This window comes from Coccinella septempunctata, chromosome 9 (assembly GCF_907165205.1).
Source record: "Coccinella septempunctata chromosome 9, icCocSept1.1, whole genome shotgun sequence".
Lineage (NCBI taxonomy): Eukaryota > Metazoa > Arthropoda > Insecta > Coleoptera > Coccinellidae > Coccinella > Coccinella septempunctata.
In genome coordinates this window covers 15,385,881-15,496,998 of record NC_058197.1, presented here as the reverse complement: position 1 = coordinate 15,496,998, position 111,118 = coordinate 15,385,881, and the positions used below count along the sequence as shown (strand labels likewise).

General features: G+C 35.8%; 11 protein-coding genes across 14 annotated transcripts; 2 read left to right on the top strand and 9 right to left on the bottom strand.

The window, feature by feature from the left end:
* Positions 1–351: 351 nt before the first annotated feature.
* On the bottom strand, positions 352–2,216 carry LOC123320197 (glutathione S-transferase 1-like). Its single transcript, XM_044907400.1, has 3 exons — positions 1,895–2,216; positions 1,064–1,267; positions 352–724 (listed from the first exon to the last, which is right to left on the bottom strand). Exons 1-3 carry the CDS (start codon positions 2,027–2,029, stop codon positions 419–421), a joined length of 645 nt encoding a protein of 214 aa, XP_044763335.1. The 5' UTR covers positions 2,030–2,216; the 3' UTR covers positions 352–418.
* Positions 2,217–4,555: 2,339 nt separating this feature from the next.
* LOC123321118 (zinc finger protein 711-like) lies at positions 4,556–6,773 on the bottom strand. The gene is made up of 2 exons (XM_044908621.1): positions 6,254–6,773; positions 4,556–5,660 (listed from the first exon to the last, which is right to left on the bottom strand). The coding sequence occupies exons 1-2, from the start codon at positions 6,379–6,381 to the stop codon at positions 4,556–4,558; spliced, it is 1,233 nt and encodes a 410-aa protein (XP_044764556.1). The 5' UTR covers positions 6,382–6,773.
* Positions 6,774–7,043: 270 nt separating this feature from the next.
* LOC123320105 (lipase 1-like) lies at positions 7,044–20,087 on the bottom strand. 2 transcript variants are annotated; one of them, XM_044907286.1, is made up of 7 exons: positions 19,962–20,087; positions 11,426–11,739; positions 10,119–10,365; positions 8,637–8,792; positions 7,770–7,851; positions 7,339–7,481; positions 7,044–7,260 (listed from the first exon to the last, which is right to left on the bottom strand). In XM_044907286.1, the coding sequence occupies exons 1-7, from the start codon at positions 20,070–20,072 to the stop codon at positions 7,105–7,107; spliced, it is 1,209 nt and encodes a 402-aa protein (XP_044763221.1). In that variant the 5' UTR covers positions 20,073–20,087; the 3' UTR covers positions 7,044–7,104. The 2 variants fall into 2 exon arrangements, with proteins under 2 accessions (XP_044763221.1, XP_044763219.1); XM_044907284.1 differs by lacking the exon at positions 19,962–20,087 and adding an exon at positions 12,093–12,238 and having other exon boundaries at positions 7,052–7,260.
* Positions 20,088–22,550: 2,463 nt separating this feature from the next.
* LOC123320579 (lipase member K-like) lies at positions 22,551–32,525 on the bottom strand. The gene is made up of 7 exons (XM_044907935.1): positions 32,297–32,525; positions 29,731–30,044; positions 29,300–29,546; positions 28,850–29,005; positions 28,470–28,551; positions 28,060–28,202; positions 22,551–22,725 (listed from the first exon to the last, which is right to left on the bottom strand). Exons 1-7 carry the CDS (start codon positions 32,414–32,416, stop codon positions 22,570–22,572), a joined length of 1,218 nt encoding a protein of 405 aa, XP_044763870.1. The 5' UTR covers positions 32,417–32,525; the 3' UTR covers positions 22,551–22,569.
* Positions 32,526–35,491: 2,966 nt separating this feature from the next.
* Positions 35,492–46,127, bottom strand: LOC123320490 (putative fatty acyl-CoA reductase CG8306). Its single transcript, XM_044907823.1, has 7 exons — positions 45,816–46,127; positions 39,771–40,009; positions 39,299–39,571; positions 39,023–39,221; positions 36,158–36,590; positions 35,842–36,099; positions 35,492–35,781 (listed from the first exon to the last, which is right to left on the bottom strand). The coding sequence occupies exons 2-7, from the start codon at positions 40,005–40,007 to the stop codon at positions 35,643–35,645; spliced, it is 1,539 nt and encodes a 512-aa protein (XP_044763758.1). The 5' UTR covers positions 40,008–40,009; positions 45,816–46,127; the 3' UTR covers positions 35,492–35,642.
* A 3,813-nt stretch (positions 46,128–49,940) lies between these two features.
* LOC123319763 (putative fatty acyl-CoA reductase CG5065) lies at positions 49,941–86,684 on the top strand. Of its 3 annotated transcripts, none has more exons than XM_044906685.1 (8): positions 49,941–50,208; positions 74,837–75,290; positions 80,919–81,173; positions 81,233–81,542; positions 81,812–81,979; positions 82,193–82,397; positions 82,474–82,674; positions 84,177–86,684. In XM_044906685.1, the coding sequence occupies exons 2-8, from the start codon at positions 75,042–75,044 to the stop codon at positions 84,379–84,381; spliced, it is 1,593 nt and encodes a 530-aa protein (XP_044762620.1). In that variant the 5' UTR covers positions 49,941–50,208; positions 74,837–75,041; the 3' UTR covers positions 84,382–86,684. The 3 variants fall into 3 exon arrangements, with proteins under 3 accessions (XP_044762620.1, XP_044762622.1, XP_044762621.1); XM_044906687.1 differs by lacking the exon at positions 49,941–50,208 and adding an exon at positions 62,392–62,745; XM_044906686.1 differs by lacking the exon at positions 49,941–50,208 and adding an exon at positions 67,978–68,044.
* LOC123319765 (regulator of microtubule dynamics protein 1-like) lies at positions 86,675–92,485 on the bottom strand. The gene is made up of 6 exons (XM_044906689.1): positions 92,029–92,485; positions 91,401–91,566; positions 89,255–89,444; positions 88,540–88,771; positions 88,261–88,477; positions 86,675–87,171 (listed from the first exon to the last, which is right to left on the bottom strand). Exons 1-6 carry the CDS (start codon positions 92,229–92,231, stop codon positions 87,112–87,114), a joined length of 1,068 nt encoding a protein of 355 aa, XP_044762624.1. The 5' UTR covers positions 92,232–92,485; the 3' UTR covers positions 86,675–87,111.
* A 187-nt stretch (positions 92,486–92,672) lies between these two features.
* LOC123319764 (regulator of microtubule dynamics protein 2-like) lies at positions 92,673–94,506 on the bottom strand. The gene is made up of 6 exons (XM_044906688.1): positions 94,278–94,506; positions 94,101–94,221; positions 93,775–93,961; positions 93,461–93,692; positions 92,864–93,080; positions 92,673–92,806 (listed from the first exon to the last, which is right to left on the bottom strand). The coding sequence occupies exons 1-6, from the start codon at positions 94,406–94,408 to the stop codon at positions 92,747–92,749; spliced, it is 948 nt and encodes a 315-aa protein (XP_044762623.1). The 5' UTR covers positions 94,409–94,506; the 3' UTR covers positions 92,673–92,746.
* A 444-nt stretch (positions 94,507–94,950) lies between these two features.
* On the top strand, positions 94,951–101,271 carry LOC123319802 (AP-3 complex subunit delta). Its single transcript, XM_044906742.1, has 18 exons — positions 94,951–95,327; positions 95,385–95,480; positions 95,776–95,904; positions 95,960–96,100; positions 96,155–96,284; positions 96,510–96,649; positions 97,825–97,898; positions 98,094–98,242; positions 98,299–98,444; positions 98,503–98,704; positions 98,939–99,110; positions 99,165–99,442; positions 99,500–99,665; positions 99,720–99,873; positions 99,927–100,153; positions 100,209–100,346; positions 100,398–100,470; positions 100,524–101,271. Exons 1-18 carry the CDS (start codon positions 95,232–95,234, stop codon positions 100,854–100,856), a joined length of 2,844 nt encoding a protein of 947 aa, XP_044762677.1. The 5' UTR covers positions 94,951–95,231; the 3' UTR covers positions 100,857–101,271.
* Positions 101,272–101,529: 258 nt separating this feature from the next.
* Positions 101,530–103,701, bottom strand: LOC123319803 (zinc finger protein 25-like). Its single transcript, XM_044906744.1, has 2 exons — positions 103,498–103,701; positions 101,530–103,439 (listed from the first exon to the last, which is right to left on the bottom strand). Exons 1-2 carry the CDS (start codon positions 103,612–103,614, stop codon positions 101,553–101,555), a joined length of 2,004 nt encoding a protein of 667 aa, XP_044762679.1. The 5' UTR covers positions 103,615–103,701; the 3' UTR covers positions 101,530–101,552.
* A 248-nt stretch (positions 103,702–103,949) lies between these two features.
* On the bottom strand, positions 103,950–104,748 carry LOC123319804 (39S ribosomal protein L18, mitochondrial). Its single transcript, XM_044906745.1, has 3 exons — positions 104,452–104,748; positions 104,242–104,392; positions 103,950–104,188 (listed from the first exon to the last, which is right to left on the bottom strand). The coding sequence occupies exons 1-3, from the start codon at positions 104,658–104,660 to the stop codon at positions 103,988–103,990; spliced, it is 561 nt and encodes a 186-aa protein (XP_044762680.1). The 5' UTR covers positions 104,661–104,748; the 3' UTR covers positions 103,950–103,987.
* Positions 104,749–111,118: the final 6,370 nt, after the last annotated feature.

The following is a 111,118-nucleotide window of genomic DNA, read 5'->3' as shown; positions in this document are numbered from 1 at the left end:
ATTGAGAGCCCACTTTTTGATCACAACAAATTCATTATAAGTCTAAACCTTTTTAATACTTGTTTAGTGTTGATATCTGGGATTTTAAACATCAAGATTAGTTGACATTCTCAATCCGAAAAAATCTAGATTTAACTTCAGTAGATTAAAACTCATCTAGTGATTTATTGCCAATAAAAAACTGGTTTTGACTAGTTATCTAGCTAGAGCGACTTCCATTCTCTCCTTTAATCAACTTCAAATGTTTTAGACTCCAATTCAAGCTTGAAAAACTAGATTTCCCTCTTCCCTCCTTTAGTTCTGGACCAGCCTCGAGTTGGAGATCAAAAGGAACACCAAAGAAAGGCAAAATTCAATCTAAACACTTTACTTCATCCAATGAAAAACGGTGTGCGCATGATAATCAAGAAAAACGTTTTTATGCAGATGCAGCGTCGATCAAATCCTTGAGCTCAGCCAAACCCTTAGAGTTGCACTCCTCGAAATAGGTGAGCTCCTTTCCACTCTTCAGCCAACTTGATAGGTTGGGGAATCTGTCCTCTTCCACGGGTATCACGAGTTCTATGGATGCGACAGTTGACAGTATGCTCAGATCTGCCACTGTCATTTCCTCCCCGGCGACATATGGCGTTTTCTCCAGGTAGTTCTCGATGTAACCGAAAGCTTCTATGATCTTATCGCGGTCGTCGTCACTTATATCCCCTATCCCTTGGAACAGTGGAGCCTAGAATAGGTAAAACTCTCAAATGGGTCAGCTAGGAACGTCTACAGATGAAACCAAGAGTCAGAAGTACTGACGTCATAAGTTACTCCCAATTGAGGAGTTGGACATTTGAACTATCGGACTATTGACAATCAGAACTAACGGGTTTTTGAACTAAAGATCTTTTGATCTACAAATCTTAAGAACTAACTGAAAATAAAGAAGGAAAGACAAAATTTGTATTGCCACAGATGACCAGTAAAACTGGAAAGGAAGGTTATAATTTCGATAATAAATTTATCTTTCTGTGTTTAATAGATGGACTTCTATTTCGTTCTTATTCTGTTATGTTGTACTCACAATGGCTGTAGTAGATCTCTGAAAGAGGACTCCAGATTCGAAATGCATTCTTTGGTTTATAATGGCAGTTTTCTGAAGGTCATCCTTGGGGTAGAGGGACTCTTTATCGCTATATTTTCCCACAAGGTATGGCATGATTGCATGGCTTTCCCATAGGACGAAGTCATCGTCAACCAGAATGGGAACTGTATGCTCAGGATTCAACTGAAAAAATCATGGAAAGCTTGATTATGAAGTCATAAACTTGAACTGGAAGAATGCAAGATGACTCTATTCTTCTTGGTCAAACCAAATGTCATCTGATATGGAAACTTCTGACCAAAATAGGTGTACGAGCTTTTATTGTACACCAATCAATTTTCAGTACAATCGATACGTGTAGAGAAAAAATGACCTTCACCTGTGTGACCATACAAGCTTAACGCAGTCATTTGATAAATGAAACTCCCTTTGTTGCGTTAGTTTCACGAGTGTAGTTGATTGTTAGGATGAAGACTATTGATTTCACTAAGAATTCATTCAACTCTTCGATTTTTTCTCAAGTTGCAAGAAGACTGGATCTCACCCTCAATTTTGGTGGTTTCTAGGAATTTTCGAATGAATTTTGGTTCAGATTGAAGAAGGGGGGATATTATTCACTCAGAACAAACAGGGGTTTTGCCATATCTCCTACTCTTTAATGAATTAACATCTTTCACCAAAATGAGACAGTTTCAAGGGTAAACCTTCGAATCACCATAGAAATATATGTTTACGAACGCCACCCTTGAAAAAATCGATCAAAAGCAGATATTCCTACAGAGAAACAAACACAAGCATTATGGTTCTTACCTCTAGCATCTCCGGGGTCTTCAGCTGATTCCTATCCACTTCCTCAATCTCCACCTCTAGCTCGATCTCCTTGGCCAGCATCATCACAGCCCTGCATGGGGGGCTGGCAGGCATGACATAGAGTTTCGGAGCCATTTGGGAGCGGTTTCGGATGGGAATGTTGCTGACAACTCGGCTGGCTTGATACTAAGACACGTATGGCGATGGAACTGGGTCGATCGATAGATTTTTATAATTTAGGGAAGGTGGAGAGTTTACGTGATCGCCAGGTATTTGAGGGTAACCGACGGGGTGGTGGTTGTTATTTCGAACGAGAGAATGGTATCGAAAAGTTATGACCTTGCGGTGTGTAGCTCATAAGGTGATTATTGCGTGTAACGCTGGAAGGGCGACGCGTATACTAAGTGACGCAGAAAACAGCGTATACCCAGTATTAATGAATTTTGTCTTAGGGTTATTATGACTTTAGCCTTGCGGCTTTCACACTCCTCTCCAGAGGAAAATTCATTTATTCCAGATATCTCAGATATCAAAAGGATTAAGCTCTGTTGGAACCCTTTCCAGGTTTTCGAGCTCGTGGTGGTGGTCAGGTAAGGGTCGCTCCTCGGCTCCCTGCTGTCGGTTGGATTCCTGCTCCTTCTGTCTCAGGAAACAACCTTCCGGGAGTCAACCAGTAGTTCGACGCAGATATGTCGACGTAATCATGGTTGACCTCGTTCTGGTGCCTTCCATGCAAAGGTTTGCCAATCAGTTTCTGCATTTTACTTTCTGCAGAGTGTTCGACGGTTTCCAAGTGGTCCTGCTGTAGCTTCAATGGTGTAGAACTATCAGCAACACACACTACTCGATGGAGTTCTGACAAAGCAGCCTTGCTCAGGAAATACATAATACATAATATTTTCGAAGTCCTGCAATTTCCTGAGACATACGGTTGGACAAATCAACAATTCCTCAACCCATAAGATGTCGTGGCAGCTCTGTCCGTTCTATTGAGCTTTTGGGGTGATGTTTATTGTGTTTAGTCAGCATTGTCTTTATTTTTCTCTGTAAAGCTGCTGAATTGGGGGTCGTCAAAGAGATGATACCGAATGAATAACTAAGCGCCGAGCAAGCGTAGGTGTTAATCGCTTTTATCAGATTCTTGCTGTTAAGGCCAGTTCTCATTATCCTTCTCAATCTTCGGGTAAATTCCTCCGTTAATTCTTTCTTCATCTGGCTCTGATTGATTTTTCTTGCCTGTTTTATGCCTAGATACTTGTATGTGCCAATATGCCTCCTTCCTTTAATGCTTGAATTTCTGCACCATTCTTGAGTTTGAACGTACCATCTTCTATTTTCCCTCTCGTTATGTTCAGCAGTCGGTTATTATTATTATTATTATTCTTATTTGAATCGGGGTTGTTGTGGCTTGGTTAGCCTTTCGGGAACTGCGACCATGTAGATCTTTTGTTCTCCATCCTACTCATTCATAAGAACCCAAGGAGGTCGTCAATGGTGTTGATAAAGCCGACAACATCCTTAGGGGCTTTGACCGTTACCTCGTGAGTATCCAGGACCGGTTTCCCCATATGAATGGTTCTTAGGCCAGCCAGCTCTGGACATTGGCATACCATGTGTTCAGCTGTTTCTGCTTCTGATCCACTGAGCCTGCAAATTTCATCTGCTGACTTCCCCATACGGTACAAGTGATACTTGTACAGACAGTGGCCTGTCAGCAGTCCCACCATCACCCGAAACTCAGCTCGTGACAGCTTCAGCAGTTTTCTGGTGTAGGTCGGTGAAATCATCACGAATTTCTTTGACTGAGTGAGTCCAGGAGTGTTTCTCCAGAGGGTTTTTCTGTTGTTCAACTCCCATTGTTGGACAGCTGCCTCATAGTGGTATTTTCCAAGCCCACAAAAAGGCTCAGGTCCAGCAGGTGTCAACCTTGATGCTCTCATCGCAAGTTCATAGGCTTTTTCATTTCCTTCAACACCACAATGCCCTGGTACCCATAGTAGAGTCACTTTATTGCCTCTGGCCAGTTGCTTTATGGTATTATGGCACTCCCATATCAGCAGAGATCCCTGGTAATGTGATTCCAGGGATCTCAGCTTGGCCTGGCTGTCCGATGTAGATATGCGCCCCTTTGAGGTTTGTTTTAGTGTCTTAGGATTAGTTATAGTCATAATTTAGTAAAGAAGTTATATTCCACTGTAACCTTTAGGTATATTGTGCCTTTCATCAGAGCTGAATATATACAGCACGTCCTTCAGTTACAGAGCTTCAATGAACTCCAGTATCTGAGAGCACTTCAAGGAGGTCAAGTCCTCTCTCGTCCAAGACGCTCTTCGGCAGGCTTGCAATGGCAAGGCATTCTGTAACCATTCTGTAAAGCAGTATGTTGCCATTCCCTTCATATACTTTCACATGTACCCAAATTATCTTGAATTTTTGATGAGTGTAATTGAAAATACGTCATAAACTGGAATACTGCTACTTCTCTAGGCTGGGTCTTTCCTTCTATAGAAAAATACTTCTAAAATTAACTATTGAAATGATTCCAAAAGAGCAACAGAAATTCAAAACTGTTTATTCACATCCTCATCACATACTGTTTTCGCATATAGCATCACAAAAGACTTAACTAACATGAAATAAAAAAAAACTATTACCAGAAAACTATTCACGTTTTTTCTTAACGTAATGTTTACTTTTAAAGTGCGCCCTCAAAACTTTCTTATGATTCGAGCTGTATTCACAAACGCTGCATTTATGCCTTCTCAAATTCAAGTGTACAGTGTTGATGTGAGTCTTGAGGGTGCTTCTGTGATTAGAGGTGTATTCGCACAGGTGACACTTGTGATTCCTCAGGTTCAAATGCACCCCGATTATGTGCTTCCTCAAACTGGCCCTATCGTTGGTGTTGAAATCGCAAAAACGGCATTCATGGACGCGTTGAATAGGTTTCTTCTTCTTCCTCATGTTCAAATGTACGAAAAAGATGTGCCGTTCCACGTTGCTCTCTCTGTTCGAACTGTAGTCGCATAAATGGCATCTGTAACATTTCGATAACCCTTGGGGATCGTCGGGAAGGGTAGTTGTTTCCAGCTTGCATTCACGTGGATGGTTTGGATCGTACAGTTCAATATTTTCCATTTCGTCTCCCACTAGTTCTTCGTAATAGTAGGAATGGACTGTTTCTAAGTGCTTCTTCAGTCCGTACTTACGATTTGATCTGAATTTACACAGGAGGCACTTGTGGATCCTCAGGTTCAAGTGGACGTTATCCACGTGTCTCTTCAGGTCGTACTTGCGCGTTGAGCTGAAATCGCACAAGTGACACTTGTGATTGCGCAGGTTCAGGTGGATACCATCGATGTGCCTGTCCAAGCTGCTCTTGTACAACGTTTCGTAGCCGCAGAAATAGCACTTGCGCATCTTGAAATTCGGATGCGCTTGCGTCATGTGCTCCTTGACCTTCGACCGACTCTTGAATCTCACCCTAGGGATGTCGGACAGATTCACGAAAGGTTTTTTGGAGGCATAACGGAAGGCTGAGTATTCGCATAGGTGACAGCACAGAAGAGATCTCTTTTTTGGCTTTTGAGAGACCCCCTGTTGCTTCTCTTTTGACCCAATTGTCTCGAACTGGTCCCCGATCGATATGAAAATGATGGGAATTGGTTTTTCTTCGGTTTTCGATGACTTATCGAGTAGATCTTCGTTGCTTCTAGGAATGGCGTCGTTTATTTTGTGATCTAAGGGATTTAGATCTCCGAATACCCTGGAAATTGATACAATAATCAATGTTCAATGTTACGTTTCCAAATTATCCTTGACCGGCACAAGTTTGGGTTCTTAACAGTGGCAGATTAGAGCATAGTTAAATGTAAAAGTGGAAGCTTTCCTGAGGAGGTCCGTAAACAAGATAGAAACAGTGGTCAGAACTCAAACGAAGCATCCACAACATCTGGTGAGTTCTCCATCCTCTGGACACCCTGAATCGTTGGATGAACTGACATCTTAGCAGTAAGAACCTTCTTAATAGTTAACATAGGGTATATCGCATAGAAAAAGATTTATTTTTCGGTCAGAGTAAAACCGTTTTTCTAATATTTTTCTCATCTTGTCGATTCGTTTAGAAATTTAAGTTCGTTTTGAGCTAGAAGTTTGAGAGAATAAGCACCTTAATCCATATAGAGGGGTAGGTTCAATTCAAAATTCGTTGATGATAGAGAAAATCTGAAAATCACATTTTCAGAAAGCTGTCATCTCAAACAAGCCATTAAAATCAAAGCTCTATCTGTCTTCGATCGAATGAAAAATTTCTTCAATTCGTTGAATATATAGACGGATAAAACAATCAAATCTACTCACTGATGGGTGAAGTTTATTTCTTCAATACATATTTCCTTCTTTGTGTCCTCGACCTTTTCAATGATGTCCATATCTAATATCTCTTTAACATTCTTCACTCCATCGTTTTTAGAATTGAACAATTCCATATTTTTGGTACAAAACTCTGCCTTCACTAAGTTTTATAATAATTTTTCGGAAGCTCAGGATATTCAATTGACACTGACGTTTGTTTTTTTCATAATTCGTGAAAACATACCGGCATTGAGGCTGCTTTTTGATCGTTGATGTACGTGTTTCCTAGCAGCGGATTACGAAAATTTTCGATCTAGATATTAGAAATTGGAATCAATGCATAATGTTTTGAAATTCAAGATATCCTTTGAATTTCAGTTGTAGGCAAACAATATCCAAGTTTCATTATCCTTTTTTTTCGAAACTTCTTGAGTTTTTCGTAGAATATGATAAAGAAAATCCGAAATAAGTTTCTAGAAAACCGCAAGCACTTTTCTAAAATAACCTTAATGAATATTTAATTATTTATTTCTGGATTCTTTATGATGAATATAGATTATCCTTATCCACTCAGAATCTTAAGATCCCAACTTATAAGTCAGGATTCAAAAAAGTTCATGTAATTATGTGACCCTCTTACTCCTTCGTATTTTTACGAATCTGATCGAAAAATTCCACAATTGTAACAGCAGAATATCTTAATTGAAATCCATTCTGCGTTACCATCATATTTTATCCATTATTGACTCTCATTCGAACTAAAATATTTTCATGATTTTCTTTCGTTATTTATTCAGTTCAATTGATCTTAAAAAATATAAAAATTGATACATGGTTGAAATTTTTTGGCTTAATTTTCAAGAAAGTTCGTAGGTGTCTATGTGTTTTATCATAGGTTCGAAAAGCACCTTCTCGAAATTCTTGGAAAACAAAAAGTCGAAATGGTTCCACTTTGGATTTCCCATTTTGTGTGTTGTGCAGTTTTTTAATACTCGGCACATTTCTTCTTGGTCCTAAAATAGAATATTTCATTGATTTCGTGTGGAATTCAAATGGAAATTAAATATTCTGATATCAATTATAATTCTCACCCCTTCAGCAGCCATTTTGTCATTACATCCGTAGTAAATCCTTACTGGTACTTCTATTTTTTCCACTGGATATTCTGGAGGTTCAGCTTGACCGTAAATTTCTAGATTTTTCTCTTTTCCATGATCCCATTGCCTGAATTTTTCTACAAAAATCGAAATACTGAGTGTGTTTATAACATCGAAAATACAATTGAAAATTATCAGATGAAATGATATGAAAAATAACATTTATTACTAGAACAGTTGCTCTTTGAGAACTTGACCGAATTTTTTCTTATTTATTCACTCCTTCAAATAGGAATGAATTTCAAAGTAGTTTCCTTTCATTATTACAGAATTTAAAATATGAAATTACTCCTGGAACTGCCACTGAAATATAGGTACTCAGGAAACAATCCATTCGAAAAAAAACTTGTAAGATTCATTTTTACCTGCATTGATGTTTTGCGCATAGTGAAGATTCTGCATTACGGATGTAGTTGTTAGGCTATGTATCAACATAGGAAAAATTTTCTGAAAATAATGAAGTCAATAAAATTTATGCATCTATTTCTAATTCAGGATTATTGAAAATGGCAATTTTTGTTCGTAACTCAAAATCTGCAAATGATAATTGGAATAGTCATCACAATACTCATAGAGAATTGAGTGTATTTTTCGGTAATTCGCCTTCTTTCAAAGCCTATTTGGAAAATTTGCTTCTGAAGTTGAAAACAAGCTACAATATACGTCATAAACTAGCTGATGGTATTTCATGGGGTGCTGATGCAACGGTAGTATGCACAGCTAAATCTATTCATGATAATTATAAATGGAACTATTACGGCCGGTTTCATTATCAAACCTAAAGTAGCTTTAATTTTAAAGCTTCCTACTAAAAATGACACTAAAGGAAGCTTTAAGCTTAAGGTAACTTTAAATTTGATTATGAAACTGGACGTTAGATTTTTAGCTATTCAAAGGTTACCAATTTCTTCAGACAGACTGCAGTTATAAATTCTCGGAATTAATTTCACTCCTTTCCCAATTCATTTCCAATTCTGCCATCCATATATTGCCAACAATACGATTTCAAGACCGATGTCGCATAAATGGTACAACTGTCTTCTTAAAATTTTAATGAAAGGGACAAAATAAAACTGGTTTCCTCTAACTACAAGTATTTGGTGACAATGCTACAATCCGTTTTTTCGATTTTCGTCAATGTCAGTTGACACTAGATACTCTTTTTTGTCATTTAATGAAGAGACTTTACACAGTCACCCTCTAATTATTGTGATGTTAGTCCAAGTACTCACCATATCGAGTTCTCCTGAGTCTTCACCATTAAAATTTATAAAAGCCCTTTGACAGAAGCTCTCCATTACAGTACCGACGCAAAGAGACGAAAGAATACCTGGGAAATTCAGCCAAGAAGGTGGAAATTCCATGTTATTTGTCTTCAGAGCAAGTTCCTTAGAAAAAAATTGAAAAAAATCATCACTTGTATAAAAATTTGAAAATTTCCATGTGTTCAACTCAAGCAGAGGGATATAAGTTACAATGATGTAAGATTATGTTGCAGTGGCGGCTCGTGGTCATGAGAGCTGAGGAGGCTAATAGTTTTCGAGGAGTGTTGGAACAAACTCTTATCAGTCAATAAAGTATACTTCTTCAACATAATGAAAAGTTGTCAGTTCTAAGAATTATTTTGAATGCAAGAGGATGCTATATGCTCCTTTGACTTATTATGCCTTTCGATAGATCGCGGTAAATTTTTCAAATCTGAAAACCCCGCTTTGAACCATGAAGTATATTCTGTTTGATGAGAAAATAATAAATATGGCCAGCAAAATAATTTTTCCCGTTTGATCGATCTAGTTAACCAATCACATTTATCGTACCAAACAACACTGAAACTTCTATTCTGACGATTTTCGGTAGACTTTAGTGTAATTAAATTTGGTGGAGGTCTTGTAAAGGTTTTAACAACGTGTACAGTTAATTCTCAATATTCAATTCCATTTTATTTTTTTATCCGTATCAGTACTTACCCCTAACGCCCTAACAAAACAACCTATCTTAACAAGAATATATCACAAATTTCCCGAAGTTCCAGTTCTCCACGAAGTCGTTACATTCAAATTGAAAATTGAAATCATAACAACTACCGCCGGACAACGCCCCTACCGCCGAATATAGTCGAAGACGGCACGAAAAAATCGATGGTGAACAGGGGAGCTGTGCCTCCTCTGGTACATTTTACGGGCGAATATGGTACAGTAAGTCAGCTGAATTCTTGTTCGGCTAGTATGTGAGTCCAGAGAACGTATGCGTGAGTTACACTATCAACGGAGGCAGCAGGCCCAACAGCCTCCGTCCGAATAGGCAGTACTAGGAAATATTCACATTCGAAGCGGCGGACGCGTACGCAGCCGGTGGATTGTATGATTGTTATGCTGGATTTTTATGAGCGGAGGACCGAAAAATGAACTTATTTTTATCTGAATATCTAGTTCAGGTGTTAGGAAAATTTATATAGAAATTACTTTCTGAAAATGAGGACATGCCCGAAGTGAATGTATTTTAGCTCTAAGCTTTATGAGGAGGCTTAGCCTCCCTTGCCTCCTCTGACGAGCCGCCCTTGTTATGTTGCAGGTAAGGATTTAAGACCAACAGATTAGGGTTTTCATTTAATTAACCTTTTCTCATTTATAATCTTAATTTGAGACTAAGAAATTCGCTCAATTGAATTAGTGAATATGTCATAAGGAACCTTAGGCGAAAGATAGTCCTCTTACGTATAATGTTCTGTGGTGTCTTGACACTGCCTTGATTCTGGTCATTTGGTAGTGGGCCATGAACCCAGCGGGCGCTGTAAGAGAAACCTGTGCAAATTTCTTCTGATACTCTGGTCTCAGTGATGCCAACACGTAAAAAATGGTACCGCCTTGGGAGTGTCCAATGTAGAACAAACTATTCCTTCCAGTTACGTTCAGTATATAGTCCACCGTTGCTGGCAAATCATGAAGGCCAATATCATGGTAGCTGCAAAAAAGGGAAATGAAGCCATCTCTTCGAATTCATTTCACACAGTTTCATTCTATGATCATACCATTTAAGTTATACCATATTATCAATTTATTGAAGACTAACAGTGGCCTTAGAGGCAAAAACGTTGAGTTAGGGCAAGATCCTAACTCAATTTTGGCCGCATCTTCTCAGTCTACGCTGTATCTATTCAATTTTCCAACATTAGGGCTCGGTTAGCCTTTTGGAAACTGCGACCATGTAGATCTTTTGTTCTCCACTCTACTCATCCATAGGAATGGAACCCAAGGAGGTCGTCAATGGTGTTGATAAAACCGACAACATCTTTAGGGGCCTTGGCTGTTACCTCTTGAGTTCCCAAGAATAGTTTCCCCATATTAATTGTTCTTAGGCCAGCCAGCTCTGGACACTTGCATACCATGTGTTCAGTTGTTGCTGCTTCTGATCCACAAAGCCTACAAATCTCATCTGCTGACTCTCCCATACGGTATAAATGATATTTGTACCGACAGTGCCCTGTCAGCAGTCCCACCATCACCTGAAGCTCAGCTTGTGACAGCTTCAGCAGTTTTCTGATGTAGGTCGGTGAAATCATCACGAATTTCTTTGACTGAGTAGGTCCAGGAGTGTTTCTCCAAAAGGTTATTCTGTTATTCAACTCCCATTGTTGCAGCAAGTGTTAACCTTGATGCTATTTTTGCAAGTTCATTGGCTTTTTCATTTCCTTCAACACCACAATGCCCTGGTACCCATAGTAGAGTCACCTTATTGCCTCTTGCCAGTTGCTTTATGGTATAATGGCACTCTCATGTCAGCAGAGATCTTTGGCAGTGGCCTCAGCATGGCATGACTGTCAGTGGTGATACAGATATGCCCTTTGAGATTCATTTTAAGACACTCCCGAACGCATACTTAAACAGCCAGTGCCTCGGTCTGTAAAAATAGAGGGTTTCACCTCTAGTGGATAAAATAACAGTCGTCTATGAGGAAGAACATACAAATGGCATTCACCTTCATCTTAGCACATAGTTTTCGAAAGAGAAAAAGATTTCTTTACCTGAATTTCCAAAAATCGGCGTTTTTGGGATGAAGCTTGACGTGTTTCCTCCCATAAGTGGTCCCTCTTGCGTTTCCCAGCCAAACGTCGTAACCATGATCCGCAAAATATCCCGCCTTGCTCATGTTGAAATACTCGGTGTACACGAAATTATAGGCCGTACCGAACATACCGTGCATCATCAGTATGGGTCTGGGGTTAACCCCAGAACCGTTTTTACCGTGAGGCAGCCTAAAAATGGTCAACAGGTACCCATCATCTGTTTTTATCTCGTGCGTTTCCACTGGATATCCGTGCTTCTTCAGGAGAACGTCCTGGAAATGAGGAATATGAGCTGAAATGAGAAATGGACGCCAAAGATCTACCACAGATGTACAAGATCGGTTTCTGACTAATCCTACCAGTAGAGAGCCTTCTATAAGTGGAATTATAATTAGTACTGGGTCGAATTGCACTTCAGTGAGTGAAAACTTAGGATTGCATTTCCGACATCATAAACGTTGATTTTCATAAATAATCTTATTCTAACGGTCTTAATTCTTTGTTTCATCGCCAATGTGAATTGTGATCCTCGAATCAGAATCTTCCACGAATTTCTTTCGATCATAACAGTCGGAAAATATGCAAATCCTTCGAAATGTAGGTAAGCCTATCTCAGAATACTCACGAGATCGAGAAAAAGATCTGAATCAATCTCTTTACCCATGGAGAAATACGTCATCCATAAGACGCCCGTACAAACGGCCAATAAAAAAAATAAGTTCCACTTTCCGAAAAAATTTACCATTGTTACCGAATCGCACAACGAATGTTGAGTGAATTAGTTCGATTTGAGCGGTTTGATACTCCGGAAAATTCGCTTGTTTCCGTAGCTTATTGGCATTGGAAAATATTTATTGAGTGCAAAAAGCGCAATGAATTAGAGGATTGATAAAAATTAGTATGAACATTTTGTACACGGACCTTGACATTGAGCGAGGTAATGGAAAATTGTGGAGAAATTGGGAAAAAGTCCAACTGCTTTAAAAATTGGGATTAAAACTATTTTTAAAATTAAATTTTTTTTTTAAATAGTTCTTTACTACAGATAACGATCAAAAACATAAAATGAAAATTTTTCAATATTTCAAATACCTAAAGGATATCCAAAATCATTACCATGATTGCCTTTTCACTGTAAGTTTTCTGGTTTTGAGGTAAAATTAAAAATGTCTTTCCAGGTGCCATATTTAGGTAGCTGTATTTAACCCTCTAATGCCCAAGTTTTTTTTCCTTTTTTATAATTATTTCCGTATAGTTTCAAATTAGCTTAAGTAATCTACATCTTTTTTTCGCAAATAGTTAACTGATTTACATTAACACCTGTTCTCACAAAATGAACCTATACTGAAGGCGGACATGGGCAGAATAATTTTGTATCCACTTATATGCAACCAGTCTCAAGGCGGACTTGGGTATTAGAGGGTTAAGTAACAGCTGCTCAACAAAAAAAATTGTTTATGAAAGATCCACAGTCTTTTGACCAGGAATCACCCCTTAAATTTTCCCGAAACTATTCATTTACACCTTGTATGAGAGAAGTAAGAAATAATAATAAGTGCTTTTGAAGTGAACTTTTCACTTGAACTTTCATTGTAACTTTAAATCCTGAATTCAGACTTGAATTCACTCCTGTGGAAAATGCAAATTGAGAAACACTCGGTATAGTTTGGTAAATGAAAAGTGAAAAGCATGATTAGACGCTCATTTGATATTATACTATTAATTATTCATATTAACCTTCTGAATATCTGTTTTTAGATTTATTTCCTCAAAATGTGTACATCTACGCGCACATATACAGGGTATTCCTAAAATGGAGGTATAATCGAGAAATGGAGATTCTTTGAGTAATTTTAAGAAAAGAGTCTCATAAACATGGGACCGTTTTCGAGATACAGGGTGTTGAATTTTTTTAAAGTTTTTCTCTTGTAGTATCTACATTTCAAAAGATATTCAACTGAAGTTTAGCATGAATATTATAATTGATAGTTCACACCAGGTGATGTGCCTCTTTCGATAGTAAATCTACAGGGTGATATTTTTCTGGAACAATGTCCTCTGGTCTCTTTTTTGGTGAGCCACTGAAAATTTGAAAAAAGCTTTGTTGTTATACTAAACTTTATGGTCTCCTGTAGTATTGACGTATCTACTACCGATTTCGAGAAAAATATTTTGAACTGTTCTTTCGAAATCCTCAGAAAAATCCAAATGGTCATGAAAAATCCAGCTAGTAAGCTAAAGTGAAGAAATGTAAACTCCCAATTACACTATCTCTGTGGAGTGTAGATACTGATACTATGAGAAAAAAGACTTTGAGATCTCATTTTTATTGAACTTTTTTTCCTTGAAATTACTCAAGTAATCTCCCTTCTTCATCTCCAATTATATTAAAAAGTAGATCTTAGACCAGCATTGAGGGAACTATTGATGAGACGTTTTCTATTTAAAATTTGCTTAAAATATCATTTAGGCTTGCAGATTATGAGCAGGAAAACAATTTTTCTTGTAATATTTATTCGATTTCATAGATCTATGGTATGAAAATTCATGAGCACAATGCCTTCATAACATGTCGAACCTTTCCATGTATTTCATCAAGGGCTTGTACAATTTCTTCTTCATGTTCTTTGAGAATATGAAGTCGTAATGATTCCATTTGGGATTTGGCATCTTGTATATTGTGCAGTTCTTTAGCCTTCTACACATTTCTTCTTGGTCCTAAAACGAAATATTCATAAACATTTTCATCGACAAAAAAAAAGAATTTTTTACTCCAGCAAAAGCAACATTATCATTGTTGCCGTAGTATATTGCTACAGGCGCTTTTATCTCTTGCACTGGGTAATCTGGTGGTTCAGATTGTCCATAAATTTCCATGTTTTCTCTCTTTCCATAATCCCACTGCCTGAATCTTCCTAGAAATTCATACAGCAAAACGTGAATGGATATATAACCCTCAACGGTAATGAAATGAATTTAAAGTCATTGATACTTGAGGAGAAACAATCAATTCGAATATTTTTTGATTGGAAGTTGAAAATTTTGCAAACTAAAAATTACTGGGTACAATATTGTAGCAGATATTACCTTCATCAATATTCTGTGCATAATGGAGTGCCTGTTTTGCAGAAACGGATGTAAGGGTATTTATTATCATAGGAAAATACTTCTGAAAATTGAAAAGTTATAAAATGATGATGATGTCAATATTTTCCAGGGTTATCAAAATTTAATCTACGGAAAAAGGGCAACAATTTTCCCCAATTCCAAATCAAAAGTCACACAAATCAAAAACTCTAAGAAATAATACGAGAATTAAAAATCGATTGATTTAGTTCCATACATTTTACAGCCCTATAACTCACAAATAATTAATATCATATTGCCCACTTTCCAACAACTCATAACACCCACCTTAACCTAACTATATAATCTTTGATAAATCTCAAAAAACTGACCTCATCAATTTCAACCCCTTCCCCAAACACAATTTTTACAGTCCTCTTGCAAATATCCTTCAGTATCGTTCCAATGCATAAATCTCTGAGGACTTTTTTTATAATAGGCCAATTCGGTGGAAATTCTGGAAAATTGGTGAAAAATCTCTGAAAGGAAATAATTATCCTTACCAAATTTTATTGCCAAAGAGGTTCTGATGAAGAGTTTTCCAGATGAGGAAATGCTATGAGTGAATGATGGAATTTATGAAAGAATAAACTGAGGAACATTTGAACGTTGAATCTCCAAAATATGAGATTTAAGCTTTATTTGAGTTAGGCAGGTAGCCTGAATCCCTTAAGATGGCACTTGAAAAGCAATTTTCTCTTGGAAGCCCTAAAATTGATGGAAATGAATTTGAGCAGAGAAATGTTAGGAGTATACGAGGATATATTGATAAATTCTGAGCCTACTATAGAACCAAACAAAATTTCATTGTCAAAATATTTTATTACTCAACATTCTCCTCTTAATTGGATACATTTGTTACAGCGAAAATGCAACGTCTCTAGACCTTTTAAACAAAATGTTTCTTCTTGCTCTGCGAAACAGACCTCCACAGCTTCTAATACCTCCTTGTTGGAAGAAAATTTACGACCTTTTAAACTTTTTTTCAGTTGAGGAAAGAGATGATAGTCGGATGGAGCCAAATCTAGTGAATAAGGGGGGTGTTCTAGTAATTCAAACCCTAAATCACGAATTTTTTGCATGGCAACATGAGATTTGTGTGCAGGAGCGTTGTCCTGCAAAAACAAAACACCTTTGGATAGCTTTCCGAGTCTTTTCTCTTTAATTTTTTTCCGTAGAGTGGTCAGTAATGTCGAATTGTAATCTCCGGTTATTGTTCTACCCTTATCCAAAAAATCAATCATGATTACTCCATGGCAATCCTAAAAAACTGAAGCAAGAACTTTTCCAGCAGATTTTTGGACACGAAACTTCTTAGGTCTTGGAGAACCAGAGTGTCGCCATTCCATCGATTGTTAGTTTGTTTCTGGATCGTAGAAATGTACCCAAGTCTCATCCATAGTAACAATTCGGTTTAAGAAGTCTACATCGTTTTCAAATCGAGCTCAGATCGAACGCGATGCTTCTACCCTTGCACGCTTTTGCACAACACTCAAACATTTGGGTATCCATTTTGCAGCAATTTTTCATGTCCAAATTGACGTGAACTATATGATGATGGCTCGATACCCCAATTTTTCAATTTTCACAATTTCAGTGGACATCTTCTTTCTTTTAATTTATTGCATAACTCTGGTTTATTTTTTTGACCTCAATCTTCACACTGACACTTCTAATGAGTTATTGTTCGTTGCTATGATAACGCAATTTTTTTTATGCACGATCTAGGCTAACTCAATATCGATACATCCTCGTATTTGTATAATTAAGTAATGGATGAAGGCAACCTCAACTCATATATGGAGAGATGAAAGCAGATGAAGAAGTGAGAACACATTTGGCACTCACGTATATCAGTCTGTGATTCTTCGACAAAGTGTTAATGAGGCTATTGTTGAAATGCCCCATCAATCCACCAGGTGCCATAAGGGAAACCTGAGCAAATTTCTTCTGATACTCAGGGTTCAGGGATGCCAACACGTAAAATATAGTGCCTCCTTGAGAATGACCAATGTAGTACAAATTTTTTCTCCCTGTGATTTCAAGGATGTAATCTACTGTTGAGGGTAAGTCGTGAAGACCGATTTCGTGCCAACTACGAAAAAATGGTCCATAAGTCCAAAACTATCTACAATTGTATAACATTGTAACAAAATGTCCTTAAAAAAGTCAACTTCTCTTAATCATCTTTCTACACCAATTATATCAATCAGAACTATTTTTTGACCAAATTCCAATAATTTCTTTACAATACATTTGTTGAAAACTGGTTTGGTAGAAGTGCACGAGCGTGGTCCAATTATAAGGACAAGAAATGGAATTATACTAATTGTAGAAGGTTATATTTTACCTGAATTTCCAGAACTTTGAGTTGCTGGGATCGAGCTTAACGTGTTTCCTGCCATAAGTATTTCCCCTGGTGTTTCCAAGCCATACATCATACCCATGATCGGCAAAATACGTGGCCATGCTCATGTTGAAATATTCAGCGTAGACGAAGCTGTAAGATGTAGATAACAACCCGTGCATCAGGAGAAGAGGTTTGGGATTCACACCAGTACCATTTTTACCATGGGGAATTCGGAAAATGGTCAGAAGATACCCATCATCTGTCTCGATTTCATGTGGCTCTACTGGATATCCGTGTTTTTGTAGGAGCTTGTCCTGGAATATATCCATTGATTTGTATACAGTGTGTCAATCTAAAAAGGTTACTATGATCTATTCTTATTTGAAGACTGAGCTGGGTGCAACCCCGTATCTCCCAGAAAAATCATCGTAGATCTGAAGGTGACACATATTCTGAAAGAGCAACTCTTCTAGTAATGAATCTGAGAATTTCATCCATTTCGGCGCAACCGTTCGGTCTTGAGGAAGTTTTAACTGACCCCATCTTTTTGGAAATTTTTCAAAGTCATCTTTCGAGTCGTTTATCTTCCAGGAAAATTATCGTAGATCTAAATGTGATACATATTCTGAAAGAGCAACTCTTCTAGTGATGAATCAGAGAATTTCATCCATCTCAACGCAATCGTTCGGTCTTGACAAATTTTTAAACAAACCCATCTTTTTCAGGATTTTTTGAAGGTCAGCTTTCGAGTCGTTTATCTCTCAATAAAAGTAATCGTAGATCTAAATGTGATACATATTCTAAAAGAGCAGCTCTTCTAGTAATAAATCTGAGAATTTCATCAATTTCGGCGCAACCGTTCAGTCTTGACGAATTTTTAACTGAACCCATATTTTTCAGGATTTTTCGAAGGTCAGCTTTCGAGTCGTTTATCTCTCAATAAAAGTAACCGTAGATGGAAATGTGATACATAATCTGAAAGAGCAGCTCTTCTAGTAATAAATCTGAGAATTTCATTCATCTCGGCGCAACCGTTCAGTCTTGACGAATTTTTAACTGAACCCATATTTTTCAGGATTTTTCGAAGGTCAGCTTTCGAGTCGTTTATCTCTCAATAAAAGTAACCGTCGATGGAAATGTGATACATATTCTAAAGGAGCAACTCTTCTAGTAATAAATCTGAGAATTTCATTCATCTCGGCGCAACCGTTCAGTCTTGACGAATTTTTAACTGAACCCATATTTTTCAGGATTTTTCGAAGGTCAGCTTTCGAGTCGTTTATCTCTCAATAAAAGTAACCGTAGATGGAAATGTGATACATAATCTGAAAGAGCAGCTCTTCTAGTAATAAATCTGAGAATTTCATTCATCTCGGCGCAACCGTTCAGTCTTGACGAATTTTTAACTGAACCCATATTTTTCAGGATTTTTCGAAGGTCAGCTTTCGAGTAGTTTATCTCTCAATAAAAGTAACCGTCGATGGAAATGTGATACATATTCTAAAGGAGCAACTCTTCTAGTAATAAATCTGAGAATTTCATTCATCTCGGCGCAACCGTTCAGTCTTGACGAATTTTTAACTGAACCCAGCTTTCTCAGGATTTTTCGAAGGTCAGCTTTCGAGTCGTTTATCTCTCAATAAAAGTAACCGTAGATGGAAATGTGATACATATTCTGAAAGAGCAGCTCTTCTAGTAATAAATCTCGAAGTTTCATCGTCCTCAGTTCTCAGAGTCAACTTTGGACACCCGTATCTCTCAGAAAAATCATCGTATATCTAAATGTGATACATATTATGAAGGAGCAACTCTATTAAATTAGTTTTTTTTTCTTTTTTTCTTGTTGATTTTTGCTTTGTCTTGAAGGAATAATTATTCTGTTGTTTTTTCTATTTCATATTTGAAATGATTCCTTCATTGTAATGTTGCCTGTGAACATTCAGAACACTAATAGTGGACTTTGAACTATCGTTTGTCTCCCTGTATTGAAATGAATAACTAAACTAGTCAAGTCTCAAGAGTATTCAACTACATTAACATGAATTTCATAAACTTGACACATAAATTGTTTATTCAAATTTTTCTCGTTCGAAATTAAGATACAATTGTATATTGAGCACTTCTTCAATTGACAGCAACAATACAAGTAACATCATTATTGATATCTGATTCTGATACATTCAGATATATCAATTCTATTCTCGAATGAAAGATATTTCAAAATAAGAAACATCTTTCATAATAATTTATCGACAAGAATATGTAGATACCTCATTCATCCTGAACTTTCTTGTCTCACAATACATAGGGTCAAGTCGTGTAATAATGAGACAAAAACACGATCTTTTATTTTAGAGGATAGCATAGTCAAAAATATGTGTGAACACTTCTCTACAAATATGAGACACCTTTGCACTGAAGGGAATTAAGGGGTTTAAGAAGGCAGGTTGAGATAAAATGAGACGTTGAAAATTTGTTTTATTATTCAATTGACCATTAGGCGGCAGATTTTTCGTTAAATGTTTCACCACTTGACCCTATTCTATAACAACAGCAGTGGGCAATAGTTTAACAAGGACGTCTGTCAATAATTATATTATTATTCCCAAAATATTAATTGAGACTATAACTTATTAGGTTTTCAGAAATTTTGAGACTTTTTCTTTCTCAATTTATTTTTTATTTCGTCGATGTTTCGGACCTGGTTTGGTCCTTACTCAAGGATACTGTATGAATTGATAGAAAACGACAAATTTTTCACTCCAATGAAAAAGATTTTACCCTATAATTCACTGAAATCCAACATGATCTTGTTTTCTCCCATATCAAACTTTTTTCCCTTAATATTCTTCGAATTGACTAAACCTAAAACTAAACCCTAAAATTATTCTCCCTTACATCAACATAATGAAGCAATTCAAAAAGAAAAAGAGTCAAAATTCCTGAAAACCTAATCATTCATACAGGAAAAAAATGAAACAAATTAATTGAGACACTGAAAACTGAAAAATTACTCACGAGGTCTAGAAGTAGATCTGGATCTATGGAATTATCATCAAAAGAACGTTGCGCCTGGATGGACCCAAAAAAGGCGATTGAAAAAATATTAAAATAAATTAACAGACACATTTCACCGAATAACTGCCAGCTGTAGAATGAAGTGGATTCAATGAAAAGCTTCACGGAAAATTCAGAGACTCCCTAGTGGAAATTGCAGATTCCAAAGTGAACACACGATGGAAAATATTTATCGGACGCTTATTGGGATGAATGTATCAACGTTTCCATTCCAATTAGATACCTGTAATTTTCCAATATCGATCACCGGTTCAACACTTGTTTACTCAAGGAAGCGAATAACTCAAAACAATGTAAACTGGGGTGAATTTTTGGGTTCAAATACTTTAACAGGTTGCATATAGTTCTATTCAAGGCTCCTGAGACTGAGAGTAGGACACCCTGTATAGCATATACTGATCTCGAACACCAGAAAAATTTATTCAGATATAACAATATACCTTTACCGTTTCACAAGCAATTGACGCTTGTTAGAAAATAATATCAATGTTTTTCTTCTGATATTTTATAGGAGATAAATAGGTAGTGTAGGAAGTTATTTGTGGATCTCTGCACTGGTTGTTATTCTTTGTTAGGTTGTATATTATCGATACATCCACTGTAAAATCCTTGATATCGAGAAAATAACGTTGAGAAGCTTCGATACGTAGGTAATTATTCGAAAATGATAAATTATTGAGTTAAAAAAATTGATTCAGCCATAGTTGAAGAAATCAATTTCAATAATGATTTATTGTGATCGAACATAAAAGCAGGAGGTAATAAATTGAGACAAATACACTTCTGGATATGATCTAAGTGATTCCCTATGTATCAAATTAACGTAATTTGTTATTTCTATGTCAAAAAAATGTGGTTCTTCCATATAAATTAGTTTCTTCAGCAGCAAATTTTATGAAATATCCACACTATTTTTTGACAATTTTTATCGCAAGTATTCATTTATTATTATCCGTTTTATTGCGGAAGGTTATGAGTAATATACACCTATACTAAGAGACATTAGAAGTGTTACACCTGTATGCAAGGAATAATTTCTTCTGTCCAATTATGTAGGACAGTGGACAATTTGAAAAAGGACATCCTAACATCTCGATAGGCAACAATTCCACCCTTGTCAAAAGTGATGTTGTGACTTATCAAGAATAAAATATTAACATTGTTACCACAGAATGCTGATGCCAAAAAGAGTCCAACAAATTTTTTACACTTCTGATGTCACTTAATCGAATGCATATACAGGGTGCGTCTTTGACTCGTACAAATATATCAACAGTAGAATCTTGAGGTCAAAAGAAACACTTTTTTCCTATACCATTTTTTCCGATTCCACCCTGATAAAAAGATAGCCATTTAAAGTCTTCATAATAAGCTGTGCCACCCTGGAAGAACAAAATTCTATTCAGAATAACAACCTAAATCTGTGACATTACACATCTGCGGATCTTAAAGAGAGTTGCATTCGGTTAAAGTAAGTACCCAATTTTTTTAATTTCACAGATATTTTTTATTACAAATTACTCGAAAACGGCACATTATACGAGAAAATATGAAGAATACTTTTATTTTATAAAACGTTCAAATATTCATTAGATAGCGTCCAACTTAGTTTCAAGAGTTGGGATCTTTGAACTTTTGGTATTTTAATGGTACGTGATGGTCATAATGAGAAAACTGGAAGACCTAGGTGATATCTTGTGTTCGAAAAAGATTCATCAAATAAATGGAAAACTATATACCGAAATTCATTTCATTCGATAAAACCGTTTGTGAGATAGAACTAAAAATAACATTTTGTTATGGTTTTTCAACAGCCTGTATCTTTTAAACCGAGCCGATTCGGAAAAAATGGTTAAGGAAAAAAGTGTTTCTTTCGACCTCCAGAATCTACTGTTGAAATATTTGTACGAGTGAAAGACTCACCCTGTATATTCAATAAATTGTGAGCATATCATCACATGTTGATTCAAGACGAGTGAAGCTGCGGTACTGAGATTAATGCAGATTAGTTTTATGGGTAAAACTTTTTTAACTACTGTCGAATCAAAGGAATATTCTATTTCTATACTTAAACAAGAAGAAGGTAAAGGTTATTAATTTTTTTCCTGCGTTGCTGACCTTCCTTCAAATATTGAAGGCATCCGGAACACCAAACCAGTTCAATCATTCATTCTCCAGCAATTAAAGAGTCAAGAAAATGGAGTTTGATAATTCGTATAACAAGATTATTCAATTGTGGTGGTTGTCTTATCACGAGAAATATTGAATAATTATTTTACACTACACGAAATAACACCATGAAATTCTGTCTTAATCTAGGGAAAAAACTAACAGAGTGTTAGGTCTAGTCTCTTTTAGTTTTTTATACTCAGAATTTTGAATGATTTATTATTTCGATTTACTTTCAAAGGAGTTCTGAAAATTCTTCAGGATTTCTGGTGGTGAGTAAAGAAAAAGTTTTTCTCCCTACATTTATTCGATTTCATCGACATAATAATAAGGATATACGTATAAGAAAGTTCATCGGCTCTGAGTTAGCTTCTATTCTTCATGAAATTTCAAAGGTTTCCATGTATTCCATCAAAGGCTTGTACAAGTCCTGAATCGGGTTCTTGGACAATAGGAAGTTGAAATGATTCCAATTTGGATTTGCCATCTTGTATTTGATGCAGTTTTTCAGTCGTCGACACATTTCCTCTTCATCCTGAAACATCATGCATGATGATGAAAAAAAAAAATGATTTTTCATTTTCAAGTTCACTTTGAAGGGCCCTCTGGAGTGCAATTCTCTATTGAATTATCAACTGTTTGGTTTTTTAGAATCTTCAAAACAAATTCTATGCACTCCATATCCTAAGACAGTAATAGAACTTCCTGATTTTCAGGCAGAGTAGCAAATAGGTTATTTTAGGGGGGTCTAACCCCTTGCTCATTTTTGACCCAAAAAATCGAGATTTTCGAAATCGAGTTTTTGTGCTAGGGTGGAAGCCTAGGCAACGCTGATTATATAACTCAAAATCCCAATTGGATCAGACAAATATAAAAGGAGATATCGCAGATTGAAAATTGGCAGTTTTTGAAAAATGCCATTTCAGAGATCAAAATCTAAACGAAGGGAGATAGGCTTTCGAAATTGCTCGCAATGGATTCAGCGTGTTCGAAAACCTACATTTCCATACCAAAATTTCAAATATCTGGCCCAGTTCAGGAGAAAATAATTTTTTTCGTTGACTTCGAAGAGCTCTCTGGAGTGCAATTCTCTATTGAATCATCATCTGTTTGGTTTTCTAGAATCTTCAAAACAAATTCTATGCACTCCATATCCTAAGAAAGTAATAGATCTTCCTGATTTTCAGGCAGAGTAGCAAATAGGTCATTTTAGGGGGTCTAACCCCTTGCTCATTTTTGACCCAAAAAATCGAGATTTTCGAAATCGAGTTTTTGTGCTAAGGTGGAAGCCTAGGCAACGCTGATTATATAACTGAAAATCCCAATTGGATCAGACAAATATAACAGGAGATATCGCAGATTGAAAATTGGCAATTTTTGAAAAATGCCATTTCAGAGATCAAAATCTAAACGAAGAGAGATAGGCTTTCGAAATTGCTGGCAATAGATTCAGCGTGTTCGAAAACCTATATTTTCATACCAACATTTCAAATATCTGGCCCAGTTTAGGAGAAAATATTGTTTTTTGTTTTTCCACTTTTCATTTTCGAGTTGACTTCCAAGAGCTCTCTGGAGTGCAATTCTCTATTGAATCATCAACTGTTTGGTTTTCTAGAATCTTCTAAACAAATTCTAGGCACTCCATATCCTAAGACAGTAATAGAACTTCCTGATTTTTAGGCAGAGTAGCAAATAGGTGATTTTAGGAGGGTCTAACCCCTTGCTCATTTTTGACCCAAAAAATCGAGATTTTCGAAATCGAGTTTTTGTGCTAGGGTGGAAGCCTAGGCAACGCTGAATATATAACTGAAAATCCCAATTGGATCAGACGAATATAACAGGAGATATCGCAGATTGAAAATTGGCAATTTTTGTAAAATGCCATTTCAGAGATCAAAATCTAAACGAAGGGAGATAGGCTTTCGAAATTGCTGGCAATAGATTCAGCGTGTTCGAAAACCTATATTTTCATACCAAAATTTCAAATATCTGGCCCAGTTTAGGAGAAAATAATTTTTTTTGTTTTTCCACTTTTCATTTTCGAGTTGAATTCGAAGAGCTCTCTGGAGTGCAATTCTCTATTGAATCATCATCTGTTTGGTTTTCTAGAATCTTCAAAACAAATTCTATGCACTCCATATCCTAAGAAAGTAATAGAACTTCCTGATTTTCAGGCAGAGTAGCAAATAGGTCATTTTAGGGGGTCTAACCCCTTGCTCATTTTTGACCCAAAAAATCGAGATTTTCGAAATCGAGTTTTTGTGCTAAGGTTGAAGCCTAGGCAATGCTGATTATAAAACTGAAAATCCCAATTGGATCAGAAGAATATAACAGGAGATATCGCAGATTGAAAATTGGCAATTTTTTAAAAATGCCATTTCAGAGATAAAAATCAAAACGAAGGGAGATAGGCTTTCGAAATTACTCGCAATAGATTCAGCGTGTTCGAAAACCTATATTTTCATACCAACATTTCAAATATCTGGCCCAGTTTAGGAGAAAATATTGTTTTTTGTTTTTCCACTTTTCATTTTCGAGTTGACTTCCAAGAGCTCTCTGGAGTGCAATTCTCTATTGAATCATCAACTGTTTGGTTTTCTAGAATCTTCTAAACAAATTCTAGGCACTCCATATCCTAAGACAGTAATAGAACTTCCTGATTTTTAGGCAGAGTAGCAAATAGGTGATTTTAGGGGGGTCTAACCCCTTGCTCATTTTTGACCCAAAAAATCGAGATTTTCGAAATCGAGTTTTTGTGCTAGGGTGGAAGCCTAGGCAACGCTGAATATATAACTGAAAATCCCAATTGGATCAGACGAATATAACAGGAGATATCGCAGATTGAAAATTGGCAATTTTTGTAAAATGCCATTTCAGAGATCAAAATCTAAACGAAGGGAGATAGGCTTTCGAAATTGCTGGCAATAGATTCAGCGTGTTCGAAAACCTATATTTTCATACCAAAATTTCAAATATCTGGCCCAGTTTAGGAGAAAATAATTTTTTTTGTTTGTCCACTTTTCATTTTCGAGTTGACTTCGAAGAGCTCCCTGGAGTGCAATTCTCTATTGAATCATCAACTGTTTGGTTTTCTAGAATCTTCAAAACAAATTCTATGCACTCCATATCCTAAGACAGTAATAGAACTTCCTGATTTTCAGGCAGAGAAGCAAATAGGTCATTTTAGGGGGGTCTAACCCCTTGCTCATTTTTGACCCAAAAAATCGAGATTTTCGAAATCAAGTTTTTGTGCTAGGGTGGAAGCCTAGGCAACGCTGATTATATAACTGAAAATCCCAATTGGATCAGACAAATATAACAGGAGATATCGCAGATTGAAAATTGGCAATTTTTGAAAAATGCCATTTCAGAGATCAAAATCTAAACGAAGAGAGATAGGCTTTCGAAATTGCTGGCAATAGATTCAGCGTGTTCGAAAACCTATATTTTCATACCAACATTTCAAATATCTGGCCCAGTTTAGGAGAAAATATTGTTTTTTGTTTTTCCACTTTTCATTTTCGAGTTGACTTCCAAGAGCTCTCTGGAGTGCAATTCTCTATTGAATCATCAACTGTTTGGTTTTCTAGAATCTTCTAAACAAATTCTAGGCACTCCATATCCTAAGACAGTAATAGAACTTCCTGATTTTTAGGCAGAGTAGCAAATAGGTGATTTTAGGAGGGTCTAACCCCTTGCTCATTTTTGACCCAAAAAATCGAGATTTTCGAAATCGAGTTTTTGTGCTAGGGTGGAAGCCTAGGCAACGCTGAATATATAACTGAAAATCCCAATTGGATCAGACGAATATAACAGGAGATATCGCAGATTGAAAATTGGCAATTTTTGTAAAATGCCATTTCAGAGATCAAAATCTAAACGAAGGGAGATAGGCTTTCGAAATTGCTGGCAATAGATTCAGCGTGTTCGAAAACCTATATTTTCATACCAAAATTTCAAATATCTGGCCCAGTTTAGGAGAAAATAATTTTTTTTGTTTTTCCACTTTTCATTTTCGAGTTGAATTCGAAGAGCTCTCTGGAGTGCAATTCTCTATTGAATCATCATCTGTTTGGTTTTCTAGAATCTTCAAAACAAATTCTATGCACTCCATATCCTAAGAAAGTAATAGAACTTCCTGATTTTCAGGCAGAGTAGCAAATAGGTCATTTTAGGGGGTCTAACCCCTTGCTCATTTTTGACCCAAAAAATCGAGATTTTCGAAATCGAGTTTTTGTGCTAAGGTTGAAGCCTAGGCAATGCTGATTATAAAACTGAAAATCCCAATTGGATCAGAAGAATATAACAGGAGATATCGCAGATTGAAAATTGGCAATTTTTTAAAAATGCCATTTCAGAGATAAAAATCAAAACGAAGGGAGATAGGCTTTCGAAATTACTCGCAATAGATTCAGCGTGTTCGAAAACCTATATTTTCATACCAACATTTCAAATATCTGGCCCAGTTTAGGAGAAAATATTGTTTTTTGTTTTTCCACTTTTCATTTTCGAGTTGACTTCCAAGAGCTCTCTGGAGTGCAATTCTCTATTGAATCATCAACTGTTTGGTTTTCTAGAATCTTCTAAACAAATTCTAGGCACTCCATATCCTAAGACAGTAATAGAACTTCCTGATTTTTAGGCAGAGTAGCAAATAGGTGATTTTAGGGGGGTCTAACCCCTTGCTCATTTTTGACCCAAAAAATCGAGATTTTCGAAATCGAGTTTTTGTGCTAGGGTGGAAGCCTAGGCAACGCTGAATATATAACTGAAAATCCCAATTGGATCAGACGAATATAACAGGAGATATCGCAGATTGAAAATTGGCAATTTTTGTAAAATGCCATTTCAGAGATCAAAATCTAAACGAAGGGAGATAGGCTTTCGAAATTGCTGGCAATAGATTCAGCGTGTTCGAAAACCTATATTTTCATACCAAAATTTCAAATATCTGGCCCAGTTTAGGAGAAAATAATTTTTTTTGTTTGTCCACTTTTCATTTTCGAGTTGACTTCGAAGAGCTCCCTGGAGTGCAATTCTCTATTGAATCATCAACTGTTTGGTTTTCTAGAATCTTCAAAACAAATTCTATGCACTCCATATCCTAAGACAGTAATAGAACTTCCTGATTTTCAGGCAGAGAAGCAAATAGGTCATTTTAGGGGGGTCTAACCCCTTGCTCATTTTTGACCCAAAAAATCGAGATTTTCGAAATCAAGTTTTTGTGCTAGGGTGGAAGCCTAGGCAACGCTGATTATATAACTGAAAATCCCAATTGGATCAGACAAATATAACAGGAGATATCGCAGATTGAAAATTGGCAATTTTTGAAAAATGCCATTTCAGAGATCAAAATCTAAACGAAGGGAGATAGGCTTTCGAAATTGCTCGCAATGGATTCAGCGTGTTCGAAAACCTACATTTCCATATCAACATTTCAAATATCTGGCCCAGTTTAGGAGAAAATATTGTTTTTTGTTTTTCCACTTTTCATTTTCGAGTTGACTTCGAAGAGCTCTCTGGAGTGCAATTCTCTATTGAATCATCAACTGTTTGGTTTTCTAGAATCTTCGAAACAAATTCCATGCATTCCATATCCTAAGACAGTAATAGAACATCCTAATTTTCAGACAGAGTATCAAATACATAGGTCATTTTAGGGGGTCTAACCTCTTGCTCATTTTTGACCCAAAAACTCGAGATTTTCGATTTGTTCTGGTAATGGATCCTGGCTAATGTTGAAAGGAATGCATTTTTTGTTTTCAGTTTATAGTTCACTTTGAAAGGCTGTCTAAAGTGAAATTTTTCATTGGATCATCTACCTTTTTATTGGAAACGACTTCCTCTGCTACCTTAGATAAATATTTACCTCCGGAAAAGCCATAATGTCACTGCTACTGTAATATATGGCCACTGGTACTTCTATTTTCTCCACTGGATAGTCCGGAGGTTCAATTTGACCATAAATTTCCATATTTTTCTTTTTGCCGAAATCCCACTGTCTGAATCTTCCTAAAAAATCCATCATAAGGTTGACAACTTGCATTCATTGAATTGATGTGGCTAGTACTTGATGCGAATCAGAATCCATCGTTAGACTAAAACCTGAAACTACCTGATTTTGATAGAAAGAGATTTTATGACCAAAAATACAGTTATAACTTCAAAGTTTTCTGAAAACATTTTTAATAACAATATTTTTCTATTAATTTATATTCCGTTCAATGGAAAACAAATACTTATACCCTTTATTGCATGGTACGAAATAGACTGATTTACCTGAATCGATGTTCTGTGCATAGTGAAGAGCCTGCATCACAGATGAAGATGTTAGGGTATTTATCAGCATGGGAAATATCCTCTGGAAAAAATGAAGCTAATGAAAACATTCATAAATATCCGGTTCCTTCAGCGTTAAGACCTTCATAAATTACTTGTGATTTAATGAGCCATTATCTGTTAAACATCATGGTCAGAATCACAAACAGAGGCTCTATAAACATTGAGATGTTATGATATTTATAGCAATATTAGATGGTTATTCCATAAACCTTATAACACTATATTATTCAACAAAGAATTTGCAGATAGGTACCCTTTCCTCTGATTTTTCAACTTACAACTTCAGCCTATGAGGTCACTATGGAAATAATACTGACCTCATCATATTCTCCAGAGTGTTCTCCATACATCGTTATGAAGATCCTTTTACAAGTGTTTTCCATTATCGTCCCAATGCATAGATTGGTTAGAAAATTGGTCAAGTTAAACCAAGAAGGTGGCAGTTCTAGGAAATTGGCATTTACAGCTATTCGCTGTAAAAAAATAAAGGCTTCCAATGACCAAAGAAAACACCTGCTCACGTTGTGAAACTGCCAAATTTGACGCTACTGGTTCAGTTGGGGACAAAAAAAAGGTGCATGAAAGAGACGAAGGGAGGGACGTGGCTGTCTTAGGTCATGTAGCAATAGATCCGACCTTTAGTACTAGGAAATTAAGTTTTCGTTGGACCACACTGTATTGATATTGATGATAAGTTGGGGTGGATATAATATGGAAGGATTAAATAAGATGCTAGGATATAAAGAAAAAATATATCTCTCACTCACGTATAACCTTCTGTGATTTTTCGCTAACCCGTTAAAGAAGCTGTTGTTGAAATGTCCCATCAAACCACCAGGTGCCATAAGGGAAACCTGTGCAAATTTCTTCTGATACTCAGGTTTCAGAGAGGCCAATACGTAAAATATAGTGCCTCCTTGGGAATGACCGATGTAGTACAAATTTTTCCTTCCTGTGATTTCAAGGATATAATCTATTATGGAGGGTAGATCATGAAGACCAATTTCATGCCAGCTGAAAGAAATGAGGGAAATACAACTATTCATTCATTTGAATATTAACTATTTTATGTAGGGGGTTGTTATGTTCTAAGGTGCAACTCTGCAACGCCACTGGGCCAATTCTATTGAGATTGGCCACATTTTTGAAGTTATAGATAAGGTTATACAAGGAATGAAACTGCAGAAGTTCACTTTACCTGAATTTCCAGAACTTCGATTTGTTAGGATCGAGCTTTACGTGTTTCCTACCATAAGTATTTCCCCTGGTATTTCCAAGCCATACATCATACCCATGATCGGCAAAATACGTGGCTATGCTCTTGTTGAAATATTCATTGAACAAGAAATTATAGGCTGTACCGGTCAAACCGTGCATCATAAGTATTGGTTTGGTATTCACACCAGTACCATTTTGACCATGAGGAATTCGAAAAATGGTCACAAGATACCCGTCATCTGTCATGATTTCATGTGGCTCTACAGGATATCCGTGTTTTTGTAGGAACTGCTCCTGGAATTTCACGATATGGCCTATACATATACTGGATGTCTCAATGAAACGGTGATAGAGACAATATAGGGAGCTATTCTGGTCTGAAAATACATTTTGCTCTCAGATAGAAGATATATGGTAGCAGAGTTGTTGGTACGATATACAGGATGTAATGAATGGTTGTGAAAAAATTTAAGGAGCAATTCCTTGTCAAAAACTTGTGTGGTTTAATCATATACAGGGGGAGTCTTTGACTCGTACAAATATTTCAACAGTAGATTCTTGAGGCCGTAAGAAACACTGTTTTCCTTTAGAGGGGTAAAAAAGACAACCTTTTTTGATAAAGCCCTTCATCTACGAGGACATATTGAAAAATTCTTAGCCTACTATAGAACCAAACAAAATTTCAATGTCAAAATATTTTATTACTCAACATATTCTCCTCTTAATTGGATACATTTATTGAAGCGAACCTGCAACGTCTCTAGACCTTTCAAAAAAAATGTTTCTTCTTGCACTGCAAACCAGACCTCTACAACTTTTATTACCTCCTCGTTGGAGGAAAATTTACGACCTTTTAAACATTTTTTCAGCTGAGGAAAGAGATGATAGTCGGATGGAGCCAAATCTGGTGAATAAGGGGGGTGTTCTAGTGATTCAAACCCCAAATCACGAATTTTTGCATAGCCACATGAGATTTGTGTGCAGGGGCGTTGTCCTGCAAAAACAAAGCACCTTTGGAAAGCTTTCCGCGTCTTTTCTCTTAAATTTTTTCCCGTAGAGTGGTCAGAAATGTCAAATAGTATTCTCCTGGTATTGTTCTACCCTTATCCAAAAAATCAAGAACTTTTCCAGCAGATTTTTGGACAAGAAACTTCTTAGGTCTTGGAGAACCAGAGTGTCGCAATTCCATCGATTGTTGCTTTGTTTCTGGATCGTAAAAATGTACCCAGGTCTCATCCATAGTAACAATTCTATTGCGCAATATTTTTTTATGCATGGAACTGGTCTAGGCTAACTAGATATCGATACATCCTCGTATATGGGTCTCCAAATCTTCAACTTTTTTTACTATCTGTAATTTGTTACTACTATATTTCCATACAGTAGATTCAAATCATTTGGCATTAATCAATTTCATCATTTTTTTTTTCATCTGTAGACATGTTGTTTCGGGAATATATTATAATGTTGTTTGTTGATTGAATTTTTTAATATACAACTACCTTTTCACCAAATCATTCCACACTATTCACATACAGAATAATATATCTAAAGCATAGCTCTACTTTATTTGTGGAAGTAACAAGTCCACCTCTGTATCGCCAAGCTTGTCATTCATTGACTGACCTACTCCCCACTGGTCGTCCCTTTATATAATATACATTAGAATACCCAATAAGATTCTCAATGGTACTGGTATATACTTGCGAGATGAAGACAGAGGCGTACTGAGTCGCTCGTAACAATATGAAAAAGAGGATAAAGAGATAATAATAATTTTTAAAAATTTTAAGTTCGTGATCTGCAATAAATATCGAAAAGATTTCGTAAATGTTTATATGTCTATTTAAACTTTGTATAAAGGAATTTTTTCTTGCTTTACGTTGAATCCACAAAGGAGTATATGCAGTTAACATCATCAATTTCTAACCTTGATATCAAAATCGTTTATTCAAATTTTTCTTCAAACAGCAGTTATGACATAATATATAATGATTTTTCGTGAAGCTATTGTTGTATTGCAGTAACAATACAGCTTAAAATAATTATTACCTGATATATGCAATTATATGACATCTAATAATGTAACATGGGAAAATCATGAAAATTATCTACTGCCGAACGTTTAAACGAATCGTTTATAGGCTGATGATTGACCAATATATTTACGGAATATTTACGACTTAATTAATTAGGTGTGAGTGATTATAGATGAGTTTGAAGAAAAATAAAAGGGGAAATATACTTTTGGGAGAAGTATCCCACAAGATTGTTGAAGTGGATTTATTTTGAAATGGGAGTCATAATTTGTTGTTTTTAATTGAAAACCTTTTTCAATTATTGAAAAACTTCATTAAAATTTTCTTATATAAAATAAATACCCAAGGTTATTATAGGTACCATATCAATTTTGAATGGATTCACTATCATTATCATAATATGATATAATATTTAAAAATGAGAATTTATTGATGACCTACAAGTAATTATGGCTTAATTCATAGAATTCCTTTCAAATGAAGAATCAGCGACAAAAAAGTACTCACGAGATCGAGAAGTAGATCTGGATCAACTGAATTTCCATCAGAAAAGTTCTGTGCTTCGATGGCTTCAAACAGAATAAACAAAAAAACCTTCTTCCAAAACGAAAATAGTGGAGACATCATCACTGAAGGTCTGCCTCCTGAAGAATGGTCTCAATGTTGAGCCTTGCGGAAAATTCTGCGTTTTTCTCGTGGAAATTGCAGTTTCCCAAGTCAAGTTACGATAGAACATATTTATCAAAGACGCTTATTGCGATCTGTACAATAATATAAACAGTGCCAATAAAATTACCCGTAATTTTCCAATCTTTGATTTCCGTTTCTGCTTGTACTTACGCGAGTGTGTTAACGATGGGAATTTTTTACTGAAGTGAATTTTTTTAGGGTACAAATACTATTATTCAAAAACTCGATTAGTTGAGAACAATTAAGATATCATATAGAGTTTTTCTTTCTATGATTGTAGGTCTCGCTTTTTGATGTGGCCGATGGTCAGTTAAAATTTTTCAAGTCAAGAAAATTTAAACTACTTAGGTAGGTAAATCAGAAGAAACGAAAAACCAACCTATTATAATAAATGCAATTTTGAGTGATAGTTAGACCTTTGTTATGGAGAAAACTGAAGAAATATTCAATAACATATTTGTGAGAGATAAATCAATGCCTCACAAAAAATTGATTATGCGCTAGTTAGAGTAGGTATTTTCTCGATTGAGTATATAAAAACCTTATACTGAGTTGTGACATCCACACATGTAAACAGAAGTGTTTCACTTTGTATCAAAATAAGATCTCGCACGACTAGCAAGATTTCTAGATGACTTTTTCAGTTAGAAACACACAACAGAACTTCGAGTGGTACCACGTATCGAAGCTCAATTCAGGTGGTTTCAATAAAGCGACACAATAATTCGAAAATCGAAATACAAATTGGTATTTTTAACCTCTACTCTTTAAATGAAGATTAATGGGTCCGGCCCTGGAATATCCAATTAATTGATATCTCTCTGACTAGATCTCAGCATGTGTCAATAACCTCCCAAGTTTCAATAAATACCGTCGATGAGTTTGTCTTCGGTGAAATTTCGAAAATCACCCTGTAGCTTAGTTGGGAAAGTTAGAAATTAATTTTTCATATAGTCAATCCTATATCAGCTAGTTCTACTCTATCTCTGATGAAAGTATGTACTTGTTACTCCAGGGACACTCTGTATAACCCACATACCATAATTTATTTTTGTGCCTTTTTGACATGGGCCAGTTTTAACGACAAATTTCATGGTTATGATGGTTTTAACTATAGAGATCATATCTTGAAACCCATGATGAAACCCGAAAATCTTCTGCATGATTGCTATTGTTGAATTTTAAGAAATTTATTGAAGAAAAAAATTAGTTTAAAGATATATATTAAGGACTATTCCACAATAGGTGTAGGTACCTATATAGCGTTTTATAACGCATTTTTAGAGAAGGTAGTGAGCTTAACATGTGGTCATCAGGGACAAACTCTTTGATTTCCCCATCTTTTGTTCAAAGGTGAGTGAAAAGCGGAACTAAACCTATTAAAAATCAATTTTATAGATGGAGCTTTTTGGAATCCACTGTAGAATAGGTGAAATATTACATTTATAGGCGTTTAAGGTGAAGGTTATTCAACTATTCCAAGTGTTGGCGACCTTCTTCAAATATGTATGAGTAACCTGATGTAAACCAAACCAGTTCAATTCGTTTTCCACCAATTAAACCATCGATGAAAATGGAATTTCGCAATTTCTGTGATAACTCTATCTCCAGAACAAGATGATGGAATTACCTACGTTTTATAATTTGAATTGCAGTCTTCCAGATAACAAATTATTTATATCCAGGAAAACTATTGAGTACCTACAAGTATATTTTATTGAACAATTCTAATATTAAGATGTAAAAAAATCGTCATGTGTACATACACGAGCGTGTCAGATTAAGATACTGTATATGCCCTACGTGTCTCTGATAATAAATTCATGTTAATCTACAGTTTGCGTGGTGGGGCTATCCGTAAGAGTTTAAAATGATTTAAACAAAATTTTTCGAATGTATCAGATTTTCAGAGGATATGTTAATTGGACCCAAAGGAAGCTACTTTTCAAGAGACTGACAATTCGGATGTGAAGCAAGATCACAGCGGTCCTTTGAAAATGCAAAAAAAAATCGTTATCTGTGCTTACTCAAGCGTACATACAGATGGTTAATCTCGGTGTTGTAGACGTGTTGACCCATTAGTCTGACAATATTCAGGGGGAGTTTTCTTAATCTGACAGTTTGAAGATGATAACAATGCATTTTTTTTAAATATCTCCCTTCCTGTACCTCTAATCTTTTCTGTATTCATTATGAATGTTGTAGATGATAAAATTTTACACAACTTTTGTCTGAAGCAATTTTACATACTCCTAACCGTTTTCGAGTTAGAGGGCGACAAGGGCGAGGAGCTTAGCCACACATGCGAAAGACCAAGGTCAATGTAGAAACCCTGTCTAACGTACATCCTCTGCCATATATCTCGAAATCTTTTGGACGTAGAAAAAATTGCTTCGGACAAAATTTGTAGAAAATGTTATACTCTACAACTTTTATAATGAAGACGAAAACAGTTTGAAGCCCAGGAGAGGAGATAATTCAAAAAAACTGATTTTTGTGACCTTTATGGCCAATTTTTATTGCTTCGGCTTGCTGAAACTGTCAGATTATATTCTTTCCGTTATTCTTGAATCATTAGCTTCAGAATAAGACAAAAACGCCAACGCGCTCGAAAATATACACGTGACATTTTTTGGCAAGTTTGGCGCCCTCCCACACAATCTGACAGGCTCCAGTATGTACAATAATCGTTTTTTTTTTCACTTTTCTTACAAGGGGTTCTAGACAATTCCCCCTATATGTATGCAGGTCCAATTTTGGTCATCATCATCATCATCATCAAAATGACAGTTGATTGAAACTTCAGTGGGGAAACAAATTATAATATCAGCTAAGCTATTGCATTCTTTCAAGTCTAATTTCAAAAAAGTGACTTGAAATTCGGGTAGACTTCAAAAAATTTCTCACGAAATGAATTTTTTCAGAAATATATTTCGAATCAGGTGAATTCATAACTGGTGGTGGTCCTGAAATCATTGTAGGGGTATTGGGGAAGGTTAACAAAAAAAAACAAATTTTTTTTTATTTTATTGTCATGTTAATGCACTCATAACAGTGTAAATACTTACAGGTAGGACAAATTCATGTTTAAAACCCTTGAATTTAATATAAATATCACTTAAAATCTAGATAATTTAAAAAAAATGCTAACAAAAACGTAAATCTAAATGTAACTTTGGCCAATGTACGCCAACGGAATTATACCTAAAGCGGGCAAGAGGGAAATATTGAAGAGGAAAGAAAAACCTAACCAGATAATCAAATAAGCTCCAATTTGTCCCCCATAGTGCAGGGTTTTGAATCTGCAAAAAAATAGGAAATTTACAATTTTGTACAGAGAATCATCGATAAGATTCACTCACATTTGGTTCTTCTTCCTTGCTGCCTCCAAATTGCTCAGAGGTTCCTTGTTCAGGTAGACCCTGGTCCCTATGATCATCATCTTGAAGATGTCGGTCCAGACAAGTTTATTGAGGGTCACGTCGTAATCTTCCTGGTCCTTCAGCGACATCCACTGTTGCAACTTGTCCGTTTTCTCAGCGTGAAACAGCCATTCGGTGAAGATGAACTTACTGAGACGATCCAGCGAAGAGTTGACGTTCAAATGCAGCCTCAGCAAACTGAAAAAAGTCCTCCTGTATTAACGCGAAAAATCAAGAAAATTCGACGCTTCCTTACATTGGTTTACCCCCAGTCAACCTCACCATCTGGTCCAGAATGATGGCCGGTATGAAGTGCACGAAAATGGCGGAAATCCTGAACAGCCAGATGAAGGGCACGAACTTGAGGTTCGGATACCAGACGGCGGACATCAGGGGGTACTCTTGCAGGGTCTCGTTGATCTCGTCCTCGACCATGGCCCAGCAGAAGGGGTTCCTGGTGCTGGAGGTGGCGTGGTAGATTTCGACGGTCTTGGTTTTGGTCGCTGCCGCGTGGAAACCGGCTGCCAGGAGGGTGTTGACCACGATGTCGACCGGGATGTAGTCGTAGATCAGTTCTTTTCTCACTGGTAGTCTCCTGATGACGCCCCTACCCGCTCCCATGATGAAACCTTGGGGTCCGTTTTTACTGACGGTCCAACCTGGTGCGGGCTCTCTGAGGGCTCCCACAACTGTGAAGAAAGCAAGTCCCTCATCAATGAAGTTATCACAGAAGCAATTCATCATGATCATATTAACGGAGCTTGGCTTCGATGACATTGTCTTAATAGTAAGAGGTAAATTCGATGGCTCTCTCTAGAATCCACAACAGAAGGACCTCAGAATTATTGAGCAGTTATGGTTGTCAGTGAGGCTGAACATTATCCCAACCAAGACCCTTGAATCGCAAAAGAAACCTTCCAGCTGTGAGATATAGAAGAATGGAAGTCAGAAGTCAAATATCTAGGCCAAGACCACCCTTGAATCGCAAAAGAAACCTTCAAGCTGTGAGATATAGAAGAATGGAAGTCAGAAGTCAAATATCTTGGCCAAGACCACCCTTGAATCGCAAAAGAAACCTTCCAGCTGTGAGATATAGGAGAATGGAAGTCAGAAATCAAAAATCTAGGCCAAGACCACCCTTGAATCGCAAAATAAACCTTCCAGCTGTGAGATATAGAAGAATGGAAGTCAGAAGTCAAATATCTAGGCCAAGACCACCCTTGAATCGCAAATGAAACCTTTCAGCTGTGAGATATAGAAGAATGGAAGTCAGAAGTCAAATATCTAGGCCAAGACCACCCTTGAATCGCAAAAGAAACTTTCCAGCTGTGAGATATAGAAGAATGGAAGTCAGAAATCAAAAATCTAGGCCAAGACCACCCTTGAATCGCAAAATAAACCTTCCAGCTGTGAGATATAGAAGAATGGAAGTCAGAAGTCAAATATCTAGGCCAAGACCACCTTTGAATCGCAAAATAAACCTTCCAGCTGTGAGATATAGAAGAATGAAAGTCAGAAGTCAAATATCTAGGCCAAGACCACCCTTGAATCGCAAAAGAAACCTTCCAGCTGTGAGATATAGAAGAATGGAAGTCAGAAGTCAAATATCTTGGCCAAGACCACCCTTGAATCGCAAAAGAAACCTTCCAGCTGTGAGATATAGGAGAATGGAAGTCAGAAATCAAAAATCTAGGCCAAGACCACCCTTGAATCGCAAAATAAACCTTCCAGCTGTGAGATATAGAAGAATGGAAGTCAGAAGTCAAATATCTAGGCCAAGACCACCTTTGAATCGCAAAATAAACCTTCCAGCTGTGAGATATAGAAGAATGAAAGTCAGAAGTCAAATATCTAGGCCAAGACCACCCTTGAATCGCAAAAGAAACCTTCAAGCTGTGAGATATAGAAGAATGGAATTCAGAAGTCGAATATCTAGGCGAAGACCACCCTTGAATCGCAAATGAAACCTTCCAGCTGTGAGATATAGAAGAATGGAAGTCAGAAGTCAAATATCTTGGCCAAGACCACCCTTGAATCGCAAAAGAAACCTTCCAGCTGTGAGATATAGGAGAATGGAAGTCAGAAATCAAAAATCTAGGCCAAGACCACCCTTGAATCGCAAAATAAACCTTCCAGCTGTGAGATATAGAAGAATGGAAGTCAGAAGTCAAATATCTAGGCCAAGACCACCCTTGAATCGCAAAAGAAACCTTCCAGCTGTGAGATATAGAAGAATGGAAGTCAGAAGTCAAATATCTAGGCCAAGACCACCTTTGAATCGCAAAAGAAACGTTCCAGCTGTGAGATATAGAAGAATGGAAGTCAGAAGTCAAATATCTAGGCGAAGACCACCCTTGAATCGCAAAAGAAACCTTCCAGCTGTGAGATATAGAAGAATGTAAGTCAGAAGTCAAATATCTAGGAATAACCCTAGACCACAAGCTTCTGTGGATTAAGCATGCTGGAAATACCTCTAGTAGTGCAATAAGAGACTTGATGGCATGCAGAAATCTATCCGGTAAGACTTGATATGAAATAGGCATGTACAACAAGGTCTCACTCTGGAATCAAAGGAAACAAAGAAGCCAACACACTAGCCAGAAAAGGAGCACAAACGTCACATACTGAACCAGCCTTTCTGTGGTATAGGAAGATGCACTTTCAAGAAAGAGTTTCTGGAAAGGAAGAAACCAAAAGAGAAACACTCTGGAAATATCTTCCAGGAATGGATCATTCCTAAATGGTCCACTGGAATTTTAAAACAGCAAGACCTAAGAACTATTTGGATCTTATTATAAAGAAGCTCCCTGGCTTCCTCACAGGACATTGTCACCTGGAATATGATGAAAATGGGCTCATCAGAAACTGTCAAGTGTTGATTCTGGAAGAGGGAAGACTCCTGTTAACCTGGTCACAGAATGCCTGTAGATTGCAAGGCTACGAAAAGAATGTCTTGGAAGAGAAACTGGAGATACTGGGGATAATTGGAACTTTGTAGCTGGAGGGCAAGCTGTAGAGGACACAGTTGTTAGAACAGCCCTGATGAGGGGCACAATAGTCTTCAAGTTAAAAAACTATGAACCATACCTCATTATATACAAAAAAGCAATATTCTACTCACTCATGCTAGGTCGTACAATAGCACATGGAACTGTCTCTTCTATCCTTTTTATTTCGTGTTCTGCCATGTGTTTGGTTATGGTGTATGTATTGGGGTGGTCACCCAAGATCTCCGGTGTTTGTCTCTCCAATTCCTCGAAGCATAATTTCTTAACAGTGGCTATGAGTTCTTCGGATTCCATTGGTAGAGGATACAACTCCTAGAACAATTCAGTATTCAGCCAGATCAAGACTAGACTGAACAAAATCTGATCGAATTCCTTGTTCGATATATTACCTCGTACAACTCCAGTTTGAAGGAGTTAGCGTAGGCGCTGCTGACGTGTACCAAAGCGTCCAATTTTTCGCATTGCGTGGCTAGTTCCGTGACCCTTCTGGTGCCCAAAAGATTGATGTTGACTGTGTCTCTGAGACTATCTGCGAAATCTAAGGTGGCCGCTGAGTGGAAGATGACGTTGATGCTTTTGACCAAGAGTGCCCTGTCCTCCGTGGATAGGCCCAAGTTGTCAGCACCTACGTCGCCGGCGATCACTTTCACCCTCTTGAATACCTTGAAAACAAAGAAAAATAACCAAGGGTAGGAGCCAGAAACTTGAAAGCAAGGAAAAACGTGTGCAGGTTCGTCATCCTTGACTTATGAAGGTCTCAATTCTCAGGATGTGTATAAACCCATCAGAAGAGACCAATTCTTCATATCATTCGTTTATCAATGGTTTAAGATTGTAGCTTTCAAGTAAGATTCTTCTTACCTCTTCAACACTCTTCTCCTTCAACAGTTCCTCGAACACACTGTTTGTCTTGATGGTTTCCAGTCTTTCCTCGATCTGCTTGCCTCTTTTGGGTCTCATCAGCAGATAAATATCGCCATGGTTTGGTATTGTACGCAAGATCTTTTCCAGAAGGCACACGCCCAAGAATCCACTGCCTCCAGTTATAAAAATGTTTTTATCCGCGTAAAAATTGGCCAAGCCCTTTGCGGAAGACATGGCTGAAAACAAAATTGTGAAATTAACATTTATAAGACTGCTTTGAGGGGTTACAATTGAAAAGAAGTGGTGCTGAAACTGATCCTTGTGGAAGACCGGTTTTCAAAGTTTTGAAATTACTACTATTATCAACAAAAACACGGAAAAAGTTTGAAAACCAAACCATGTTGAGAGGCATGTATAGTTTGAGAAAATATTGCCTTTGGTGATCGCCACTTTCTTGCAAAAATTGTCCATCTATTGATGGTGGAAAATCACCACATGGTAGAAAAATCAAGTTGCCCTGTGTGTGACACTTCCAAAGTCACTGAGTTTATATTTACATGCAATATTGACCATGTTGAAAGTGACTCTAAGCATGAAGCATATTCTGGCTCCTCTAGTTATATCCTACGCAGGCTCTTGACCCAACATTGTATAAGAAATGGTCGCTGTAAGAAGTGAACTTTCTCAAGTTCAACGGTAACTTCCATTTCGTGAAAATCTCAACTTTCTTATACTATATTCAGGAAATATTGCATAACTGTATGTGCTACTACATGCGAAGTACTTATTATCTCACCATTTTGCGGTGTTTCAGGTACAATGTTGTCCATCATTATACTTCTACAGTTAACGAGTACGCTAACAAACGCTATTTATTTAGAAATTTCATTCTATTTGGATTTCTACACTGCAAATAATAAACTATAATAGGTTCTTGGAAGAATATTGTGGACGTGACCATATTTAAAATTGTACGGCAATTTTTCTAATGAGACACGGTTCAACTAGCGAAATAGAATACATAGTAAAGTTGAGAAAAAGAATAAAACTCTTGTCAGCAGTGGGATTCTAACCCACTCCCTTAGAGAGGACCATAACCTGCAGAACACGCAATTTTTACTTGAATCTGGCGCCTTAGGCCGCTCGGCCACCCTGACCTATATCCCATAGTCGGATATGTTCCGTAATGCAATAGGGAAATACCTTGAAAAAAAATTGTATTGTGAGATCAAATAAACCAAGTGATATCTAAATAGAAATATTTGCCAGATGGCGACTTATCTCTTAGGCGAAACACGGGCAAACTATAGAGGTGTAAAATTGATATATTATTTTCGCATAAATACGAGTTTGCCTGAAATCTGTTGTGGGCGATATGAATTTTTCAGTGCTCCATAAATTTTGCATTAAATCCCACTTGAGTTGATTGTCGAGAACAATACGATATACGAGGGGTGTTCATTTTTAAACGGTTGATATATTTTGAAAATTAACTACAAAATGCAGAAGAATCTTTTATTTTCATTCCATGTGACAAAGAAATCAACTCTGTTGGCTGTAGGTACTGAAGTTATTTGAACCCTGCAACAATATAATTAAAACTGAAATACATATTATTTTTTTAGTTGCACTGTGTCTGACGTGCATTCTTAATTTGTTTTTCTTTTATTCTCAATAATATTCGAATGCGAAAAAATATGTTAACTGCATTAATATTCAAAAAACAAAGGAACAAAGTCCATCCATGGAACATATAATTTTTGTCACACACCTAAATAAGTAACATTCCAATTTATCTCCTGTAGCTTGGGTTTATTTTTATAAGATTAATTTCTACAGGAACGAAGGGTCCAAATAAAACAAATTCATACGCCTGCCGAATTTCTTTGTTTATTTTTTGAAATATGTAGATCAACTTCTTTCGAAATTTTTTTAGTAGTGGAATTAATTACAAAAGACATATTTCCTGAGGGGAAAATTTCGTATCACAGAGTATTATACAGTTTGATCGCTATAAATTAATTAAGCCTCGAAAATTGGTAGTTACCATGTTAATTTCTTTGATCTGGCTGATGTGGAAACTGATTCTCACTAAATATTCTTTAGGTGCGACATTCATTATTCTATAATGAGGGCCATTAAAAGGATTTTTTATTGTTCTTCGAAGCGAGTTATTGAAAAAGCCTCAATTTCGAATTCGTAACCCTGAAAAACATTTATGGATGAAAAAAATATAACCTATAGACGTCACAAACTAATTGCATCCGAAACTGTATATTTATGATTATACGATATGAATAAAACAGATAATTTCCACAAGGATCGCTCAAGTTCATTATGGTATATTGATCGAATTTTGGTGAAAGTGTTGATTTTCTGAATTTATTTCAAAATCATAACTGAAACATTGGACATTGGGTTTATTCGGTTAATATCACGACAAAAATTTATCATTCTTCGTATATTGAATTTATGGAAACGAGGTTAAAATAGCTCCTGAGTTGTCGGCATTGTGAAAATAATGAAACTCGAAGGGTTTCTTTGAGAATACTGATCTGATTAAGAACTAAGAATAGTAAGAATATAGGTATAACTGACACTTCGTCAATTATTCGAAAAAAATAATTATACACATTGATAATCAGTTGTCAAATTAACATTAAAATATTTCATAAATTGAGTCTTGATTGTACGAAATATATTTAAATAATTAAGTCCTAATTGTACGTAATAAAAATATTCATAAGTATGTGTAAATTATTCTTTTATTGATAGTATTTCCAATAATTAACCCTGTTATAATCGAGCACGATAAAAAACTGAAATCATGCTTGAAACATATGTATATATAGATTTCCAAGAACAAATTAAAATGCTACGAATTTCACAAATTTTTCAACATTTTTAAACTTTCTACTTTCTGATAATTCCTGGAGTTTTCCAATCATTTTCATGAAATGTTCGAGTGAATCTGAATGAAAGGAGAAATTTCATTAAAACACATTTGTAATATTACTGGAGGAATGGAATATTGATTAATGAGTTGCAGCACTTATATTTGTCCCTTCAATTTTAACAAAATGCACTCAAGTTGGCCAAGATGGAATGCTATAGAACCAATTCAAATGGCGTAAACTTCCATTTGTTGAATATTAATTTTGATAATAACATTATCAGCCTGTTGGAAATGATGGATGATCTAATGATGGGATGGAAAAAGTATATGAAATAATGAAACCATAAAAAAGCTTCATATCGACTATCTCAGTGAATAGACGTGCATATAAAATTGGTAAAATAATGTAAGTGTCCATTCTCCAAAGTGAGTAATTTGGATTTAAAATTCGAAGGCAAAAACAACAGTTTTATCGATTTTTTTTTGCATGCACAACGATTTAACGATATTGGTGGAAAATATTCTTACCCGAAATGGCTCAAGATTGAATTTAAATGCAATAATTCTTCTACTGCATGCTGAAAAGAAAGCCAATTTTCCATTGATAGATAGATCGATAGATGGTTGATTTATAAAGCGACAATTGTTATCTTGTTTCCGCTCGAACTATTATTATAGCCTTTTTAATTGTAAAAAATAATGCAAACATTAAATTATCCACGAAAGATCATCCCATTCACAGTAAACAAATATTATGCATTGCCTCATATCATAATAATGAATATTCCGCTTGATAAGTATATTTTGCAGAAACAACAATCACTTAAAATGCCTCAATGAATGATAATAAATTTCCTTTTAAAATAATTGAATTTCAGTATGAAACAGCAGAAAATTCTTCTTGAGACATATAGATAAAAAAGCATACGAGTAAAAGAACATATGAACAATTTCCGCATCGCATTACAGATGAGAAGTAAATAATAAAGTAACCAAAGAAATAAAAAAATACAATATGGTTACTCAAAACAAGAATTTTCTACCTGCTAGAGGGGATTTCCGGAATTTATTTTACGGTGTGACTCCGATCCGAAATTATTAATGTGTGGAATTTGCAATTTTTTTCCGTAAACTAATCGTCAAAAAAAACTTTTGAAGGTCAGTTCAAGAGATGTTCTGACTGCGATCAAATTTCGTACATAATTATCGATGATTTGAATGATATCACGAAAATAAGGTAATGACAATATCGTATCGAAAATCATGTAAATTGATCGAGTCAAAATTAAAATCCATAGTTTGGCGTAAATTATACGATTTAACAATGTGTGTAGCACCATTTAGTGCTAATTATTCTGTTATAATCAATGAACATTTGTTCATTTCTTGATGGGTGTGATTACATTATTCTTTGAGTTGTGGTTTAACTCATTTCCATTTGAAAATAATTTGTATTATTCTTATCTTATTTGTATCAATTTTCTGGCTATTTGGCGACAATTCCATGCAAAGCCAAAATGCTTTTCGCGAAATTTTAGTGTCTTTATTGAGTAGTTGTAATATTCTTATTTCGCATATTCTGTATTGTTATAGGTATAAAATATCAGATTTCGTACGAAATAAAATACAATAATAAAATGTTATTTTATTCAATTTATACATTTATAAAATGAACATAAATTCACCACAAAATCAGATTTGGTTCTTGTAATAGAACTTGAGTATTCTTTCACAAGAAAAGTGTTGCAGTAAGAAATTTATGTTTGCAGCAGTTTTCAACCAAATGAAATTCAGTTTTAGTTGGTTTCACTGAAACTGACCTAAAATTCACACAAATACTTTTGAAATCTTTCTGAAATTTACACGAAATTTCTTGTCCACCTTAGGCCATACTGAATTTCTTGACAGGCCCTTTTATACAGGGTGTAAATGAATAATTTCCAATGAAAGGCAGTTTTTATTTATTTTTATTAATTAATTGAATTTGATTTTTTTATTTTTATTTATCAGTGAGTCACATAGGCAGAATTCATCTTCGAAATTGAATATTTCGGAAATCTAGTTTATGCCTCATATGTGTTCTGTTTACTCATCTACAATAATTAATTCTAAGGAAAATCCTCGACATTCCAATACATTCATTCTTGCCTTGTCTTTTCAAGAAAGGAAATTACAATATGACTTTGACAGATCAATTTTGGCATTGTTATAGAAGGACCCCTCATGAGTGTTGATTTTCCTTGACCATTCTTCGATTCTTCCCAAAATGAGGATTCAATTTCACCTCTGTCGAGTAAGAATGACGCAAGTCATTAAGACGGAAATCCACGCAGACTTTGAGAATCCACTTAAAACCTGAATTTATTGAACTTTGAACGGAATCTTGTTGTCGATTCGTTTTAAAATTCGGTGGAGATCTTGTTTCTCAAAGTTATAATTGGCTCTGATTATGTTTAAAATTACATCAATATCCGTTCGATGTTCATGATCCTCAGAATTGTGTTTTCGGTGAAAAATGTACCATTAAATCATGTTTCACCTTGAAGAATATTCCTGCATTCTTTGTATTCTTTCGTTATGCTTTGAGATTTCTAGGCTCATAACCTGTTGCACTCTTGTGTCCTTCACAGACGCTTATAGGCTCATACTTGTAAAACAACATGAATAGTGATTTTAATCGCTTTTTTTTTCTTTTTATTCAGTTTCCTCGAATTGTTTAAGTTTCAAACAAATTACTTCAGTGCATTTGCAAAAAATTCAAAATTTATATTTGATTTCTCGAGTAGTTTGAAGAAACGACCCAATTTAAAACCATTTGGAAGAGCTTGTTATCAATTTCCACCTGCATAATTGGTGCATAATTAGCAATACCTTTCCACTATTTTCGAGGAAGGCAATAAATATATCATTTTAACTACACTGGCACTGAATAACTGGAAACATTTATGTGTTTGGCTTTTCAACAATTCTTTGAATCACCACAAAAATCACCAATCTCTGTGAGGTGTGAAAAACATGAGAATACTCATTTAGCTTGAAATTTTCCATTCCTTCGATAACAATTAAATATAACATATATGTATTAGTCATACCGTCAAACATAACCTATAAAACACCGGTGATAATAACAAGTCGATTCTACTCACTTGTTCCTGTTTATCTGTATGATAATAGAGGATATCGCCACCAGACCACAAGGATGAGATTCGAAAGTTGGAAAACTGATAGGGGACAAAGATAGAGATTGCACAGGATCACTGACTTCTGATTTACTTATGTATGAATGAACCACAGAACAGCGCGGGACGATCTGATGGGTGAATGTAATCGAAGTTCTAACCTAACACGTATACCAAACATTAAATTCCCACTCCAAAGACTCACTTCCTATCCTACGACTACTGACTTGGAAAACGATAAATGGAGAATACCTATATGTATTCAGTCGAGATGTTGAATGAGGAACATTGAACAAAAGATTCCAGCTGCATCAGTCTCGGTAAAGAGACTGAAAAAAAAAAAGTGGAATGGAAAAATTATTGTTGCAGACATTAAAACGAGTTTGTTCAAGGTGGTTGCGATTTACAGTCTGGAATCGGAATTCCAGGTTTCAAATAGGTGATGATAATCACCTAATTTTTCAATATTCACTTAAATTTCAAAATATTTTCCCTTTCGTTAATTAGTTGTAATATGACGCTCGTTATTGCATTAATAATCTACTTTCGCGTACTGCTATCACGTTTTAAGGTGACTAAATGATTGCAATTGAGTATAAGTCGATAATGAGGATCAGATCTACATTTATACTTTTCATCATTTAGACATAAGTATAAGAGAAGTCGCATAGAATGTATCACGTTTCTTCATTCCCTTATTCCACCTCTCACCACACCTAATCATACCTAACCTAACACTACCTACCCTAATCATGCCTAACCTAATCTAATTATACCTAACCTAACCAAAACTGACGTTAACTACCCTAAAACATCTAAAAAGCTAAACTAAAGTTGAATATATACGACAGACATACCCACAGAAAGATAAATCAACCTAACCTAATCCTAGCATATTCATACCTTATCTAATATACTCAACCTTACCTAAACTAACTTCATCTAACCTAAATTATCTAAAACCTAAAGTTGTAGAAGTTTTATATATACCTGAAATACCTACCAAATCTAATCTAACCTAACTAATTTGCAAATTCACCTACAAGTCGAATTGAAGGAAAATCTGGAAGGATGTGAACCTGACTAAAAGGTGAATCTAAAACTTAAAGTTTACTCATTTAAAAGGCGAATTAATAAAGACATATTTATTTATGTGCAAATACTATCGTACACAGGATGTACTATGTATGATATAATATGACAGAAAGATTAAGTTTTTTTTTACTAACGTTATTCTAATGGAAGAATTCATATTCGAATTCAATAATGTAACAAATTCTTTATTCCATCCATCAGTTAAAAACTTAGAAGAACTAAACACCAGTACCTCTATCAGTCATGTCATAAGAAATTTCCTGAAATTTACTCAGTTGAAAATGAATAAATGAATAATTAGTTGAAAATAAAACCTTTTTTTATTGTAATAGCAAATAACAATAATTGTCTGCATGCCGTCAATCTTCTTAAATAATAACTAAAGTTATCCAATAATTTTATTTTTGTTGTTGAATTCTTTTAGCCAATTAGAATTTCTCCAGTTACTGGAAAATATAAAGAAATTTATTTGAGAAGACAGCCCTGGAAGAATTTTTCCTAAAATATTCAATATTCTAGAAGATAACAATGGGTCATTAAATCTCGAACATAATTCATGTTTGAATGGGTGCGTGGTACAAATTCAGATGGCAGATAATATTGCATTTCGTTGGCGTGAACGTAAATTATTCACCATAACGAATTATATTGGAAACTAATATTACTCGAAAAATTTTTTCAAGTTCCAGAAAGAACTCACAAAAATATTGAAAGGATAAAGACGATTTCTTCAATAAAAATAAACGTCTAAAGAAGAAATATGAGGCTGCCGAAGTAGAAGCAAGGAAAATTGTATATTTCGATTTTTTTTTAGTGAAAAACCTTTTTATTCGACTAACCTACCAATTATGAAGATGTATAAGTTTGAAATAGATTGACTTGAATAACCATCATCGTTTATTCACACAAAATATTACAATAAGTATAACAAGGACTAAATTTTGTAAATAAACATTAGCAGAACACACAGAAGCAATAAATGTTGCTTGTACGTGGTAAATTTGTAAATTTTAAGGTTTTCAATAATAAAGGATATCAAAAGCCATAGTTTCCAAATATCAATCTATGTACAAAATTTCAATTTGTTTGAAACATATAAAAGTAAACGATTTAATACTATAAAAAACTACAAAATCATCAAAAACATTGGAGTTGTATGGGAGGGTATACAGTGAATCCAAGGTGCTACAAACATATATTGAGTCAGATGTTAAATAATCACAAAACAGAGATTTGTGAGCAGAAAATTAATAACTGAGTAAATTACATCGGGTATAAATAAAATCACATAAGAGTGAAACAAAAATTAAACTTGTGAAGGCGTATGAAAAAAATTATTTGGAATAGCCAAGGTATAGACGATGTCTATACCTGACTGAAAATGGCAAATTTTCAAAATCATACTGTTGATTACCGATATATTTTTGAAAAAGTCTCAAAAACTACCTCAACTTTTGTGGAACAATATACGTACGAACGCCACTGGTGGAAATTAAAAAGAAGTGATACATTAAAAAATGCCTCTTGATTTATAGTACATGTATGACAAATTTCATTGAAATATCCGAATTGGTATTGGAGATATTAATAATGAATGATTGATTTTTGAAAACTTTACCACCCAGTAACTCAGAAAGTAAAACGTTTAAGACATATGATCATATGAAGTTTTTTTCTTAATATGGACCCAAAAAACACTTCCATAAATATTGACATTCAATTAGGAAACACCCTCTATACAGGGTGAGTCTTTGACTCGTACAAATATTTTAACAGCAGATTCTAGAGGTGAAAAGAATCGGCTCAGTTCAAGAGATACAGGCTGTTGAATAATCATTAAAAAAAAAAAAAATCTCGCAAACAATTTTATCGAATGAAATGAATTTAGGAATATGGTTTTTCATTTATTTGTTTAATCTTTTCAAAACAAGTATCACCCACTTCTACCAAATTTCTCATTATGACCATTACGTGCCATACAATATCAAAAATTCAAAAAACTCAACTCTTGAATCTAAGATGGCTCTATCCAGCCAGGGGGGCCCCCCCCTGAGATTCTGATAGACACCGTTAGAGAAATTTTTCTTTCAGTAAAACTAATCGTAGATGATATTTTGCCCCCCCTGAGAAAAATTTCTGCGGGCGCCCATGGCTCTATCTAATGAATATTTGAACGTTTTGTTAAATAAAAGTACTGTAAAAATTAAAAAGTATCTGTGAAATTCGGAAAATTGGGTACTTTGGCTGAATGAAACCCTTTTTAAAAGATCCACAGCACAGATGTGTAATGTCACAGATTCAGCTAATTATTCTGAAGGTAATTTTGTTTTTCCAGAGGTGTCACAGTTCATTATGAAAACTCAATACCAAATCGGAAAAAATGGCATAAGAAAAAAGTGTTTGACCTCAAGAATCAAAGACCCTGTGTATAGTATTCGAATACACCATATGACCAATCTGTCCCTCAATTTTGTGAAAAAAGTATTGCAAATATTAAAAAGTATCTGCGAAATTCGGAAAATTGGGTACTTTGGCTGAATGCAATTCTTCTTAAAAGATCCACAGATGTGTACTGTCATAGATTTAGCTAGTTATTCTGAAGAAAATTTTGTGTCTACAGGGGTGGCTCAGTTCATTATGAAAACTTAAAATGGCTATATCTTTTTATCAGGGCCGAATCGGAAAAAATGGTATAGGAAAAAAGTGTTTCTTCTGACCTCAAGAATCTACTGTTAAAATATTCGTACGAGCTATACACTCGCCTTGTATAAGTGGTAATTAAAACTGGTAGATTTTATATGAACAAATTTCGTCAATATTCGAAATGCTACGTTGCCGACACCTAACAAACGACTGCTGGAATACAACTCACAGTCGCAGCAGACGCTAGCGGAAATTCCGAATTTCCCTCCGGCGTCCACAGATGTCGCCAAAACGACGTCGGTCCGCCTCCCGTGCGTCTAAATTTAATCCCTAGAAAAGGGAATTACGATCCACGGCCTTCCGCGACGTCGAACGTCGAACACCGACTCGCCCAAATTCCCAAAGCCCGGTGGTGAGTGTGTGTGTGTGCCGAGCGTACTTGCACCCTATCGATTTTTCCGGCAGGATTTTCCGCGGAGGCATTCCGTTTTTCCGTTTTTCGGAGATCGAGCCCGACGTCCGCGGCCCTTCTTCTTGTGTGTCGTCCGTCGATCCTGCGGTGCGGTTTTTCCAAAAATACTCGGCGCTCCCGAGTTGGCCGGCCAACCGAAGGACGTACAAGGTAAGATTTTAGGGGTAACCCTGGTTTTTCCACGTTTAAATCACAGTTTTTCCCTGTGCTTCACGTTAGGTAACTCGTCGATCATTAGAGATCGTTTTTGCCGCATGAAATCGACGTGCATCGATATGAAGTGGCGTTTCTAACCTAGAAACTGAGGGGTTGAGAGCCCCGGCATTGAAGGGGTGGTTTTCGCCGCCCCTTCGACCGGACCAAATGGCAGAGCATTGTGATTTCGAGTCGGGCAGGTGTTGTTGATTATGGGGCATCGGTTGTGTTGTGGTTAAATGTTAAATCAACAGTTTTAGATAGTAGGTGTGTAAGAATTAAGCTTGTTTATTAATAAACGGATGACAGGCTGCACCGTGTCATGTTTTTCTTGGTATTCGTAAATGGGACGATTCAATATACGTACAATAAATCCTTTTTATTATTTTCAACAATATGAAAGGAATTGCGAATGGTTTAAATCACAATTTTGGTTTCTATCGGATCTTTATGTTTCCCAAAAAATATCACATCTCAAGATTTCTCTCCCTTAATTCTGATACCATCGTAGAAAAAAATCAGCTTGTGTATGATATTATCAACTTTGTTAAATAAACATCTAGTTTTTCGAAATTCACAAAACCAAAAATGCGACAATACTACTTTGAGTACTTTGCGAATCCTTAGAATGATCTTTAGAAACTCATCCACCCCTATTGATAACATTCACTATTATGCCAGTTTTATCACGATCAAAATGAAGTCCAATACCTCCAAGAAATAAAGTTTCTGTTCGAAAAACTTCTGAGCAAAGCTCCCTTCTATTTAAAGAAAGGGTTAAATCCAATATCTTGTCATTTTTTATCTTCAAAGGCTTCCACTAGCACTAGAAGATTCAAACTATTTTGGGAGAGATGTTTCAGGAAAGACATATCGATGTCAGAAAAAGTAACAGATTCACTGCTATTTTCATGTCAAAATAATCGTACTTACCCTCAAACGTTGATTTTCGGTATCAATATAATAATTTACATACATATTTTTGACCAGTTTCCCTAAAGACGCAGCAATTTTCATCTCAGAAGCCAGAAAACTGAGCGAATCAAAATTCAATAGCTGTGGGAAAGTAATAAAAAATTTGGTGGTGTTCCTACATATAGGGTGATTCTTTGACTTTGAAATATTTCAACGATGGATTCTTGAGGTCAAAAGAAACACTTTTCTCCTTTACCATTTTTTCCGAATCGGCTCGGTTTGAAAGATACAGGCTGTTGAAAAACCATAAAAAAATTTTATCTCACAAACGGTTTTACCGAATGAAATGGATTCCGGAATATAGTTTTTCATTTATTTGATGAATTGTTTTCGAACACAATATATCACCCACGTCTTCCAGTTTTCTCATTATGTTTATAACGTACCATAAAAATACCAACAATTCAAAGAAACCAACTCTTGAAAGTAAGTTGTACGCTATCTAATGAATATTTGTACGTTTTGTAAAATAAAAGTATTCTTCGTGTTTTCTCGTATAATGCTCCGTTTTCGAGTGATTTGATGTTAAAAAATATCTGCGAAATTCGAAAAATTAGGTATGTCATAGATTTAGCTTGTTATTCTAAAGGGAATTTTGTTTCTCCAGGAGTGGCATTGCCCATTATGGAAACTTAAAATGGCTACATCTTTTTATCAGGGCCGAATCGAAATAAATAGTAAAGGTGAAAAATGTTTCTTTTGGCCTCAAGAATCTACTGTTACTCTCACTCTTTATACACTTTACAAGATATCAAATTGAAATTTGGCATTTGGTTTAATTGATAGTTCACTCCATGTGACATGCTAATTTCCAAAGCAAATCTACAGGGTGATATTTTTTCTGTATTTGTACAAGTCGAAGACTCAACTCTTGAAACTAAGTTGGACGCTATCTAATGAATATTTGGACGTTTTGTGAAATAAAAGTATTTCTCCTGTTTTCTCGTATAATGAGCAGTTTTCGAGTAATTTGATGTTCAAAAATAAAAAATATCTGTGAAATTCGAAAAATTTGGTACTTTGGCTGAATACAACTCTGTTTAAAAGATTCACAGATGTGTAGTGTCATAGATTCAGCTTGTTATTCTGAAGGTAATTTTGTTTTTCCAGAGGTGGCATAGCTCATTATGAAAACTAAAAATGGCTACATCTTTTTATCAGGGCCGAATCGAAATAAATGGTAAAGGAGCAAAGTATTTCTTTTGACCCCAAGAATCTACTGTTACACTCACTCTGTATACACTTTACAAGATATTCAATTGAAATTTGGCATTAATAGTTCAATTGGTAGTTCACACCATGTGACATGCTAATTTCCATAGCAAATCTACAGGGTGATATTTTTTCTGTATTTGTACGAGTCGAAGACTCAACTCTTGAAACTAAGTTGGACGCTATCTATTGAATATTTGGACGTTTTGTAAAATAAAAGTATTCCTCATATTTTCTCGTATAATGCGCTGTTTTCGAGTAATTTGATGTTGAAAAATATCTGTGAAATTCGAAAAATTTGGTACTTTGGCTGAATACAACTCTGTTTAAAAGATTCACAGATGTGTAGTGTCATAGATTCAGCTTGTTATTCTGAAGGTAATTTTGTTTTTCCAGAGGTGGCACAGCTCATTATGAAAACTGAAAATGGCTTTATTTTCTTATCTATTTCTTCACAACCTTTCAGATTCATTTAATTTGTAATCGTTGTATACACAAACGCATCTCACTGGTGGCACACATTGTTACTTTGAAAAAACAAATTATTACTTGGCAATTTTTGTTCAATTTTATTCAGAGCGCAAGGGCTCTACTTTGAGGTGGTTCAGTCCCATCTTATCCATTCATTCTGAAACAACTACTGAAATGAGGTGAGTGAAACCTCAGTTTCCACAAGAAACTACAAAACGACCAAAGCATTTTTTCCCACAACAGTTTTTATTCGAAAATGCCCCGTGTGTTTGCTCAGCTCAGGAGTCTGATCAAGTGATATTTTACATTTAACACTCGAAGGTGAATAACCATATCTGAAATGAAGCAATATATCTGGATGTAATCTCCTTCCTGAAAAACTTTGTGTACTTATGCTCAGACCGACCGTGTTTCATTAAGCTCGGTGAACATGTTCATTGAAAATTCCGGATTTCTCCAGTTTACGCGAATTAATTAGTTAAAACCCGCGGTTTCACTCGCGCAGTAAAATGATTCAAATGGACTCCTTGTTTTTGAGATTAGCGAAATGAATATAAAAACTTTCGATTCTAGGATATCCGGTAAACATTCGATGTTTCAACTAACAGAAACATTGCTCACATGCAGCTCTCAATATTACATTTGAAATTGAAATATTTCCAGCGTACCTACTAAAAAAAAAACAAAAATAAACATGTTTTGATCGGCTGAACTAAAGTATAAATGGTGTTCCTAAATTGGGAGTACAAACGAAAAGGGGAGATTCCTTGGGTGATTTTAAGAAAAAAAAGTCCCATAAACATGGGACCGCAAACGATTCGTTTCCGAGATACAGGGTGTTGAGGTTAGAATTTTTTTCAAGTTTTTCTCTTATGGTATCTACACTTCACGAGATATTCAACTGAAATTTGGCGTAAATATTATAATTAATAGTTCACATCATGTGACATGCCAATTTCGTTAGGAAATCTACAGGGTGATATTTTTTCTGGAACACTGTTCCCTGTTTTCCTCCAGAACTTTTTTTTGGTGAGCCACTGTTAATTAAAAAAAATGTAATTATATCCTTCGTTATTATACTAAACTTTATTGTCTCTTGTAGTTTCATCGTATCTGCTACCGATTACGAGAAAAAAATTCACGATTCTTTCGAAATCCTCAGAAAAATTCAAATTGTCATAAAAATTAAGTTTCTGAGCTGTGGTGGATAAATTATTTGTTAAGTTTGACACATCATTTTCAGCTCTCTATCTCTAATAATGGAAGTGTTTTCACAACTTGTTCTGATACCAAAAATTCAGACTTTAAACTCTCGAAAATGAGAATTGTGATCCAGGTCCAAATAACTCAGAGAACAATAGCCTGAATTCTGTTCATATTGAAATGAAACACCCTGTATTTTATTTGGTGTATAAATCGTTGTTTTTTCCTATAGAAGATATACTAAACATGTAGAATCTTGTTCTCGATCAAGTCGACAAATCATATACTCGCGTGGGTCCAATCAACCTCGACAGTATAGGCCTTTAATTCAACATTATGTTAAACGATCCTTAAATTAATAACCTTGTTGTGTTCCCACATAGCGTACTGTTATGGAAATTCGCTGTTACTCACTGGGGTATCATGATGTAGGAGAAACAATAATGAATAAGGTGTTAATTCCAGTTTAAACCGTACAAACATTGTTGAATTGTGCTTTTCATTTCCACTTAAAAAAAGAAAATTGAATGATGTGTCTATAGTTGAACTCTTTCACAGCAGAAAAATATTTGAAACGTGAAAATCTATGGTGAATGCGCTAAATGCGATGTTTTATCAGAATCGATGGAAGAAACGAGTTTTATATTTTTCATCTTGATGAAAATACCGATAAATCATCCAACACCATCAATCTTTCCTCAATTTATCGTGCAATTTTCACTGGAAGGAAGAAACCTTGGTCATTCCTTGAGGACTTGTGGAATTTTTATCAGTCAAAATGTTCCTCGTTTACTAGTGATCTTGCCTCAGGTAGGGGTTTGATTATTTCAATTAACGAAGTGATGAACATTTTAAATAATTCACTTATTATTCTGACATTTGTTCGATCATAATTGGGTAATAATACAACTAATTCAGATAACTGCCACCCTTATGTCCATATAAAGATTCGCAGTTGCTACTTTTCCAATAAGTATAAGACTCATCTAGGAATAAAAAAGTTTTACGTCCAGTTTCATAATCAAATTTAAAGTTACTTTAAGTCTACAGCTTCCTTAACGGCCGGTTCCATAATCAAACCTAAAGTCCAATTAATTTTAAAGCCTCCTCTAACCCTACTAAAAATGACAATAAAGCAAGCTTTAAGCTTAAAGTGACTCTAAATTTGATTATGAAACTGGGCGTTAATGATCAGAAAACAAACCTCCCTTGATTCGAATAAACATTATTTTTGGCGTTTCCAATTTTCCGATTATCGTAGATCATTTGTTTGCTTTTATAACTGAATTAGAAAAGCACCTTATTTCCTTATGAGATTTAGTCATCCGTATTCTGGGTAAAATATGATTATCGATCATTCAATTTTCACATTTCGTGAACTCATACCACGAATGAGAAATAAAGTTTAGTATTCGTGGAAAACCATTAGTAATAAAACAATGTTTACGCACGTTTTGGTTCTCCTTATCTTGTAGGCTAAACAAATATTACAATAAGATCGTTGTTTGAAGTATAGATGAAAGCAAAAGTTTGGGACTCGCAAACTTTTTTCGTTGTGAAAATCATGCATTTGAAAAAATTGACTTTTCGATATTTTTCACAGGTCATTTTCGAAAAATCGTAGTGTCTTTTGGAACACCTTTAGAGTGGTTCAAACAACTGAAGAAAACTTGACAACTTTTCGGGAATTCATTAAAAAAATCCATACATTCCATTCACATTCCTTCTCAAGATATAATCTCTAGTTTAAACCTCATAACCATGAATTTTTTCAGAAAAAGTGACCTAGGTCAAAAAGCACACAGTAAGTTATGGCAAGTGGGGTATTTCGAAGTCAGAATTGCATGTAGATTCAGAATATGAATTAAAAATTTGATATTTTTATTTGAAAAAGCAGGTCGGTGTCGTGTTTCACCATTTTCGGACCACTCTATAGAGACTAAAAGAATTAAGCTTATGTGCTGAGCAGAGTCGATGACGCCAAAGTTTGAATCATTCTCCTAGTCCAAAATTTCTAAGAGTTATCGACTGTTAACTATGAGGCTCAACCTGTATAGGGGATGTTTCTGAATTGGAGCTACAAACGAAAAGGGAAGATTCCTTGAGTAATTTTAAGAAAAAAAGTCTCATAAACTTGTGACCGCAAACGATTCGTTTTCGAGATACAGGGTGTTAAAGTTTTTTTCTTGTATAATCTACACTCCACAAGATATTCAACTGAAATTTGGCATAAACATTATAATTGATAGTTCACGCCATGTGACATGACAATTTCTATACCAAATCTACAGGGTGATATTTTTTCTGGAACACTGTCCCCTATTTTCCTCCAAAACCTTTTATTTGATGAGCCACTATGTCCTATAGATTTCCTATTGAAATTGACAGACATGCCACAAGGTGTGAACTCTCAATTGTAAAATCTATGCCAAATTTCAGTTGAATATCTTGTGAAGTGTAGATACTATGAGAAAAAAACTTGAAAAAAATTGAAATTTTAACACTCTGTATCTCGAAAACGAAACGTTGTCGCTCCCATGTTTATGGGTAATTTTTTTCTTGAAATTACTTAAGGAATCTCTTCTCTTCGTTTGTACCTTTAATTTGGAAACACTTTGTATACAAACATACAGGGTGAGTCTTTGACTCGTTCAAATATTTTAACAGTAGATTCTGGAGGTCGAAAGAAACACATTTTTTACCATTTTTTTCGAATCGGTTCATTTTAAAAGATACAGGCTGTTGAAAAACCATAAAAAAATTTATTTTTAGTTCTGTCTCACAAACGGTTTCATCGAATTTCGGAATATAGGTTTTCACTAATTTGATGAATCTTTTTCGAACACAAGATATCACTTACGTCTTCCAGTTTTCTCATTATGACCATCACGTACCATGAAAATACCAAAAATTCAAAGAACTCAACTCTTGAAACTAAGTTGGACGCTTTCTAATGAATATCTGAAAGTTTTGTAAAAGTATTCCTCATATTTTCTCATATAATGCCCCGTTTTCGAGTAATTTGATGTTCAAAAATAAAAAACATCTGAGAAATTTACAAAATTAGGTACTTTGACCGAATGCAACTCTTTTTGAAGATCCACAGATGTGTATGGTCACAGATTCAGCTAGTTATTCTGAAGGTAATTTTGTTTTTCCAGGTGTGCCACAGCACATTATGAAAACTCAACAGCAAATCGGAAAAAATGGCTCAAGAATCTACTGTTAAAATATTTATGCGAGTCAAAGACTCACCCTGTATAGTGCTCGAATCCACCATATGACAAAGCTGCCCCTCAATTCCCAAATCCCATTCATTTTTGCACACTTTCCACAAAGTAACCAAATAACCGGTGACCCATTTCCACGAACAATTCTCAACGACCAAGTTGACATAGAATTTCACTGATGAGACTCATATGCAGCAGAAGAAAGTGCGAAATGACTGTCTTCTAGTCTAGAAAGTTCTGGAAGCGAGGGGAAAGTGTATAACACCGCTAAATGCGATTTTTCTCGCATTCAGAACCTACTCGGAGTTCAAAGACTTCAGGTAGGTTAGGAATGCTTTATCCGATACTAATTAGACCCATTTAATTTTCCGATTGCTGAAGCGTTGAATGGTGTGGAGATCATGAGTGCCGTTATCACGGTACGGTAGTGTGTAGGGTCGTTAGCACCTGATGATTCGTCTAATTGCAAGGCCGATTGTTAATTATGATTAGGTTGTTTCGTAATTGTCCCCCATTCTTTCCGTGTTGAATATTTGAGGGCACTCATGGAAATTGGACGGAAACATTACCAAATGTCAATTTTTGGGTATGCCAGGGATCTCTGCTGACATGGGATTGTCTTAATACCATAAAGCAACTGCCCAGAGGCAATAAAGTGACTCTACTATGGGCACCAGGGCATTGTGGTGTTGAAGAAAATGAAAAAGCCGATGAACTTACCAAAAGAGCATTAAGGTTAACACCTGCTGGACCTGAGCCTTTCTGTGGGTCTGGAAAAGACCAATAAGGCAGCAGTCCAACAATGAGAGTTGAACAACAGAATAACCCTCTGGAGAAACACTCCTGGACTTGCTCAGTCAAAGAAATTCGTGATGAATTCACCGACCTACACCAGGAAACTGCTGAAGCTGCCACTTGCTGAGCTTCGGGTGATGGTGGGACTGCTGACAGGCATAAATATCATTTGTACCGTATGGAGAAGTCAGCAGATGAGATTTGTAGGCTCTGTGGATCAGAAGCAGAAAGAGCTGAACACATGGTATTCAAGTGTCCAGAGCTGGCTGGCCTAAGAACCATTCTTAAGGGGAAACCGGTCCTGCATGGATACTCACGAGGTAACAGCCAAGACCCCTAAGGATGTTGTCGGTTTTATCAACACCACTGACGACCTCCTTGGGTTCCTATGGATGAGTAGGGTAGAGAACAAAATCCACATGGTCACAGTTGCTCGTCTTTGACCTCAATAACTGCTCATGAATTCGACGAGAGAGCAAGTCTTGGTACACTCAATAAGTATCGCCAGTGAGCAATTTTGACCAGTTTTGAAAGACCATCGACTACCAAAAATGTTTTCCCTTACTACTGAAGAAATATGAGGTTCTACCTCTTCATCCACATGTCGCTGATATGGATATCAAACCTAACCCACTCCCAAAATCTATAGCATCTTATGTCTTCATGTTACCTTCGGTTCTTTGGTAAATTGACCAAACTAGGAGCTCAAGTACTACCAGATCTACTCTGAACATCTACCTAAGGACGGAGGCAAAGCTTAGATCTTATAGGTAGAAATAAACTGGTGATTTGAATCCCACGTTCTCGTGAAAAAATGAAGAGAACAACAACCTCAGCAAGCTATTCTAGGGGCCCAAAACAGTCAGTAGACTGTTAGTAGCATAGAAGTTAAGCTTAATTAAGAATTCCCATGTCTATCACATAACGCAGTATTTCACGAATTTCACTTTTAACATCAACGTAAAATAGAATACTTTCTCCATGACCAATCTTTGACCACTGGTGACAATGACACTAATTTCTCGACCACCTTCGACAGTTGTTCTATCCCTCTCCCACCTCCCAATATGTCCGAAGACATTCATTACAACAAACTAGAATACCAAATTGTCAACATTTTTAATCATGACCTGCCAGAAAACGTAGATGAACTATTTGCCTGTTCAATGAACCAAGAATCTAGTAGATTCAGTTGTTGTGGTCAAGACATTGACCGTGATCATCCGAAGTCGACGGAATGCTGTAACTCGCTGCCTGAAATAGTCGATGTTGACGGATTCTTACCTCGACCAAGTGCCATCATTGCCAATTATAAGTCGACTTGAAATTGTGAATTTCCCAGTTACGACAGTTATTATTACTAATGGATGTGAAAATACGGTTTCATGTCATAGCATTTGTCGTTTTGTTTCACTTGAACGAACTCGAAGACACTTCAATTAGGATGAATGTATATGCTTGAAAATTTTTGTTATTAATTGCAATGAAAACAACTTTAACTGTATATTTCCGCTTTCGCTTTAGTCTGGAATCTCTTCTATAGCTACTGTCTTCTTTTCTTTAGTATCTTGGTATCTCTTCTTCAACTCTCTTTTTCCTTACTTAGATTTTCAGAAGCTTTCCTAAAACGATCTAAGTATACAGTGTGAGTCTTTGCCTTGTACAAATATTTTAACAGTAGATTCTTGTGATCAAAAGGAATACTTTTTTCCTTTACCATTTTTTCTGAATCAGCTCGGTTGAAAAGATACAGGCTGTTGAGAAACCTCAAGATGTTATTTTTAGTTCTATCTCACAAACGGTTTTATCGAATGAAATGAATTTCGGAATATAGTTTTTCATTTATTTGATGAATCTTTTTCGAACACAAGATATCACCTACGTCTTCCAGTTTTCTCATTATGACCATTACGTACCATAAAAATACCAAAAATTCAAAGAACCCAACTCTTGAACCTTTGTTGGACGCTATGAAATATTTGAACGTTTTATAAAATAAGAGTATTTTTCATATTTTATCGTATAATACGACATTTTACAGTAATCTGCTGACTCTGTTCAAAAGATCCACAGATGTATAGTGTCATAGATTCAGCTTGTTATTCTGAAGGTAATTTTGTATCTCCAGGGGTGGCGTAGCTCATTATGAAAATTTAAAATGGCTATATCTTTTTATCAGGGCCGAATTGGATAAAATGGTTGTTTCTTTCGACCTGAACAATCTATTGTCAAAATATTTGCACGAGTCCAAGGCTCAGCATGTATAGATTTCATCAGTATATCTCCAGTAGTTTCTGATGGTTCCAGAGACATTCAGAATAGGAAAAATACGGAAAATCAATAGAAAAATTAGAATATTCATAATGCAAATTGAGATAACTAGTTTTGACCATATTAGTACTTGTTTTCACGAAGGTTTGTCAGTTTGTTAATCATTTGATTCTCATGCAAACCACTATTTCTATCGAATATTTCACTCACGTTTGAGTTCATTAACTTTTTTGGATTCCACCGGGCTCAATAATGAAGGGGTGGAAGATTTAGATTATGATGTCTTTACGTCTTCTGGTTTCGGCATAATTTGCATTTACTGCCCATTGGGAAATTCCCATCGAGGTCCGGTTCTTCTACAAACCTTTGGTATGTGACATTTGTACAAGGTGGTCCGGAATTATGTACATTAATTTCTCCCCACTAATAAGGGGATTGTAAAACAAATTTTTGCGAAAATTTTTCGAATTAGGAATCAGATATTTTTAGGGTGATTATATAACATTATGATAATTAATTTGTTACTACCTCTCACATCATCAATTATGAATACAGCTTTCTGAATCAAGAATTTGTAAGCATGATAGTCCAAAGTCCATTTCTAAGAAGGGCAAATTGACTTTGAATGCAGACTTTTCAATTTATGTAAATTGATCCAGGCAATTAGTAGTGCAAAAAAGAGATTAACAACAGGATCATGGCCTTCTGCGGGTTCAGTGTCAAGGTATCAGACATTCTCCTATTTCTGGTTCCCAGTGTTGTAAGTTGTAATTCGATTGATTACTCGTGCAGAATTATATTAAAAATTGGCCTTGGCAAAACAACGCCCACAAGTCCCACAAAAAAATTGCAAGATCATTAATTTATTCATAACGTGTTGATGTACCTACAATTACGAAAATAAACGAAAAAAAGGCACACTGTGGAAAGTCCCAATATTCAATAGTGTCTAAACATATCCTAATATACGACAATCATAATAGAGAAAGGCCTCTCGAATAGAAAAGAAAATTTAACTGTACCAACTTCAATGAATGCTACGACAACAAACGAAAAAAAACAGGAGGATAGCACTTGATAAAAAATACATCTATTAAGCGGATCCTAAGCTACACCTCATAAACGGTAGTTGTTGATGGAAATTCTTTTAGATTATATGGATCTAGTGGTAATATATTATCTGGTTGTTTTCTCTTTTTTTTTACTCACCATCGCTGATTAATGATTTACTGACGAGGTTCATATAAAAAGACGATCAAATTAGGACAAAACGAGAAGCCCCAAAAATCTAGTAAGTAAAAAATTCGTAAAGACCGAACGGTTGCTTCAAGGTCGATGAAATTTCGAGAGAGGTTACTAGAAGAGTTGTTCTTTCTGAATATGTATCACATTCAGATCTGCGATGATTTTTCTGAAAAATACGAGTGTCGAAAGTTGACCATCGAAAAATTCCCAAAAAAATTCGGCAAAACGGAACAGTTGCACCTAGAACGATGAAATTTCTAGATCTAGATTTATTACTGCAAGAATTGGTCTTTCAGAATATGTATCACTTTTAGATCTACGGTCATTTTCCTGGGAGAAAAACTACTTGAACGTTGACCTCCGAAAAATTCCCAAAAAGATGGGGTCAGTTAAAACTTCCTCAAAACCGAACGGTTGCGCCGAAATGGATGAAATTCTCAGATTCATAACTAGAAGAGTTGCTCTTTCAGAATATGTATCACATTTAGATCTACGATGATTTTTCCGGGAGTTACGTGTGTGGAAACTTGACCTTCGAAAAAGTTGGGTTATCTGAAAAATTCGTCAAGACCAGACGGTCGCTTTATCCCTTCAAATCACTCTTGGGACCGCCACTGGGTCGAAGAGTCAACGAAATCCCGAAATATTCCGCACTCCCTAAAATTTCAGTTTTCCGTCAACTTCGTCGGAATCGGGATATAGACAGCATATCCCAGACGTTTTTTGGGCCTGTACCGTAACTCGGGGTCCCGCACTTCACCTGAGTATCTCTGAATCATTTTTGTGACCTAGTTGCTTACCCCACTGACCCGGACTTTTCTTCTCGACACGAAGAAATGCCGTTGGTCGTTCCTCCGGAGATGATAACGTGTCCAACAGCCGCAGTCGCTTCAAGAGAACTTACGAGACCAGAGGAATACGATAGAAACGATATCGGTCGTTTTTTTTCTACGTTACTTTCGTCGCATTTAACGAATACGAACTTGAGGAGTGTGTTGATAGTTTTGCGAAAGTTCGCGATTAGACAGGTTTGTTCTGTGCTTTTGGAGACGTATTGAGGAGGCGTTTTCTCCTAGAAAATCCTGATAAGGTAGGTGTGGATCTGTGGAATCTTGAGGGAAATGCTGAATTGTCGGAAAACCTACGCAAAAAGTGAAAATTTTCGTGTGAATTCGAACATCTAACATCGCCAGACCTAGATAAATTCTTTCAACTTTCAAGTGAATTTAATCAACCCAAAAGGAAACTCTAGAAATTTGGGAAATCACTGACGTAAATCGGGATTTTCGTACGCTTGTTCGAAGTCACAGACAGAGAGTTCACCCATCCAGAATCTACACTCGTCCATTGCTGCTCAACTCCCTGGAAGAACAGTTAATTTTCTGAATATTTTCAAAAATACATATTCGATCCAGTTGGTTGAGGATTTAGGCAAAATTTTGATGTCAACTGGCGATTAGCTTCTGAGATGTGCATTTCATTTTTTCTTATTAAATTTCTAGAGAAACGATCTCCACTACTAGTAACTATGTTTTGATGATTCCAGACACACGCAAAAATTGTTTTCCCATTATAAGTTCGAAAAATAAAATTAATAACATGATGAGGAAGAAGAAACGTTGCAGAAACATGAAAATATTTCAAAGTCAACTTTTTGAATCGAAATGCAAAAAAAAATTCACACTCAAGGTCCAAGGAAGCCTTGAACCTGCTAACTTCGTCGCACCAAAAGTTGTACAAATGAACACAACGAAGTTCTTCATTCATTCAGAGGAAAATACTCTCATTCACCTCTAATCTTCGCTGGATGCGATACACCTCTCTTATTTTTAGTCAACTTTGACAAAAAATCATGAACAATTACCTACCTATTATTGCCATTCCATTTTTAACTGCCTTCATTTTCGAATTAAGTGATGCTTGTTAAATATCTTTTAAACGACAAGGAATAAGAATTTGATTTTTTATGTAAATCTAATCCTCCATTGTATAGATGAATTTGAAGGCCGTTTAAAGGACCTGGCTGAGGTGTTCATTGTAATCAAAATATTATGAATTGACATGCGAGGAGCGACTTTTGAATAGGTAACCATTCATAAAGAATAATGGGGAATAAAAAATAAGTATTCATGTTATTATATTCATTCTAAATGTTTCCACAATGGGTTGTTTGTTTACTTGATTAGTAGATAATTCTAATGAAAGGGAATGTCATAACGACGTAAACAAAAATACTGCTCCACGAAAGCTGAAGTGAGTTCAGAAATTTTGTGACCGTTTCAAATGATGCCAAATCTCGTCCACCAAATGTTAATTTATGAAAAACCAAGTGTTTAGCCTCAAGTTCTAACAATTTTGATTCAAAATCTGAGACTTTCTGTTGCAATAACCAAATTTCACCCGAAACTGTAAAAATTATAAAGAAATGGACAAAAGTATTAGTCAGGCAGGTTTCTAACTCATAAATTTCTGATAGTCAACTCCTCAACTTTTGTGGAGCAGTATATTCGCTATTTATTCAGGTGACAAGAAGAAAAGTACCTTTCACGCCACTATCATAATTCAAATATTATACGTAGTTCCGCAAATAGCAGACAAAAGACTTTCTTCAAGTTTAACACAGCATATCGGAAAACCTTGATACGCAAATTTCCAGCAAACTGGTTCCTACAGTTCTCCAAACTTCACGAAAGGTCATGATCTCTGCGAAACTCTAGGAACTTGAATGATCTACTAAATCATTCATCCGAGAAAAATTATAAAAAGTCATGCATGACATAAATAAAAGAATATTCAATTGAAGGAAGTTTTAGGTTTTATGGTCACTAAATATGAATTATATATGGACACGGGTAATGATAATGAAAGTATAACCATACATAAAATTGAGTTCCCTGAAAAGTGTTTTACCGGTGAAGCATGCAGTAGTATTTGTAACCGGATCATATTCGTCTACTTTACAAAACCTAGATCAGTTCAAAATATTCCTTTCGTGTTTGTTGCTCAGCAAACATTATTACCATACCCATACAGGGTGAGTCTTTGTTGATTCTTGTGGTCATTTTCAGACCTCACTGTGAAATTTGAAAACTTGGGTACTTTGGCTGAATACAACTCTGTTTAAAGATCCACAGATGTGTAGTGTCACAGATTCAGCTAGTTATTCTGAGGGTAAGTTTGTTTTTCCAGGGGTGGCACAGCTCATTATGAAAACTTAAGCTATATCTTTTTATCAGGGCCGAATCAAGAAATATGGTAAAGAAAAAAAGTGTTTCTTTTGACTTCAAGAATCCGCTGTTAAAATATTTGTACGAGTCAAAGACTCAACCTTTTTATTATTCAATCGATAACACCAAGGACTTCTGTTCTGAATTTCCAATCTGCAGCAATTCGAAATAAGATCAAATTTCCAGAATACAAATTAAGGATCATTTTAATTCGCATTTTTCGCAGAGAATGCGTCAATTCCTGTAAATTATAATCTGACCAACGTTTTCATTTTTCCATCAGTTAATGAATGATATGCACAACTAATTGGCGTGGTTAATTAACATAATATGTGTGTCAAACTGTTCCATTTTAATTGTTGATGTAAAACTGATTCATTAGCAGCTATTCCAGTAGGCATAACACGTTTTTTTTTCTTTCCTGCTCTCTTAGGTATCTTGAACACCGCGATTTTTCCTGTTCATCAACATTTATTTTCTGAGTTTTGTGCGTGTTTCCTCGTTTTCCAGCGTATGAGAAGAATTCAGAATATTAGAATTGCAAATACAGCAAGATAACTTGACGATTTCAGATTTGTATTGAATATCAGAAGTTTTTCCTATAGAAATTCTGATTTTATTACTCATGTAAGTTTATAAATGTTTCTTACAAAACAAATCCTCAACAATTTCCATAGATCTTTTTCAACGGCTTAGTTCATGGAATTAAGGGATTTTTGAAAACGAATCGCCTCCTAAAAGTTTTTCTCAATAATATTTTATCATTTATACCTGTATCAGATCATATCTAAATGAAGGAATATATCAAATATACTTAATATAAAATCCCTTTGAATACTTGAAAAAAAACAACAGAATTGTTCACTTAGTTATAAAGTAAGAGTAAGCTTGGAAGAAAAAACTTCAAGGTCTTTGAAGTTTTCATTTAAAAATGATCAACCTCAAGTTTTTCAGTTGTAGTCTGAGGTCTAAGCAATCATTATTAAAGAACAGGAAATATCTTACGAAGTGTTTCATATTCCTGGGAGAAAGGAATGAAATACTTCTCGTTTTATTTGGAGTTTTATCATTTGTAATAAAGTTGAAATAGCTCTTTCCTTAAAAAGATCATTCAGAATTTTGATTGGGTAGTTTCAGACCTATCAGATGGGGTTTTAAAAAGAGATTTTTTGATGAATTGAAGGAGATAGAGTTTTGCTTTTACATGTCACGAGAAGTTTACAGATCATCAACCCAACAGTTTTTCTTTCAGAATATGTATCACATTGAGCTCTACACCCAAAAAGGTGCTGTCAGTTAAAATTCATCAAAACCAAACAATTGAACTGAGATCGATGAAATCTTGAGATTTACTACTAGAAGAGATGTTCTTTCAGATTATGCTCTACAAGTAATTTTTGTAAATTATTTGAAAAATTTCTGGTACAATTATCAAATTCTTCAGGATACCACATCCAAAATTAGCCAATGACACGAGAGCTACCAGATTTAAAAATTTCCTCATACCGATCGTTGCATTTCACGCATGAATATCCTGTATGGAAGAATCATGAATAATTATCTTGACCCAAAAATGAAGAAGGGGGAAGCCTAATCACGATACACCAATAACTCAATTAGATTACCAATCAACACTTCTGGGATGTGTTTGAAAAAACGAAGGGGAGAAATGCGACCAGTACTGTACTGGGAAAATCTGTCGATCTGATATAAAAAATCATATCAGATCGATGCTTATTTAGTCTTGAAAACGATAGGTATATATCTCCGAAATTTTCGATATGATAGTGATAATCGAAAAAAATATAAACTGAAAGTAATTGGCTGATATAATTTATTACAGGTGTATCTTGACCTATTATACTTTTCTCGATGCTTTGTAGCGTTATTAAGTGGATGGTAATTACTAATTATGTTAAGTACGATTCGGAACAATATTGATAACACATCATTATTAGGAACCTTTATAATTATCAAAATTGCCTAATTTATAGAGGAAAAACTCGAGTAATTTAGCACCACGATAACACATCTTCTCACAGGGCTATAATTTAAACGAATTTATGACCAAAAAACTATACAAATATTATCGAATGGCCACCGTATCCCCCTGAAATGACTTCTATACATCGTAGGGTCAAAAATCTCGTTTCAATATTCAGGATACGTTCATTTATAGAAGACCGACTAAGAAAAGGAATTAACGTCTATACCTATACTGTTATCACCTTGTAATCGTTCCATTTTCTGTTTGGTTGATACACCCTATACATAATCGATGCGCAACATTATGATAATGACGTTTTCCACTCAAAAATTCGTCAGTGTCAGTAAACTGTCGTACTATTCGGTCAAACAACACAGTTGAAAAAATGTATATCTCAACGTTGATTCTCTCAAACGTAGTTCTTTTTTCATCAGGTGAGTTAAATTGATACTGACACGCTTCCCTGATTCAGGATACTGGCAAGTAGAAGCTCAATTACAGTAGAGAATTTTCCAGCCCTTTTAAGTCTGAGAAAATACTATTTCCTTATCATTTCACATGTTATGATATAATCTTCTGTTTTATATTTTCATATACACAGCTTCACTCATTTCACTTCTCATTTTTTGAGTGAAAGGAACTCCCAAATTCATCTTCATCCAGAACAGCCTCTTTAAGGGAATGTGGATCAAGTGACAGGTCATTTCAAGAGACGTTTTTTACACATTAATTGGTATCATCTGAAGAGTATTTTAATTGAGTAAATCCAGAAATTTCAATCATATACCCTTCCTTAGATGACCTTATCCAAAACCACACGTTTTTTTTTGGAATTTTTAATTATAAGTCAGTATTAACTAGCAAACCCCATCAAGGTTCTCTGACAAGTTCTGCCTCTCATTGGACTTATCAAGAGAGGGATCAATTTTTTGTCTATTTTTCTGGCACGATTTAGAAATTTGATCTATCTCTCATACCTGGGTTCAAAGAGCTCAATTTTTTTTTTTTCGAAACTCGACCAAAACAGGATCCTATCTTCTATCCCCCACCCAAAATAGTGATGGAGGAGGAAGGAGCCATATTTAACGTACGAAGAAGAATCTACCATATTTATTCGTTCTGATGAGTTGGAGAGCAACTATTTAAATTTTAGTGACGAAGTTTTAATAACACGGGTGAGTCTATAAGAATTTCAAAAATTTAAACGTATCAGCATTAATAATAACGCAATTAAAAAAATTATTTCAGTAGGTTCAGGGAAATTATGCTCTCGGTCGAAATGAAATTTGAATCTTATCGGAATTTATTTAAATTTTTGCAGTGATTTCATCTATTCAACAAGCTTATTAACATCGTCAGTCATGCTTATCAAGTTCTGGACTATTTGGGGGTTTCTATTGAAATTTGGGATGTACCTGAAATTTTTCAGCTGGGGAGTTTCACCAGAAGTGGCATTTTCGAAATTTGAGGGGACGCCATCGCTAATTTCTTGATAAAGTACTTCTTGGGTTCAAGTTATCTTTTATTCAGATATAATGATAATGATCAGCGCTTTATGGATATGCTAATGTTGTATCTTCTGTCGTAACGGAGCTAATTTCTATTTAAACAATTAATTCTTCATATAGTCAATAGTCACTGGTCTCTATTTTCTTCAAATAAAATATGAATTTTCTGTTTTTTTTTAAGAGCGTTGACATCAACTCTCTCATGAAGGGATAAAAAGGCACAAAAATCATATATTCGATGTAAATCTCATTTTTTTCAAATGGCCTGAACTTTTTTCTGTTTGTTGGATACCCTAGTCCTTGTGGAAAGTTTTCATTTTATGGAAGCATTTTAGGCCTAAAGTGAATTTTGTAAACTAGTCATTTCTGTCCTACTATTTCCATAAAAATGGAGAATAACTAGTGATGACTATGGGATCCCACAGACAACAAAAGTTTAGGAGATGCCATTTGAAAAACTGGACTTATAGACTTTTTAAAGGTAATTTTCGAAAAATCACAATGTTCTTCGAACCACCTGTAGAGTGACCCGAAAAACTGAGTTGAATACTCTTTGAGAATTAATTTAAAAAAATTATGCATTTTGTATATTGTACACGTAATGATAAATACTGGGTTTTTCACTTTTAAATTGATTTAAATGGGGTCATCCTTTGAAATTACTGCATGATCATGTGAATTTATCGATGTATTAAAGAATTATTCATGAGAGCGTATACAGGGTGGGTCTTTAACTCGTACGAATATTTCAACAGATAATACATAATAGATTCTTGAGGTCAAAAAAAAACCTTTTTTCCTTCATCATTTTAAGATACATGTGGTTGAAAAACCATAGAAATTTTTATTTTTAATTCTATTTCACAAACAGTTCTATCAAATGAAATGAATTTCGGAATATAGTTTCACATTTTTCAAATCTTTTTCGAACACAAGATATCACCCACGTCTTCCAGTTTTCGAATTATGGCCATTACTTACCTATACCATGAAAATACCGAAAATTCAAAGAACCCAACTCTTGAAACTAGGTTGGACACTATACCTGATGAATTTTTGAACGTTTTGTAAAATAAGGGTATATGAAATTCGAAAAATTGGGTACTTTGGCTGAATAGAACTCTATTTAAAAGATGTGTAGTGTCACAGATTTAACTAGTTATTCTGAAGGTAATTTTGTTTTTCCAGGGATGGCACAGCCCTTTATGAAAACTTAAAAAGTTTATGTTCCTTTTGACCTAAAGAATCTTTAAAATATTTGTACGAGTCAAAGGATCACACTGCATAAAGACATAACCAATGTCAGTTTTTGATTGTGAGAGAGTTCTTTTTTTGTCGATTACGAAATTGGAGAAATTTTTCTGGGGTTCTTAGGTATCCCAAAATTCATCGTCAAGCTGAAATTTTGCAAGTATGTACGTTAAAACGTTATTTTAGGGCCAATAAGTCGTAGTATTCAGCTGTATCAAATCTGTTTTCTTGGAATTATTGGTAAAATAAAGTATTGGAGAGAAGCTCCTGCTCTTGATCTTACATAAGTGCTCTCCTCATTTTTTTATTGTTAGCCTTTCAATTCGTTATTCTATTGAACTTGCAAAAACACGCCTTGAAGCTTTCTTGAGATATTGACGTAAAACCCTGACAATATTTCTTTCTTTCTCGTTGTTTCCCTGTCATATATGATTGCGTCATCAACATGAAAAAATATGTAAAAATTCCATTATCCTTATGACGCCTTAAATTCCTAGGATCATCGGCTTTTGCTGACGTACGAATGTACCTGATTCGAACTGGTTTATCAACTTCTAACCGAAAAAAAAAATATTTGATCCTAAATGTCCGCACTGAGTTATGGGAGTGGGCCCAATCATATCGTTATAATTTATAATCATCTCGAGGTATTCAGGGGGAACTCTGTTTACGATACAGAGCGTCGCTTAATAGAATTCGGCATAATTCTGTTCCAAAATAAATTGACGGAAATTACACTGTAAATGATACTGCTTACTTTGGTGCAATATCAGAGTGAGACTCTGTGGAATGTTCACAGTAACGTCCGTCTCTGGTCCATTCTCGAATTAAAAAAAAAGGCTCACATATTATTATCACCACCGTCTCCTTCCTTGTTCACATTTTTTAGACTTATAGGTTTAAAAATAAGGATGAAAAAATCTAAATGTTTCGAAGCATTCCATACCAAACTGAATTTCGCGAATTATAATTAAATAGACAAGGAAGAAACTTGATGATAATCTATAATTATACCGAAGAAACTGAATAAGATTCTCACAAATTCTTCAGAATAAAATTGATCGATGAATTCGAATATTCTGGACATAGAATGGCAAATTTCCGAATTTTCATTCGTTCTTCGAAATGCAAGGGCCTGCTGTTATTGCTTCTTGGCTGGAGATAAAAATTTGGTGCAAGATCCAGTGCTTACGAAATTTTTAAGGTCCGATGCGAGAAATATGGAGTCAGAACCTATTAAACTGCCATCCGGTTCAACAAAAATTTGGAATCTGGAAAAATTATCTTCGATTTGCCCAGAAAATTGTTCTCATTTCATTCAACTTCTCAAAAATCCGCAACGAACTGAAATTAATTGTTTCAACTACATTCCCTGGCCAAATTATTAGACATTGATTCGATGCAAAATCTCACGCTTTGAAATTGGTTATTAGGTTATTGGTTTCTGAATATTGAATTATTAAATTGGATGTATATGTTATATATGCTTCATCTGTAAATGGTTTTCACATATAATTCATCATATCCAATAAAAAATATTGAGTTATTTATGTTTCAACATATACTCCATTCACTTTTATTTTAGCAGTTGGTTGGCCATGGAAATTCGACTCATTTCACTCTGTATAGAACGAAAATTTGGGGTTATGACGCTTGTCAAAATATTTTTGGGTTTTAAATCAACGCTTTGTTGCCCGTTCTACGTAAAAGTTTCTGTTATTACGTATTTTATCACAATGTCGAATCTCTTCGGAAAATATGTGACGAACATAATTGAAGTTTATACAAACTGATTGAAGGCATACCAAATCCAGTTATTTGCATGGAAAAAACAAGAGATCAGTAGTTAATGTTCGTTATCTTCTTTGGCGAAAGTTTGAATGCGTTACATCAGTTGTAGATTTCAAAAATATTAACCCGAAGATGAAATGCATATGATGCAGTGGTTGGGAATGGGTATCTCCCGAAGGAATTAACAGATAATTACAAGAATGTTAAATTCTTCAACAAAAATCATCTTGCATCAATGTAAGTAAAAGGAATTAAAGGAAGTTTCAAGTCAAGATGAACTTCACCTTTGAACAAAAATTTCACATGAATAAACAATTAACAGGAAAACTGGCTCGTATTTGTGGCTGTTCATCTTAATACATTGATATAATAATAATAATTAGGTATTTATTGGTACCTTAAGACATTTACAATATATAGGACAAGTCAAATGAAAAATAGAAAGATCAATTTTCGGGAACTTATTCTACGATGACATTCATCGAAATTTCTGTAGTAAACTTTTCACATTAATTCACTCAAACATAAAATTCTCAAATGCCACCACTTTTTTGGGTCTCCCAATAGAAGGAAATTTTTTGTCATCCTCTTCATTCACAATCTTTCTGATTGTAGAAATATTCAGCTGAAATATAAGTCGTGTAGAATCAGATGAAACATTATATAAATTCTCTTACATTGAATATGTTCGCTACCGTCTGACGTATACTAGATTTTAGAATATCAGTGTATAACTATTTGAATGAGCGGACCTGAATTCTAAATAGCACTTCCTGAAACCCTGTCTCTTTTTTTCAATCACTTTCGGCATTTTCGCAATAAAAATTGATATTAGTTGTGGCAACGGCGTTATGATTTTAACGACATTTCATGAGTGCCAACCTTTCTCCGTTCTAGTTACAAAAACTTGAGAAAATTATTTCATGGCCAACCGACTGCTAAAATAAATGTGAATGGAGTATACTAATTCATATACTTTAGTACTAGTATGACAACATCAAAAATAAATGCCAAATAAAACAATTTGATGAAAGTCCTAGATAAAACTGACATTCTGTGGAACTGAAATTCAAATATTTTGCTTTTTCCTCGGGCAATACCAGTATATATAAAAATAATCCTCAGTGCATCTAATAAACTGGCCCTAGGGACTGTATGTGTAGAAGGGAATCGTAATGTATAGAGATTACTTTGTACCTTGACCATAGGCTTCGTCCAAAATTGACTATAAAAACTAATTTCTTGCGGTTTGTGGTTCGCTGGATCTTGAACGTTCAATCTATGTTCTGTCGGAGAAATCATAAAATTCAAAGAGATTTTCCTTTGCCACTATTAAAATGCTACACGTGTTTTTATGTACCAACTCTAAATTTAATATACTACAGGTTACGAATTTTTGAGCATTATTTCCATTGTTCAACTATATTATTCAAATTTTGTTATGAAACATTTTTCGAGTCTTCTTTCAGCTTGATTGGCCTCGTATCTGAATGAGTATACAGGGTGAGTCTTTGACTCGTACAAATATTTTAACAGAATGTAGATTCTTGAGGTCAGAAGAAACACGATAGCAGCAAAAGTTGCAATGAAACATAAAAATATTACGTCCTTTGCCAATTTTGGTAGAAAACCATTTTTCTGATCGAAATCAAGCAGGGGCAATTAGGTCCCCTTTATGGTGACCCCCAAAAACCTGTAGACAGATTAAATTCAATACTCAATACGAAAAGCGTAGTTTGTGCAAACCTGAGCTGAAAACATGGCATTAAATAGGTGCATTTTCAGAGTGTAGACCTAGATCGCATCCAGAAGTGTATCAAAGATTCCCTCGGCTTCGTAGAAACGTTTGTTATTCGAGCAATGTTCCCGGTGGCTTGTGTTCAAGATTGTCTGAATGTTGGAATGATGGACGTACGTATGCAATACGTATCTAACATTTTCACGAACCGCGCAATTTTCCTGAATGCTGGAACGTCAAAGGATACAACAGAAATGTAGCATCAAAAATGTATGGGTGGGAATTATTGAAGGGGGGAATTTTTCATTGGATGAATGTTTAAGTTGCGAAAGACTCTTGGGAAGTTGTATGGGTTGGGTAAAATTTTTCAGGAGGCGAGAAAATTCAAGCCGAAAAAAATTTGAAATGTGGGTAACCACAATCATACATATATTTGAGGGTTAGTCTTCGACTTGTACATATACAGAAAAAATATCACCCGGTAGATTTGCTATGGAAATTATAGCATGTCACATGGTGTGAAGTATCAATTATTAATGCCAAATTTCAATTGAATATCTTCTGAAGTGTATACAGAGTGAGTGTAACAGAAGATTCTTGAGGTCAAAAGAAACACTTTTCTCCTTTACTATTTATTTCGATACGGTCCTGATAAAAAGATTTAGCCATTTTTAGTTTTCATAATGGGCAGTGCCACCCCTGGAGAAAGAAAATTCCCTTCAGAATAACAAGCTAAATTTATGACACTACACATCTGTGGATATTTTCGGTCAAAGTTCGAAATTTTTTTTTTTTTTGTTTTTGAACATCAAATTACTCGAAAACTGCGCATTATACGAGAAAATATGAAGTTGAATACTTTTATTTTACAAAACGTTCAAATATTCATTAGATAGCGTCCAACTTAGTTTCAAGATTTGGGTTCTTTGAATTTTTGGTATTTTTATGGTACGTAATGGTCATAATGAGAAAACTGGAAGACGTGGGTGAAATCTTGTGTTCGAAAAAGATTCATCAAATAAATGAAAAACTATATTCCGAAAGTCATTTCATTCGATACAACGGTTTGTGGTTTATGGTTTTTCAACAGCCTGTATCTTTCAAACCGAGCCGATTCGAAAAAAATTGCGAAGGAAAAAAGTGTTTCTTTTGACCTAAAGAATCTACTGTTGAAATATTTGTACGAGTCAAAGACTCACCCTGTATACTATTAGAGAAAAACAAATTCTAATTTCAACACCCTGTATCTCGAAAACGAATCGTTTGCGGTACCATGTTTATGAGACTTTTTTTCTTAAAATTATTCAAGGAATCTCCTCTTTTCATTTGTACCTCCAATTAAGGAATACCCTGTATTTCAACAGAAGATTCCTGTGAATAGAAACCTTCTCCATTTCTTCCTGTGCTCCCTGGCTCGGTTGAAATGATACAGGCTGTTGACAACCCAATAAAAAAAAAGTAATCATGGGATGATTTTCGGAATATAGTTTTCATCTTCTCCAAACACAAAATTCTACCCAGTTTCTTCGTTATGACCATTACATATACCATAAGAATACCACATTTTCCACAAAAACTCTTCTAGTCCTTCATTTTGAAACCTTCTTTCGCCATTATTCTTCTCGGCTACCGCCCAGATTTACGAACAACCTTCACCAAATTCTCCCATCTTCTTCCAGGTCAGATCGTCGCCACACAACCAGGAAAATGAGGTCGAAATACTAGTCTGACCGAAGATTCCAACATCCGCATATCTTCCCTCAACACGCCCAAGCGCAACAAGAGATCAGTCGAGACGTTTCCAAAACCGTGATAAATGTACCAAATCCACTTTAGGCGTCGATAGAAAATAGGTGAAAGGATAAACGAGCAACTTCCACATTTATGCCTTCTCTGGACCTCTGCATCGACACACCAATGGCTTCAATGCAACCCTGTCTGTCGTCCATGACGATAGCAGACTTCTTCGCCGGCAAGACGGTCTTCATAACTGGCGGCACGGGCTTCATGGGCAAGGTGCTGCTGGAGAAGCTGCTCAGGAGCTGTCCGGGAGTGTCCAAGATCTACCTGCTGATCAGGACCAAGAAGGGGCAGAACGCCCACGAGAGGCTGTCGCAGCTGCTGTGTTCACCGGTAAGTTACAAATTTCTCACTCAATGGTATATGTATAAGGGGTGTTTAAGAAGATTATATGATCTCAAGGTTCAATAACACCCATTTAAACTTCTCACCACAGCAACAGGCAGCTATGATGCCACGAGAACCTTGTGTGTGTTACAGAGTTGTAATTGCAACTAAACTGCGCAAAAAAATTGACGCACATTCTGAAAATCTCAATTTTAATGAAAGTTAACTCTACATTTACTTTATAACTTATTTTTTATGTTCTCTCGGGAAGGTTTTGAACGAAACAAGACACATTAAATGGAAGAAAAATTCAGGATTTCACCGAATCTTATGTGAAAGAAGAAAAATGAACAATTTTCAAAATACTAAAATGCTGATAAGTGATTTAATAATTGGTATTCCCACCCCTTGCGTTAATTACAGCTCGGCAACGACGGTTCATACTCAAAATGAGTGATCTTAAAATGTTCTGATCTAATCCTTCCCAGATTTCTCCGAGTTGGATTCCTAAGTCATTGAGAGCAGCTGGATGATTTTCTGAACTTCTCAGCCTTCTATCGAGGTTGTCCCAAACCAGCTCAATCGGATTGAGATCTGAACTTCTTGCTGGCCATTCCATTCGAGAGACTTCAACCTCTTCAAGGTACTCCTGAACGATGCGCGCACGATGGGGTCTGGCATTATCGTCCATAAAAATGAAATTTTCACCAATGTATGGGGCAAATGGTACTACATGCACTTCAAGAATGTTCCTTATATACTTATCAGCATTCATAGCTCCATTATCAACGACCACTAGGTTTGTGTGAGTAGTCAAAGATATTCCACCCCATACCATAATCGATCCTCCCCCGAAACCAGTAGTATTCAGGAAATTGCACTGAGCATATCTTTCATGTGGACGTCTGTATACAAGGGAACGTCGATTACAATGGTAGGGGCAGAATCTAGACTCATCTGTGAAGAGAACTCTTTCCCAATCGGCCTCTTCCCAATGGATATGCTCTCTCGCAAAATCCAAACGCGCCCTTCGATGGGCTGGGGTAAGAGCTGGGCCTCTTGCCGAGACACGAGGCCTTAAATCATATTCTCTGAGGCGATTTCTTATTGTCTGAGTACTAATTTGTATCTCAGAAGTTTGCTCAAGCTGAATTTGAAGGAGGCGAGCGGTTGCAAACTGTTGTCTCAACGAAGAAACTCCCAAGTAACGTTCTTGAATGGCAGTTGTTACCCTTGGTCTACCCTTTCCTGGTCTTCGGACATTCATACCTGTCCCCCTGAATCGCTGCAACATTCTTGACACACTTGTATGGGAAACTCCAAACCTTTCTGCAATTCTTGTGTATGTCCACCCTTCTTCTCGCAAAACTACCGCTTGGGCACATTCCTCTTGGGTCAAATTTCTGTATACTGCTCCAGGGATTTTGAGATCTTTTCGAAATTTACCGATTCTTGTCCACCAAATGTTCATTTATGACAAAACAAACGTTTACTCTCCTATATCTGAATGGTTTTTTGCTCCTCGTTTGGTAACTTTTTCTGTTTAAGGCATGTTCTTGTCGTTTGCTATTTTTAGATATTGTTTTACGTTCTTATGATCAACTTCGATTCTTAATCTGAAAACTTGTTTTGCAATGACGTGAACTAAGTGCGGATGATGCTAAAAGGACTGTTGGTATGATCGTGGAAGGAGGTAATGAGAGATATGTTGCAAATTTCTGTCAAGTTAGTGAGAGTGTAGTCCGGATCAGCCACAAAGAGCTTTGAATTCTCATCAACCACCTCCATATACACTTCGAGAACTGCCAAAAATCCCATTTTTGGATGATATTGCTCGAGGCAAGGCCAAATTCAGAATACCATGAGATTCCAGAGCTTCATCTACAATTATCCCACCATGGGGAAGAGCAATATCTGCTATCCATTAAGTAGATGCTCTGCAAATTCATGGTATTCCGCATTTGGCCTTGCCCCCTCGGTAACCAGACCTTAATCCCATTGAACACCCTTGGGATCAGCTATGGAAACCTTTGGATTCCCATCAACCAACTCCACTTACACTTCAAGAACCTAGAAGACTTTCACTGCAACTCTGGAGAGAAATTGACCAAGAGTACTTCAACGATCTGATCGAAAGTAGGCAAAGGCGTTGTCAGGCTGTGGTTGATGATCGTGAAGGCCTACTCTTTAGTGAAATTCATTTTTTCCTAGTTTTTGAGTGAATTGAATATACTAAAAATTAATTTTCACCTGCAACTGTGGAACTTACAAAAAAAGAGAAAGAGAATGAGTTAGATTTGTGAAAAAAATGGAAACTTTTGAAAGAGTCTCAAAATTTCTGAACTTTTGTGGAGCAGTGCAGTTGTAACTAGATCTTTTTAGGATCTAAAGCCGTTGTACGCCATCTATCTTGAAAACCTCCTGTCGCATTTCAACGAACCCATTGTGTATCATGATCCGCGATCATCTCATCTACCCAATTAACACCGCCCTTGTTTCCGCAATCAAATTTAATTTGTTATGGGGGGAGCCTTGAAGATATGCCGACTAAGAGATGGGCGGAAAGATATAAGAGAGCTTTATGGACGAAGGAAGAAGGATTATTAAAAATTCACTTCGTAAATAACAACAGGACACCCCGCGACGTGTTTTACTCCAGTGTATCAATTACGTTAGTCGAGATTCCAGGAAAAAGTTTGGTTTTAGCTGAACGAAGTGGAGAATTGTGCGGATAGGGGATGGAACTTGGATGAAATGGACTATATCACATCGTTTTACTGATCCAATCAACACAGTTAAATGAAAAACGTTGCTTTTCAAGTAACGTTTCTGTTTTTTCTTTCATCGTTGAAAAAACGTTGAAAATTCGTTAGGAAACTGTAGTTTTATAGTAACAACGTTACCTCCCCACGTAGCAAACTCTTCTTGCAATGTAAATTCCAACGAGACAAATAAGGAATTGTTAACGTTGATACTGATTCTAAAATACAACCAGAATTTTACGTTTCATATAGGTTTAACTTTCAACGTTTCTACAACTTTTTCACTTCTTATTGAATATACTTTGAGGAAACACGATGGGTATATGTTTCAGATTGGAGGCTAGATTAATGGGTAGTTGAATGGTCTCTCATTCAACGTTAATATAACGTGGAGAAGCACGATGAAGATACGTTTCATGTTGGTGACCCTGGTAACAGGTTGTTGAATAGTTATTGAATATACGTTGAGGAAACGTTTCGTTTTGCTGACTACAGATAAGAGTTGAACCATAAATGATTTTTACAGCTCTTCAACGTCATCCGTAAGGATAGGTCACAAGATCTTCACAATTTTACGTTTTATATAGGTTTAACTTTCAACGTTTTTACAACTTTTTCACTTCTTACTGAATACACTTTGAGGAAACACGATGGGTATATGTTTCATATTGGAGGCTAGAATAATGGGTAGTTGAATGGTCTCTCATTCAACGTTAATATAACGTGGGGAGAAGTACGATGAAGATACGTTTCATGTTGGTGAACCTGGTAACAGGTTATTGAATAGTTATTGAATATACGTTGGGGAAACGTTACGTTTTGCTGACTACAGATAAGAGTTGAACCATAAATGTTGTTTACAGCTTTTCAACGTCATCCTTAAAGATAGACCACAAGATCTTCAGAATTTTACGTTTCATATAGGTTTAACTTTCAACGTTTTTACAACTTTTTCACTTCTTACTGAATATACTTTGAGGAAACACGATGGGTATATGTTTCATATTGGAGGCTAGATTAATGGGTAGTTGAATGGTCTCTCATTCAACGTTAATATAACGTGGAGAAGTACGATGAAGATACGTTTCATGTTGGTGAACCTGGTAACAGGTTATTGAATAGTTATTGAATATACGTTGGGGAAACGTTTCGTTTTGCTGACTACAGATAAGAGTTGAACTATTAATGATGTTTACAGCTCTTCAACGTCATCCTCAAAGATAGGCCACAAGATCTTCAGAATTTCACGTTTCATATAGGTTTAACTTTCAACGTTTTTATAACTTTCTCACTTCTTACTGAATATACTTTGAGGAAACACGATGGGTATATGTTTCATATTGGAGGCTAGATTAATGGGTAGTTGAACGGTCTCTCATTCAACGTTAATATAACGTGGAGAAGTACGATGAAGATACGTTTCATGTTGGTGAACCTGGTAACAGGTTATTGAATAGTTATTGAATATACGTTGGGGAAACGTTTCGTTTTGCTGACTACAGATAAGAGTTTAACCATAAATGTTGTTCACAGCTCTTCAACGTCATCCTTAAAGATAGGCCACAAGATCTTCAGAATTTTACGTTTATATAGGTTTAACTTTCAACGTTTTTACAACTTTTTCACTTCTTACTGAATATACTTTGAGGAAACACGATGGGTATATGTTTCATATTGGAGGCTAGATTAATGGGTAGTTGAATGGTCTCTCATTCAACGTTAATATAACGTGGAGAAGTACGATGAAGATACGTTTCATGTTGGTGAACCTGGTAACAGGTTATTGAATAGTTATTGAATATACGTTGGGGAAACGTTTCGTTTTGCTGACTACAGATAAGAGTTGAACTATTAATGATGTTTACAGCTCTTCAACGTCATCCTCAAAGATAGGCCACAAGATCTTCAGAATTTCACGTTTCATATAGGTTTAACTTTCAACGTTTTTATAACTTTCTCACTTCTTACTGAATATACTTTGAGGAAACACGATGGGTATATGTTTCATATTGGAGGCTAGATTAATGGGTAGTTGAACGGTCTCTCATTCAACGTTAATATAACGTGGAGAAGTACGATGAAGATACGTTTCATGTTGGTGAACCTGGTAACAGGTTATTGAATAGTTATTGAATATACGTTGGGGAAACGTTTCGTTTTGCTGACTACAGATAAGAGTTTAACCATAAATGTTGTTCACAGCTCTTCAACGTCATCCTTAAAGATAGGCCACAAGATCTTCAGAATTTTACGTTTATATAGGTTTAACTTTCAACGTTTTTACAACTTTTTCACTTCTTACTGAATATACTTTGAGGAAACACGATGGGTATATGTTTCATATTGGAGGCTAGATTAATGGGTAGTTGAATGGTCTCTCATTCAACGTTAATATAACGTGGAGAAGTACGATGAAGATACGTTTCATGTTGGTGAACCTGGTAACAGGTTATTGAATAGTTATTGAATATACGTTGGGGAAACGTTTCGTTTTGCTGACTACAGATAAGAGTTTAACCATAAATGTTGTTCACAGCTCTTCAACGTCATCCTTAAAGATAGGCCACAAGATCTTCAGAATTTTACGTTTATATAGGTTTAACTTTCAACGTTTTTACAACTTTTTCACTTCTTACTGAATATACTTTGAGGAAACACGATGGGTATATGTTTCATATTGGAGGCTAGATTAATGGGTAGTTGAATGGTCTCCCATTCAACGTTAATATAACGTGGGGAGAAGTACGATGAAAATACGTTTCATGTTGGTGAACCTAGTAACAGGTTATTGAATAGTTATTGAATATACGTTGGGGAAACTTTTCGTTTTGCTGATTACAGATAAGAGTTGAACCATAAATGTTGTTTACAGCTCTTCAACGTCATCCGTAAAGATAGGCCACAAGATCTTCAGAAGGTGCTTCCCATCGAGGGTGACATCACACAGCCAGAACTAGCAATCAGTGAAAACGACAGGAGCATACTCGCAAGGACAGTTAACATAGTATTCCACAGCGCGGCTACAGTAAAATTCGACGAAAAACTAAAATTATCAGTTACCATCAACGTCCTGGGCACGCAAAGGCTGGTGGAGCTGTGCAAGAAGATGGTCAATCTCGAAGCCTTGGTAAGTTCGATTTCCAACCCTCGCCCAACTCCAGAAATAACTCCGAAACCCTTTTACAGATCCACGTGTCGACAGCGTACTGCAACTGCAACAGGACAGAGGTTAGGGAGGAAGTTTACACGCCGCCACTGGGACCAGACCAAGTGACCGCTCTGGTGGACTGCTTGGACAAGGACCTGGTGGATACACTCACAGATAAACTTATAGGGGACCGTCCAAACACTTACACCTTCACGAAAGCCTTGGCGGAAAGCTGGCTGAAGGATAACAAGGGAGATCTACCCTTGGTCATAGTCAGACCAAGTATCGTCTTGAGTAGCATCGACGGGCCGATGGTAGGGTGGGTGGACAACTGGAATGGACCTACTGGTGAGTCATATCATATCAAGTAGCCATAGTTGGACTGAATTTCAATGCTCTCATTACATTACCTCTGTTCTTTCCTGGGATGAGTTAATCTGCCTTCATTAGACGTTATAACATCGCAGTTTTATTGTGTGGTTTAGAATCTTATTAAATTACCTTAGGTTTGACGACATCCATACAAAAACCAACCCTCGCCTAGTAAGGTGGCAATTTTCATTCAATCATTCTCGTCCGCCGAAGTTACGGTCATTTTATTGCTGTTCCCGTTGCAGGTATCATAGCGGCGGCAGGAAAGGGCATCTTCAGGACCATGCTTTGTGATCCCGATAAAACCGCTGATCTTATACCGGTCGATATGGTCATAAACCTCATGTTGGCAGCGGCGTGGAGGGTTGGAACGACCAAAAACAGAGAGCTCAAGATCTACAACTGTTCCACTGGTAAAAAGACACCTTTTTTTATTGTTTGGACTGAGGGTTTCTTGTTTGATAAAGTGAATACGCGTTAAACGGGTAGCGAAAGCTAAGAATACCTTTCAAGGATGATTAGTTTGGCAACTAGGATCTTCCATTTGAGGGCATATTTCTTGTATTAAGTTGATAGCTGAAGAAACCCAATCGAAATATATAGTAATTTCCGAAACCTATTTCCAGGCCAACAGAATCCTATTACTTGGAAGAACTTCATCAATACCTGCTTCGTCTACATGAGGCAGTACCCGTACACAGAAGTATCGTGGTATCCAGATGGGACAGTGACCTCTTCCAGGGTGTTGAACGTTTTAAATCAGTACGTTCTACATTGGGCGCCAGCTTATGTAATGGACTTTGTGTCGCATTTAGCCGGTGGTAAACCTATGTGAGTTTTCATATCTTGGAAAATCTTGGAAATTGTTTGTTTCCTCCAAAATTTCAAACCTCTCTGTTTTTTCCAGAATGATGAGGATCCAGGATAAGCTGAGCAAAGCGGCCGTCTGCCTGGAGTATTTCACCACGAATGAGTGGAATTTCGATGACGAAAACGTCCGACACCTCAACGCTGTCCTGTGCGACTCGGACAGGAGGGAGTTCAACTTCAACGTTGCCAAAATCGACTGGGAGAAGTACATAGAAAGCTACGTGTTAGGAATTAGAAAGTAAGTTTTTCGCATTGACACTGTATCCCAGAAATAAGGGTGAAAGGTAAGGAAATGGTATGGGCAGAAGGCTTTAATCTAAACTGTAAAACCGAGCCTTATGGAGAATGCTACAACCCTCAGAAAGGGCCTACTGATCAAGGGATTTTTCCTTCCTAATGGAGTACCATAGTGCTAGGGTACCAAGACGCGTTATCTGCATATGCTGCTCCTACTGATAAACCGAACCTGCCACTGCGACCAAGCGGTCTATTGTGGCACACTGGCAAGCTCTTAGAGCTAGATCTCTCCCTCCAGTCCCATCCTGCTCTAAAAGGAGATGATGTCGGAGAGGGAGTGATTCTTGAGTCCTCTAGGATCATCTTCGGAGAACCAAATACTCCATGTCTGACCCTGTCTGCCGCCGGGCAGTCACAGAGGATGTGCTCAATCGTTTCGTCCTCCTCTAAGCAGAGTCTACAGAGCGGGTCATCGACGATGCTAAGCTTTTTAAGATGGGCTCTGAGTCTACAATGTCCTGTGAAAGCCGCCATTATAGATCTCAGATTTGTTCTAGAAAATCCTAGCCAACGACTGGTGTATGGGCTGGGAGGCACTGAAATAGCCCTGTGCGAGTGACGCAGTCCAGGACGGTTGTGCCAGTACTCCAGGACCTTTTGCCTTATCCAGCAGTTTTTCCCTTCCCAATTAAGGAATTAGAAATGTCTATACTTGGTTCCGTGCCAATAAGAGCTGATGTTGCTCCTTCTCTGGCTAGAGCATCCGATACTTCGTTGCCTCTGAAGCCAGAGTGTCCAGTTACCCAAATCAGTTGCAGTCTGTTTAAACTTCCCAATTTGGAGAGTTTAGATCTGCTTCAAATACCTTTGCCGAGTTGCATTTGTCTGCTGCGAGAGATTTGATCGCAGCTTGACTATCCGTTGGGATTTTTATTGACCTACCCGCCCAACCAATGTTAAGCAAATGGCTGGCGCGTAGATCATAGCGAAGATTTCTGCCTGAAATGCTGTCGCCGACTTTCCCAGACTGGCACTGAGTTGAGTCAGCGTTCTACGACTGTTTTCTCCGGCTCCAGGTCCCTGACTGCTTCTGGAGCCATCAGTAAACCAGCAAGGTCCTTGTAGATAGAATTCCTTGTAACGGAGCCATGGAATCAGAGAACTGAAGGTTCCATCCGTGCTGGTTCTTGTGATTATCTGATCAGTTCTCATGAACATCACCTCGTCTGTCTCCAGTTGGACTGAAAGACGATTGGGCACGAATTTGTCAGGCTCATTTACGGTAAGGTGGTGGAGCCTGTGCGTTGCTAGTCTTGCCTCTCTGTGGACAAAAATGTGAAAGGGAGGGAGGTCTAATAGCATCTCCATGGACGCAGTTGGAGTAGAGCGGAATGCCCCCGAAATCATGAGATGTTGAACCCTAAATATCAACAAGAACAGTAGTCATAGTTTATTCTTCTTGTACTTTCTTCGTGTTGTTCAGTTTCCACTGAAATATTCCAGATTCATCTTCAAAGAGGACGTGGAGTCCATACCCCAGGCAAGGAAAAACATAACCCGCCTCTACTGGACCTACAGGTGTATCCAACTCCTCTCGGTGATGATGGCTTGGCGGTTTTTGACGATACGCTACGTACCTCTGCGACAAATGTGGACCAAAGCGCTGCACCTTCTCGTTCATCTAGCCAGATTGCTGCCATTCGTTTAAACCGTAGCCTTACTACTAAGTGGTGTTTGAGAGTCAGAGAGGAAGCGAGTTATTCGACCTTGAAGAGGGCCATCAGGTCTTCTGATCCGACAAAAGTAGCCTCAACGAGCTTGGCAAGCAAATAGGAAAAAACGGATCGGTTTTCTATCATCTAGACGAAGCTGTATAATAGGGCTCTATGACTTTTTTGCGCTAGGGTTTTCACAACTGCCAGGTTACTTTAGTGATTCCGTTAGTTTTTCGCTCTTTAGTTTCGTTTTTTCCGTTTTGTTTGGTAGAGAGACATTTACGAAAAGTCTGGTTATTGAATCATGTCATCCCAATTTAATATACAGCTTGAATAAAATAGGTTGAGTCATATAAGAAATACCACCACGTTAAATGAAACCATTCCAAGGGCAACTCTTAAAATAAACGCATTTTCTTATATGGGATAAACGTTTTATTTGAATTGTATACCATCGCTTTCTTCCAAAGTATCAAACAAGTCTAGATATATTTATTTATATTTTTGAGTTAGATTTACAGAAGTTTAGGTAATTAAATTATTCAACGTCTTCGCGGCATTTTTAACATATTTATATAATTTATTTATCCATTTGAAACGTAGGAAATACTTGTCGAAAACGAAGTACAGGATGCGTCAGCCGGTTTCGAAGGGATAATACCAAAATGAATCATACCAACCTTTCAAACCATTCCAAAATTGTTTTATAAAACATACTGGTTAAAAAACTGAACTATTCTCGACTTGTTGACGCAAACGCTGTCGCTGAAATTTCGAAAGCAAGTAAAAGCGTGCATTTCATCTGCTGGAATAAAAAATTGTACAGAATTGTTCGAAATAGAATATATTCGAAAAAAAATAGGAAAAAACTCCACTAATATTTGCAGTGTGCTTCCACGTCCAAACCTTGAATGATTATCGAAATTCCGAATGTGAATCCTTTCAGACGAACCAAAAACCCCCCCCAACTCCTTGCATGATGTTGATTTCTAAACAAATCAAATTTGTCGTTGATACATTGCCACTACGCATTTTTTAGATTTAAAAAACTGTTTGTATCGATACGTATTATCTGTTCCCAATGCTTTGTGAATTTAGATTGATTTGAGTGTAACATGTAATTGAGAAAAAAAAATGTAATGTTGATTGTAAATTATTGTAAACATTTTTACCAGTATGTGCTAGTCTGTAATTCATAGATTTTAAATGGAAACGCTTTTTATAAGTTATTATAGAGACGGCGGTTTTCATTGGTGAAATCGTATTTATGATAAATAGGGTACGTCAGACGATATATTTTTAGAATATGTTAAATTTGAGGCCCTTTCGATTTGACTAAAAAAAATTTAGACATCGAAAATAGCAACCAAATTTAGTTTCAATTGACATGTATTTCTCCTCAGCTTAAGACAGATTTATCAGGAATTTCGGCCCTAAATGCGCAAAAAAATATCTGATTTCCCTTGTGACTTTACAACAGCTGTGATGCAACTTACGTTGTAGTTAATAGAAGTAGGTAGCCATGAAAATCACTCGGATTTTCTCGGTGGAAACGTGGATTTACTCCTTCAGTTTGTAGATGATGTTAATGACTGTAGATAAGGAATAAAAAACCAAAAATAAATTTAAAAAATATGAAAAAATAAAAGAAAAAATATGAGACTGTAGATTTAACAGCCAGCCAAAAATCTAGGTATTTAAACGAAATAATCGATGGTAACTTGCGTTTAAAAAAATTCATCGTCAATTGGACCCTCAAAATTTAATAGCCTACTAGACGATGAATTTTTTTGAACGCAAGTTATTTACGAATTACAAGTACAGCTCATGGTCAAACAATCAATTGTGGACCCATTTGTGAAAACTGCGGTCTGAATTTGTAACCAAGTCTGCAGTCCATTATTGGTACAGCCACGGTTTCACTGTCGTAGACATTAAGGGTTACGATGCATTGATAATGGCTCAATAAGGCCGAAACCTAGGTCTGCATATACTGCTGGTGAATACGATAACTTCTATGTGGGAAATAACTTATTTCATGGCTAGCTCAAAATGTTTGAAAAATAGTACCGATACACCCCACCATTATGGAAAAAAAAAGCAAATATCACAGGGGCGTTAAAGAGAAAAGTTGTAGAAAACTAGGTGGTAGTATATACGGAGCCGATAAAGCATGTATTTTAATACTTTTTCTCGGAGAAATATTTGTAAATCTGTTATGTTATTTAGTTTATAAATCTAAAAACTATATGTTTCAAGCAGATTGAAGATGAAATGAAATAAACATTGTTTGAAATAGAATGTTTTTATTCGGACTTTCTATTATCATCTTGTGGAATGTAAATATTACATAACAAGGATCAACAGATAAAATTCAGAGCTTTAAGACATTTTACAATAAAATTCGTCAATAAATAATTCAATCTAACTTCAATATTAAAACGTAACATTGAAAAGACTGAATACTATTAAATTCAACAATGACATTAGAGAAAACACTAAAATAAATAAAAATAAATGCACAATATTGAGGTACTTATCAGTAATTTACATATCTAAAATTCCATTATTCACCAATTTAGGTAGAGTCATATTTGGTATATTTTTCCATTTATCTATTAAAAATAATTCCCTATTTACCACGAAATAAAGTAACATTGAAACATGTTTACGAGAACATAAATGGTTTAGGAGACAAAACAAACAAAAATTGGTTAAAATACCTATCTATGGCTAGAATACTTCTTCAGAAGAGCTTTGATTTCCTCGTCCACAGTTTCATCCTGAAAATAATATCAATTTGAAATCGGGATTCACCTTTTTCAAATTGGAAAACAAAATTCGATGCCGCCGTGTGAACCCTATAGGAGATTTAAGGAAAAAGTACTTTTCTTGTGAAATTTCGACATTTTTTCATATTGATGGTTCACTTTTTAATTTTTCTCAACAAATGAGTGACAAAATTCAGCGATCTGCTAACTTGAAACACACAGTAGAAGTAATTTACTGATCCAGATCATGTTCAAGTCAAGAATTTAACAAATAGTTTGATTCACACAAATTGCGCAATACTTTTTCAAATATTGTATTTTCTTTACGATAAATCCTTCGTTTGTTTAAAATTTTTTCAATCTAACCTAGAAAACTCTACATACAGGGTGAGTCTTTGACTTGTACATTTCAATAGACCATTTTTTCCAATTCGGTTCGGATGAAAAGATACAGGCTGTTGAAAATCCATAAAAAAATTTAACTTTGAGTTATATCTAAAGAACGATTTTATCGTTTGGAATGATTTTCGGAAAATAGTCTTCCATTGATGTGATGAATCTTCTCCACACAAAATTTCATGGGTCTTCATTATGAGCATTACATAACATAAAAAATCATAAATTTAAAGAACCCAACTCTTAAAAAAGTATGTTAAACTAATGAATATTGCATCATTTCGAAAAATAAAAGTATTCCTCATATTTTTACGTATAATGCGCCGTTATCACGTAATTTGATATCTAAAGTAAAAAATGTCTCTGAAATTAGAAAAATTGGGTACTTTGGCTGAATGCAACTCTGTTTGAAAGATCCACATTAGAGATGTGTAAAGTCATAGATTTAGCTTATTATTTTGAAGGGAATTTTTATGACATCATTGAACAATCAGAAAAAAATGGTAAAGGACAAAACTGTTTCTTTCTACCTCGAGAATCAACTGTTAAAATATGTGTACAAGCCAAAGAATCACCCTGGATACATATTTCGAAAGGAAATTAGGTTCTTCTGATGGGAAAACACTAATTTATTCAATATCCTCAACTTTAGAAGAGCAGTTCAACCTTTGTTTTCAGACAACCTATCTTAGATCAGCGACCTACCTTAGCATCAGTACTCTGCACCTTCGCAGCCTTATCCAGCCATTCCAAAGCCTCCTTGTATTTACTCAGAGCGATGTAGCACCTCGCTATGCACAGTTGGTTCTCCTTCCAGTCGTGGTCGGCTATCTTATCGGCCTCCAGGAAGTGATCGAGGGCCTCCTCGTAAGTGGCCTTTGGAGGATCGGCGTACAGGGCCGCAGCAACCTTTCGCTCGTACCTGAAACAAGAGAAACGGATGGATTACAGTCCCGGCTTGGGGCTCGGAGATCGCAAACCCACCATTTTAGACCGGCCACCTCGTAACAGAACCTGCCGACCATGTGGTGAAGGGAGGAGTCCGCTGGATCGATGGAGATGGCCACGTCCACGTGGTGCTTGAACAGCTGCCCGTCCTTTATGCGCTCCTTGATGGGCTGCAGGTCGCTCCTGGCCCCCACCAGGATGGCCATCCATTTGTGCGCGTCGGCTAGCTTAGGATCGAGTTTGAGGGCAGCCCTGCATGCCTCGAGCCCTAAAAAAAATCAAAATATATATTATATTTTAGATTTTTTCAGTTTCTCTTCAATGAGCGTTTGTAGATTCATTTACACTGCTTAGGGATCACTTATAAATGGAGTGGAGATGGGAGGTTCACCAAAAACATCGCCTGACTGTGCATAATGATCTTAAAGTTTTCGATAATTTGGAGGAGCTTTCGATGACATAAATACCATGTGGTATTCGTTGTTAAACCAGTTTTTTCCCATCTTAACGCAAAAGTTCTATTTGAATTGACAATAATCAAAGGAATGGAAGATGGATGCATCGTATATTGGATACAGAAAGGGTTTTCCTAGCGAGAAGTGTCCCGGAGTTTCTCAAAGTGTTTCAATCAACATTTTGAAGCGAATATTCCTGAAATAAATTGATGGAAGGACAGTGATCCCTTTAAACCCTTGGGCAGTGTATTCCTTTACAGCTGAATGAAATTTTCACATTGGTGAGCAAACTCTACCTTTTTCAATATGCTCCTTCTTTTTGTCCTTATCATCTTTCAACGTATCTACGATCTTATTATGACACTTTCCTATTCTCCACAACAACTGAGGATTCTCCGGATATTCTAGGCACAAATCCTCCAATTTCTCCAAGCACTCGCTCAAGTTCAAGCCTTCGTTCAGTTTACTATCGATGTCTTTCAACGCCTAAAAAAATCAAGCATCAAAATAGGGGAATCATTCCCACAAAACGATGTTAATAAAAGCCTGTCTTGAGGTGTTAAATGTTGCATTTCGAACAAGAGAGGAATTTCAAGTTATGAAAGTTAGTAGATTAGTATCCTGCAATTAAACAATTACCACTGAAATACTGTGAAGAAGTTTACCATTTTGAGAATCTCCATATTAAATGATAACAGAGATAACCAATTCACTTTGGAACCGATTATTTGATACTTTTATCGCTGCGTTTTTGTTTATCGTCAATTATTTATTATCGCTTATCTCTCATGATTCAGTGAAACCGAAACGAATATTTCGAAAAAATACTTTAACAACCGTTTTTTAATGCTAAGACAAAACCGCGGCTTATCAGAAAAGAAATTGCTCTCATGAAATGCTATGCCTCAGATAACGAACAAATTAACTTGAATGTAAAAGGATTTGCAGGGAAAATTCTCATTCATAATGTTTTTGGTATTTGAAGGAATAACATTAAAATAGGAGCATTAATTTTTGGTTTTTCTCTGAAACTGCTGAAGTTGAAGACATTAAAAAACTGCAAATTTCGCACAATCCTAGAAATATTGTAACATTTCAAATTATAATTGAAAACAAGACAAAAAAGTTAACTGAAATTTATATACATATGATGCGGTGAATTTTAAAGAGAAAGTTTTAACTCATTTCTGTATTGTGTAAATAACATTCAAAGTAATTTGTTCATATCAATACATAGGTGCGAAAAATGACAGCTAAAATTTCATCAAAGCATAGTCCATGCAAGCATTAAAATTTTAAACAATTTAAAGAAGCCTAGGAGAACCATAAGGTATGATATAATAACCCAGGTGTCTCTATAACCAAACCTCAATTTTTAAACCTAAATTAAAAAGCGGATATGTATCTCTCCTTCATCAAAATATGAAAAATACACAATGTTTGTTTCCACATATAAGTTCAATAAGAATCGTACTCCCATTTTTATAACTAACTGAAAAAATTCCATTGGAAGCAGTGTATTTTTCATAAACCTCCAACATATCCCCTTTTTAACTTAGAGCCCCCATATAAGAGTTTAGTTAAAGACATGCTTCCCAATCCAGATATTTAAGTGAGATATTTACTTTTGCGAGTTTATAGTTCTTTAAGATATTCGGTTTGGTGTAACCAACATTCACCGGTTGAAAGTGCATTGCTGGCACCATGAAAGGAAATCTCTGCGGAAGAATGAAAGCGTTAAAGGCACTCTGGACTGAAAAACACGAGTCGATGTAGTGTACAAGCAAGTGAAGTCAGTTAACTCACTTAAAAAAATTAATATAAATACCCTAAAAAAATCTGTTGTGAATATTCCTAATGCTTTCCACTGATTTCTAATCAGAGTTTTAAATAATACATAATGATTATACCAACTTGGTGATTTAGACTGGAACTCTAGAAATTAGAGCTGCAATCTTTGTGTTAATTAGCAATTGTCGTAAATTATGTATCAAGCACTGAATGTTCAACAGAAGCCATACTCAGATAAGATACAGATAGTCTGAGAAACAGACAAAAGTGTGTAATTCAATAAATTTCCATGTTTTTTAATGAATATTTGTTCGCAGTCATTTCCTGAAATGTTGAGAATCCCAATTTCATATAAATCAATTAATTTTATTTCAACTAAATACATTTATGAGAAAAAAAGAGATTTTTCCAGATGCACTGCAATGATCACCAAAAGCAGAATTTTTTTAGGAAAACAAAATATTCGCTAAAGTATGAAGATATGCTCCACATTCCTTGTGCTCAGCAAAAACAGCCTCTGAACTCTGATTTACACAAAAAATAAATTTCTGCATATTATATGCTTTATAAGCTCAAGTGGTTAGGATAAAATTTATGTAGATCTTTTCAAATCTGAAATGGTTTTTTCCCTGAAGAAAATCCAATTCCTACCTTCTCCAATGGATTAGACATTGAGCGGTTCGACTCCTCATCACTCACATCGTAGAACTCCAAATCAGAGCTTTCAAGATCACCTGTACTCATGAATTCTGATGTAGTAGAAGTGATGACTGAATTTGCTTTTCCTGGATTTTTCACACGTTTGGCTCGTGCACTCCTGAGAAAAAAATTGTCTGTTGGTCTCAACTGCATAAATGAATATGGAATGTAGATTTATTGAAGAGCCAATATATCATAATCTATTAAAATCTTCTCGTAAGATCATCATTATTGATTCTCATTATTCAGTACAGTAATTTTAAATAAATATACCATATTCAGAAGCTGTCAATATTAGATGATTAATTTGATTCAGAATACAGTGAAAAATTGGTTTATCATTCCAAATAGAAGCATCATTGCCTGAGTCCTTATCAGCACTCATATTACAATTCAAATTCTGATATCATCAAATAGATCACCTAAACACATTATCATTGAGAACCTCAGACTCATATTCAGTGGCTACCAAGCTCAAGTTCTACATCGTTTGGTGTGGAGAAGTACTCAAGTCCTCGAGTTAAAACAGTCCTCGAACTCCCAGATCTCTTACTGCAAAATGATAACTCAGAAAACTTGCCTTTCGCTCTGCTTCTGCATGAGTTTCTCCAATTCCTTCCGTACTTTGGTCAGTTCGTTGTCTAACCGAACAAGATCTTGTGCCATAGCATGTCTATTCTTATCCTGACGATAATGCTCGAAAACGTAAACTGCCGCAGCACTAACAACACCCAGGACTGCAGCACCGACGAAAGCAGTGACGGTTTGCGGTAGAGAAGACATTATTGTTCAAAGTTAATTTAAATTTTAAAAAACAGCTACAATACATACATTATCCATAGCTTTCCGGCTTTCAGAAGATCAGGCCGTTTTGTCAATATTTTTTTTATTTAGTTGTGTAATAAGGAAATCGAGTGTAATTTGGACTACAACCTTCTACGTCGATAAATTAATCAGGTTCACATTTCAAGAATCTAGAAAAATATTTGCATTTTAATCTTTGACGGAAGACGTCAAGGTACTCACAGAAAACAATGAAAATTTACTAAACGTCAGTTGAAGGAAAATTTAGAACACTGAAAATGTTGCGATCGTAGCGCCTTCACGCGGTTTATTTTTGAAGCTCTGGAAAACTCCCAGATAAAATGCATCGCTTTCCTTATATTTTCTTACAGATAATGAATGGAATCCTCTATAAGAAACTTATTTCTCTAAACAATGTTACTATTTGAAATTTGTTTTATTTACAAATGAGATTTTGGACTTTATTTAACGATATAAAACCGATAGTGCGACCGTCATCTATATTTAGAATATTTCCGTAACAACTCTTCTATCTCCTTATCGATAGGTTCCCCCTATAAAATAAAAGAATTAAATTATTCGATTTTCTGATGGAAAAGCGTGTTTCTCACAGCCGAATCATCCTTGGCAAGTTTCGCTTTATCCAGCCATTCTAAGGCCTTCTTGTACTCTCCTTTACTGATATAGCATTGGGCAATGAGCAATCTATTTTCCTTCCAGTCTTCCTGGCCCATGAGCTTCTCAGCTTGCAAGAAATGGTCTAAGGCTATTTCTACTGAGCAGTTTATAGGATCCGAAAATATGGTCTTGGCTATTTTTCGCTCGACCCTGAAAATGAACTGCAGCAGTAAATAAAAATGCAACTACCTAATATTAACAACACGTGAAATAGTGAGACAAATTTCTTATCAATGTGTTAACGATGGAAACGTTGAACGTTTGATATGTCTTTTTTACGAGTGAAACTAGTTGAGAATCAAGAACGAAATATCAAAGTGTTGGCAAATATGTCAAAAAATATGAAAGGTGAATTGACTCCTCTATTACGTCGAAGAAGATTCAAAAAGAATTATCGGTATGTAAAATTAAGAACTCAATACATAATACTCAATGAGTCACTTCTCAATCCTATCATAAGCTTAGCTAGAACTAACATTGGTGCTTTGATTGTTATTAATTTGACATTAGGTATATTTTTGATATCTCACCATGAGAGTGAAGCCAGCTCAAGGCAAAATCTGCCAGCCATATGCTGCAAGACGGGATCAGATGGATTCAGAAATATAGCAATGTCCAAATGTTTTTTGAACAGTTTGCCGCATTGTATCTTCTCCTTCGTCGACTGATACTGGCCCTTGTAGCCCACCAAGATGGCCATCCACTTGTGAGCGTCTGCTTGCTTGCTTTCCATATCCAGGGATCTTTGACAAAACTCAATGCCTTGAAAAAACGGTTTTATTCCGATTTTAACGAAGATTATTTGAAATCTTTCAATTCCTTGTCTACGCATCAGTATATTCACCTTTTTCAACATTGATTAGTTTAGTTGGAACGTCTTTCTCCTTTTCAGCTAGTTTTTGATAATTCTTGCCTATTCTCCATAAAATTTGAGGATCCTCAGGGTATTTTGTCCTCAACTTCTTCAGTCTGGCCAAACACCTCTGTAGCTCTTGGTGTTTGTCTAGTTTGGCGTCAATCTCTTTCAATATCTCAAATTATAAAATTGATGAGTGCGTGAGACAATTTGGTCTTCAAAAAGATTATTTTCAAAAAGGGCATAATAAATGATTATCCTCCGTCAGTCCTATCACCTCAAACGTTTAAGAAATGGGACAATATACAAGTTACCTCCTCCAAACTTTTTGTATCTTCCTCTTCTAGCTTGATTTCTTCAGGTGGTGGTTCTGCTTCCGCCACACTAACTTGTTTCACTTTCCGTTTACCTTTCCCTTTCTTCATAATAGATTTTCTAAAACGTGTGTATCTATGAGCTTAGTCATTCTGACATTTGAAGCAGATATTTACTTCCTTAAATCTTTTTCCGTCTTTGCGGACCTTTTTTCCATCATCTGTTCGATCGTGTAGATAGTTGTCGATGCCATTACTAAAACAATAACACCAAGAAAGGCGTAAAGGAAGAGTAACCATTCCGACATGATGTTAGTTCAAAGCAACGAACAAAGCTACATTATAATTTACGAGCATTTTGAAAAACTTTTGAAGTTTACGACGCAAATATATTTTCATTTGTCATTTCCCTTCTAAAATCCTTGTTATCGATGAAATGGGGATTTTTTTTAACGCCATTTTGCATGAAAACATTAGCATTTTCGCATCATGAGAAGATATTTTCCAAAACATTGTAGTTTCAACTTCAAAAAACTCGTTTCCCCCTTCTGAGTGCATATCCATTCGTTTTAGAATCAACCGTTTAAAAACCTTTATCGTATGTTGTACATTAGATCTTTTCGTCGGTGGAGTGCTTTAAATTTCAAATCAATTATCAAAAAGGAATGAACCAGCCCTAATGAAATTATCGGAATGTGTTTCTAGTACGTAATTTAATGAATAGAGCGAGAAATTGGCCGAATACTGGAATACAGGCAGGAAAATCGAAAATGAGGATTTTTCGTAACATAAAGAACAATGGTTTCTTTCTCTCTATGATAATTGTGATTTGTTATGACGTTTCTGTTTGACAACTTCGCCTCAAAAATTTTTCCCTACATTTGCGATAAGTGAACGTGGCTATGGCAATTCAAAAGACGTCGTTATTTTTCGCGATACAAAAATAGAAATTATGATTCTCATACGAATAAACGTAACGTTTTGCTGTGATACTGAATGACTTTCAATTACCGCTTGATTCGATAGCAGGTCTTGCCGGTTTAGTTCAGAAATCAAGAAGTGTAACATTAGAAAGTACTAGTACGTAGAAGAGCGATTTTCAGTACTTTTCATTGATTTTATAGCTTAACCATGGCTTTGAAAAAAGTTAAAACCAACTTGGAACGTATGTTTGATAAAAGCCTAACGGATTTGGTTAGGGGAATAAGGAATAATAAAGAAAATGAGGTGAATTTTATCAAATTTATCCTTCTGAGATTCTCTAATGCAAATTCATTTTCGTAGGCCAAATACATATCCCAATGCATGGAAGATATTAAGCAAGAGCTCAGACAGGATAATTTGTCAGTCAAGAGCAATGCCATAGCAAAATTAACATATGTAAGATCCTCAAGTTATTACACATGTCATGTACACAACGAGGAAATTGAGAAAAATAATTCTACTATGAAGTCTCTCATTCCTGTATATAAAAGTTCCAAAGTTAATCTAATAGACTTATTGGAATTTATGTAAAAAACAAGAAATGTAGATCAGATTTCAAGAAACCCCAAAAATTTTTATTATTTTCTTAATTCAATTGGTGGAAGTTCTAGATCTTTTCATTCAGAATTAGAGGGACTTGATTTTTCTCAATTTTGCTTGTTCCTTCCATGAGTTTCTCTGAACTTTTCAGCTCCAAATGCTGGGATACGACATTTCTTGGGCAGGTTTCAATATAATTGAAGTGATGAGTTCAAGCAAATTCACTCTAAAGAGAATAGGATACCTCGCTGCTAGCCAATCATTCCATTGTGATTCAGAGGTATAAAGGCTTGAAATTAGGAACTGTAGGTTGTGTTAACGGTTCTCATTTTCAGTTATTGATGTTAACGACCAATATGATACGCAAAGAACTGAATTCACAGAACCAATATGAGGCAGGTCTTGCCTTAACCTCCCTAAGTTGTTACGTCAGTGCAGATCTAGCCAGAGATTTATCTAATGACATTTTAACACTGGTAGGTTTCCTCCAGTTTCGAATATGCCAAAAGTTATCAACTTTGTTGTTGTAGTTAAGTTCAACAAAGCCTTACATTAGAAAGAAAGCTGTATTGATGATGTATAAGGTGTTTCTGAAATATCCAGAAGCTTTGAGACCGGCTTTTCCTAGACTGAAGGAAAAACTGGAAGATCCAGATCCAGGTAGATAGTAAAGATTGCAACAGGGGATATTTTGATGGGTTTTTTGTATTTCGTTCTCTTTTGGTTGACTCCACTAAATTTATCTGTTTTAACTTCAAGATATTGGGTTCTGGTTTACTTTTAGGAAGCGTACTTGAACAGGTTTATTTTAGGTTTATTTTTATATTTGGGAAATTTGGGAAAATGCATTTTTCCTAAAACATAAGTCTATGTCCCTCATTACAGGTGTCCAGTCAGCAGCCGTCAACGTTGTTTGTGAGTTAGCTAGAAAAAACCCAAAGAACTATCTGAGCTTAGCTCCAGTTTTCTTTAAGTTAATGACGACTAGTACAAATAATTGGATGCTAATAAAAATAATTAAATTGGTAAGTGGACAGTTTTTTGCATTAAAACGTTATCAAAATATTTACACCTTCAATTTCGAAGTATTAAGCAGAAATCAAAATTGAGAAGAACGACAGCTTATTTCTTACAGCCTATGAATTCATAGTATACTACCTGTCTCCAACATGGTCAAATCTTCGAATCGATTGTGTATTTTAGCATCCTGGATATTTTCGTGATCCAAAAACATTCTATTCTGTAATTTCATCGTTTTGAATGTGAGGTGTAGTACCATACCTACTTCGGAAGCCACACACAAATATTTGGAAAAAGGCTGATTACACCACCAAAATTTTCTCCATATTGTTTTACTTTTAATGTTAAAACCTGATTGATGCAATTTTTTATATGCCTCGAACCAAAATTTTCGACCTAGATTATATATTTTGAGGATTTGTTGATTTATCGGTGTTTCTGGGAATAATTCATGAAAATCGAGGTGTTTGTTCAAATGTAGGCCTGAAAAATGAATAAATACTGATGATGGGAACAAATTAAATGATATACATACTGCTCATGATATAGTTGTCCGAAATTCTCCATCTGTTTTTTACAAAGTTTATAAAGAAGAGTTATTTTTGTATGACCCCATTTTTGATTTAGTGGAAACACAGTATTTGACAAATTTCAAAACTTTTTGACTCGAAAGAAGTCCAATATGACATTCGGTTGCTAACGTATCTGTGCTCTAGAAAAATCAAGAAATCTTTACGATTAATTAAGTAGGGATTATCTATTTTACCCTAATGAAAATTACAATTGATGATTGGTAAAGAAAAAAATAGTGTCAAATTTTAAAAAAATATTTATTAATACTAAGCCATTATTTTCACTTTTCAAAATATGATTAATTGTTTTTCCCTAGTTTGCATCTTTCACCATGATCGAACCAATGGTTGGTCGTAAATTGACCTCGATTTTAATAAATACTATTGCAAGGTATTTGATGGAGCTTGTAGCAATCAAAATGCTTCAGTACTAGGAGCTATCTGTTACATATTGCTTACAAAAAGCTCAAATCTTTTTTCAGTAGCTGTAGGTATTTTTGAAAGGATTTTTGCTCCCACGCATATGAGGGCCAACTGAAAGGATACAAATGTCTCTGATATTTTTGGTACTGTACAAATATGCTTTGAATTTCATTTTTTCTTTTTAGTTTGGTGCTCTTACTCCTCTAGAACCTAGGCTAGGAAAAAAATTGATTGAACCACTAACGAATTTGATACACAGGTAGGTAATAATCCAAAAAACTTATTGAATATATTTTGAATCACTAGTTTTGGATCATATTTTATTTTTGTGAATATTGTACCATACAGTGTATATATTGAATATGTAGATGCCACTTCAGTATTTTTCACATGAATTTTCCATGTTGAAGACGAAATAAAATTGATATTCAGCTTTGAAAGTGTTTGTTTTCAGTACATCTGCCATGAGTTTATTGTATGAATGTATCAATACAGTGATAGCTGTTTTGATAAGTATTTCATCAGGGATGCCAAATCACGCAGCTAGCATCCAGTTATGTGTACAAAAGTTGAGGATATTGATTGAAGATTCAGATCAAAATTGTGAGTGAAGAATACCCCAGGGCTCTCGATCGATTTAAATCGTTAATTTTTTACAGTGAAATACTTGGGTCTTCTAGCAATGTCGAAGATATTGAAAACGCATCCCAAAAGTGTCCAGGCACACAAGGACCTCGTCTTGCAGTGCCTAGAGGACAAGGACGAGTCGATAAGGCTGCGAGCCTTGGATTTACTGTACGGAATGGTACGAAAAGTAACAAATCGATCTCATTAAGATAGCCATTATTGATTTTCTTTGTCAGGTTTCGAAGAAAAATCTCATGGAAATAGTGAAGAAGTTGATGGCGCATATGGAAAAGGCTGAGGGAACCATCTACAGGGACGAACTGCTGAGTAAAATAATACTGATATGTTCCCAGAATAATTATCTGTTTATTATGAATTTTGAATGGTACGTCACGGTTCTGGTGGAACTGGCCCAGATGGAGTTTGGATCTAAGCAAGGTAAGCTCGAAACTCGAAAACTGTTGAGCCGATTCCGACCAAAATCTATGAGCTTCAATTATTTTGAAAAATTCGAATAACTCAGAAACCGTTTTTCCGATTTCCACCAAAACCAATGAGCTTCTCAGCACTGTGCATGTGCATGGTTGGGCTGAAATTGATCTCGATAGCTTCAAAATTGTGATAGATAACGCACAAACAGACGTATCACTGAATTTTTTTTTTTTTTCGTAGGGCATGTGATAGCCTCGCAATTAATGGATGTTACCGTGAGAGTTGAGGCCATAAGATCGTTCGCCGTGTCAGAAATGGCGGATCTTATCTCCTTTTATGCTTCTCACAATCAGTTCAGCGTCATGCAAGAAGTCCTATATGCCGCTGCATATATCTGTGGGGAATTCAGCGTGTAAGTAGAATAACGATTAAAACATTCCAATTTCTGACCTCTTCCTCCTTGTAGTCATCTGAAGGAACCGGAAAAAGTGCTGAGAATGATGCTAAAATACAAACCGTTACCCCAACACATCGAGGCAGTCTTCATACACAACGTCCTGAAGCTGTTCGCTCACGTGATGGAAAAATACGAACTGGAGGAGAAATACGACGAAATTTTGGAATTGTGCGACGCGATCTCTGCCAAATTGAGCGATAGTCTTAAGTCCGCTGAGCTGGAAGTCCAGGAACGTTCCAGTACGTGTCTCAACATATTGGAAATCGTCAAGGAAGAAATTGAATTGAGTGAGTTATCCCCAATGTTTTTCACCTTAACCACTAATAATGGACACTTTTTCGCAGAGAAAACGACTACCAACCAAAATATCATAGATGCGGATAAGATCGATCCTCTGGAGAAGGACCAAGATGGCACCGGTCTTATAGCGCAGGAGCTCCTTCAATTCTTCCAGGGCGAATTGAACCCTGTGGCCCCGAAGGCGCAGAAAAAGGTACCCGTGCCAGAAAAGTAAGTCCGGAATCTTGGAATTGGTAAAAAAAATTATTTATCCGGAAATTTCAGTTTGGACCTGGACAGTTGGATCAACGAGCCACTGGTCGAATCGGATTCGGATAGCGATGCCGGATATGGCGTGAAAGTTTTCGTCAAAACAGACAGCGAGGATGATTCTGAGGGTAAAAGACACAAGGAACCGACAGACGAGGAGATCAAGAAGGTAATTTTTCATGTTGTAACCAAGGATGTTGGAAATTTACAATTTTTCTTCAGAATAAGGAAGCTAGGAGGAACGAGCAACTCCACAACCCTCACTACCTAAAGGGCAACAATTCTTTCGACGACGATAACGAAAAAGTCGAAAATATACCCATAGCCAATCTTGATTTGAACATTCCACTTAAGGTAGCAGGACAGAAGAGGTCCGATAAATATTTGAAGACTAAGGACGATAAGAAACACAAGAAGAGGAGCAAGAAGAAGAAACATAAATCAGAAAGGTAAGAACGTTAGGGGGTGTTTTAAAATTGGCTCAATAGGAACGTATCTTCCCAGTTCCTCAGATGAAAACGAAGAAGCTCCGGCTGTTAGGAGGGAACTTGAACTGCCCGAAGGTGCAACGTTGTCCGATTCAGATTCCAGCCATGGGAACGATGATGATCCACATAAAGCACTGAATATCGAATTAGATATGTGAGTATGAACTTACCGGGAAAAACCTTGAGATAAATAAAAAAATTTCAGACCTTCCATGAACGAATATAAGGAAGACCATAAACAAACAAAGGAGGGAGATAAAAAGAAGAAAACTAAGAAGGTAGTAATCTAAAAAATCTTTTTCAGCTATTACTATTAATTGACGTTTTTCAGACTGAGAAGGAAAGGGAGAAAAAGACCAAGAAGTCAGAGAAACATAGGAAGTCGAAGAAAGAATCTGTACAGAACGACGCTTTGTTACTTTCGATCGAAGATGATCACAACACGTCAGACCTTAATCACAAACCAAAAGAACAGCTTGACGAAGATGCGAACACTGAAGAAACAAATGAAAAAGAAGAGAAAAAATCGAAAAAACACAAGAAAGAGAAGAAGGACAAGAAAAAAGATAAATACGTCAAGAATAAAATGAAGAAATCTAGCTCGGGTTATGAAGAACCTCTGGGTATATCTACGCCAAGTAAAGAATTCCAAGCAATTGAATAGAGTAATTTGACAATATTACTAACAATATCCTTCAAAAAAAAACTTTCGTACTAGCTCGAATGAAGGTGTTCAATCTATAATTTTGTATATTTATCCGAATAGGCGACATCTCAGATATTTCCATATGTACAATATTTCTTTCAGATCTTTCCATGCAGGTTTTCTATCTCCGAGCCAAATGAAGATACCACGTTGATTCAGCGAACAAAATTAATATATTCAATAACGTGCAATTAAAATATATATAAATATCTCCTACATTCATCCATAAGACATAACGATATAGATTTTGAAACGAATTATATTAAGTTCAAAGTATTTATCCACTTTTTTTTATTTCAACTGTGAAGATGCTTCATTTTCAATGTGAAAAATGAAATGTACATTGTTTGAAAATATGAATATATTGTTTATATGATCTGCTTTTGTTTCTCTCCTCAACCCAATCTTCTCAAGGGAAAGAATGCAAGGTTATTTCAACTTTGCAAAAAAAATACATTCTATTGAAGAAAACAAACATTTATTTATAGTTAAATCTGAAAGTTACAAATCAACAGAAAAATTTGAGTCAATTTTCAGCACAAAGTTGAAAAATTTGGACAAAATGATAAAAAAGCTTTCGTTTCATTTCAAGGAACAAGCATGCAAAAATTACAAAAAATTTCCCGAGTCTTGTGAAACAAAATTTTTCACAATTCATGAACTTCCTCGCTGCACCTCACTCTTTTCCACGTCCATAACGTTATGCACAACTTTAGAATGATGCTTCAAATACGATTTATCACTGAACCTTTTATTACAAATATTACAAACGAACGGTTTGATCCCCGTATGTGTACACATGTGCCTGAACAATTTCTGCTTATCGAAAAAGGTCCCCGGACAAATATGACATGCAAACTTCCTCACTCGAATAGGTATCTTCGCATTACCGATACCATGAACTTTGGTTAGATGTATCTCGTACACCCTACGGTCTTTATATTCCTTGTTGCAGTGGGAACATTTGAAAGCTCTCTCGTCCGAATGGAATTTCTTGTGCTTCTTCAGCTCGCTGCTGCTGATGAAAGATTTCTCGCAAACTAAACATTTAAATCTCTTATCGCCTGAGTGTCTCTTGATATGTTGGTCGTAGCCGGATTTCAAAGGAAACTTTTTATCGCACAAATTACACTGGTATTTCCATAAACTCGCATCGGTATGAACGACTAGGATGTGAGACCGCAGGTTCTTGTTGGTATTGAAAGCTTTTTCGCATATTTCACACTTGTAGTTTCGTCGGTTCAAATGGGTGTACTCGTGAACTGTCAGATCACTCTTAGTAATGAAACTTTTTCCACAAAAACTGCATACGTGGGTACGTTCTCCCTTGTGGTACTGTTTATGCTGAATCAAATTCGCAGATGATGTGAAGCGGGTGTTACATTTATCGCATAGATACGGTTTAACTGATTTTGCATCCATATGGTGTTCTTTAACGCAATGTTCGATTACTTCTTTAACATAACCAAAAATAACTGAGCACACTTCACAAGAGTAGCTTCTTTCAACATAATTTTTAATTTTTTTCCATATTTCTCCCTTGTTTTTGTGCATATCTTCCATATGAGTTTGTAAACTTTCATTGCATAAAAATTGCTTATAGCAATATTGGCATGTATTGTTGATTTTTAAATTAATGTTATGCTCATTCAAAACATGCTCACACTTATCTTCATAACATTTTAAAACCATATCACAGATATAACATCGATCTTCTTGCATTGATGAAACTTTGGTTTTGCACTGTTTCATGTGTGCTCTCAATATTTTTACTGTTGTATAAAATCTTCCACAGTTTTCACACTCATTCTTAGAGAAATCCTTTGTGAAATTTATTTTAGAATGTCTTTTTACTCCATCACAGGTGACCATATGATTAAACATTACTTTTTTATTTTTATAACATTTATTACACTTGGAACATATAAACAGTTCTTTTTTGTCACTATCCAATTTATCATCAGAAGTTTGTAAACAGTGGATATTGTCAATTGGCCTTTCATCGCTACTTGAATCTGTAGATTCTTTCTTGACAATCTTTTCCTTACTGTGTTTGACTTGTATATGTTCAGCAAGCAATATTTTTCTTTTGAATGATTTATTACAGTGAAAACATATAAACACATCAGAATTTTCAACCAAGCCTTCATTAATAGAAAAACTTTCATTATCACCAGAAAAATAATCATCATTCATTTCTTGTGGTACTCTATCTTTTTCTTCAACACACAGTAAACCATTCTCATAACGGTGCTGATGTATTTCTTTATTATGTTTGTATAAATGTTCATTAGAATTTAGCTCAACTTTACAAATTTCACAAGTAACAGCTAATGTTCGCTCTGAACTATCTCCTGTTACTTCTTTGATTTCTTCATCACTGCTACTCCCATTCTGTTTTATATGAGATTCATTTGTTGATTCAGATTCCCCTTGTTCTAATCGTATAAGGCTCGATTTTATACATGCATTTCTGAATTCTAACACAATATCCAGCGTCTTCAAACATTGGGGGCATATTGTAAAAGTGTCCTCCCATGGCTGAAATATATTCACAATGAAAAAACCTAATGTGTATTTATTAGAATTAAAGACTTACCACTTCTGAAACAACTTTTCGTAATTTGGATGAAATAGTTTCGTTATTAGAATCGCTAACACTCAATGGAATAGGAGCATTTCCTTTGAAACACACACAACAAGTTGTTTTATTCATTTTCAATGTTTAAAAATTAAAAAGACAATTTAAAACTGGGAAATAATGAATCCATGAATTTTTCAAATTTGTTTTGATGATGTCTGATTTGATGTAATGACGTAAACATAGAAAATCTATTGAATTTGTCTTTTTCTTTTAAAGAAAGAATTATTTTAAGAATTGAAAACACCATTAATAACTTATTTATAATAACTATCACATGACAAAAAATATTATTAGCTTGAAGAATAATCTCCCTACATCCAAATAATAATGAGAAAACAAGATGAAAAGCTGTTATAAGACTGAAGTATTTGGAAAAATTCCAATCAGGATAATTCAATTCAAAAGCATTTTCTCTTTTGTAATAATTTATTTTATGTTAAATAATTCAATCTAAAACATCCCATGGCTTCTCTGGCCTTAACTGATCCCATGGTCTAGCAGGTTTGAACTGAGGTGGCTCCTTCAAAACAACTCCACTTTCTTCGAGATACTTCAAAAAGTTAGCTAATTTCCCGTCTGGATTTTTTACTTCCATGAAGCAACTCATCTCTGTTAAACCAGATTTCAAACATCTATCCCCAAAAACCTATAAAGTATTGAAATTAAATATATTAATATTACAAACTCCCAACCACTTACCCTAGCTAAATTTATATAAGCAGAAACATCATTGTATCTATATAAGCGCTTCTTTATTGGCCATTCTGATGTACTAGCCCTTAAAACTTCCCCATTTTTAAAGTGTTTCACAACTGCTACAGCATACCTACCACTTTCCGACACTTCCAACCTGAAATATCGAATGGCTCGATGTACCATTTATAGAATTGAATCGAATGTTTCTCTTACTTATGCCAATATATTCTTCCAGGTGCTTCCAAATGGTAACCGTCAGGTTTATACCCTATCCTAAGTTTTTCCAAATTTCTTGGATTTCTGTTTACAAATGTGGAAGGTATCTCGAAGTTATTTATTGGTTTCGCTATAGTACTGAAAAATCTGGTTCTAGTTTGTACAGATGCTCTCAAAACGATTGGACATGTCTTGTAGATATTCATTATTAATTTTTAACAGAAAAATAGGAGGAAAAAGTAGCGATTTCCTCCAAGATGTTAGGTTAGGTCACAGACCATAGATTGGGAATTCAAAACAAGCGATACGCCCTCTGGTGGCTATTTTTGTAAATAAAAAGTTAAGGCACTTTAGGTCATTTTTGACACAAAAAATCGAAATTTTCGAAATCGAGTTTTTGTGCTACGATGAAAGCCTCGCCAACACTGATTATTGAACCGCAAATCCCAATTGGATCAGACGAATATAACAGGAGATATCGCAGATTGAAAATTGCAATTTTTGAAAAATGCCATTTCCAAGATGAAAATCTGAACGAAGGAAGATAGGCTTTCGAAAATGCTCGCAATAGATTCAGCGTGTTCGAAAACCTATATTTTCATACCAAAATTTCAAATATCTGGCCCTGTTTAGGAGAAAATACTTTTTTTTGTTTTTCCACTTTTCATTTTCCAGTTGACTTCGAAGAGCTCTCTGGGGTGTAATTCTCTATTGAAGCATCGACTGTTCGGTTTTCTAGAATCTTCAGAACAAATTCTATGCACTCCATATCCTAGGATAGTAATGGAACATCCTGATTTTCAGACGGAGTAGTAACCCATACAGCACATGACGTCCAATGGACGTCCATTTTATATCCAAATGAAGTACAAACGTCCACGGACCTTATATGGAAGTCCAATGGATGTACATTTCTGGACATTTACTGTACGTTCATAAATGGACGTTTAATGGATGTCCATTGTACTTTTAATAAGGGATGTTGGACAAACATCCATATACGTCCCATATTGGACATCCTCTGGATATACAAATCTGGATCTTAATTGTACAATCAGAAATTGTACGTTAGTGTACGTCCATTCAACGTACAATTTTGGATCAACGTCAATTATCCATGAATGTACATCTTTTGGATGTTCGGATCTGGATACAAATATGTACTTCCAGAAATTGTACTTTTCTGTACGACAACTGGATGTACCATTTTCTAGTATCTATAATTATTCATTTCTCAACATTCGTAGGATGTACATTTCTGGACATTTACTGTACGTTCAAAAATGGACGTTTTATGGACGTCCATTGTACTTTAAATAAGGGATGTTGGACAAACATCCATATACGTCCCTTATTGGACATCCTCTGGATATACAAATTTGGATCTTAATTGTACTATCAGAAATTGTACGTTAGTGTACGTCCATTCAACGTACAATTTTGGATCAACGTGAATTATCCATGAATGTACATCTTTTGGATGTTCGGATCTGGATACAAATATGTACTTCCAGAAATTGTACTTTTCTGTACGACAACTGGATGTATCATTTTCTAGTATCTATAATTATACATTTCTCAACATTCGTAGGATGTACATTTCTGGACATTTACTGTACGTTCGAAAATGGACGTTTTATGGATGTCCATTGTACTTTAAATGAGGGATGTTGGACAAACATCCATATACGTCCCTTATTGGACATCCTCTGGATATACAAATTTGGATCTTAATTGTACAATCAGAAATTGTACGTTAGTGTACGTCCATTCAACGTACAATTTTGGATCAACGTGAATTATCCATGAATGTACATCTTTTGGATGTTCGGATCTGGATATAAATATGTACTTCCAGAAATTGTACTTTTCTGTACAACAACTGGATGTATCATTTTCTAGTATCTATAATTATTCATTTCACAACATTCGTAGGATGTACATTTCTGGACATTAACTGTACTTTCAAAAATGGACGTTTTATGGATGTCCATTGTACTTTAAATAAGGGATGTTGGAAATAACAGGAATTTGTATGCAAGGATATACCCTTGTATGGCTGCCATGTCGGTCTCGGCTCTTATTGAGAGTAGGTACATACTGACTGTGTTGAAACCCAGATGTTCCGCCCTCTCATAATTATTCCTTTTTTTACTCTGGAACTTTCGTCCCAAAGACCGAAACATTTATTTTTTGAGTTTCATTTGATTGACACACAGCGAAATATTGAATCAGAACAGAATATCTAAGAGAAACTCATTAATCTGTAATCAGTGGATTTTGAAGTGGACCCGACATATTTTGTAAATTTGTGAATATTTTGGGCCTGTTCCGATATTGCTGGTTTTACTGGCCAGTAATCGAATAACAATAGAACTCGAACGACTGGGCCAATAGGCATCGTCTCTGAAATACTGACAGTACTGTTCAGGAATATCGGAACAGACGGTTTGGCTTTAGCTTGTTGAACTACATTTGAGGTATAGTGTCTAGTTCTAGTTCCAGTGTGTGGTGCATATATTTGATAGTAACGAGGTGAGTCGAAATTTTTATTCTTGAGGGAAGTGGCAAATTTACGTGTAGATAGAAAAATATAATCTAATCGGTAGAAATGTTGAAGGAATTGAATGTTGAATGCTTATACGAACCACGAATGTTCATCTCCGTTTCATGTTAATTTGATGATTTCATTAGTTAAAATTATATTCATACTATCGTAAAAAATATATTTTTGTCTTTTCACAACCATGAATATCTATTATTTGGTAGGGGGACAACAATATAAGAATATGAAACAGAATTACGAGAAAACATCCAGAAATTCAATTTTCAATAGATATTATCACCATTCTATTATAATTATAGTATGGTGATGTACTGATATATAATATGACAACAGCAAAATTTCAATGAACTAAATTTACAGAAACGGCCATACACTCCAGTAAAGGGGACAGGATGAAGGAGATAGAAGAGGCTATTTCTAAATCGGTTTGAGGAGCCAACGATAGAAAATATATCATAAGTGTTTCCTGTTCAGTGTATATATACCTATATATCTGCTTCTTTGATATTCAGTTTTTTATAGTTTAGTTTTTTTTTGCTTAGGGGCAGTAGTCCAATGTTCAAATTATACTTACTTGTTATTTATTTTATTTTAATTTTTCACATAAAGATGTGGAACATTTCCAGGCATTTCATTCTTCAATAATCCCAATTTCCTTATAATTATCAATAAATATATGCACGGGCGTAGCCAGGGGGGGGGGGGTTTGGGGGTTCAAACCCCCAATGTGATATAGGTACACATACATATATTATATATGTATTGATATGTGGGATTTCAAAATACCTTTTTCGAATCAAACTTAAAAAATGCTAACCCCAATAAAATGGGCATTTGAGACTCCCAAATAACGTCCACTTATGTACAATGAATGGTCCAGAAAATGTCCGAACCCCACTGGTTTAACATCCTATGGACGTACATACAGGATGTACAATGGACGAACATACAGGTATGTCCATAGGATGTTAAATCCAGTGAGGTTCGGATGTACAATGGACGTACCTGTATGTTCGTCCATTGTACATCCTGTATGTACGTCTAATGTACATCCTATATGTACGTCCACTGGACATCCTGTATGTATGTCCATTGTATATCTTGTATGTACGTCCAATGTATATCCTGTATGTACGTCCAATGTACATCCTGTATTTACGTCCAATGTACATCCTGTATGTACGTCCAATGTACATCCTGTATGTACGTCCAATGTACATCCTGTCTGTACATCCATTGTACATCCTATATGTACGTCCATAGGATGTTAAATCCAGTGAGGGTCGGACGTTTTCTGGACCAAACATTGTACATAACTGGACGTACAATGGATGTCCGTCATCTCCATTTTGTACGTCCAATGGACATTCAATGGATGTACATGTGCTGTATGGGAAATAGATCATTTTTGGGGGGTCTAACCCCTTGCTCATTTTTGACCCAAAAAATCGAGATTTTCGAAATCGAGTTTTTATGCTAGGGTGGAAGCCTAGGCAACGCTGATTATATAACCGGAAATCCCAATTGGATCAGACGAATATAACAAGAGATATGGCAGATTGAAAATTGAAAATTTTTGAAAAATGCCATTTGCGAGATGAAAATCTAAACGAAGGAAGATAGGCTTTCGAAAATGCTTGCAATAGATTCAGCGTGTTCGAAAACCTATATTTTCATACCAAAATTTCGAATATCTGGCCCTGTTTAGGAGAAAATACTTTTTTTTGTTTTTCCACTTTTCATTTTCCAGTTGACTTCGAAGAGCTCTCTGGGGTGTAATTCTCTATTGAAGCATCGACTGTTTGGTTTTCCAGAATCTTCAGAACAAATTCTACGCACTCCATATCCTAGGATAGTAATGAAACATCCTGATTTTCAGACAGAGTAGTAAATAGGTCATTTTAGGGGGGTCTAACCCCTTGCTCATTTTTGACCCCAAAATTCGAGATTTTCGAAATCGAGTTTTTGTGCTAGGGTAAAAGCCTAGGTAACGCTGATTATATAACCGGAAATCCCAATTGGATCAGACGAATATAACAAGAGATATGGCAGATTGAAAATTGAAAATTTTTGAAAAATGCCATTTGCAAGATGAAAATCTAAACGAAAGGAGATAGACTTCCGAAAATGCTCGCAATGGATTCAGCGTGTTCGAAAACCTATATTTTCGTACCAAAATTTCAAATATCTGGCCCTGTTTAGAAGAAAATACTTTTTTTTGTTTTTCCACTTTTCATTTTCGAGTTGACTTTGGAGAGCTCTCTGGAGAGCAATTCTCTATTGAAGCATCAACTGTTTGGTTTTCTAGAATCTTCAGAACAAATTCTATGCACTCCATATCCTAGGATAGTAATGGAACATCCTGATTTTCAGATAGAGTAGTAAATAGGTCATTTTTGGGGGGTCTAACCCCTTGCTCATTTTTGACCCAAAAATTCGAGATTTTCGAAATCGAGTTTTTGTGCTAGGGTAAAAGCCTAGGTAACGCTGATTATATAACCGGAAATCCCAATTGGATCAGACGAATATAACAAGAGATATGGCAGATTGAAAATTGAAAATTTTTGAAAAATGCCATTTGCAAGATGAAAATCTAAACGAAGGGAGATAGACTTCCGAAAATGCTCGCAATAGATTCAGCGTGATCGAAAACCTATAGCTTCATACCAAAATTTAAAATATCTGGCCCTGTTTAGGAGAAAATACTTTTTTTTGTTTTTCCACTTTTCATTTTCGAGTTGACTTTGGAGAGCTCTCTGGAGAGCAATTCTCTATTGAAGCATCAACTATTTGGTTTTCTAGAATCTTCAGAACAAATTCTATGCATTCCGTATCCTAGGATAGTAATGGAACATCCTGATTTTCAGACAATGTAGTAAATAGGTCATTTTTGGGGGGTCTAACCCCTTGCTCATTTTTGACCCAAAAAATCGAGATTTTCGAAATCGAGTTTTTGTGCTAGGGTGGAAGCCTAGGTAGCGCTGATTATATAACCGGAAGTCCCAATTGGATCAGACGAATATAACAAGAGATATGGCAGATTGAAAATTGAAAATTTTTGAAAAATGCCATTTGCAAGATGAAAATCTAAACGAAGGAAGATAGGCTTTCGAAAATGCTTGCAATAGATTCAGCGTGTTCGAAAACCTATATTTTCATACCAAAATTTCAAATATCTGGCCCTGTTTAGGAGAAAATACTTTTTTTTGTTTTTCCACTTTTCATTTTCGAGTTGACTTCGAATAGCTCTCTGGGATGTAATTTTCTATTGAAGCATCAACTGTTTGGTTTTCCAGAATCTTCAGAACAAATTCTATGCACTCCATATCCTAGGATAGTAATGGAACATCCTGATTTTCAGACAGAGTAGTAAATAGGTCATTTTAGGGGGGTCTAACCCCTTGCTCATTTTTGACCCAAAAAATCGAGATTTTCGAAATCGAGTTTTTGTGCTAGGGTGGAAGCCTAGGCAACGCTGATTATATAACCGGAAATCTCAATTGGATCAGACGAATATAACAGGAGATATAGAAGATTGAAAATGGCAATTTTTGAAAAATGCCATTTCCAAGATGAAAATCTAAACGAAGGGAGATAGACTTTCGAAAATGCTCGCAATAGATTCAGCGTGTTCGAAAACCTACATTTTCATACCAAAATTAAAAATATCTGGCCCTGTTTAGGAGAAAATACTTTTTTTTGTTTTTCCAATTTTCATTTTCGAGTTGACTTCGAAGAGCTCTCTGGGGTGTAATTCTCTATTGAAGCATCAACTGTTTGGTTTTCCAGAATCTTCAGAACAAATTCTATGCACACCATATTCTAGGATAGTAATGGAACACCCTGATTTTCATACAGAGAAGCAAATAGGTCATTTTAGGGGGGTCTAACCCCTTGCTCATTTTTGACCCAAAAAATCGAGATTTTCGAAATCGAGTTTTTGTGCTAGGGTGGAAGCCTTGGCAATGCTGATTATAAAACCGGAAATCCCAAATGGATCTGACGAATATACCAAAAGATGTGGCAGAGTGAAAATTGAAATTTTTTGAAAAATGCCATTTGCGAGATGAAAATCTAAACGAAAGGAGATAGGCTTTC

Bases quoted from the DNA above. Each gene is read 5' to 3' on its own strand.
- LOC123320197 (XM_044907400.1), bottom strand. From the start codon at position 2,029: ATGGCTCCGAAACTCTATGTCATGCCTGCCAGCCCCCCATGCAGGGCT. The intron at 1,268-1,894 runs GTAAGAACCATA...TGATTTTTTCAG, and splicing joins AGACCCCGGAGATGCTAGAG to TTGAATCCTGAGCATACAGT. The intron at 725-1,063 runs GTGAGTACAACA...TACCTATTCTAG, and splicing joins AGAGATCTACTACAGCCATT to GCTCCACTGTTCCAAGGGAT.
- LOC123321118 (XM_044908621.1), bottom strand. From the start codon at position 6,381: ATGGAATTGTTCAATTCTAAAAACGATGGAGTGAAGAATGTTAAAGAG. The intron at 5,661-6,253 runs GTGAGTAGATTT...ATCAATTTCCAG, and splicing joins GAAATAAACTTCACCCATCA to GGTATTCGGAGATCTAAATC.
- LOC123320105 (XM_044907284.1), bottom strand. From the start codon at position 12,212: ATGGTAAATTTTTTCGGAAAGTGGAACTTATTTTTTTTATTGGCCGTT. The intron at 7,852-8,636 runs GTGAGTACTTGG...CATTATTTTCAG, and splicing joins ACTCAGGAGAACTCGATATG to AAAATTTTTCCTATGTTGAT. The intron at 7,261-7,338 runs GTGAGAATTATA...ATTCTATTTTAG, and splicing joins ACAAAATGGCTGCTGAAGGG to GACCAAGAAGAAATGTGCCG.
- LOC123320579 (XM_044907935.1), bottom strand. From the start codon at position 32,416: ATGATGTCTCCACTATTTTCGTTTTGGAAGAAGGTTTTTTTGTTTATT. The intron at 29,547-29,730 runs GTAAAGTGAACT...CATTTCTTTCAG, and splicing joins TCGAAGTTCTGGAAATTCAG to CTGGCATGAAATTGGTCTTC. The intron at 28,203-28,469 runs GTAAATCAGTCT...TGGATTTTTTAG, and splicing joins TGCACAGAACATCGATTCAG to GAAGATTCAGACAGTGGGAT.
- LOC123320490 (XM_044907823.1), bottom strand. From the start codon at position 40,007: ATGTCTTCCGCAAAGGGCTTGGCCAATTTTTACGCGGATAAAAACATT. The intron at 36,591-39,022 runs GTGAGTAGAATA...CTTTCTTCACAG, and splicing joins TATTGTACGACCTAGCATGA to TTGTGGGAGCCCTCAGAGAG. The intron at 35,782-35,841 runs GTGAGTGAATCT...ATTTTTTTGCAG, and splicing joins GCAAGGAAGAAGAACCAAAT to ATTCAAAACCCTGCACTATG.
- LOC123319763 (XM_044906685.1), top strand. From the start codon at position 75,042: ATGCCTTCTCTGGACCTCTGCATCGACACACCAATGGCTTCAATGCAA. The intron at 81,980-82,192 runs GTAAAAAGACAC...ACCTATTTCCAG, and splicing joins GATCTACAACTGTTCCACTG to GCCAACAGAATCCTATTACT. The intron at 82,398-82,473 runs GTGAGTTTTCAT...TGTTTTTTCCAG, and splicing joins TTAGCCGGTGGTAAACCTAT to AATGATGAGGATCCAGGATA.
- LOC123319765 (XM_044906689.1), bottom strand. From the start codon at position 92,231: ATGTCTTCTCTACCGCAAACCGTCACTGCTTTCGTCGGTGCTGCAGTC. The intron at 91,567-92,028 runs GCAAGTTTTCTG...TTTTTTTCTCAG, and splicing joins ATGCAGAAGCAGAGCGAAAG to GAGTGCACGAGCCAAACGTG. The intron at 89,445-91,400 runs GTAGGAATTGGA...TGATTTTTTTAG, and splicing joins TGTCTAATCCATTGGAGAAG to GCGTTGAAAGACATCGATAG.
- LOC123319764 (XM_044906688.1), bottom strand. From the start codon at position 94,408: ATGTCGGAATGGTTACTCTTCCTTTACGCCTTTCTTGGTGTTATTGTT. The intron at 93,962-94,100 runs GTAACTTGTATA...TTATAATTTGAG, and splicing joins ATACAAAAAGTTTGGAGGAG to ATATTGAAAGAGATTGACGC. The intron at 92,807-92,863 runs GTGAGAAACACG...TTTATTTTATAG, and splicing joins TTGCCAAGGATGATTCGGCT to GGGGAACCTATCGATAAGGA.
- LOC123319802 (XM_044906742.1), top strand. From the start codon at position 95,232: ATGGCTTTGAAAAAAGTTAAAACCAACTTGGAACGTATGTTTGATAAA. The intron at 98,243-98,298 runs GTGAGTGAAGAA...AATTTTTTACAG, and splicing joins TGAAGATTCAGATCAAAATT to TGAAATACTTGGGTCTTCTA. The intron at 100,347-100,397 runs GTGAGTATGAAC...AAAAAATTTCAG, and splicing joins CTGAATATCGAATTAGATAT to ACCTTCCATGAACGAATATA.
- LOC123319803 (XM_044906744.1), bottom strand. From the start codon at position 103,614: ATGAATAAAACAACTTGTTGTGTGTGTTTCAAAGGAAATGCTCCTATT. The intron at 103,440-103,497 runs GTAAGTCTTTAA...AATATATTTCAG, and splicing joins GAAAAGTTGTTTCAGAAGTG to CCATGGGAGGACACTTTTAC.
- LOC123319804 (XM_044906745.1), bottom strand. From the start codon at position 104,660: ATGAATATCTACAAGACATGTCCAATCGTTTTGAGAGCATCTGTACAA. The intron at 104,393-104,451 runs GTAAGAGAAACA...TCGATATTTCAG, and splicing joins GGAAGAATATATTGGCATAA to GTTGGAAGTGTCGGAAAGTG. The intron at 104,189-104,241 runs GTAAGTGGTTGG...AATACTTTATAG, and splicing joins CTTATATAAATTTAGCTAGG to GTTTTTGGGGATAGATGTTT.